The sequence below is a fragment of the Salvelinus namaycush genome, chromosome 37 (assembly GCF_016432855.1).
Source record: "Salvelinus namaycush isolate Seneca chromosome 37, SaNama_1.0, whole genome shotgun sequence".
In the NCBI taxonomy this organism is placed as follows: Eukaryota; Metazoa; Chordata; class Actinopteri; order Salmoniformes; family Salmonidae; genus Salvelinus; species Salvelinus namaycush.
The window spans coordinates 23,844,328-23,987,709 of NC_052343.1; the positions used below are offsets into that span (position 1 = coordinate 23,844,328).

Sequence of the window (143,382 nt, forward strand, 5' to 3'; positions counted from 1 at the left end):
TTAACTACAAGGCCCAGCTTCCCTCCATGCAAAAAAAAATACACATTTTGTGAATGGCCATCTACCGCTGTACCAAGATGTTTAGGCTTGTCCCCATTCCTCAGTGGCCGAGCGGCATGTCCTCGTCTTCTGATATGATCATACCGAATGAACCACTGTACATTATGTGCACGCTCCTTACATGAGAGAGAGTCAATGCACTTAAATCAAGCTCTAAACATAATTTGAAAAGAAGAGAGTCAATGCACCTGAGTCAAGCTCGAAACATAGTTTGAAAAGAAGAATTGAAAACATTCACAAGTCTAGGCCTATATTTTTTGCATTGATAAGAGAATAATTGTGGTTGTATATTGTAGTAAACTTCATTGATGGAAAATATTCACAGAATAAGACAGGCAGGTTAAGAGTAATTTTGCAACTGCAAGGCACATATTTTGCATATCTTTTGCATGGCAATTCACATAATCTGCACTGTCAGAAATCATGGGTGATTTACTACAAGCAAAAGTGAATTACACTGTTGAAATATATTTTAATTTAATTGCCAAAACATACGTTATTATTTACGCTATCTGAACTACATTACCCACAATGAACTGGCGGGGGGGCAGCATGGACGTCACATCCCCCTCTATAGAAAACTGGAGCAGGAAGCGGAAAGGAACGAGTTGAAATGCTCTTTTGTGTTGATGTTTTGAGCTGTTTAACGTTAATTTGTCAAGCAATTCAGAGCTATTTGACATATATTTAATTAAAGATTACAGGTAAAAGCCTCGGAAAATATTATTAATGCTGTCTTTTCTGTAATAGTGGTTCCTATAGAGGACAATTGCTGTTAACATTGTAGCATATATTGTTAGCCATCCAGCACGCACTATTTTCGACTGCTTTTTCGAAACTTAGCTACTAGCCTACACATTTCCCCTTAAAATATTTCAATAGTTCGCAAAATTGGTGTTTATATATGTTATTTTATCGTGTAATCTGGGAAGATAGCCAGGCAAAAGTTGGGTGGAAACACAAGACTTGTTCCACTGTTATCAATAGGGGGCACCCTCATTTTACAGACGGGCAGTTCAATGAAGCCGAAATGTGCCCGTCTAGATCTTCAAAAGACCCTCTCACTTTTATACTCTTCCTTCGTACTTCAAGGTCTCTTTGAAAAGCTGTCAATACGAAGGGGGAAATAACAGGAAATCGACATGAACCTAGAGCGCCTTCCCAATGAGGAGAAACTCACCCTCTGCAGGAAATACTATTTAGGTAAGTTGGTAAGTGAACTACCAAGTGTTGTTGTGCTCTAATTATAAGCCACGTGAAATCCCCTGGCATGGTTCAAAGATAAAAACATTACATGAACTACCCAATGTTAGTGTTGTGAATTGATGTTTTCACAACGTTGTGTGTATGTGTATACACACACACAGTTGAAGTCGGAAGTTTATGTACACTTAAGTTGGAGTCATTAAAAATCATTTTTCAACCAGTCCAAAACCACAAACTATAGTTTTATTAAGTCGTTTAGGACATCTACTTTGTGCATGACACAAGTCATTTTTCAAACAATTGTTTACAGACAGATTTCACTTATAATTCACTGTATCACAATTCCAGTGGGTCAGAAGTTTACACTAAGTTGACAGTTTGGAAAATTCCAGAAAAGGACGTCATGGCTTTAGAAGCTTCTAGGCTAATTGACATCATTTGAGTCAATTGGACGTGTACCTGTGGATGAAGTCGGAAGTTTACATACACCTTAGCCAAATACATTTAAACTCAGTTTTCACAATTCCTGACATTTAATCCTAGTAAACATTCCCTGTAATTAGGTCTGTTTTTTTTTTTTTTTAAATGTGAAATGTCAGAAAAATAGTGATTTATTTCAGCTTTTATTTCTTTCATCACATTCACAGTGGGTCAGAAGTTTACATGCACTCAATTAGTATTTGGTAGCATTGCCTTTAAATTGTTTAATTTAGGTAAAATGTTTCGGGTAGCCTTCCACAAGCTTCTCACAATAAGTTGGGTGAATTTTGGCCTATTCCTCCTGACAGAGCTGGTGTAACTGAGTCAGGTTTGTAGGCATCCTTGCTCGCACATGCTTTTTCAGTTCTGCCCACAAATTTTCTATGGGATTGAGGTCAGGGCTTTGTGATGGCCACTCCAATACCTTGACTTTGTTGTCCTTAAGCCATTTTGACACAACTTTGGATGTATGCTTGGGGTCATTGTCCATTTGGAAGACCCATTTGCTATCAAGCTTTAACTCCCTGACTGATGTCTTGAGATGTTGCTTCAATATATCCACCATTTTCCTACCTCATGATGCCATCTATTTTGTGAATTGCACCAGTACCTCCTGCAGCAAAACAACCCACAACATGATGCTGCCACCCCTGTGCTTCACGGTTGGGATGGTGTTCTTCGGCTTGCAAGCCTCCCCCTTTTTCCTCCAAACATAACGATGGTCATTATGACCAAACAGTTCTTTTTTTGTTTCATCAGACCAGAGGACATTTCTCCAAAAAGTACAATCTTTGTCGCCATGTGCAGTTGTAAACCTTAGTCTGGCTTTTTATGGCAGTTTTGGAGCAGTGGCTTCTTCCTTGCTGAGCGGCCTTTCAGGTTATGTCTATAGGACTCGTTTTACAGTGGATATAGATACTTTTGTACCTGTTTCCTCCAGCATCTTCACAAGGTCCTTTGCTGCTGTTCTGGGATTGATTTGCACCTTTCGAACCAAAGTACGTTCATCTCTAGGAGACAGAATGCGTCGCCTTCCTGAGCGATATGACAGCTGCGTGGTCCCATGGTGTTTATACTTGTGTACTATTGTTTGTACAGATGAACGTGGTACCTTCAGGTGTTTGGACATTTCTCCCAAGGATGAACCAGACTTGTGGAGGTCTACAATTTTTTGGGGGGGTCTTGGCTGATTTCTTTGGATTTTCCCATGATGTCAAGCAAAGAGGCACTGAGTTTGAAGGTAGGCCTTAAAATACATCCACAGGTACACCTCCAATAGGCTAATTGACATCATGAGTCAATCAGAAGCTTCTAAAGCCATGATGATATAATCTGGAATTTTCCAAGCTGTTTAAAGGCACAGTCAACTTAGTGTATGTAAACTTCTGACCCACTGGAATTGTGATACAGTGAATTATAAGTGAAATAATCTGTCTGTAAACAATTGTTGGAAAAATTACTCGTGTCATGCACAAAGTAGATGTTCTTGCCGACTTGCCAAAACTATAGTTGGTTAACAAGAAATTTGTGGAGTGAGTGGTTGAAAAACAAGTTTTAATGACTCCAACCTAAGTGTATGTAAACTTCCGACTTCAAATGTATGTGTGTGTGCAGTAATACTGTAATGACTTTCTCTCTCTCTCAGGGGGATTTGCATTCCTTCCGTTCCTGTGGCTGGTGAATGTGGTGTGGTTTTTCAAAGAGGCCTTTGTAAAGCCAACATATACTGAACAACTCCAGATCAAAACATGTGAGTACACAGAGACAGTTCTGTGAATTAATATAGCTAAAGATTCCTGTACAAATGATTAGTTGTCCAGGTTTGTTGTGGCTTATCCACATACTGGATAAATAATACATTTATGTTACAGATTGTGTGTCTTATGAGATGTAGGCCTATGATCCATGATGAGATAAGATGATCCAGCTAAAACAAAGTTGGCTTTGTATTAGTTTAACATTAGTGTCAGTATTGGTGAAAGAATGCAGTTTCTATGCAAACATGACTACAATAAATTACATCCCTCTTTCAGATGTAAAGCGTTCAGGGCTGGGGTTGCTACTGTGGGTTGCAGTACTCACCACATGGATAACCATATTCCAACACTTCAGAGCAGAATGGGGTGAGGTGGGCGACTACCTCTCCTTCACCATTCCACTTGGCATTCCCTGAGACAGACAAGGCGGGGAAACAAGAACGCTTCCTACTGTATAAAACTTGACCATGACAGAATTAATAGACAAATCTAACAGGTTGAAATAGTTAAATGTGTAGTTGATCTCAATGGATAATCATAGTAATTTTTTCTGGGCTTTAATGAGTGGGAAGATTCCTGTGAACACTGCACCTCCTCCCCAAATTGTGTCTAGTGTGTGGATTTCTCAACACGTTTGAGTACATTTGGAAGGTTAAACAGGCGAATGGTATGTATGACAAAAATAAATGGCAAATTCATAAACTTTCTAAATTAAATGGAAGTGTATGCTTTTTTTATTTGCTGTAATAAAGTTTTGAACTTATATGCTAGATCGTGGTCTAGTGTGCATTTCATTAGACATTTGGCTCCTATGGATAATATGAATGGTATGAGTATAGCTTTGGATAACAATATCCAATTGGCTTTGTGTTTAGTAAGTCAGTATTTGTGTAACACTGCTCACGATAACAACATACTTATTCCAGATAATTTATTCATAGTCTCCTTTGTACTCTCACAGTGTAAACAATTCCGACAGTGATGAGATATTAGCCAGTAAAGTACTTTATGATTGCAGCATTATGATTAAGTCCTTAAATGAGGTCCGCCTTAGGCCAAGCTCTTATTATGAAACTCAATGCCTCTGTAGCAAATGTTACCCCCCCCCCCCCCCCCCCCCCCCCCTCTCTTCAGGATCATGGTTGATGCTGTTTTTAGGTACTCAGTCAAAGACTACTTCTATTACCAACCGACTCCATGGCAGGAAGGACACGTCATCCCACCAGCTCCAGTACTTAACACATGTCCATTGAGTCTGCCAAGGTTGTGTAAGTCACACAACTGTCTGCTCTAAATGGGGTCAAGAGGCAGTTGATGTAAACCCAAATCAGATGTGTGTGATGGATGGTCATAAGATACCCAATCGATGAGGTGCTAAGACCTGTGGCATACTGGAGGCTTATATGACATTGTTGTGCATGTGGTGTCAGTGTAATTGTAGAACATGATGTTCACCCTGCATGTCATATAAGGTCGTTTTAATACGCCCCCATTCTTCTCCAGGACAAAGTGGCTCGGGGAGACTGGCCAACATTAGTCACGGATTTGTTCATCCCTCTCTTTGGGATTTCAATCTCTAGAAATGACAGAATTATATAAAAATATTGAATCATTTTTTATTTTGAATAGAAAGATTTCCAAATAAGGCCAATGTGATTGAAGATTAGTGTGCTTAACACCTGCTTCACATTGATCAAAAGATCATTACATAAACAATGTAAAAGAAAATTCTGAAGTATGTAGACCTATAAAATAAATATCGTAACATCTTTAACATTCCAGTGTTTGGGAAAATATTTTTACATGGTGTGACATTGACAATGTTTGTGACCTTTTTCAACCTCTGTTTAATAAGCGGAGGTAGAAGATAAAAATTCCCATTCCCCAATTATTAACCCGGGATAAGCACAGTTTATGCAGTGTAGGCCTAATGAATAATCATTTTAAGCCTGTCAGAAAATGAAATTGCAATATTTAATCACTTTTCAAGGAATATGTAACAGCAATTATTGAGCAGTCCAGTCCGTTATGCAGTGTATCCCTAGAAGGAATCGTCTGAACTGTTGCCTGGCAGAACACTGTATTGAGATTACCGCTTTTGGCTGTGTTGAATGCCAATTGCCAAATCACCAAAAGGGGCTCCACCAGAGCTCTCAACAGGTGTCAAGGAAAACAACCATGATAGGTTAATTAAAAAGGTGCATGAGGTGGAAACATTCCTATTATCACACGTACACTGGCATGAGAATATTGCCACGTTTCCGTGGTAGTCGGAACTAGGAAACTCAAATTCCCGACTTGCTAACTGGTCGTGGTTACAGTATACAGTACACGTGCCGCATGCAATCAGTTAGCAAATCAGAAATTTACGAGTTTCCTAGTTCTGACTAGTACTTGAACGCGGCATATCACCCTTTACTGTCAGATGCTGTCTGGCACGGATGCACTGTTTGGGAGGATCACCCCTATGATGTTATTTTTAAACAGACAACAGCAACAAACTCTGAGAAAGTGAAATTGTATAATGCATACAAATGATCTAAAATTAAATGAAAAAGCGATATGATTTTGAAGGAGGATTGTAACAGTTAAAAATGCTATATGATTTTAATGGAGAATATGGTAACAGGTCCTCGTATATAGGTTGATATGATAGGGAGGAGTGTTCCTTAAGGCAGGTCCCTATTCTATCGAAGCATTTGATCACAACTAAAACAAAATCATAATTCCCAGGGGGTCTGGTGGTGAATCCAAAGCAATCCAGGGTGCTCCACAGCGAAGTTCCCGCCTCATTATGTAACTCCTGCTATCATAAATACAGACCTTAACTGGCACTTCCACAATTTATGTCAGGGAAAAGGGCAGAGTCAGATACACGGACGCAGCAATCCATCCTATTGGCAGTCAGAACATAATACGATTTGCAGGCATCTCATAACGGTAAACGCTAATGACTTCTGCGTCTCTGGGATTTTACACTGTGACCCTTCCCAGCAACAATTTGAAAGGTCTTTGAGGGTCAAGCGGATTTGGTATTATTTACTGCAATATTCCAGATTTGACAAGGGCTATAAAAACCATCGCTGTGGCCTTTACGAATCAAGCACTTTCTGAACCTCAGCAGTGAAGCAGCGGGTATATACACTGCTCAAAAAAATAAAGGGAACACTAAAATAACACATCCTAGATCTGAATGAATGAAATATTCTTATTAAATACTTTTTTCTTTACAAAGTTGAATGTGCTGACAACAAAATCACACAAAAATGATCAATGGAAATCAAATTTAGCAACCCATGGAGGTCTGGATTTGGAGTCACACTCAAAATTAAAGTGGAAAACCACACTACAGGCTGATCCAACTTTGATGTAATGTCCTTAAAACAAGTCAAAATGAGGCTCAGTAGTGTGTGTGGCCTCCACGTGCCTGTATGACCTCCCTACAACGCCTGGACATGCTCCTGATGAGGTGGCGGATGGTCTCCTGAGGGATCTCCTCCCAGACCTGGACTAAAGCATCCGCCAACTCCTGGACAGTCTGTGGTGCAACTTGGCGTTGGTGGATGGAGCGAGACATGATGTCCCAGATGTGCTCAATTGGATTCAGGTGTGGGGAACGGGCGGGCCAGTCCATAGCATCAATGCCTTCCTCTTGCAGGAACTGCTGACACACTCCAGCCACATGAGGTCTAGTATTGTCTTGCATTAGGAGGAACCCAGGGCCAACCGCACCAGCATATGGTCTCACAAGGGGTCTGAGGATCTCATCTCGGTACCTAATGGCAGTCAGGCTACCTCTGGCGAGCACATGGAGGGCTGTGCGGCCCCCCAAAGAAATGCCACCCCACATCATGACTGACCCACCGCCAAACCGGTCATGCTGGAGGATGTTGCAGGCCGCAGAACGTTCTCCACGGCGTCTCCAGACTCTGTCACGTCTATCACATGTGCTCAGTGTGAACCTGCTTTCATCTGTGAAGAGCACAGGGCGCCAGTGGCGAATTTGCCAATCTTGGTGTTCTCTGGCAAATGCCAAACATCCTGCACGGTGTTGGGCTGTAAGCACAACCCCCACCTGTGGACGTCGGGCCCTCATACCACCCTCATGGAGTCTGTTTCTGACCGTTTGAGCAGACACATGCACATTTGTGGCCTGCTGGAGGTCATTTTGCAGGGCTCTGGCAGTGCTCTTCCTGCTCCTCCTTGCACAAAGGCGGAGGTAGCGGTCCTGCTGCTGGGTTGTTGCCCTCCTACGGCCTCCTCCACGTCTCCTGATGTACTGGCCTGTCTCCTGGTAGCGCCTCCATGCTCTGGACACTACGCTGACAGACACAGCAAACCTTCTTGCCACAGCTCGCATTGATGTGCCATCCTGGATGAGCTGCACTACCTGAGCCACTTGTGTGGGTTGTAGACTCCGTCTCATGCTACCACTAGAGTGAAAGCACCGCCAGCATTCAAAAGTGACCAAAACATCAGCCAGGAAGCATAGGAACTGAGAAGTGGTCTGTGGTCACCACCTGCAGAACCACTCCTTTATTGGGGGTGTCTTGCTAATTGCCTATAATTTCCACCTGTTGTCTATTCCATTTGCACAACAGCATGTGAAATGTATTGTCAATCAGTGTTGCTTCCTAAGTGGACAGTTTGATTTCACAAAAGTGTGATTGACTTGGAGTTACATTGTGTTGTTTAAGTGTTCCCTTTATTTTTTTTGAGCAGTGTATATATATATTATGGTTGAATTATTTCTTGCTTCATTCTAACAACTTCTATTAGGCTAATATTTTCTCGAGTAGACCTACATTTATTGGACTATAATTTTTCCCATTTGCTATTTCTTCCTGTGGCCTAGAATATTTGTAACATCATCGGCACATATGGGTGTGAAAGGCTGTAGTAATCACTGGATATTTTATTTTGACCTCAGACGTGAAATGGACTTTGATCTGCCACCCACTTTGCCAGCCAGTGGTATCGCATGGGAGAGGGTCCTCCCGCCTCTTCTTCCCAGGCTGAACAGGACATTCGGGCTGTCCTCATTCACGCCGTCGGAGCGGCTCACCCCAGTGACGGAGCACACTGGCCCTGCACAGGTAGGTTTATTCCCGTTACACTGCATGCATGCAGTGCTCTAATTTCTCACTGATCAAACAATTTCTGGATTCATTTTTCATGACTTTGTTCTGTATCAATGAGTTAGCCTTGATTAATTAATTTTGTGTTTTACGTTCTATATTCTACTGACATTTTAATGAATGCCCATTTACGGCAGGTGCTCTTGCATTTTCTTATCGTTTGAACAAGATTACATAGAAGTAGATTAAACGAGCAGCAATAGTGTCAATTTGAGTAGTAATATTGGGTATCTTCCCCTGTTGCCAGGTGTGTTGTGACCACAGTCAATTCACAGTTCAGGTTGATGTGAAACACTTCAACCCAGAGGAGTTGATGGTCAAGGTGACAGGAGACTTTGTGGAGGTCCAAGGGAAACACAAAGAGAAAAAAGTAAGCAACTACTGTGTTGCATGTATTATGCAAGAGTTGTTCTCTATTCATAATCACACTTCCATAGTTTGTGATGACATTGAATATAGCCTGGTTACTATGCAATCCGTTTCTGCTTCAACCAACCACTGACCAGACTGGAAACCAGACCACTTGTGTTGATGAATCGTTATTGGAGACAGGAGGCCAAGTTGAGACATTGGACGAGGTGGATAAGGTATAATAAAGGCAGTTTATTCAAAGGTAAAGATATGTCAAATCGTGCGGCACGGCCCCGTTCGTCTAGCTCGTATGGAACTGTCGGAAGAGAGGCCAAAACATAGTGTGCAGTTCATTTATACAGTAAAATGACGTAGGTTGAATCTGGTAGTCTGGCCTTCTGATTGGTCGATCTGGGTCGTGGGTAGTCCTGTTCGGGCCTGGTGTCGACGTTCCATTGGCTCTTAACATTGTTCTTTGTCTTCGTTTCCCATCCTAGAAAAGAATGTGTATGCGTGTTGTTGTTGCAGGGGCCTTTTCTGCGTGTGTGTGTGTGTGTCTGTGGTTGGTATCTGATGAGAGCAGAATGTGTCTGAGAGGAAAGAGGGGGTGGGTGCATTTTGTACAAAGGATAGCTTATGTTGAGAAGTTGTTATAACAAGTTTCCAGTATCTATTACAATTTCTTACACTTGTTAGCCTGAAAAGGAGCATTCCTCACTGACCGTGTTCACTATAAACATGTGTTTGCAGGATGGGTCAGGGCTGGTGACGCGACAGTTCAACCAGCGCTACACGATTCCAGAGGGAGTGGACTCCATGGCTCTGGAGTCGGCTGTGTCGCCTGAAGGCATCCTCATCATATCTGCCCCTATGCTGCAGGGGGAGAACTCCACACACCGGTCCCACTCAGAACCATGAGCATACACGCGCTAGGAACAAACACACACAATCCATAGGAACCAGTGTTGGGGAGTAGTAAACTACATGTAGTTCAACTAGTAATTTAACTACATTTTGCAGTAGCTTGGTGGCAGTTCAAATCTTGGTAGTATTTAGTAGTTAGCTACACTACATGGCAAAAAAAGAAGTTAACTACTGGAATTACACTACTTTTTTTGCAAATAGAAAATTAAATATGGGTGTAGTAAGCAATCATTTCCTTTCTTTTTCAGTATTACTCCCTTCTAGTTCTCACTTGAAACATAGTTGTTTAATATGCTAAATTACACATTCTGTTAACATCTTACTCCAGAGTGAACTGTCTTTGCAATTTGTAGTCTGACATTTCAAACTTAAATATGATAATTTATCACGAAGTAGTTTGATGTAGTGAACTCTTTTCAAATTAATTTTAGTTAAAGAAAATAAAAATGTAGTTAAAGGTAACTTTATTGTAGCTTAACTTCTTTCAGTGTGAAGTAATTGGTAGCTTGGTAAACTATGCACACACACAAATACAGGCACACTCCTCCAGACATATCAAACACTCACCAAGGAACTGGTGCCTGCCTGTACCAAAACACCCATTAACTATGCCATCACACCATTAAAATTCCCTACTCTCTCTCTGAGGTTTGTACATATTAACAGGACAGATTCCTAATTTAAAAGCATCCCTCATCCTAAAGAATCCTATTTAACTCAATCTTAAAATGTTTTTATGGAACCATTCATTGTAAATATGATATAAAACCATTGAAAATTTTGATTTGTATTGTGTGGAGTGTCTAATGCCCTCTAAGTCATGAGTAAATGTTTTAACACTCAGAGATTTAAGTATGTTCACAAAACCCAACAGTAAGGTTGTTGTATATTTTCTAACTATTTATTGTAAGAGAATTAGTAAAAAATAAATGCACTATATATTTCTGTACAAAAATAAAATAAAAATGCTGTTGAATAGATTGGTTGTTTCTGTTCCATGTGTGCGTGCACACCACCAGTGCTCACTCTTCCTGGAATTCATCCAACAGCGAGTCCACCTCACTGAAAGAAAAAACATGTTTTTAGAGCATGTTCTATGGTTGCTTCAACACTTTGCATAGCCAAATATTATATAACTCTAGGAATCAAATGGGTCTGCAATGTGAGAAAATAAAATGTAACATTTTACTCCAAAGACAAAAACCAGCATAACATCATGATTTAACTATACAGTGCATTCGGAATGTATTCAGACGCCTTGACTTTTTCCACATTTTGTTATGTTACAGCCTTATTCTAAAATTGATTAAATTGTCCCCCCCCTCACCTACACAATACTCCATAATGACAAAGAAAATAGGTTTTTAGAAATGTTTGCAAAAAATTAAATAAAATCTCAATCACATAAGTATTCAGATCCTTTACTCAGTACTTTGTTGAAGCACTTTTGGCAGCGATTAAAGCCTTGAGTCTTCTTGGGTATGACGCTGCAAGCTTGGCACACCTGTATTTGGGGAGTGTCTCTCATTCTTCTCTGCAGATCCTTTCAAGCTCTGTCAGGCTGGATGAGGAGCGTCGCTGCACAGTTATTTTCAGGTCTTTCCCGAGATGTTCGAACAGGCTCAAGTCCGGGCTCTGGCTGGGCCACTCAAGGACATTCAGAGACTTGTCCTGAAGCCACTCCTGCATTGTCTTGGCTGTGTGCTTAGGGTCATTGTCTGGTTCTAAAAACCTGTTTTTGATTTGTCATTATGGGATAGTGTGTAGATTGATGAACATTTTTTATTTAATCCATTTTAGAATAAGGCTGTGCCTTCAGAAAGTATTCATACCCCTGGACGTATTCCACATTTTGTTGTTACAGCCTGAATTCACAATTGATTAAAAAAAAAAAAAAAAAAATCTCAACCATCTAGGTTTTTAGAACTTATTCCACATTTATTGAAAATGAAATATAGAAATTTGTAGAAGCACCTTTGACAGTGATTACAGCTGTGAATCTTTCTGGGTAAGTCTCTAATAGCTTTTCACACCTGGATTAGGTAACATTGGTCAATTATGCTTTTCAAAATGTTTCAAACTGTCAAATTGGTTGTTGATCATTGCGAGAAACTTTTTCAAGGCTTTCCATAGATCATCAAGTAGATTTAATTCAAAACTGTTACTCGGCCACTCAGGAACATTCACCGTCTTATTGGTAACCAACTCCAGTGTAGATTTAGCCTTGTGTTTTAGGTTACTGTCAGGTTAATTAATCTCCCAGTGTCTGGTGGAAAGCAACGGAACCAAGTTTTCGCCTGCTCCATTACGTTTTTTTTATCCTGAAAAATGACCCAGTTCTTAACGATTACAAGCATACCCATAACATGACACAGCCACCACTATGCTTGAAGATATGGTGAATGGTACTCAGTAATGTGTTGGATTTGCCCCAAACATAGCACTTTGTATTCAGGACAAAAAGTGAATTGCTTTGCCACATTTTTTGCAGTTTTACTTCAATGCCTTATTGGAAACAGGATGTATGTTTTGGAATATTTTTATTCTGTACAGGCTTCCTTATTTTCACTCAGTTATTTAGGTTAGTATTGTGGAGTAGCTACAATGTGGTTGATCCAGCCCCTGCAATTTCCTATCACAGCCATTAAACTCTAACTGTCACCATTGGCATCATGATGAAATCCCTGAGTGGTTTCCTTCCTCTCCAGCAACTGAGTTAGGAAGGACACCTGTATCTTTGTAGTGACTGTTATTGTTACACCATCCAAAGTGTAATTAATAACTTCACAATGCTCAAAGGGATACTCAACGTCTGCTTTTTTCCTATTCTTTGTTTACCCATCTACCAATAGCCACCCTTCTTTGCAAGGCATTGGAAAACTTCACTGGCTATTGTGGTCGAATCTGTGTTTGAAATTCACTGCTCGACTGAGGGACCTTAAAGATAAATGTTTGTGTGGGGTACATAGAGGTAGTCATTCAAAAATCATGCTAACCACTTTTATTGCACTGTGAAACAATGCAATTTATTATGTGACTTGTTAAGCACATTTTTACTCACAAATTTATTTAGGCTTGCCATGACAAAGGGGTTGAATACTTGACGCAAGACATTTTTCAGCTTTTAATTTGTAAAGATTTAATAACTTAAATTTAGGCTTTAACACAAAATGTGGATAAAAGTGAATACTTTCACAAGGCACTGTAATTACTCTGAAAATATTTTAAGTTCATTATCTTAATGAGTAAAGGTCAATGAAATAAATGACGAAGGATGTACTGTATCTAGGGAACATATACCAGTTCTTTACCTGATTTGCTCCTTCACCCACTTCCTCTGCTGCCTTAAGACCTTCAGTAAGGGGTCATCTTTAAACTCCTGCTCATCTGAATCTTAAGGGGGAAAAGATATGCAGTTAAAATGTCACTGTGCAGATAACAAAAGTAACTTCAGGAGCATTTGATTACATTACCGATTCTTTTTGTTGTAACTTCAGCTACTTTCTAGCAAAGCTATGCCAGGAGTTCATAATATGTTATATTAGAGCACATGTTAACTGTACACAGGTATAAATAGCCAGAAATGTACACATGAACACAAGCAAGGTGAAGTGAAAATAGATAACTGGCACTGGTCCATACGGTCAATGTACTCCTGTAACAGAGAGGACAGTGGCATCACTCAATTGTTATGCCGCCCAAAAGACCCCTTTAGCATTTAGGGAAAAATCCTAACTTATTATTTAGAGTAAGAAATGCATGTATAGGAATGGGATATTCAGGAAAAAGTTCAAGTTAGGATTCAGTCCCGGTGGAACTTGACTGGAGGCTATATATACACACACTATTATACAGCCAGAGTCTACTCCACCTCTGCTACCTAGAGTTAAGGTCAGCAGTCCCCACTGCACCAGGCAGTCTCACCTTCAGCCTCCTGCAGCAGCTGAGCTACAACCTCCTGGGGCTGCTGTGCACTGGGAGGCGGGGCAGGGGACTGCGGGGGCGCATATCTGGGAGAGTCAGAGGACACAGGGGTTCTGGGCGGGTCTGGGGAGTCCGTGGTCAGGAACAGTACCTCTGAAACTACCTGCCAAGGTAAATTAATATGCTTTACTCAGTTAATATCTTTATTTAAATTAAACTAACCTGGATAAATGAATAAAGTAAATTAATATTATTGTAAGACTTAAATTCATAACAGCCTTTCTTCAATGTGTTAATGGCATCTAGCATCAGTGATGCTGATGACCCACGGTGTTTGTTTTTTAGTTTTTTAGGGGTGGATCAGCTTAATATTGCGGGAAAGAATGTTGCTTCCATCAATGTAATTGTCTGCATCATTTCCAATCCCCCATATATTTTTGGGGTAAATATATATATCCATACACACATGCATACATATACTGTATATACATACCTATATAGGCATACATACTTTTTAAAAGAATATACCTTTATAATTATTCCTCGCAAACCCTACCACCGATCCCCCAATTGGAGTAAACTAATAAACACTTTGGCTTTTACCTTCAATTTATACACATTTTACAGACACAGTCTACTTTACAATAGTTATCTTGTTTGTTCTTAGTCCTTCCTCTTTTTTCTGATGTCCATCCAGTTTGATTTCTATTTGTAACTGTGCTATTTCACAAAAGTTCCAAACCTATATACATTTTACAGATCCCGTATGTTTTACATTGTTTATCTTGTTATTAGTCCCACCCTTCAGCTCCATTCAACCCTTCCCATCTATCTCTCAACATCATCCATTTCGGATTTCTATTTGCCATATATTTTTCAACTGACCCACAGTGTTAACTGACCTGACCCAGGGCGCTGTGTATGGGAGAGGGTGGTGGAGCACGATCTCCAGGGCAGCCCTCTCTCACTATCCCCGGCCCCCTTTCCTGTTGCCCCCAGTCTCTGCTGGGCTCCTCCCTCCATGGGGTGACCCTGTCTTTACCTCTGGTGCTGTGTTGGCTCACACTCCAATCTGCATAGCTGGGCCTCTCAGCATGGTCCCTGTCACCAACGTGACACCTACAGAGATATTGTCATTGAGTTTACAGACTGGGCCACATGTCATTCAGTCAAACTGTCACCCCTCTTATATACAGGTCATACCTGGCTGATTTCTTCTTTCTGCAGGAAGGCCCTGTCCGCTTCTCACTCCTCTCCTTCTGTAGTGTCTCCTTTTTTGTCCTCTCGGTTCTCCTCTGTTGAACTACCCACTCTTCCTCTGTGGTCACAGACAAGGCAGGCGGTGGTGGCGAGGACTCATGTTTACTAGTGGGCTCCTCAGTGGAGGTGTCTGTGGAGCTGGACTGGGCTTTGGGCTGCCTGACGGTCCGGTCGGCCCCAGAGACCTCACTCCTCTTTGGGTTCCTCTGGTGGCTGGGTGGAGGGGAGTGGGGCTGAGTGGTACAAGGAAGGATGTCACAGAGAAGGTGCATGTGGGGACGGGCCGAGGAATCCGACTGCAACTTAGAGACGGTGGGGCTGGAGATGGGGAGGGAGGGGGCAACTCTATGAGAGGAATAGGCAGGGAGAGGATTCCGCTGTACCTAACGAAGGGGAACAAATCAAATCATATGATCTGTGATTAGCTAAATGCATTGGAAAATACTACCACACAATGGCAGACATTTCAAAGAGACTTCAAAACCTCTTTCTAATAGCAGGTGTAGTAGACAAGGGGGTAAGTACCTTGTGTGCCTGCCAGCTGACAGAGTGCTGATGAAAGGTGTAACCCTGCTGTGGGTTTGACTGAACCCACTGACTGGCCTGCTCCATCTTCCTCCTCAGACGCCACTGAAACAGGATGTCCTCCTCTGGGCGTGTGCGGGGGTCAGGGGGACCAACCACAGACGGTTTGGGAGCGGTTCCAGCATAGAGGTCTGCTGAGCTTAGGTTCCCCACAACTTGAGGAAGCGGTTACACAAGAAGAGTTATTGCAATATGTGTATTCAGATAAAGTGAAAAAAGAAAGTTGCAAAAGGAAACTAAATCGTGACCATGAGAAATGAGGGACGTGGCAAGAGCACAGAATAAGAGTGGCTCTGGGAGTTTGAAAAAGCAATATCATGTGGTTGAGACAAGGGAAATTCATGCAAATCAGATGTTTTGAACTTCCCAACCCCCATGGCTCACCAGTGGTTGAGTCGATAAGACTGGTAACTATAGGCCTTCGGACTGGCTCATCTATGCTCACAGGGGAGGAAAAATTGGAGCAGCCCAGGCCCTCAGAGCTGATGGGAATAGATCCACTACTGAGTGAGTGCTCACTGAAAACATAACATTTAGTTTTTGTAAGACTAATCCAAGTCTCCTCATTGCAACTGACTGAATTACATTTAATTGACCCCAACCCTGCTCAGTGTATTCCATTCCTCCCAGCATATCTACCTTCTGTGTAGCAGTCTACTGGCTTTCTCCTGTAGATGCTGTATCTCAGAGTCTCCAAGGTCATCGTGAGAGGAGTCTGACAAGCCCTGCCAGGGCATCAGAAAGAGAGATGCCAGTGAGTGCACCAGAGGCATCATCTCCTGTCACCATTTCTATCACCAACATTCACAATGTTGTGTAACTGAGCCCTCAGCGGGTTCTGTTTTGAACACGCTTTATGGATCAGTTCTATAAAAGCTCACGTCAGTTGCATATCGAGTTTAACTCATTCCCTCAGGGATATGCAGCAAGCTGGATATGGAGCGATGTTTTGACCAGAAGGGGTATTAACGAAGGCATCAAACACAGTTGCATAATCAAAGGGAACAGCTTCTAACTAGTTCATATAAACAGTGGTTGGGCAGAACATGTCGTCTGGTGTTGGTATGCAAATATTTATGAGGAGCGGCACTCTGCATGGGGAGTCTTTCTTCTAATACATCTCAGCCATTCTGGCTCTTGCACACTTGACAGAATTACATACACCTGTCTAATACCAATATATCTCACCATCTCAAAAAGAAACTTACCAGGACGGAGCATGAACAGGACGATGATGTACTCACCATGGCACTAAGATCAAGGAGTCCCCTGCATGGGGAGAGGGTGGTGCCATGCCGAAACTGCCCAACTGGACTGAGGGTGGTGGCTGAGTCTTTTCTAAGGGAAAGGCCTGTGTACATAAAGAAATAGGGAATGAACGAGAAGACATTGTATTTTACTGTTTATACATACAGCATATTTATTTATATACTTGATATATCTCACTAATATAGCTACTGCTGTACATATTCATCCGGTGTATAGATTGCATTTTGATGCAGTGCTATTTGGGTTGTTAATTGGATTCGCCCTGACGTTCTTGATTTCTTTCCTTAAATTTTTTATTTTTATTATTTGACTGCATTGTTAGGAGCTAGTAACATAAGATTGTCGCTGCACCCGCTATAACACCTCCTAAACTGTGTACACGACCAATAAACTTTGATTTGAAATGGAGAGCAGAGCAAGACAGTTGGTCAAATACATCACAACAGTCACTAGATTCCTTGTTTTCTAGAGCCAGCAAATCTTTTAGTGATTTTCAATGAGATGTAAAGAATAATGAATGATCCAAGTGAAGTACCTTTGTCAGTGGTTTGAGTGGGTGTAGAACTGGTGGGTAGAGGGGAGGAGGACAGCCACCAGAAAGGCTGCTGGCCCTCTCCCACCATTGCCGACATCTGCTGACGCTCCTCTCGACTCTGTGGCCTTCCGTGACGAAAGCGTTCAATGTACCTGGAAAAGGAATTATTGTAGTTACTAATGAGACTTGTAAAGGGCATGAAACCATAAATCAATACAAAAATCCTATGACCTCATCACCTGCAAGCTTATTGTGGATATCATGATACACACTATAATGAAGACATACATAAGGATGCAGGGTCACAAATGCTGTATGACATGTCACAAATAAAACAAATTACCATCATGTAATTCTAGAAATAGTATTAAGCATACTTTGCCAACACTGAATCTTCCTGCTCTCCTCCCCCAGTGGAGACCAGGGACTTTCCCGATGTCGGGTCCCGTGTCAGTGTGTCTGTGTTCGGGGAGGCGGCAGTGTTGCCCGGGGAGGACCCAAGGTCAGTGGAGGGCCAGGACTCTAAGAAACTAGGCTGGGCCTCTGTGGCAGGAGGAGGACAGAAGACAAAGTGGTTGGCTGCCCCGAGGAAGCACTGGTCCTCTGGGCTCAGTGAGTGTGTCTGGAGAGGAGGGCTGGACAGCTGGGCAAGGAGAACAGGGCTCAGGGTCTAAGACAAACCAGGAAAAAAGCTACAGTTTGATGAAGAGACTAATGACAATACATTTATTTACTGTATTGGAGTATGTGTATTTGGAAAAGACCCCGACAGCCCCTGAAGTCCAGTTTACAGTTTTCCTCTGTTGCTTTGGAAGCTTCTTGGTGCGTGAGGGGTAGTAATGTGTTTTTCCCAGAGGTGGGTCTGGCGGGAAGGGATTCTTCCTTGTGAACAGAGCAGCACCACTAAGAGAGCAAGAGAGACAAAGGTGACCATTTTCATTGTGGTAAAAACATATCGTTCTGGTTTGAAAACGGTAGCTCTGCATTCCTAATTACTTGTTCCACGTCTCACCTGGATTTCATGTTGACAGTACCACCGGCACCAACTCACACACTGGGCAGAGGTGTTATAGCCCACATGTAGACAACTCTTAGCTATAATCATAGGATGAGACAGTGTTAAAGTGTGTGTCAGGTAAATGCATAGCACACACGCATTTGATTTAACAAGAGAGTGAAAAGAGACAACTAGCTAATTAGCTAGCTAACAGCATTGCAGTTTAAAACTGTTTTTATTCATTTAGAAAGGCTAGATCACTGACATCGATTACGTATTAAATACTTTTTTTAAAGCACGTACTTTCCATGTAAATGTTACTTGAGCATCTCGATTTGATCACTGCCTGGGTTGATTCAATGAAAGGAAAACATAGTGCGCCTTCCGGGTTTTTATCCGGTTTGGGCTTGTATCAGTTACCGGGCAACCAAACGGCGAAATAAAATAGTTAGATTAGTAAAATCATATGCATAGTCTAGACAATTAGTTCTACCTTTGTAAATGGTACATTCCTCGCAGGATAACCTTTTATTCAACTATTTGACAGATTCAATAATCTAGAGTTTATCTTTACCGAGAACATCATTATCGACAACGATCGATTCTGGCCAATCTAGAAAAAGTTGGTAAGTGACAGACATTGATTTGAACCAATGATACTCGTGTAGTCGACTCCACATTGTACAACCAGTAGAAAGGAAGCGACCTGCGCGCGGAAGAGGAAAGTCTTCTGAAACAAATCCGACCACCGCGGAAACCAACCAACCAACCAGCCAGCTGGCCAGCCTGTTAGTTGTTGGAGGGTAACAAAACTATGTTCTATGTATAGATACGTGGCATTTGGACATTAATTCTACAATCATTTTCTGCTGATGAAAAGTTATGTATCAAATAGACATAATTCGAATAATGCGTATATACACGCTTACTCAAGAAAAGACTGCTTCAATTTGCGTTAGTTTACGTTAACCAGTTACTTTAGCTAGCTACGGCATCCAGGCACAACAACAGTCCTCTTGGGTCATTTAATATCTAGCTACATATTTTGCATCAGTATTTCCCTGTACATAATCTTTTTAGCAAACTTGTCGTTGTAACTAGCTACCAACTAACTTGTATTTTATCTTTTGTTTTGGGGATTTCTGAATGTCAGTGTGAACGGGTAGACTGATCATGCATCACGTCAAGATCAAGACTGAGAAGCCAGGTGAGCGCTTGAACATTTCAAAACCAAAAACCCATTCAGCTGACGATACAGTGGTACCTAACACTATCTACTGGAATTATTATATCTCTCCTAAGTAAAGTCGACTGTTTATTTATATTTGTCAGATGCAGAGGGGAGTGGTGCACGCAGCCGACTAGATGCAGTATTACAGGGGCTGGTAGAGAAGAGTGACAGTGAGAGGTTGGTGTTTTTACTTTATTTGGAAAGATACAGTACATTAACTGGCTTGACACTGAAACGTACAGCTTCCGGAACCTTTCCTTGGCTGTGCACTGTCTAATCAAGCTTAGGTGATGGGAAATGTTGGTTTTGCTGTTTTTCCAGGGAACAAAATGAAGATGAGACAAAGATGGCAGAAGAGTCTCTGAGCAAGTATGGCTGTAACATTTTTTTTCCCCTTCTGGTATTCCAACTTTCTATATTAAATGAAGTATGCTATTGAGACTCACTCAATAGCCTATTGTGGTTCCACTACTTCTGTAGTTATTCCGATTGCCTGTTTCTTCCATAGGGATGTGTCTCCATCTTCTGCTGGGAAGCGGTAAGCCTTATTTGAGTTTTTTAAACACATCTGACTGTGTGGCTGTTAGACACTGAAAGGCCTTGACCTGTCCCCTTTCCCTCATCGTTGATGTTATAGGCCATCGTCACGGTTCCCACAGCACCGGAGGAAGAAACGGAAAGAGATGGATGATAGCTTAACAGAGAGTAACCAACATAAACAAAGTAAGTCCGCTGCAGATGTCAATCCCCTGCCAAACACAGATCGTTTGACTTTTAAAAACCTTTTCTCTCACTCACTGACTACCCTTCAAGCTCTAGATATTCACCTACATATACAATCATTTGTTATCCTCCCTCTCTGCTAGATGCCTACATTATCAAGTTGTTTGACCGCAGTGTGGACCTGGCCCAGTACACCACCAGTACCCCACTTTACCCCATTTGCCGGGCCTGGATGAGGAACAACCCGGCGGTCAGAGAGAGAGCTGCATCCCCAAGCCCCCCACACAGCATGGGGGAAGAGGAGGTAAGCTCACAACCAAAAAGCAGGACAAAGATGCCCACAATGTGGGCATAAATATATATTTTTCATTAGTGCTCTCTGTCCATATTTGTTTTCTCACTTTTTACCTGCATCTTGCCAGGCTGCAGACATGCTCAATGGTAAGGGACAGAATGTGTATCGCCTTCCTCCGCCCACCTCCTGTCCTCTCAACCCTTCTGGAGATCCTGTCAATCTGAGGATCCCGCCCACAGAAAAGCCTATCGTCAGCAAGGTACTGTATAACATCTGCTACGCCTAGGCGTCATTTTCATATTTGCCACAGTAAAACGGTTGATTGCTTCAACCTGTCTGTCTTTGTCACCAGTCTACAGATACATCTCTTGTGTCTGGTCCCCTCATATACAACCACATAGAACGCTGGAAAAAGATCAGGCAAAAGTAAGTCTAATCACAAAAGCTAACTTTGTTGACATGAATAGATTGTGGAGTCGAATATCAACTATTGAACCGAATGTAATGTTGATTGGGAAAAAAGTTGATACAAATTCTGTCACAATGTAAACATTGTTTATCTAGCTGCGATCAATCTTATTAATATACATAACTGTTCAGATGGAAAGAAGCGTCCAACAAGAATCAGCTGAGGTATAGTGAGAGCATCAAGATCCTGAAAGAGATGAAGGAGATGTACGACCGCTAGCTGGGAATCCCCCAGGCAGTATCCCACAGCAGAGGGAGGAGAAAAGAATAGAGCAGGTAGGAGCCACGGGGAAGTCATCTATCCCAGGACGCTGCCCTAGTCCTCTCCCCAAGGAGGACATTGTGTGACAATGTCAGAGGAGCCTCATGGAGCCCATTTCTACCATATACTGCTACAATTAGGGACCCAAAGTCCTCGTTTTGAAAATGTAGCAATACTTTCAGTAAGTTGATGCTTCTGGTGGGCCCAAGTTCATCTGTTTAAATAATTATTACATGTTTTTTGTCATATTACAGAATATCTGGTAATGCATTATTATAGTCTGTTGTCAATCACAACAATGTGTCATGAAAAGTTTGTAAACAGGTTGAGTAGTGTGCAACATTTTGTCTAAATTCCGGGATACTCTGAATTAATTCCAGGCTTCCAGTGGTAAATATTTGTGTTTTTAGGATCACCAGTTTCCCAGACAAGCAGTGCTCTTGTGAATATTTTTTGTTTAATAAACATTCAAAAGAAAAGTCTCTCACACATCTAAAATGTAAAAGTAAAAATGTAAACTGAAAGAAAAAAAAGATTTATAAAAAGTTGTAAAGAGCTATTGTAATCTATTCATCGCTATAATATATCTGCCAGTGCTGTTTTTACAATTGATTGATGAAATGTAATTCAAAGGATTTCTCCACGGCAAATATTTTGGGAGAGGGTTTTTCAGAAGGATCTTGTCATCTGCAGGTCAGAAACACAGTCCACATGGATGAAATAGGTCCAAGATATCTATCACATACAGGCAATAAATGTTCTGTTTGTTTTGGATCACAAAGGAATGTTGTCTCAAGTAAAACAATTGTAAGTGTTTTTCTTTGGTCAGATTTCAAAGAGTCCTTTCAGGAGTCAACTCTTATATTAGCTACAAGCAAAATATTAACAGAAATTAATAAATGACCTTTATTAGTTATTTTTGATACCAAATTTGATCCGTCTGGTCGAAGTCTTGTAAGATTTTGAAATTAGAGTTTTAGGAATGTTATTGTTTATTTGTGTGTGAGAATTTCCCCATAATGTCAACATAACATCCCCATAATTTTCCCATAACATCAAAATAAGGTCTCCATAACTTCAACATCACTATAACAGAAGTTAAATCTGGTAACTCCATCTACATTGCTTGCTCTTAAAGCAATTTGTGACAACTACTGATGTAAAAAGGGCTTTATAAAATACATTTGATTGATTTGATTACCACCATGAAAACCACAATGACAACAGCTACTGACCATTTCAAGTCCCATAACTACAGTATAGATACAGTCAAATTACTCTGTAATACAGATGTACTAGCCCTGTCTTTTGCAGATGTCTCACACCTCAGTTTCCACTTTACTATCAGACTGGTCACCAGTGGGGTGTAAATGTCCTCTTTCTCCTGGATCCAGAGACTCAGACTTACGGGAGATCCGGGAGAGATGGGAGTTCAGGGAGCGCGTTGATGACACAAAGTTCATCCCGTGGTCCTCTGCAAAAGCGTTCTCGAATACGAGCAGCACGGACTGACGCAGCTTCTTCTGGAACTCATCACACATGAAGACGTACAGGATGGGGTTCAGGCAGCTGTTGAGGAATGCCAGGCTAGCAGACAGGGGAATCCCTATATGCACGACCAGCTTGAGGCCTTGGTTGTCTTCTTCCATGATGTCCAGAAACTGGAAGACCTGGAATGGCATCCAGCAGATGAAGAAGGCCAGGACAACGGAGATGGTGATCCGGAGGGACCTGCACGTTCTTCCTTTCTGAAGGCGCCTGATGCGTATCCATATGGCAATGTAAGAGCCTATGATGACCAGGAATGGGATGAGAAAGCCCAGCAGAAAGCGGAACACAACCAAGTTCCTGTAGGTGGAAGAATGGGGAAATGAATAACTGCACATTGTCCTATTATCATGGTGTATGATCTGCCGAAAGATGGTGAATGGGAGGCTGCAGACCAATGAGGCTAGCCAGATCCCCACACAGATGACCTCAGCCCTGCGTGGCGTGCACTTGTTATGGGCCCACACAACCACCCACGTGGACAGACAGCGGTCCAGACTGATGGCCGCCAGGAGGAAGATGCTGGCGAACATGTTGAGCACAGTCACCATGCTGTTTAACTTGCAAAGGATGTCACCGAAAGGCCAATCATAACCACGGGCGATGTTGATGATATAGAGGAGCAGAAAGGAAGTGAAGAGGAAGTCTGCCAAGGCCAGGTTGAGGAACCAAACAGAGTTGACAGTCTTCTTTATCCTGCAGCTCGTCACGTAGATCACCAAGCCGTTGCCAGTGGGGCCAAGCACAAACGCCACACAGTAGACAACCAGAGATGTTATGTCCATCCCAGTTGTCACATCGGAATATACCATGGTAGAGTTTTCTGAAATTAGAAAGAAATATTACCAATTGTCTTTTAGGCTCCAACACATTGTAGTCTTAAATATAGTGCTGATTAGTAGACTTGTCTATAAGAGATTATTTGAAACGGATGTTATCTGAAAGGGAAGTCAGTATCTTGCAAAATAGTGTATATTTTGTGCAACCTTGCACACGTCTACTGCACTGCTATAGATAAGCCTTAAATATCTATTTGTTTATTTGGATCAATTATTCACAAGAAATGTCCCAATGGAATGGTGAAAAAGAGAAGGTTACATTGTGGTAATTTGTTACCCCAGTTTTCATTCATTTCCCACCTACTATGACCAGGTATGACTTTCAACAAGGAAAGTCATTAGATTTATAGAAGACATTTAGTACATGACTTAGCCCTCATATGTTCTCTATTCACTCATAATGCAACAATTCTAATGCATAGGAGTTTCTAAAAAATTAGTAAAAAGCAATTGACAAAAATCGAGATGACATTAAGAATTGCATGTTTGTCATGAAACTCTACTTCTACAAATGAAGCATCAGTCTGAATGAAAAGTTAAAGCACCCGGTGCAGAGATCATAAGGGTAGAAAAAAATAGACTATAAAGCGTCTTACCCATTTCCATCTTATTCTCTATAGCAATGAATATCATCCACTCTCTCGCCACAAATGAAACAGCTCTCTCTCGCGTGCGCGCGCTGTCGCCCTCTGCCTCCCTCCCTTTCTCTTCAAACATCCTCTCAAAGTTTAAAGTGTCTTATTTCATATTTGAAGATGGTATGGCTTAGGGTTGAATAACAGGAACTGGGTTACCGAGATTTCCCTGTCAAACCTACTCCATTTTCCCAGTATGAATAACTGCGAGAAACCGGTAATTTATAATGAATTATTTATATGAACAGGATCAGCATGATGTGAAATGGAATTCTTAAATTATATGCCATATCTAAATCTGGCTTCTTTGGAAAAAGTACTAAATTGTCATACTTGAGTAAAAGTAAAGATACCTTAATAGAAAATTACTCAAGTGAAAATCAGCCAGTAAAATACTACTTGAGTAAAAGTATTTCGTTTTAAAAATACTTAAGTATCAAAAGTAAAAGTATGAATAATTTCAAATTCCTTTATATTAAGCAAACCAGACGTCACAATTTTCTTTACTTTTTTTTTTTATTGTCGGAAGCCAGGGCACACTCCAACACTCAGACATAATTTACAAACGAAGTACGCGTGTTTAGTGAGTCCGCCAGATCAGATGCAGTTGGGATGACCAGGGATTTTCCCATGATAAGTGTGTGAATTGGACCATTTTCTTGTCACTGTAACGAGTACTTTTGGGTGTCAGGGAAAATGTATGGAGTAAAAAGTACATTATTTTCTTTAGGAATGTAGTGAAGTAAAAGTAAAAATCGCCAAAAATATAAATAGCAAAGTAAAGTACAGATAACTCATCAACGCTTCTCAGTATGGAGTGCAGTTCACAATGCATGTATCATCTCATCATGGTAACTTTATTTTTTCTTGTGAAAGGTAGGACTACATTTGCTGCAACAGCCTATGCTACAGTAATATAAGGACTGAATGCGGTCCAATTTACTCTTCTCCATCTGGTTTTCGGGGTCACCATTTTTTTCACTGTAAAGATGCATTTTTAAATTGCAGCTGCAGAGTTTTAAAACAGCCTATCACTCGAATATCATTACTTTAAATCAGTGTGCATGCAAATACTCTTTCTGTCTTTCTCGCTCCATCCATTCCATTCAAATTGCATCCAAAATAGATAGGCCTAATCCTGGTCAAGATTGTTATACTGTACAGTGCATTCCGAATGTATTCAGGCTCCTTGACTTTTTCCACGTTTTGTTATGTTACAGCCTTATTATTAAATTGTCCCCCACATAAATCTACACACAATACTCCATAATGACAAAGCAAAGAATACTTCCTGAATGCATTCTATAGCCTATAGATCTTTGAGCCTACCTCTTTCAGGTAATAAATGAAATGCAGTATTAGCCTTATTAGCCTTTAGCTAATGAATGATGGGTTATGCATAGGTTAAGCTTCTAATTTATAGCGGTCTCTTGCATAATCCACACCTATGCTCCACTGGCCTCTCTCCTTAAAAAAATGATCCTTAGCTCTTGGAGTCCCAGGAAAAGCTAGACTAGAATAATAGCTTGCTGGACATTTTTTTTATCATTATTAGACTATCAGACTATTCGAAGAGGGATACAGTCTCTTGTTTGCTGAATGTTAGATAGGCCTACAGCAGCCAATGGAACTCACAGGGAGTTTAAAAGAGGAGAGAATGCACGATGGTAGGCTCTGACAGTTATTTATTCAGACCCATAACTGGTCAATCTTCATGGAGTGAATAGATAGCCATCTGCATCTTATTCTAGTCCTATATTTATTATTCAAGGGTGTCATTACAATGGCGAAGATAAGGACAACAAAACTTATTTAATTTAACTGTTGAAAGCAAAGAAGGAATGAAGCAACAATGGAGAAAGAGGAGGTAGGCTATTACACACATGGTAAAACATTAAGGTAAATGTTTTGAAAGGTATATATGTCAGCCTGCAAATTATACACATTTTAAAATAGGCCATATTATATTTACAAATATAAATGTGACTTTGTAGGCCTCATGTCCTGCACCAGCATCACGTTCTCTCCCAGCTTCATGGTTTGAATGAGGTCAGTAATTCCAGTACTTATAATACAATACAGTATACTAATACAGTCCACACTCAAAAAGATTAGGCTACTAGAGCTTGTTTCCTTTATTTTCCCAAGAGAGCATGTATACATCTATTGGCTTTTATGTTTTTGTGTAATGTGCGGTAGCCTATATCATAAACAATGTATTGGATAATGGCACTATCATTTGGGCTTGGGATCACAAAATGTCTTTGATGTATGGCTCATCAGGCTTGGATGTTCATGCCGATCAAAGCTCTAATCAAATCCAGACACATTTATATGCTTTAGAATGGCACTTACGGTTTTGGCATGAAATACCGGGTTCGTCGTGTGACAAGTCATTTATGTTCGGGATGTAACATTTGTAAAATACCAGGAAAATATTTAACCCGGTTATGGCTTGCTTGACACATTTTTTAATACTTTCCATATTTGCTGTCTGGGGAAAAGTTGGGAGGCAAAAAAAACTTTACTTTCCCAAGGACAGTTCACACATTAAAAAAAATAACATAACTGCCAAATGTGTTTTAGTAAGACTATCCAAGGGTTACTATTAATGAATGCAAAGTTTTTTTTAAATGCATGTGTGTGTTTTGTTTTGTTGATGGATATGGTTATGTTTTTCCTGAATGGTCTCTCGGCACTGCTCTGATTTCAAACAGAAAAAAACTTTATACAACTTTAATTGAATGCATCTTTTTCAGTTACATTGAAAACAATTAGACTGTGGCAACACGGTGAGCGGCTGTGCATGAGACAGGTTGAAATATCACTAGCTGATGGGAAAGCTAGCCGGATCAAGCCTGTGTGACATCACACACTCATCTGTGGGACCACTGTTTGCAGGAAGAAGAGTTTGTGTGAGGAGACATGGCTGCTATTGCAGCTGGGGTCCACTGTGACTCTAGTTGGATGCAACGGTCTGGTCAATCCAGCCACGCAGGTAGGCGACACGGGAGTAGACGGCAGGGGTACTGACGTTGCAGTTGGTGGTGCCCTAGGACACGATACCCAACTGAAACCACACGCCACTGCTCTGACACACCAGAGGACCGCCGGAATCACCCTGGAGATGGAGGAGAGGATAGGAGCACTGGCACTGGTATAGATTATGTATTAGGGGCCGAGTTGTAGCCTATCTGACTTCCATTGTCATGCCATTGCCAGAGAATTTGGTTAAACAAATCTGTACCTGGCTACTTTAAGATAGTGCATGTTTTGGGTGAAAGGTTATTGCTGGATGAAATTATACGAGAGTGATTAGAGAGAAATGCTCAGTAACTGACTGGAGAAAGGTAGCCTCAACTTGCTCCAGGAGGACATGGGAGGTCATGTCCTAACCTGACACTCCGGAGGCTCCGGCGCAGATCATGGCGTCAGTGATCCTGTTCTGGCCCCAGTACTGCTTGCACTGAGCAGGGCTCAGAAGAGGAAGGGCCACCTGCTGGAGGATACGGGGGCTTGCTGGGGACAGGGGACATGGTTAGGAAGGAGCTCAGTGCTCTAATGAAAGCTGAGGTGGAAACATTGGCACAATACATTTTACATTTTAGAAATTTAGCAGACGCTCTTATCCAGAACACCATACTGTAGTGAGTGCATACTTTTCCGGAAATAATGCAATAGTGCTATATTTGCAAGTGCAGTGTGTGGGAGTTTCTTTCCACTAACTGAGATTGAGGAAGGAAATCATGTTGCAAACATTAGGCCTTTAGCTATGATGCAGCTGTTTTCTTAAGAGCCATGCCCATGCTGACTGGTTTACTGATAAAACAGTTTTTGTGTATTTTACCATCCATTTGCACATACTCTTGTATTAACTGTAAATCTATCATGTATCAATAATGGTTCAGTAGCTTGTGTGGCCACTCACAGGTGGTGCCAGTCTTGCCCCAGCCAGTGGTGACAAAGTGGGTTCCAGGGGGGAAGGGGGGAAGGCAGTGCTAGAGGAGGCCAGGCACACAGGGGACACGCGGGAGGTGATCTGGACGGAGGAGGACAGCTTCAGCAGGGTCAAGTCGTTGTTAAAGTTCTGGCTGTTGTAGTAGGGGTGGGTGATAGCCTACAGGGATCAGGGAAAGATGTAGACACAGATAGTGAAGTGATTCATCTTCGAAAGTGAACAGAATCTCAGAACTCTGGTAAAACCTATGAAGCAGGCAGGCATGTTGTGGTTAAGTGAGCGGATCTCTCCCCAGGCTTCTGGACTTACCCTGGAGATGCTTTTGACCTGGATGGGGTTACCTGAAGGGAGACTTGCCAGGGCCAGGAGCCAGATACGGCATTCTGCCCGTTCACAATCTTCAAGCCGCTCACCTGCGGCGGGATGCTAGGCACTCCGCAACCTAGGGCACAAACACAGTCTCAAACAACACCCTATCCTCATATATAGTGCACCACTTTTGACCAAAGTCCTACATAGTTTTGATTGGCCTCAGAGTATGGACTGACATGCCTTCAGTAACTACCAAAGTATAATACAACACTTCACCTCCTTTTTGGCCAGGGCTTCTTTTAGCTATTCATCTCATTAGGACTTACCTATGTGAATAAATAAAGGATCAAAAAGATCAAATCAGTTCATGTTACCAGACGTTGATGATGACACCACTCACCCAGGGCTGAGGCCATCAAAGCGAGAGCTGACGATCCAGAGCATGGCCATAGTGTAGTAGACTGTGCTTGACGTCTCTTTGTCCCTCTCCCTCTTATACCCTGGCAGGCCCATCAGTCATGTCTCCCACTCACCCACGGGTTCCCCGAAGGTCTGATAGAGCTGGGAACAGTCAGGTGGAACAGGTGGGAAAACCTCACGCCTCAGGGACAGTCAGATACACGCTTGTGTTTGCCATGTAGTGAACTGTACTCTATGTGGACCAGGCCTAAGCAAAAAAGGCTTTGCACAATGATTCCAGGGAAAGATGCAGTCATAATTTTTTGTCTTTATGCTGAGTGGAAAATATGCCCAGACCCCAAATTTGGTCCTCTGAAATGCCCTTGATGCCTATTTTTCTGGTTTCTTATCACGCTGTCCAATTGGAGTTCTGATGATGGGCAGAACAACAACATCTTATAACCGTGTGTTGCAATCCCACAAGCAGGGTGGAAAACCATGGTCAGACCATTCTGTTTATATGCAGCTGAACGTGACCGCAAAACGATCAAAAACAAAACACTTGATTAACATTATGGATTCAGATCATATGTTTTATGGAGCCCTCTGTGACAAAAACATTTGTTTTATTAAGAAAGGAAGATATTGTTTATTCATCTATACAAAGTAGCAGTAAGGACATGTGTTCAAATTGCTATTCCAGATCATACTTTGACACATTTAAAATGCCACTACATTTGAGGGTTGTAACAGAGGGCCCACCACCATGAGGATGAGGCCACTGAGAAAACCGCCAGAAAATAGGATCTTATCCCATTAAGTTTTGAGAAAGAGACAAGTTTATCAACCAATCAGGAACAAAATATACATCTGCACATGGTGCTGTCTTCACATATCATAATCACATACATACCTATTTCTACTTCTTCATAATAAGATTGCTACAAGATGAATGTCACTTTTGAGGGAACTTTTCCGATGAGCAATAGTGCAGATGTTCATACAAGTTTATAAGACTAAGCACTTTGTGAAAACTGTTAATGTACAAAATTAATTTGTCAAATCTAACCCCAGGGAGGGTATTTGGGAGGAAGTTAAAGAAAAACACAAAAAATGCTTATCAGAATCCAGCTTAATTGGTTGTGATATATTCAATCTGATTAAAGTGAAGGTTGTGTGAACTGCACAACAGCACAAGGCTGTAGGAGCCTGCCATAGATATAAATATTACACAGGATGTTCTCAAGAAGGGAAGTGATGACACAGGCCAGGTCTGCAGTAGGTTTTGTGTGAAGCCTGGGAGCTGAGATGTGGATAGGATGTGGATTCTTTCCTGTAGATGTCAGGGATTTTAGTCGACCTCCTCGATGTTTGGGCCAGAGGAGGAGCCAGCTCCAGCACCTCCAGGGAAGCCTCCAGGCATACCACCTGGCATACCTCTGGCAGGCCTCCGGCACCCTGATACAGATTGGTAATGATGGGGTTACACACCTTCTCCAGCTCCTTCTGCTGGTGCTCATATTCATCCTTCTCTGCCGTCTAGATAAAGACAAGGGGAGAGACGAGAGAAGAAGGGAGAGAGTATGAGAGGGTAAGAGACACAGGTGGTGATCAGAATATTCTATCTTATATGATTTATTTGTTTCAAACATACTGTGAAGCCTACTTTTACCATGGGAGGAAATGCATCAATGTGAAACCATTGCTAACCACTAAGAACACGTCCTCCGGGCTGATCTTTTCCGCAAGCTTCTCGTCGTCCACGGTGCTCTTCATGTTGAAGGCCAGGGACTCCAGCGAGTTCTTAGCTGTGACGTTCTCCTTCTGTGCCTCGTCCTCAGCCCTGTACTGGTCAGCCTCTTGCACCATGCGCTCAATGTCCTCCTTGGTCAGACGTCCTGGGGATAACAAGATACAGACACATCATTATATAATTGCCCATATGTGACATATTCATTATCTCCTACTCTCTCCTGTTGTCTCTCTTTCTTTTTGGGACTCTTTTCTTTGAGGAAAGGGTTGGAAATAAATAAGATAGTTGATTATGTCGTGAGGTTCAAGGTTGAGGAGGCATACCTTTGTCATTGGTGATGGTGATCTTGTTCTCCTTGCCGGTGTTCTTGTCCACCGCAGACACATTGAGGAGGCCGTTGGCGTCACTGTCAAAGTCAAAGGTCACCTCGATCTGGGAGACACCCCTGGAGGCAGGGGGGATTCCGGTGAGCTCAAACTTGCCAAGGATATTGTTGTCCTTGGTCATGGCTCTCTCCCCCTAATACACCTGAGAAATAAATAATGGAAATGGATTAATACTAGATAGAATCATGGAGGGTATATGTGATCTGGCTACTTTACACAAATGTTGGCAGCTGATAAAAGACTCACCTGGATGAGCACTCCGGGTTGGTTTTCTGAGTATGTTGTGAAGGTCTGGGTCTGCTTGATGGGGATGGTGGTGTTCCTCTTGATGAGCACGATCATGACCCCTCCCGCCATCTCAATACCAAGGGACGTCCAGCAGCAGCAGGTCCTGCACACTCTCTGACTTGTCACCGGCCAAGATGGCAGTCTGCACAGCTGTGGAGGACAGAGAGGAGATGTTGGATGAAACACAGTGACATTTTCCTGCAACACACTGAGATACCTACAGACGCCATAAGCCAGAGCCTCATCAGGGATGATGCTCTTGTTGAGGTCTCGCCCATTGAATAAGTCCTGCAGAAGCTTCTAGATCTTGGGGATACGTGTGGAGCCTCCCACCAGGACGATGTCGTGTATCTGGGCCTTGTCCATCTTGGCATCTCTCATAGACTTCTCCATGGGTTCCAGGGTGCTGCGTAACAGGTCAACGATGAGCTCCTCAAAGCGAGCCCTGGTAATGGAGGTGTAGAAGTCGGCACCCTCATAGAGGGAGTCAATCTCGATGCTGGCTTGGGTGCTGGAGGAGAGGGTGCGCTTGGCCCGCTCACAGGCAGTGCGCAGGCGCCGCACCGCCCTCTTGTTGCCGCTGATGTCCTTCTTGAATTTACGCTTGAACCCGCTGATGAAGTGGTTCACCATGCGGCCTCTCAGGTGGGTGTCGCCGGCGGTGGACTTGACCTCAAAGACACGTCTAAGGTGCCGCCGCCCAGGTCGAAGAACAGGACTCTTGCGCTCACCGCCGAACTGATAAGAGAGAGCAATTAAGTCAGTAGGACTTTCAAAGGACTAATCAAGCAGACCTTGTGTGAGTCGTACAAACCAATGTTTTTTTGTTTGTTTTGTGGTTCCTGTACCTTCTTGTCCAGGCCACAGGTGATGGCTGCAGTGGTGGGCTCGTTGATGATACGCAGGACATTGAGTCCAGAGATCACTCCAGCATCTTTGGTTGCTTGGCGCTGGGAGTCGTTGAAGTAGGCAGGGACTGTGATGACAGCATTGTTCACTGGCTGAAGAGGGAAAAACAATATTAGTTAGGTCTAGTGTGTATCATCCCTAAATAGATTGTCAGTTGGAGTTATTAACATACAATGTATACCCATCCAATCTTTTCAAACCTACATGGGGTGCATGGAGTGGGTAGGGGCTAAGACTAGATTTGGAATTGAGGTTTTTCATTTGGTTAGTCAGACTCCCTACCTTGCCCAGGTAAGCTTCAGCATCTCCTTCATCTTGGTGAGCACCATGGAGGACACCTCCTCAGGGAAAAATGTCTTCCTCTCTCCCTTGTACTCTACCTCCATTTTGGGCTTGCCACCATCGCTCACCACTGTGAAGGGCCAGTGTTTCATGTCCGACTGTACCACGGCATCATCAAACTTACGACCAATCAGACACTTGGCATCTTTGGACACAGGGATGGCAGAGTAGGGTTGATTTTTAAAAGTAGGATGAATTTGTCTGTGGACACTGGTCTAAGGTCTGTTTTGCATTTCCCCCTAATGGATTGCGGTGAGGCTGATGGATTTAAATCTAGTACTTTAAGGCCCTCAAGTAGGGACTACTGATAACAACAGGCAAGAGGCTACAGCGCTGAGCTTCAAATAAACCTTGATTCTGTTCCCTTTGCCCACTAGAGGCTTCATCTAACTACCCACTGTGTGTCAAGGTGAGGTGATGTGCTTACTGAACACGGTGTTGGTTCATGACCACCTGGTTCTTGACAGCGTCACCGATCAGCCTCTCCGTGTCGGTGAAGGCCACATAGCTGGGTGTGGTTCTGTTGCCCTGGTCGTTGGCGATGATCTCCACCTTGCCATGCTGGAAGATGCCCACACAGGAGTATGTGGTCCCCAGATCAATGCCTGCTGCTAGTCCTTAAGACATCCGGCAACAACAAGACCTGAATTAAAGTTCATTAGTGAGAGGAGAATTACTTGAATTATTTGAGAATTACGTAGGCCTACAGTATCATACAAGAATGTTGAAAGATGGGGGGCGCTAGAGAGCGTGCTATGGAGTAGACGTGCTTTGCTAGAGCTCCACTCAATTCTGAAACAAATTAGTATTTATCTTAACCTCTCACAACCTATAACTTCAAACAAATATGACAAAGGGGAGAGGCACCAAAAAAGGGGGCGCTAAACAAGATAATTGGAATGAGATAGACAACGAACCAATTTCAACGTCGCCGACCCACGAGGAGCTAGCTGAAGAGGCTAGCTTCCAAGAGTTCCCCACAGATCCTACTCAAAGTGACATACTGGCTGCCATAATCGCACTAAGCAAGAAGGTGGACACAAGGTTGGCTGATATCTCAAAGAGTATTGGGACTTTGGCCGAAACTGTGAAGGCAACTAAGAGAAGGGTGCACGAGGTTGAGCAGACGATAGTCGATCACGAGGCCAGGCTACAGGACATAGAGAAACAGTGCGCAACGTTCAAAAATGACAACAAAACCCTGAAGGCCCGACTGGAAATGCTCGAGTCGCATTCAAGACGCCAGAACATCCGAATATGTGGGATCCAGGAGGACACTGAGAAAGGGAAACCCAGTGAATTTGTCTCGGAGCTGATACCGGCATTGCTGGGGAGTGAACACTTCAAAACGGCCATCCTGATCGACCGCGCACACAGATCACAGGCAACGAAGCCGGCCAAGGGCGGGCCACCAAGGCCATTCATTGTAAGGCTGCACTATCCCCACACCAGGGATCTCATCCTCAAGCTGGCTAGTCAAAAGTTCCCCCTTAACTACAACGGAGCCAGGGTGTCTTTCTACCCAGATCTTACCTTGGAGGTGAGGAACCAACGGAAAGAGTATGATGAGGTACGCAACAAATGCAGGGCGGCCAACATCCGATATGGATTCCTCTTCCCAGCCCGGTTTAAGGTGACAGTCGAGGGATCAACACGTACGTTTGACAACGCAAAAGAGGCCGATCTGTTCTTGACAAGCAAGCTCCCCGGCTGAGGATACAGAACGGCTAAATGGCCAAATACAGGCCAGGAATGTGTTTGAATTGAATTTCCGGCCTATGTCTTTTCGATCAGAAGATCAGAAATTGGGACTTATAGGATAGGTGAGATGTTGTGGCTAATATAGCATTGTTTGGCATGTCATGTTTTGGCGCCACTCACCCCCTAACGTGAGAGTTAAGTTAAGTGTTATTTAATATTAGTTTATATGCGGAGCATCTATAGACGACGAGTTAGTTCAAGCTGTATGTCTAGACACCCTAAGGTTTGTGTGTTAGCCAAGGAGTGCTTCGTTTGGGGAAGTCACTCAGTAAAGGGATGGGAGGGGGGATGGGGTCTGTGTTTTATGTTCACGTTTATTAATACAGGTGGCATGACAAGCTCCCGTACGGCGGGACGTTTTTCTTCTGGGTTTTGTATGACAGCAGCAATTTGCTTTAAAATAAGAAATGCCACATAGTGACCGAGCACAGAGTAGACCAGGTGGAATAAAGATAGTCAGCTGGAACTGTAATGGATTAGGGCATGTCGTGAAACGAGCTAAGGTTTTTTCTCATCTTAAATCACTGGGTGCTGACATAGTGCTTCTTCAAGAAACTCATATTAAACGCTCGGCGCAGGCCAAGCTACGAGTCAGCTGGATCGGTCAGATATACCAGTCTAACTTTGATGCAAAAGCGAGAGGGGTAGCAATCCTGATAAGGAAAAACATTCCTTTTGTTTACTCAACCTCGATTTCAGATCCTAATGGTCGGTATATTATTGTTGCTGGTACACTGAATTCAAAACCAATAACCTTGGTCAATTTATATGGACCCAATTTCGATGATCCATTATTTTTTCAAAGGGTATTTAAGGCCATACCAAATATCTCGGATACAAGTGTTATTGTTGGAGGTGACTTTAACTGTACGTTAGATCCTCTTTTAGATAAACAGCTATCAAGGTCACTTCAACAATCAAATGCCAGTGTCTGTCTAAATACATTGATGACAAACCTTAACATTGTCGATATTTGGAGACTGACGCACCCAACAGACAGGGATTATTCTTTCTTTTCATCAGTTCATAAATCATATTCCAGAATTGACTATTTCTTGTTGGACTCCAAACTAATTTCAGCAGCTGAATCGGTTACCTATCACCCCATTCTAATTACGGACCACTCTCCTCTGTCCATGGTGCTGAAACTCGACAATATGTCGACAGGTCGGCGACCGTGGCGCTTAGACGCATACCTGTTGAAAGATGAGGCTTTTTGTCAGTATTTGAAGGAGCAGATTGCCTTTTTCCTCAGAACTAACGACACGGGGGATGTTGACGACTCCACCCTTTGGGAATCTCTAAAGGCTGTGATTAGAGGTTACATTATTTCTTATACATCAGAGAGGAAGAAACGTGCCAATACTAGGCTGAGAGAAATTGAAAGAGAGTTAGGGGAACAGGAGAACGTTTTTAGGACAAATTCCTCATATACAGTCCTTGAGAAGATCACAAAGTTAAAATATGAATACAATACCATCCTTTCGAAACGGGTGGGCTCTTTACTTGCTAGAACGCAACAAAGTTATTTTGAACTGGGGGACAAACCACATAAATTATTAGCAAGACAGCTAAGGCATGTACAGGCATCTAGAGCTATTCACAAAATAAAAGACAAGAAGGGTAAAATAGTAACAGATCCGCAGGACATTAATAAATGCTTTGCGCAGTTTTACTCAGAGCTATACCAATCAAAATGCGATGCTACTGATCCACAAACTATGGAACGCTTTCTCGCTGAATGTGAACTTCCTAAACTAGACAGGGGGGCAGCTGCTGCACTCGATGCAGGGATAACCTTAGAGGAAATTAACACAGCGATAGCACAATTTCCAAACAGCAAGGCCCCGGGGCCCGATGGATATGTAATAGAATTCTATAAGAAGTACTGCGCTAGTCTATCTCCACTTATGTTGCGAATGTTTCAACAATCAAAAGAAAATGCCAAACTCCCGCAAACACTGTATGAGGCTACAATAGCCCTGATCTTGAAAAAAGATAGAGATTCCGTGGAGATGTCGTCGTATCGCCCCGTGTCGTTACTCCCCATAGAAAACAAGGTGTTGACAAAGATATTGGCAAACCGATTGAAAAAATATATTTCCGACATCATACACCCTGACCAGACAGGTTTTATCCCGGGCCGACATATATACTACAATTTGAGACGCCTTTTCAACGTAATGTATCATGATCATAAAGTTGAGGCAGTGGTAATAGCTCTTGATGCAGAGAAGGCGTTTGATCAGATTGAGTGGAAGTATATGATGTCGGTTCTGGAGCATTTTGGGTTTGGAAAGGAATTTATTAATTGGATAAGAATTATTTATGCACACCCAATGGCCTCCGTGGTGACCAATCAGGAAATGTCGCAGTCATTCCGCCTGTTCAAGGGGTGCCGACAGGGGTGCCCTATTTCGCCTGCTCTCTTCGCTATAGCCATGGAACCCCTTGCTACTCGCATTCGGGCATGTCCCGATATAGCTTCTGTTAAAATAAAAGACACACAGCACAAAATTTCCCTATATGCAGACGATGTTCTTTTGTTTTTGTCCAAGCCTAAAACTTCTATTCCACCCTTACTTAACTTGATAAACACATTCGGCTCCTTCTCTGGCTACAAGATAAACTGGCAAAAAAGTGAGTTGATGCCAATATCACGGCCGGTGGATATGCAATTTCTGCAATCTACCCCGTTTAGAACAGTGAGGGACAAGTTCACAAGCCTTGGCATTGTAGTGACAAGAGACCTTGATCAGCTATTGAAAGCGAATTGGGACATGAAAATATATCAGCTTAAACAAAATATAGATTTTTGGAAAACTCTGCCTATTTCCTTGGTTGGTCGTATAAACGCTATTAAAATGGTTGTCCTACCCAGGTTTCTTTACCTCTTCCAATGTCTACCCAATTTCATACCACAAAGCTATTTTAAGAAACTGGATTCAATAGTAACTCCATTTTTATGGGATAACAAGGCAGCCAGAATTGCAAAGAAGCATTTATGCAAGTACAAGATAGAGGGGGGCTTTGGCCTTCCTCACTTCAAACTGTATTATTGGGCTGCTAATCTGAACATTGTGTCTTTCTGGAGGGAAAGTTTACCTGAGATGAGACGGAAGGATATGCCTTCATGGCTTTTGATTGAGCAGGCCTCCTGTCAACGTTCCTCACTCCCTGCACTTGTTAATAGCCCATCATATGTGAAAAAAGCCACTTATGACTCCAATCCAGTCATTTGTCATACGCTTAGGATCTGGAAACAGATTAGGGATTTTCTTAACATACCCACTGTTTACATAGACAGCCCGATTAGCCTGAATCATGCTTTCCACCCTGCATTGGATGATGTGGTGTTTTCACAGTGGAGGGAGAAGGGGCTCACAACAATTGGTAATCTATACATAGATGGTCAGTTAGCTTCATTTCAACAACTACAGGCAAAGTTCAACATGCCAACAACACATTTTTTCAGATACCTCCAAATCAGGAATTTCTTAAGGACACATATCCCACAGTATGGCATGAAGCCAAATAGTCCTACATTAGATAGCTTGATCCTTGTCAAACCCCATTCAAAAGGGTCGGTCTCTAGACTGTATGATGTGCTACAGGCCCACATAGAGGTATCCACAGACACCATTAAAAGGGCTTGGGAACAAGAACTTGGTTCAGAAATCTCAAATGCGGACTGGATAGAAGCTCTCAGGAATATTAACCACAGTTCAGTGAATGCCAGACACAACCTTGTACAGTTTAAGGTGATTCACAGGTTACACTACTCAAAAGTAAAACTGCATAAAATATTCCCGGACACCTCACCACTGTGTGAGAGGTGCAAGCAGGAGGAGGGGACGTTGACCCACTTATTCTGGACATGCCCTAAATTACATGCTTACTGGGCTCTCATTTTTGATTACTTATCTAAGGCCTTTGATAGAGTTCTAGCCCCAGACCCATTGATCGCTCTGTTTGGTACAGTTGATGGGAATAACCAGGAAGGGAAAGCTGTCTCTCTTTGTACTCTATTAGCCAAAAGGCTCATATTGCAATTTTGGAAATTGGAGACTGTACCTACCTTTGAAATGTGGTTACGGGATTTAGGGAATGTAATACATATGGAAAAGATTCGATACAACACCTCCAATAGAAGTCCATTGTTTTACAAAATATGGCAGCCGATACTGGATAAATGGTCTAGTCCCGCTTCATAACTGGGCTGACGATCTGCTGCTACTCTGTGCTCTACTACACTCAATATTTATTTTTGGCTTAACTACACTGCTTGTAATGACTATATGCTGTCTTCTTATACATGTACCACCTAATAGGATTTTGTTTTATTTTGTGTATGTGTGAGTTAACTTTTGTTTTGTCCTCTAAAGTGGCCATCCCATTCAACTGTACAATGAATGTCATTGTTTGTATTGCTGTCTTTTTTACTTTATTTTTATTGGAAAATAATAAACATATTATAAAAAAAAAAAAGAATGTTGAAAGATACGTTTCATGAAGACGATATTGTTATAAAACCGTCTCTTTTGAATATTATCAGTTATTAGTAGCTAGCAACAGGTAGTTGGATGACAACAGTGAAATGTTTCAACATGTGTTGAAAGCCTTTGGTGATAAAGGTCATCATGATCATGTATGTGCATGCGTGTGTATGCATGCACACGTGCACGTCTTTGACACTGTGTGTATTCCTTCCCTGAATGTCCCTGTCATTCACAGAGAGCAGATGCAGTCCCACGTGAGCCCCCAAATTGGAAGTGATCCCCGGGGCTCAGCTGTTCTAGAAAGTGCTGTCATGGCAACATGCCAACCAGGGGAGTGATACCAACACCGCAACTCCTTAAAGCAGCAGTACCACCAGTAGCATGCCACCAGAGCCAACAGGTCACCCTCCCCTCCCTCATCCTGTTCTCCCCTCTCCACAGATCCTTCTGGCAATACAACACCCAACTGTTACCAGCCAGGCTAAGTCAAAGTGATGTATTAACAGAGTGGCTTTTTTTTCGACAGCTGAATCCCACAAACTACCAACACATTCTATTAATATGGCTCATAGATCTGTTGTTGGAACACGGGTTGGATTAAATTAAGTGATTATTAATGAGCTGTTAAGTAAAACTGGACTTAGCCAATATCATATGTACTGGGCAGTTACCTTGTTGAAATACTTACTACTGTACTTCACTATTGTGTAATATGCAGTTACTATGGGCCTGGACTGTAATAACAGTAAATGCCTTAGAAACCTCACTGCTGGAGAAGGAACTATGATATACATTCAAGCTGTTACCTCACAATTAACTAATACATTAAGTCAGTGGGGAAACAAGGGGGGATTGTTGAAATTGAAAAATGGTGAACATGCTAAACAGGGCCAGATCATGTGGTGAGGCCCAAATATTTGGTCGTAAAAAAAGTTCTTAAATGTTTGGCAAGTAAATACTGTACCTAATTCTGTCATACAGCCACTCACTATATTCTTGTGAAAGGATAAAAGTAGCATTTCTCATATTCGGAATGGATTAAATAGACAAAGCCACCTCACACAAACTACTGGTACTGGTAAATTCCTTATCACTTATGATCTAATTCTGTTACTCCTGGTATATTCATTTAATCTGAACAAACACATTACTATCCTTTTTATGTATTTTTTAAAACGTATCTAAACTCAATAAAGGAATGTACCTTTTTCAGGACCCTGTCTTTCAAAGATAATTCGCAAAAATCCAAATAACTTCACAGATCTTCATTGTAAAGGGTTTAAACACTGTTTCCCATGCTTGTTCAATGAACCATAAACAATTAATGAACATGCACCTGTGGAACGGTCGTTAAGACACGAACAGCTTACAGACGGTAGGCAATTAAGGTCACAGTTATGAAAACACTAAAGAGGCCTTTCTACTGACTCTGAAAAACACCAATAGAAAGATGCCCAGGGTCCCTGCTCATCTGCGTGAACGTGCCTTAGGCATGCTGCAAGGAGGCATGAGGACTGCAGATGTGGCCAGGGCAATAAATTGCAATGTCTGTACTGTAAGACACCTAAGACAGCGCTACAGGGAGACAGGACGGACAGCTGAACGTCCTCGCAGTGGCATACCACGCGTAACAACACCTGCACAGGATCGGTACATCCGAACATCACACCTGCGGGACAGGTACAGAATGGCAACAACTGCCCGAGTTACACCAGGAACGCACAATCCCTCCATCAGTGCTCAGACTGTCCGCAATAGGCTGAGAGAGGCTGGACTGAGTGCTTGTAGGCCTGTTGTAAGGCAGGTCCTCACTGGCAACAATGTCGCCTATGGGCACAAACCCACCGTCGCTGGACCAGACAGGACTGGCAAAAAGTGCTCTCCACTGACGAGTTGCCGTTTTGTCTCACTAGGGGTGATGGTCGGGTTCGCGTTTATCGTCTTCAGGAATGAGCGTTACACCGAGGCCTGTACTCTGGAACGGGATCGATTAGGAGGTGGAGGGTCCGTCATGGTCTGGGGCGGTGTGTCACATCATCATCGGACTAAGCTTGTTGCCATTGCAGGCAATCTCAACGCTGTGCGTTACAGGGAAGACATCCTCCTCCCTCATGTGGTACCCTTCCTGCAGGCTCATCCTGACATGACCCTCCAGCATGACAATGCCACTAGCCATACTGCTCGTTCTGTGCGTAATTTCCTGCAAGACAGGAATGTCAGTGTTCTGCCATGGCCAGCGAAGAGCCCGGATCTCAATCCCATGTTTGGTCGGAGGGTGAGAGCTAGGGCCATTCCCCCCAGAAATGTCTGGGAACTTGCAGGTGCCTTGGTGGAAGAGTCGGGTAACATCTCACAGCAAGAACTGGCAAATCTGCTACAGTCCATGAGGAGGAGATGCACTGCAGTACTTAATGCAGCTGATGGCCACACCAGATGCTGACTGTTACTTTTGATTTTGACCACCCCTTTGTTCAGGGACACATTATTTCATTTCTGTTAGTCACATGTCTGTGGAACTTGTTCAGTTTATGTCTCAGCTGTTGAATCTTATGTTTATACAAATATTTACAAATGTTAAGTTTGCTGAAAATAAGTTGACAGTGAGAGGAGTTTAATAACTATCGGTGCTAAGCATACCATACATACCAATGTACTCATATTTAGATCAACTGCGTATATTTCATATGTGCATGATTAGTGTTCAAGCATGGATTATGCACATCGACAGAGCAGACACCATTGGGTGTGGTGTATGACACTATGACAGTGTTTGTGACATACAGTGAGACCAGGCATGACACGGAGGGCTCACAGGCACAATTTCCACTGGTCAAGCATGTCCGTGGACACTGGACATTGGACATGTGTGTCCAGAAACAGAAAGTCTTTCAATAGACAAATCATTTAAACAGGCTTGACAATAACTTTTGGCTTCATGCTACTTAAACACTGCTTAAACAATTTGAGATAAGCTTTATGCTAGTTCTTAATGCTCCTCCGTCAGCCAATAGTTGACATAAAGCTTGCTAGTGTCATTATGAGAGTGGAGTCATGTCCCTTGAGTTGGACAGGAGCTGGCAAGTCAAGCTGAAAAAGCAGAGCTGAATGCAACGCTTGTTAGAAAAGGAGTTACCTTGCTCAGTCAGTTGTGCAACGCTTCAAAGATTACCACACAAACCACAGAACAACGGCTGCTCAATTCCACTGAAGCGCTCCTTTTCCTGGACAGAAAGACTAAGAGGACGAGTGTCATGTCTATACAGAGTATATAACTACAGACAGACAGCAGACGGCTCACTGAGATTCCATCAGGGAATCAGGTGACTCAGCCAGAGAAAGTTCCAGGCCCACGTAGCTTGTGTGCCCATTCAGTGCTAGCCAACTAACTTTATCTGGTATAGGAGTTAGCTGAATTGCTGTTAGACATGTCAGTGAATAAAAAGAGTAGAAATTAGAAAAGGAAGACTATTGTATTTTCTTTCTACATTTTATCTTAATTCCTGTTTTATAAAAAAAAAAAGTGAAACAAGTTTGTCCTGTCCACAGAGAAAGAAGGAGGTTCTCTCAGGGCATGTTTAACTTGGTTCACATGGTCTGGGGGCTGTTCAGTTCTTCTTCTACTGTGAGAAGACTACAGATAACTCCTACCAGCAGCCGGCCTGTGGATTCACATTCATTAGAAAAGCAGGAAAGCAAGCAGCAAAGCACATTCTAGTTTGTACAGTAAATTACATGCTGTAATGAATTGACAGTATTTTGGAATAAACGAAGCATTTTTTTTAAATATAATTGTCTGAACCTTTCACAGCACGCTCCATGAAAATACTACACTAACCATGAAAGCATTCGCCAAGGGTTTAAGTCAAGTAGGTCACACAAAGGCTATTCTAAAAAGGTTAAATTAAGAAAAGATTCACACGCCTTTAATGTCCCACAGTTTATTACATTTAACCCTTATATAATAACAGTCCATACATACAATGACAATCCTGTCCCTCCAACATACTGAAACCTATTCTTCACTCTCCAACTCGCAGGCCAAGGAACTGAAATGTCAAGCAGCTATACATCTGGAAATAATCCTCAATTTTTTTATGAATTGCGCCAAACCCAATTATACTCGGAATTACATGTTCACTCCTATCTGCCTAAAAGACATGGACACCTGAATGTGATATCTCCTTTCTGGCAATTAGCTGGATCCGAATAAAACATCTTTAAATAACCAAAAAACTAACCCACACACATAATATCAAACTTTCACTAAGCAAGATTGTGACAAACATGTATATTTATTATAGTATTCCAGACAGTGTGCTAATACTGTCTGGAAGGGTTCTGGGGGCCTACACCCCCCCCCAAACAGGTCAAAAGAAAATTGAATTACAGGAAATGAGTTTTAAAAATGCAAAATTCTCTCAGCCTCATGGCAAAATGTGGAGAATAGATTGGGACTAGCTATAAAACTGCAGTATGCCACTGTATTGGCAATGTGGCAGAATGCTAAACATGCTACTCGTCAATGTTTAGGGATTCCCAGAGGGATGTCCTGTCCATACTCTGAGCTATTTCAGGAGAGGTGACACACAAGTACGGTCTTAAAATGCAGCCAGGGCTGAGGGCTCTTGTAGTACTAATCAAACCTGACCCCACCTTCCGGCTCTTTCTCAGAACTGAACCAATGAACAGCTACTCCGGTCACACAGGTCCACTATGACACATAGGTCAGCAGCTGGCATCCTATTTTACATCCTTAGAAATAGACTGACTAGAACAGGCATCCCCATAATTCTATTTTCATGTTTACCAATCACCAGGGAGTCACAACACATGCAAACTGTTGCTACATGCAATTTGTCAGTGGTCTTGATGCAGTTCCAAGACTTGTTTTCTTCCAGTAGTATCACATATTATATAGTTGAATCTCAGATCAAGGGTGAGAACCCCTTCTGGCCACATCATAGTCCTAATTATTATTATATCATTTTGTAAATAGTGCTTTCTTCTAAACTCACCAAGAAAAGCATAGAAATCAAGGCTTGGCGTAGGCCAAACTCCAGGTGAACGTATGTAGCTAGTTCAGCGTTGCACACCTTTCTAAATAATTAATAGATATGTTTAAATAGATACAAATTAGCATAATCAGATACAACAACGAGAGTCCAAATTGATAGAATTGTTGGTAAGTAAGCAGCGTCACTCACTGAAGGTAGATCCCACAGCAATATTATTACTTTAACGTTAGTGTACAAGACATGTAAATAGTACACACTCCTCTTAGGAAATAGGTCCCTTGTTTTGAGTCCACCACACAGTTACTACAGGTTGTAGCTGAATGTTCAAGAGGTTAAGTTAAGGACTGATCTGGGTTCAGGAGAAGAAGCTGCGGAGCTGGAACAAGAAGTGTCCCTCCTTGTTTTTACTTGTCCTGCAGCGGCCATTCATATAGTCCCAAGCAGAGCGCTTACAGTAGTTGTAGAAATGCTCCTCTGCTTTCTTCAGGGTGAGGTTCAGGTCCAGAGTTCCCTGCAAACTGCACAGAGAGAAACACGGAGCGAAAGACTGATGAGTCTGGTTGTATTGCTTTGTAATGAAAAGGCAAATATTTCAGAGGATGGACGGACGCGCACACACACACACACACACACACACACACACACACACACACACACACACACACACACACACACACACACACACACACACACACACACACACACACACACACACACACACACACACACACACACACACACTGTTGGTGAACTGGATGAGCTGCACGTCGTTCCTACAGCTCAGCAGGACATCTCTGTTGTCCAATAATATGGTGGCACAGATGAAGAGTTCAAAGGTGAATTCTGTGTTGACGGCCTGTGCCTCAGACACTGGTTTATCCTCTGGAACCATCCCAGAACATCCGTTACAACACAAACAAATCACAAGAAGGATAACATACCATTGTTATAAGCAAATACAGAAGGACCAAAATGGGCTTCTGTAAATTCATATTACTAATTGTATGGACATATACACAACATGACCAAAAGTATGTGGACACCTGCTTGTCGAACATCTAATTTCAAAATCAGCGGTGGTCCCGTTCTGTGAGTTTGTGTGGCCTACCACTTCGCGGCTGAGTCGTTGTTTCTTCTACATATTTCAACTTTACAATATATAGTGTATTTGGAACCATAGGCTGTGCACTGTTTCTTATGTACTGTCACACATCACTGTCTCACTAGCCTGGGACTTGGAAGGATGGCCACAGGAGACTACCGTCTCTCCTACACCGTGACTACCGTCTCTCCTACACCGTGACTACCGTCTCTCCTACACCGTGACTACCGTCTCACCTATAAGTGACTACCGTGCCTACCGTCTCACCTATACCGTGCCTACCGTCTCACCTTCAGTTGAAGTCGGAAGCTTACATACACTTAAGTTGGAGTCATTACAAATCGTTTTTCAACCACTCAACAAATCTCTTGTTCACAAACTATAGTTTTGGCACGTTGGTTAGGACATCTACTTTGTGCATGACAAGTAATTTTTCCAACAATTGTTTACAGACAGATTATTTTGCTGTATCACAATTCCAGTGGGTCAGAAGTTTACATACACTAAGTTGACTGTGCCTTTAAACAGCTTGGAAAATTCCAGAAAATGATGTCATGGCTTTAGAAGCTTCTGATAGGCTAATTGACATAATTTGAGTCAATTGGAGGTGTACCTGTGGATGTATTTCAAGGCCTACATTCAAACTCAGTGCCTCTTTGCTTGACATCATGGGAAAATCAAAAGAAATCAGCCAAGGCCTCAGAAAAAAAATTGTAGACCTCCACAAGTCTGGTTCATCCTTGGGAGAAATGTCCAAATGCCTGAAGGTACCACGTTCATCTGTACAAACAATAGTACGCAAGTATAAACACCATGGGACCACGCAGCCGTCATACCGCTCAGGAAGGAGACGCGTTCTGTCTCCTAGAGATGAACGTACTTTGGTGCGAAAAGTGCAAATCAATCCCAAAACAACAGTAAAGGACCCTGTGAAGATGCTGGAGGAAACAGGTACAAAAGTATCTATATCCACAGTAAAACAAGTCCTATATTCGACATAACCCGAAAGGCCGCTCAGCAAGGAAGAAGCCACTGCTCCAAAACTGCCATAAAATAGCCAGACTACGGTTTGCATGGGGACAAAGATCGAACTTTTTGGAGAAATGTCCTCTGGACTGATGAAACAAAAATATAACTATTTGGCCATAATGACCATCGTTATGTTTGGAGGAAAAAGGGGGATGCTTGCAAGCCGAAGAACACCATCCCAACCGTGAAGCACGGGGGTGGCAGCATCATGTTGTGGGGGTGCTTTGCTGCAGGAGGGACTGGTGCACTTCACAAAATAGATGGCATCATGAGGTAGGAAAATTATGTGGATATATTGAAGCAACATCTCAAGACATCAGTCAGGAAGTTAAAGCTTGGTAGCAAATGGGTCTTCCAAATGGACAATGATCCCAAGCATACTTCCAAAGTTGTGGCAAAATGGCTTAAGGACAACAAAGTCAAGGTATTGGAGTGGTCATCACAAAGCCCTGACCTCAATCCCATAGAAGATTTGTGGGCAGAACTGAAAAAGTGTGTGCGAGCAAGGAGGCCTATAAACCTGACTCAGTTACACCAGCTCTGTCAGGAGGAATGGGACAAAATTCACCCAACTTATTGTGGGAAGCTTGTGGAAGGCTACCCGAAACATTTGACCCAAGTTAAACAATTTAAAGGCAATGCTACCAAATACTAATTGAGTATGTACACTTCTGACCCACTGGGAATGTGATGAAAGAAATAAAAGCTGAAATAAATCATTCTCTCTACTGTTATTCTGACATTTCACATTTTTTTAATAAACTGGTGATCCTAACTGACCTAAGACAGCGAATTTTTACTAGGATTAAATGTCAGGAATTGTGAAAAACTGAGTTTAAATGTATTTGGCTAAGGTGTATGTAAACTTCTGACTTGAACTGTATACCATGGCTACCGTGACTACCGTCTCACCTAGACCGTGACTACCGTCTCACCTAGACTGTGCCTGCGGGCGATCCTCTCCTGGTAGCGGGCGCGGTCCACCTGCTGGGAGATGAGCTCCAGGTGGTCACAGCTCAGGATCTCAAAGAGACGCAGGGCGTCACAGTGCTCAAACTCTCTTTGGAAACCCAGCAGCAGCCATCTGGGAGAGGGGACACACATAAGTGTAAGTATACATATTTCATGCAAATACACCCCTTCAAATTAATGGATTCTGCCATTTCAGCCACACCTGTTGCTGACAGATGTATAAAATCGAGCACACAGTCGTGCAATCTCCATAGACAAATATTGGCAGTAGAATGGCCCGTACTTAAGAGCTCACTGACTTTCAACGTGGCACCGTCATAGGATGCCACCTTTCCAACAAGTCAGTTCATCAAATTTCTGCCCTGCTAGAGCTGCCCCAGTCAACTGTAAGTGCTGTTATTCTAAAGTGTAAACGTCTAGGAGCAACAACGGCTCAGCCGTGAAGTGGTAGGCCACACAAGCTCACAGAACGGGACCGCCGAGTGCTGAAGTGTGTAAAAATCGTCTGTCCTCGGTTGCAGCACTCACTACCGAGTTCCAAACTGCCTCTGAAAGCAATACATTTTATTTGTAAGCTTCATGAAATGGGTTTCCATGGCCGAGCAGCTGCACACAAGTCTAAGATCACCATGCGCCATGCCAAGCACCGGCTGGAGTGGTGTAAAGCTCGCCGCCATTGGACTCAGTGGAAACGCGTTCTCTGGTGTGATGAATCACGCTTCACTATCTGGCAGTCCGACGACAGAATCTGGGTTTGGCGGATGCCAGGAGAACTGTAAAGTTTGGAAGGCCCCTTAGTTCCAATGAAGGGAAATCTTAAAACTACAGCATACAATGACATTCCAGATGATTTTGTGCTTCCAACTTTGTGGCAAAATTTTGGTGAAGGCCCTTTTCTGTTTCAGCATGACAATGCCCCTGTGCACAAAGTGAAGTCCATACAGAAATGGTCGAGATCGGTGTGAACTTGACTGGACTGCACAGAGCCCTGACCTCAACCCCATCAAAAACCAACTGCGAGCCAGGCCTAATTGCCCAACATCAGTGCCCGACCTCACTAATGCTCTTGTGGCTGAAGGGAAGCAAGTACCCGCAGCAATGTTCCAACATCTAGTGGAAAGCCTTCCCTGAAGAGTGGAGGCTGTTATAACAGCAAAAGGGGGACCAACTCCATATTAATGCTCATGATTTTAGAATGAGATGTTCGACGAGCAGGTGTCCACATACTTTTGTAGTGTATGTACTGCAAACACATATAGATGCAGTATATGCGTGTGTGGTGTGTACCTGTGACAGAAGGTGAAACTCTCCATGCTATCTGTGATCAGGTGGGTGTGGAGCTGAGGGTCCAACTCCTTCAGCAGTGCTGCCTCCAGCTCTGAGTGACAACAATCAAAACGTTAATAACATTACCTTATTATCAAGTCTACCATATTATTACACATGTACAGAGAAGACAGACAAATAAAATAAAAAACATCATTAAAACTAACAAACCTATCTTCCTGTGCAGGCCGTCAGCGCGGAAGTCCTTGGAGAACTTCTCCATGTAGCAGGAGAAGCTCCAGTAGGTGTCCACCTCAGAGTCCAGAACCTCCAGGAATCGGCTACAAAGGTCATTCATCCCCTGGGCATAGCTCACCTCTGACCCCCAGCACATCAGCATGACACACACAGTATGAGGAAGGTAAGTAAATACAGTTACTTTAGCTTACTACTAAGACTAAGGGGATAATTTGAACATGAAATATGCGTGTACATTTCTCGTAAACTCTGAATTTACTTCCATGGCAGATAGGGGTGAAAACGTACACGCACATTTGTCAAATTAGGATTGTGTGACATTTTACTACGCCAACATATATTTCGCCATTAGAGGGCTCTCTAACGACACTCTTTCTTTCAGTGGTTGGGTGACAACCGGCTCATGACTGATGACCAATATACAGTATTTGCAGCACTAAAAACTGAGATAGGCAGGATCAAAGATAAACAGAGAGAGAGAGAAAAGAAAGAAAAAAATGACAGAAGAGAAAGAGACAATAGGAGAGAGAGAGAGAGAGAGATTACCTGGGTGAAAAGCAGCATATGTGATGAGAATATCCCTCAACACCAGCAGATTGCCCAAGCCTTCACCCCTGTAAAAGCAAACAAACCGTCAACACTAGGGTTGCAAAGGGGGAGAATGTTACCGGTAACGTTACCCGTACACTACTGGAATATTGGACACTTTCTAGGATTTTAGGTCATTTTCATAACATGTAACAGATAAAATAAGATGTTTTAAAATGTGACAAAGCTGTTAAACATAATCCTTAATATGACACATTAATTTTTGAATACAGTTGGTGTTTAATATGAGTGTTTCAGCATGGAATATCCTTTCTATCTTTTTTATACGCCTTTATTTATTTTACTATGGGTATGTCAATATGTCTTTGTTGTAAATGTTTAGGGCCGAACTGGTGGCATTTGTGAAAAAAGTAAATAGTGGAAGAGTTGCAGAGGTAATTGCAATCAATGTCATTATATTTAATATGTTTTTTCATTATGTAGGTCTATCCACTAGAACATAACTTTTTTTTTGTAACCCCACCATGTAAAAACAGTGATGTAATAAAAGGCCAATGTTAACTTTTTTAAATTGGGTCTATGGCAGTCTATTTACAAATCAGTTTGACAGTACTTCAATCTAAAGGAAGTATGGGTTGAGGTGACAAATGCATCAGAAAGGTATTGGGAAGTTCAGAAGATCATCAGGCAATAATTTTGCATGGTATTCAGTGTAGAAAAGATCATAATTGATGATATTATTTCCCCCCCAGTCTGATTTAGAGCCTGGTCTTGTCCACTCTGTTCTAATGAGTCCTGCTCAGTGAGGGAAACAGAAGACACATACGTATTCCTTATCTTTCAGTGAAGGCGTCATAATATTTTGTAGGTAAACCGTAAAAAATTGAGACACATTTGTAGGAAGAAAACAGAAACTGCTCTGTTTATTACAACCGTATCTAGCAGCTACTGGAGGTTACTGACAGAACCCTGGTTCTATGAACCAAGAGCAATTATTCATATTTTTTATTTCAGTCGCAACCCATAGTTTGGGAAACGCTGCACTAGAAACTAATGGACAATATGGACACACAGATGTAAAGATTAAAAAAATATCACTATTTTTATGTTTTTTTAAGTTACCATAGATAAATGAACTGTTAATTACCAAAATGACTGACAAAATCTGATAACTTTGGTAAATGACCAGTAGTTTTGTAACCCTCGTTAAAACAAATCAGATCAAATACACTGATACCTCACACAAAAAGACTATGTGATCCTTAAAATGAGAGACTACATGTAGCCTACTGGCTTTATATGGGTTGTAATGTCAAGCTAAAAACCTTTAACGTTGTAACGACACAGCCTTCTTATCCTAAAACCAACAACAGGTAGTCAGTGTGTCACTGCTTATACATGTTGACAGAGAACGAACACTTAAGGCCCTACTCCAATATGCCCTGTTGATTTAAGTGTTGAACTGTTTGTAGCTGACAGCCTGCCAGAGGAGTTTAAACATAAATCCTGTTAAGCTTCCTGTTTCTGTTAAGTGTTGAGCAATGTTCCCTGTAAAGGCATCAGCATGCTTTAGTTCGTCAGGCGCCTAGCCGAGCTCGGCTAACCGAAACCAAACTAATGTGATCGCTTACTCCAATAAAAAAACCTTTGCTTGAAAAACAAGAAAAAAAGTGGCAATAGTACTGTTTGTCCATTTTGAGATGCCGAAGCCAGTATACACTTCCTCAATAAATCAGGATTAATTTAAGATAAAATTAATGACAGATTTCTTGAGTTGAGGTTTTTCCAGAGGAGATCTTAATCGTGCAATTTTGCATCTGACTAGAATGTTTGGTGCAGTATTTCTCAAGTGAACAAAATGTGCATGAGGACGAGTCATCTCTCGTTGAATGACAACAAGCACTTCATTGAAGAATCCCTACTGGTGACCAATCTCCGACGAGGGGGCGTAGACTCTGGCTACCGACTTACTATTTGATCACCACAAAGTATTGAGTATTCATCTGTGAGAATTTCATTGGCGCTCTGTCTCAATGTACAGAGACTGAAGTTGATAATACCTCCCGGGTGGCGCAGTGGTCTAGGGCACTGCATCGCAGTGCTAGCTGCGCCACCAGAGTCTCTGGGTTCGCGCCCAGGCTGGGCTGGGTTCGCGCCCAGGCTCTGTCGCAGCCGGCCGCAACCGGGAGGTCCGTGGGGCGACGCACAATTGGCATAGCGTCGTCCGGGTTAGGGAGGGTTTGGCCGGTAGGGATATCCTTGTCTCAGTATGTAAAAATGTAATAAAATGTATGCACTCTACTGTAAGTCGCTCTGGATAAGAGCGTCTGCTAAATGACTAAAATGTAAAATGTAAATAATGAACTAAAGCCACTCACGAGTAGTAGGGTAGGTTTCTGTCTGTCCGAGGCACGTCCTTGTCGATGATTCGGATGGCCTCTTGGAGCTCCTCCAGATCAAAGGTCACCCGCTCAAACAACACCTGGGTTCAGGGGTCAGAGAAACAAAGATATTAGTGATCCGATGGACTATGTCATCATCTCAGACTTCAGTCTGTAACATACTGTAGACTGTAAAGGTCTGTAACAAGACATCTCAACCTCTGACAGTGTGACCAGCTGTTAAGAGATTGTAAAATATAATAATATATATAATATTCAGTAATACAATGACAGAGTGAATTATATTGTAAAATATAATATATATAATATTCAGTAATACAATGACAGAGTGGATTATATTGACATGTCCATGAATATAAAACACAGTTTGTAGCCTAACACCCATATCCTGGTGCAATATAAACTGACAACATTTCAAACAGCCCCAAGCTAAATTACTGTAGTACATTTTCAATGCATAGCACTTCTGTTGAACATATTAACTATGAATAAGTGAATGGTCAATAGGGAAGGTGAATGGTAATTTTGATCTGTTACACTCAAAAATGTAAAGAGGTAGAAGCGGTTAAACCATATACTTTGCAGGGGTTTTGAGTGTACTTTTTGAGGCTGGTGGTTTACCTGGGCCTGTAGCTCCAGGAAGGACAGCCTCTCCCTGACCTCATCACTCTGGTTCTGAGCCTGCAGCTGGACCCTGTCCTGCCTCACATCGAAGTACCGCACCGCTTCCACCAACTCAGCTAGAAACACACACAGGGAGGGAGGAAGAGAATTATAGACTGGTGAGCGAGAGTGAAGGAAGCAACTTTACAGGAGGAAACAAGGGAGAATTTACGAAATTGGTTGAGCTCAGATTCCAGCATAAAGTTGATGAGTCTAGAATGAGGTGTTGAACAACAATAGAGAAGAAAGAGAGAGAGAGAGAGAGAGAGAGAGAGAGAGAGAGAGAGAGAGAGAAAAGAGAGTATAAGTTGATCTACATCCGGGCCCTACCATCGGTGCCATTTATACGCAGTCGGACGGCGGCAGGAAAAAGCTGCTGCCACTTCCTCTTCATGGAGTGGTAGCGGACGTTGAGCTGCTCCTGCAGTAGGGGGCGCTCCAGAGAGGTGGAGCTGCAGGGGTACATCCCGAACAGGAAACGCCACACCTGGCCACGCTCCGAAGGGGACACACCACCTAGACACATACAGCACAGGTTGAGTCCAGATACTTTATAATGGCTTCTTTCCTCCTGTGTGTTCCTTTTCCTCACTCCTCAACCTCACTGATGGGAAACAACTGGACAGGTGAGAGATGCAAAGACATGTCCACTTGGTGTTCTGGACTGGTAGGTCTGTCTTTAGCTTTTTAACAGAATCGACTCAGGTGATAATGGTGAGACAAGGACTTTTGCATAATTTCACAGGAATGTGAAGACAAGACTAGAACTAAAATATAAAAGATAAGCTATTGGATCACTTGGCCTCTGACTAGATATACATATACACTCCTCAAAAAAATAAAGGGAACACTTAAACAACACAATGTAACTCCAAGTCAATCACACTTCTGTGAAATCAAACTGTCCACTTAGGAAGCAACACTGATTGACAATAAATTTCACATGCTGTTGTGCAAATGGAATAGACAAAAGGTGGAAATTATAGGCAATTAGCAAGACACCCCCAATAAAGGAGTGATTCTGCAGGTGGTGACCACAGACCACTTCTCAGTTCCTATGCTTCCTGGCTGATGTTTTGGTCACTTTTGAATGCTGGCGGTGCTCTCACTCTAGTGGTAGCATGAGACGGAGTCTACAACCCACACAAGTGGCTCAGGTAGTGCAGCTCATCCAGGATGGCACATCAATGCGAGCTGTGGCAAGAAGGTTTGCTGTGTCTGTCAGCGTAGTGTCCAGAGCACTCCGTCTCATGCTACCACTAGAGTGGTAGCATGAGCTGTGTGTGTGTGTGTGTGTATGTATATATATATATATATATATATATATAAAAACTTTTATTAAATGTAACCTTTATTTAACTAGGCAAGTCAGTTAAGAACAAATTCTTATTTACAATGACAGCCTACCCTGGCCAACCCCTAACAACGCTGGGCCAATTGTGCGCTGCCCTATGGAACTTCCAAACACGACCGGTTGTGATACAGCCTGGAATCGAACAGCGTCTGTAGTGACGCCTCTAGCACTGAGATGCAGTGCCTTAGACCTCTGCGCCACGCGGGAGATAAAGTGGCTAATTTATTCCTTCTAGCTACCACGCGGGAGATAAAGTGGCTAATTTATTCCTTCTAGCTACCACGCGGGAGATAAAGTGGCTAATTTATTCCTTCTAGCTACCACGCGGGAGATAAAGTGGCTAATTTATTCCTTCTAGCTAATTTATCCCTAAACAAACTAGGCTTCTCAAGGAATGAGTGGCTTATAATGGTTAGTGTGCAAAACAAGTCTTGATCCCCAGCGTGGAGACCTTTAGCCCCCTTCTTAGAGCTCTGACAGGGATCATTATATAATGTTTTTGCACCATAGTCACTGTAGCTAATGATATCGCGCCAGAGGAGAGAAGGAATGTGCATCGATGAAAGAGGGAAAGGGGGGGCGGATTTTTCCATGTTCCTGGTTACATTTTCTGATAAACACAGTCACAGTAGTAACCCCTCTGTAGTTGTATACCATGTACCTAGCTCACAGAGCTCTACCTTGCGTGCAATGGAAGACTCATGACTCATGATTTTCAGCACGACGAAGCCCTAGGGGTTACATTTACATTTACATTTTAGTCATTTAGCAGACGCTCTTATCCAGAGCGACTTACAGTAGAGTGCATACATTTTATTACATTTACATACTGAGACAAGGATATCCCTACCGGCCAAACCCTCCCTAACCCATAGGGTTCCTACGTCAGTGGGGGGTTCAGTGTTTACAGTCAACACTATGCACCCTGAGTCCTACATCTTGGTCATATACTGTAGCTGTTTCCCCTAACCACTGATACATGGTCAGATATTTTGTCATCCCTAAATGGTTAAGGTTATGATTGGTAGTTGGATAATCTGATCCTAGATCTGATGTTAAGGTCCATTTCACCTTGAGCTTGAAAACATGTGAGTGAAGGCCCTGAGTGTACCGGTGACTGTAATTTACACACTGATGCAGATAGAAGCTAGAAAGTATACTGTCCCCAGCTATTCACCCATTCATACACTCCTCTTGTTTTCCCTCAGGAGCAGCTGTCTGTGGACTGTTGATGTCATACCCACAAACCATGACTGCTGGATTTCATGTGAATAAGGATTTTTCCTCCCTCTGAACATAATCTGTCAGATCACACCAAAGTCTTGACTGGTAACTGTAAAACCAAACCATTGTCTGTTTCTAACAGTCTTTGCTTGAGGGGTCTCAGTGAGGTTTGATTACATGGCTTTCTAGAGAATGGTTGAACTGTAGTGCAGTCAGCTAGCTCCTCAGGCAAACATCACTTGACTTCCTCTTGACTTGTAGATAGTGATAGAGCAATACCAAATATGGGAAACCCAGCACTGGGAAACAATTTAACTTTACTTAATTTAAACTTTGTGATAGGCTCCAGCATACTGGCCCATAATGTTTGTATATGAAATAATTGTCAATAAATTAATATGTTGAATTATGAATTGCTGAATTGGCAGTGATTCATGCCCATCAATTTCTCTTTAGGATATCGTATCCCATCCTTACCATTCTTGAAAATGTGCATCCGCAGCCTGGACTCGTCCACTCTCCCCTCTACGTCCATAACGCTAGGTAACCCGAGAGGTGTCGTGGAAGGAGCAGGTGCGTTTACCAATGGTACTTGGTACAACTGCTGGTTGCCAAACTCCGCCGTGACATGATTGCCAGGTGAACTTCTTCCCGTTGTCCCATTATTTTCCTTTGTTTTAAGGGGAGTCCCACATACCCCGAGTTCTTTGGCGGTACTTTCACGACCGGGAATATCGAGTGCAGGTGAGTGCGGTAACCCGTTCTCCTGTAGAGTGTCCATGATGTATATTCTCACTAACGACACAAAGTGTAAAACACAAACATCCCTCCTCGTGATACCGGTTTGAGTGCCCGCTACATTTGTTTGTTGCAAAATAAAAAGTAGCGTTTTACGTTCCTTTCACTGTTATGTTTATGCTGCGCTCCGATTTTAAATGGAATATGCTTCAATACACAGGAGTTAGGACATTTCCCAATTCAGGCAGGAATCCATGATGTGGAAGACTTCTATGCTCTGCCCACTTAAACCTCAGTCATATGACTGAACCTTACTGTTTTGTGTGTGAGGCCTACATTCGGGGTTTTATGTAGGGTTGATAGCCGCAATTCTTCCGCTACAGGAGCATTTTAACACCACCTAGTGGTTTTTATGAGACAACTATTTGTACTGTATAGGGCGAGGCTACACATGGTCAATCTGGCATAAGCGTTTGAAAAGTGAAACGCCTTCATTCATATTCTTGGCATTTTATGATGGACTAGGCCTACAGCTAACTAGTCTAAACTGCTCTTTTATCACCCTACACCCAAATCTTTACATTTCCTCCCACACTATGAATGGAAGTGGTCTGTGAAATGCAGATTCAGTGCAATACTAAAAGTACAAACTAATGACTAACATAATGACCATACAATAAGTTGGGCCTTTTTCCATTAATTAATTGAGTAACTACTTAAGATTTTTTTATTTAACCTTTAAATTGTCCAAATTACATCTTTAAGAACTGATTGTGAGGCTTCCAAGCACTATGATGACCAACAGCTTCACTGCCAGGAAAGCATAAAAATAAAATAGTTGCATCTCTGAAGTATTCTCCTCTTCTGCACCTTAAGAACAAAATCATATTGAAAACATTAACTACAAAGGGAAGGACAACTGTCATCTGTATGATAACTTGATAAATTTTTGACCAATACAATAGTAAGGGAATAAATGTGATTTTTTTTTACCTAATATGTGCATTTTCTTTGTTGTGTTACCTGGGATAACTGAGGTAAATATTAACCCATAAGGTGTAGGCTTAGCCTCGCTGAGGAGGAGTCTTGTCCCATTGCCATGGTACTGCTTGTCCTTCCCATTGACGCAGCAATGCAGAGTGCAGAAGTAGTAGCCTATGTCATTCAGCTCTAACCAGATCATCAGGATGCTTGTGTCTGTTGTGTTCAGGTCGTAGGTTTTCTGAAACCTCCCCTTGAATCGGGGCAAGTCACCCATCTCCCTCCACACCTTCCTCTGGCCATGTGTGGCCGTGTTGATGTACCATTCTGCCCTGCAGCCAGTGATAAGCTCTCCGCTGTCCGACAGGACAGGGCATCCCATGGAGACTTTCTGGCCCAGTGTGCTGGTCACCACAGGGTTCTGGTCCACCCATACACGACAGAAAGCCTGATGAGGGACTGGACAACAGAATAGACAAATACTTATGACAAATGTTCTCGTTATGGTATAATTAAGCAATAAGGCCCGAGGGGGTGTGGTATATGGCCAATATAGCACGGCTAAGGACTGTTCTTATGCACGACGCAACGAGGAGTGCCTGGACACAGCCCCCTTAGCCGTGGTATATTGGCCATATATCACAAACCCCTGAGGTGCCTTATTGCTATTATAAACTGGTTACCAATGTAATTAGAGCAGTAAAAATACATGTTTTATCATACCCGTGGTGTACGGTCTGATATACCACGGCTGTCAGCCAATCAGCATTCAGGGCTTGAACAACCCATTTTGTAAATAACTATATTTCTGTCAAGAGGATGACTTTCTTTGCCAGCAAGACAAAAGAGAGTATACAATAGTGAAACTAGTTTACACCTGTTTAGATCTCTCCCATAGTTAACATTTGGGTTTGTGTCTGCCAACTGCACAAAACTAAATTAAAACCCAAACAAGATAAAACCATTACCTTTGAGAAGGATGATCACAATTAGGACAATGTGAAAGGTAGTCATTCCTTACAGCAACAAGAAGAGCCAAATAATTAGCATGTTGTATGATAGCAAAAGTCAGATTTTATGGGTTGAATAGTGGAAGAATTTCATCCAGATAAGATAAATTTACTAAATGTGTCATTAAAGTCTTACCTTATGCCCCCAAATAGTACCGCAACAATTACAATAACCAACTTCACTTCCTTAAGTTCATTTCCTGATGCTCTAGCTACACTCTTGAGGTAAAAAAATATAGAGATATGAGTCAAACCCACTGTGGTTTCCAATGTAGGTTTGTGTGAGCAAATGTCAATTGGATGTGGATATCAGAAATATTTAATGTGTATGTTTAAATCATTGACCTTGCAAAGGCCTAAAGAATATAAAAGTGGATTTGTTTTTCTACTTTAAAAGTTCCAGAGAGGGGTGAGAGAAAGACAGAGAGGGGTGAGAGAAAGACAGAGAGGGGTGAGAGAAAGACAGAGAGGGGTGAGAGAAAGACAGAGAGGGGTGAGAGAAAGAAAGAGAGGGGTGAGCGATAAAGAGGTGAGAGAAAGACAGATGTGTGAGAGATAAAGAGATCGAGACAGGGATGAGAGAAAGGCAGAGAGATTATGAGAGATTTTTTTTCTGCGTTCCTGATCATGCATCAGTTACACTCATACTCACTACCCCAAAATCCCCACCCCGTGGCAGCCCCTCTCTAGTAGAACACCATGTACCGCTAACAGAGCTCTACCTTGTGTGCAATGGAAGCCTCATGACTCAGCTTTTCAGCATGACAAAATCTCTTCGGCAACCACAGGTTAGAGATGATTGTGTTTACAGTCCAACACTCAACCCTGGGTCATATCTCTCTTTCTCATATCTCCCTTACTGATAGAGTGAGAGAGAGAAAAACATTTAGTTCCTTGACAGTTGTGGGAATGTACATTTTTAGTTACCCATTGGTTCTGGGAACGAAGCCATACGTTTCCTGACCGGTAAAATGTTATGTTTTTTAAACGTTCTGAAAACAGAAGTGAAAATTTAGCCTGTTCTGGGAATGTTAATTTTTAGGGTACAGGGAGGTTCTGAGAACGTTTCATTATGGAACCCTGAAAGTTTTCCTGGAACATTTTATTAACATTGAGATCAAAAATGATAGGCTATTTGAAGGTAATTAAATAACATTCTGAGAACATGTTTCAATAACAATGTTGGCCTAGTTTGGGTTAACTGTTTTGAACCCATGGAAATTCATTTGTTTAGGAATTTTTATTGTTGTGGCAAGGCATCTGTGAGATTCAAACCTATGATCTTCTGTTTTCTATTCATGGAATTAGTCCACTGCGCCAACAGGATGTACAAACAGGCCCAATTTCAAAGGAAACAAGCGCTCATTAAGATTAGGTGCCGATAGAGAGAGTTTTGTTGATGCTGAGAACGGAATGTTTTTAAATTTAAAAAAGGTAACATTCTTGCATAAAAAAAAATGTATTGTGTTTTTTATAGAAAGTTATCTTAATGTTCTAAGAACATGACGTTAAATAGAACCATGAGGAAAACCTGCAGAAAACATGTTGAAGTACTGAAATTTCCACCTAAGAAACATACGGTTCTCAAAACGTAATGTGCCATCTGGGTATCCTGCACCGTACCCAGAATGTTGTGGGAAGGTTGTGTTCAAAATAACCATAGGACAACCACACTCTCACCAAGCTCTAAGAAGGGGCGGCAGGCAGCCTAGTGGTTAGAGCGTTGGACTAGTAACCGAAAGGTTGCAAGATCAAATCCGCGAGCTGACAAGGTAAAATCTGTCATTCTGCCCCTGAACAAGGCAGTTAACCCACTTCCTAGGCTGTCATTGAAAATAAAAATTTGTTCTTAACTGACTTGCCTAGTTAAATAAATGTAAAAAAATAAACATAAGGTTCTCAGAACATTATGTGCTAGCTGTAATTAGCCAACAGTTTTCACATTTACACAAAACTTCCTAAAAATGTTTTGTTCAACCATCATCATTGGTGGTTGAACAGGAAATAGGAAACAGGAAATATACATGCAATACTTTTGACAACACTCTTGTTATAACTGCTTGTCACTCATTTTATTGGAACCATTTGGCTTTTAAGATGTGTGTCAGTGCCATGGTCACTACTGGTGTTTTCCTTGGACCTGTAGCCTCCTGTTTTGGCACCTCTTTTCACAACACAGTGAGTATCCTCTGTAGATTTGAGTTTTTATTTTGTTATTGCTGTTGTTTTATTTTGTTGTTGCTGAACCAACATTATTTCCCAGTGCTTTACAGTCTATGCTATGCTTGTTGGTCAGTGGTAATGTTGTATTTGGTTGACACAATTATGATGGGAGCGCCATCTGACACCAGGCATCTTTAACACAACATGTAAACGATATTAGGAATCCAATGCGTCATTAGTTAGAGTTAACTTTCAAATCTCTCTGTTGGACCAGATGAGCCCATTGATGTGGATTGAGATGATGCTCATTTTGTCTCAGGCCTGTGGCACTAGTGGTATGTGATTCATTTGTATGTCAATATGCACTCAGTGTTTTCTTATGCTATGTCTAAACAACATGAACTGAATAATACTTTTGTTGTTAATTCAAACACAGGTGTGGATTGGAAAGCTGATTACCCGAAGGTTGTTTTTACCAAAATGGGAGAAGATGTGACCATACCATGCAATGTTACCTATCCCCCGTCCCCATCTAAAGAGCCTGTCCAGGCCTACTGGAAACGCCTGGGAAATACTAAACTAAACATCAATGATAATGACAAGAATGAATTCCTCTATCACCCCAACAACACATTCGTAATCAAGAGTTTTCAGACCAGGACCAACCTGACAGGAAATGTCACTAAGAGAAACTGCTCCCTGAAGATCAATATAATTCAACATGGCGACATTGGGCGCTTCTACTACTTGAGAATTGCCACTGGAGCCGACAACTTCAGTTTTAATAAAGAACTTGTCTCCATTCAAATATCTGGTAAGCAGTAGAGGATGCAATGTAAAGTGCCTTTGTTCAGTGTGTCATTCATTTGATTTGGAGGAAACTAATCCCTACTGTATTTTGTCCATTCAGGAACCTCCGGGACTATTTCAACCATACCAAAGGACAAGTCAAACACAGGTGAAGTATTCAGCTTAGAATTTTCACGTACACACCGAATTTAAAATGTTGCTCTGAATCAGATATTGGTTTACTTTAGAAATTACCAGTAAACCTGACACAGTTGATAACAGCAATAACAATGTCTTTGTCTCCTTCTCAGTTGATTCCACAACTACAGTCCCACTAGCCACCACAGAATGTAAGTAGACTCTCAGGGCCAGTTTCACAGACCCACATTAAAGCCTAGTCTTGGAATTAAAGGTATGCTATATCTACAGTGCCTTCAGAAAGTATTCATACCCTTTGACTTATTCCACATGTTGTTGTGTTACAGCCTGAATTCAAATGGATTCAATATTTTTTTCTCACCTATTTACATCACAGGAGGTTGGTGGCACCTTAATTGGGGAGGACAGCCTCATGGTAATGACTGAAGCGGAATTAGTGGAATTGTATCAAATACATCAAACACATGGAAACCATGTGTTTGATGCCATTCCATTTACTCTGTTCCAGCCATTATAATGAGCCGTCCTCCCTTCAGCAACCTCCACTGATCTACATAAAATACCCCATAGTGAGAAAGATAAAACATGTTTTTAGAAACGTTTGCAAATTTATTGAAAATAAAATAATGAAATATCTTATTTACATAAGTATTCACAACCCTGAGTCAACCCTGAGCTTTGGCAGTGATTACAGCTGTGAGTCTTCCTGGGTAAGTCTCTAAGAGCTTTGCACACTTGAATTGTACAATATTTGCACATAGTTTTTTTTAATTCTTCAAGCTCTGTCAAGTTGGTTGTTGATCATTGCTTAACAGACATTTTCAACTCTTGCCATAGATTTTGGTAAGCGACTCCAGTGTAGATTTGGCCTTGTGTTTTAAGTTATTGTCCTGCTGAAAGGTGAATTTGTCTTCCCGTGTCTGTTGGAAAGCAGACTGAACCATGATTTCTTCTAGGATTTTGCCTGTGCTTATCTCCATTCCGTTGCTTTTTATTTAAAAAACCTAGTAGTTTTTGCTGATGACAAGCATACCCATAACATGATGCATCCACCACCATGCTTGAAAGTATGAAGAGTGGTACTGTACTCAGTGATGTTAGATTTGCCCCAAACATAATGTTTTGTATTCGGGACATAAATGTAACAATAAAAGAAATAATTTGCAAACAGGATGCATGCTTTGGAATATTTTTATTCCGTACATGCTTCCTTCTTTTCACTCTGTCAGTTAGGTTAATATTCTGGAGTAACTACTATGTTGTTGATCCATCCTCAGTTTTCTCATATCACAACCATTGAATTCTGTAATTGAAATCACTGCGTGGTTTCTTTCCTCTCTGGCAACAGAGTTAAGAAAGACACATGTATCTTTGTAGTGACTGGGTGTATTGTTACACCATCCAAAGTGTAATTAATAACTTTAGCATGCTCAAAGCGATATTCAATGTCTGCTTTTTTTTTACCCATCTACAAATAGGTGCCCTTCTTTGTGAGGCATTGGAAAACTGGTCTTTGTAGTTGAATCTGTGTTTGAAATGTACTGCTTGACTGAGAGACCTTACAGACAGTTGTATGTGTGGGGTACAGAGATGAGGTAGTCATTCAAATATCATGTTCAACACTATTATTGCACACAGTGAGTCCATGCAACTTATGCGACTTGTTAAGCAAATTTGTACACATATATACAGTTGAAGTTGGAAGTTTACATACACCTTAGCCAAAAACATTTAAACTCAGTTTTTCACAATTCCTGACATTTAATCCTAGTAAAGATTCCCTTAGGTCAGTTAGGATCACCACTTTATTTTAAGAATGTGAAATGTCAGAATAATAGTAGAGTGATTTATTTAAGCTTTTATTTCTTCATCACATTCCCAGTGGGTCAGAAGTTTACATACACTCTATTAGTATTTGGTAGCATTGCCTTTAAATTGTTTAACTTGGGTCAAACATTTCGGGTAGCCTTCCACAAGCTTCCCACAATAAGTTGGGTGAATTTTGTCCCATTCCTCCTGACAAAGCTGGTGTAACGGAGTCGGGTTTGTGGGCCTCCTTGCTCACACACGCTTTTTCAGTTCTGCCAATACATTTTCCATAGGCTTGAGGTTAGGGTTTTGTGATGGCCACTCCAATACCTTGACTTTGTTGTCCTTAATCCATTTTGACACAACTTTGGAAGTATGCTTGGGGTCATTGTCCATTTGGAAGACCCATTTGTGACCAAGCTTTAACTTCCTGACTGATGTCTTGAGATGTTGCTTCAATATATCAACATCATTTTCCTTCCTCATAATGCCATCTATTTTGTGAAGTGCACCAGTCCCTCCTGCAGCAAAGCACCCCCACAACATGATGCTGCCACCCCTGTGCTTCACGGTTGGAATGGTGTTCTTCGGCTTGCAAGCCTCCCCCTTTTTCCTCCAAACATAACAATGGTCATTATGGCCAAACAGTTCTATTTTTGTTTCATCAGACCAGAGGACATTTCTCTAAAAAGTACGATCTTTGTCCCCGTGTGCATTTGCAAACCGTAGTCTGGCTTTTGTATGGCAGTTTTGGAGCAGTGGCTTCTTCCTTGCTGAGCGGGCTTTCAGGTTATGTCGATATAGGACTCGTTTTACTGTGGATATAGATACTTTTGTACCTGTTTTCTTCCAGCATCTTCACAAGGTCCTTTGCTGTTGTTCTGGGACTGATTTACACTTTTCACACCAAAGTACGTTCATCTCTAGGAGACAGAACACGTCTCCTTCCTGAGCGGTATGACGGCTGCGTGGTCCCATGGTGTTTATACTTGCGTACTATTGTTTGTACAGATGAACGTGGTACCTTCAGGCATTTGGAAATTGCTCCCAAGGATGAACCAGACTTGTGGAGCTCTACAATTTTCTTTCTGAGGTCTTGGCTGATTTCTTTGGATTTTCCCATGATGTCAAGCAAAGAGGCACTGAGTTTGAAGGTAGGCCTTGAAATACATCCACAGGTACACCTCCAATTGACTCAAATTATGTCAATTAGCCTATCAGAAGCTTCTAAAGCCATGACATCATATTCTGGAATTTTTCAAGCTGTTTAAATGCACAGTCAACTTTGTGTATGTAAACTTCTGACCCACTGGAATTGTGATACAGTGAGTTATAAGTGAAATAATCTGTCTGTGTAAAGAATTTTAGGAAAAATGACTTGTGTCATGCACAAAGTAGATGTCCTAACCGACTTGCCAAAACTATAGTTTGTTAACAAAGAATGTGTGGAGTGGTTGAGAAACGAGTTTTAATGACTCCAACCTAAGTGTATGTAAACTTCCGACTTCAACTGTATATATTATACCCCCCCCCCCTAATTTGAGTAAACTAATAAACAACAACACTTGTTGTCTACTTCCAGCTCATACAAACAAGGGGTTGAATACTCAAGGGCTTGTAAGTAAGCATTTCACTGGAGCATGTGACAAATACCATTTATTTGATTTGATTTTACATTTTAGCTTTTCATTTTTTACTTTGCCAACATTTCTACAAACATAATTCCACTTTGACATTATGTTGTATTGTGTGTAGGCCAGTGACAAAAAAATCTCAATTTAACCAAGAAAATAAATTCAGGCTGTAACACAACAAAATGTGGAAAAACTCAAGGGGTGGGAATACTTTCTGAAGGCACTGTATCCATTTGAGAGAGGGTCTGTTGATTTTGCATTGGGAGGCAGGTAGCCTAGCAGTTAAGAGCGTTGGGCCGGTAACTGAAAGGTTGGTGGTTTGAATCCTTGAGCTGTGAAAAATCTGTTGATGTGCCCTTGAGCAAGGCACTTAGAACTAGTTGCTCTGGATAAACGTGTTGACTAAAATGTAAAAAAAATATAAATTCAAATGAATAATGGAATTAATAAATATTCCTCAGTCCTAATCAGAATGTTTTTCACAGTGTTTGAGGACGCGCTATCCACGACCACATATATTGCCACCACGGTCCCAGTGGTTGCAGTTCTACTGGTTGGTGTATTGGGGATTGTTTGGTTCTTCAAGTACAGGAAAAGGTGGGTCCGGTTGATGGGTATCCCCAGAGGGATGCACTCAAGCTTGACTGACATTGATCCATTTCTATAGCAACATCATGTCCCCTGCCTTATATTAGTCATTGCAGATACATTTGAAATACATTTTTCTCACATTCACTAAAATAACTGAATTGATTTAATAGGTCCAGGGGTGTCACTAAGCAAGAGTCTGGATATTATGCTAATTTCACCATGACAACTCCAACGACCAAACCTGAAAGGTATGCTTAAAACTATGAAACATCCTTCATTAAATTGCTAGTTTAACATATTTCGTTTTTTCTTCTGAACATTACTCTAAAATGTGTTCTTTGAGTTGACCTACAGTGTCAGTGAGATACTTGTCTTCCCCTATCTCCACAGAGTCAAAACTACAAAGAAGAAAGATGACACCCAAATTCCTCCTCCAAAGGTCATCGATGAGCCCGTCTATGGCAACGTCCAGGTACATTACAGCACCCTGAGCAGATCTGTTTTAAACTGACAGTACTCTTTATATTGATATCAACAGTCTACATGTACTAAGTCATCAGCTTTGGACACACACTGTTTGACTCAACGTTGTTTCCATGTCATTTCAATGACATGACATTGAAGCAACGTGAAATAGATGTTGAGTTGACTTCTGTGGCCAGTGGGTACTAAATATGTTAACCATGTTGGCCATTTAGTGTTGTGTGCATAGCTTGATGATAGCCCTTTCCCTACCTTCCCTGCCTGATTTCTCCATTTCTCTTTACAGGGTCCAGACGATCCGATGGACAGTATGGATTAAATGGACAATGTATATGCAAATGTGGATCATGCAAAACAGTGATGAAGCTGCATCTCAGATATCAGCACTGCTTAATAATACTTGTTGAATGTGTGTGTGTGTTTTATCTTGATTGTTTTCTTGTCAAAAGGCAGCTTACAGTGTCAGCCCTCATTTTTCATATCCTGTTTGACTTTCACTTGGTTAGACAATAATATGTGCAGTTTGTTTGTTAAATGTAATATACATAATTCAGTATGTAACTATTTTTTAAAGGACTGGCTTTCAAATAAATATACTTACTGAGATGATATGCTACCGGTTGTTTGATTCAATCTATGTCAAAACATTTCACAAAAACAGATCTCGCAGTCCTATATTGACAAGCATTCACAACTAAACGTAACATTTGTGCTGAGTTGGACAGAAACATATTGCCAGAAATTGATTTTTTTTTTGACTAAGGTTTTCTGGGTAGAAAACACATTTTGACACATGAGATTCACGTGTCAAAGTCAATACATTTTCAGAGTTTTGATTGATTGAGTTTTAAGTTTTCTATGTTGCGTATGTGAACAAAAGGTATCTGATAAGAAACTTTGCAGACAATAACTGCCACTGTTATTTTTTTTTCCAGAGTGGATGCATATATAGGCCTTGATTTTGGTACTCAAATGCAAAGTCTCAGGGTAAGAGTGGGTGAAACTCTGGCATATTACTGGACATGAACTAAGGAAACACAGAGAAGGTACTTCTGCGTTCTTATTTTTTCAGTTCAAACTCAAATACATTGCCTTCCGTGTTTGACGAATGAGAGCTGTTCCAATTGCCTTGGTTTTAGGATTTAATCTCTACGGCATCGGTTTTAACACATTCCCTCTCTTTTCTTCCACAGTCACCTGAGATGGAGATCAAACTGCTGTTTCAAATTTTGCTGTTATACGGTATCTCCTTAAAACCGCTTAAAGGATCACACCCTTTTTTTCAATTTTTATCTAAAATGACATACCCAAATCTAACTGCCTGTAGCTCAGGACGTGAAGCAAGGATATGCATATTCTTGATACCATTTGAAAGGAAACACTTTGAAGTTTGTGGAAATGTGAAATTAATGTAGGATAATATAACACATTAGATCTGGTAAAAGTTAATATTATTATTATTTTATTTTTTTCATCATCTTTGAAATGCAAGCAAAAGGCCAGAATGTATTATTATAGTTTAGGTGCAATTTTGGCCACTAAATGGCAGCAGTGTATGTGCAAAGTGTTAGACTGATCCAATGAACCATTGCATTTCTGTTCAAAATGTTGTATCAAGTCTGCCCAAATGTACCTAATTGGTTTATAACTGTGCACTCTCCTTAAACAATAGCATGGTATTCTGTGCAGTTAGATTAACAATAATTTAAGCTTTCTGCCCATATCAGATATGTCTGTCCTTGTCACTCCCTGATCTTTTCACCTGTCCTTGTGCCTGTCTCCACCCCACTCCAGGTGTCACCCATCTTCCCCATTATCCCCGGTGTTTTTATACCTGTGTTTTCTGTCTGTCTGTGCCAGTTCAACCAGCGTTTTTCTCTGAGCTCCTGTTTTTCCCAGTCTGTGTTTTTCTCTCGTCCTCCTGGTTCTGACCCTTGGTCAGCACACCTGCCTGACCATTCTGCCTGCCCCTGACCTCGAGCCTGCCTGCCACCCTGTACCATTTTGGACACTGACCTGGTTATGAACTCTTGCCTGCCCCTTGGACTATAATAAAGGTCAGAGCTCAAACCATCTGCCTCCCGTGTCTGCATCTGGGTCTCGCCTTGTGTCGTTATAGTCCTGGGAAATGTACTTGTTACTTACAACTTCATGCTAATCACATTAGCGCACGTTAGCTCAACCGTCCCGCGGGGTGGGGTTAATTTCCTGATAATATTACAGCAGTCATGTTTGTTCAAGCTGTCTATGTACACTAGGAAGGATTTCTTTTAACTCGTGATTGACTTGAGCCCAATGACTGCTCCAGTGATCCATGGGGTCCAGTCTCAGGTCAGCAGACATCCCAGGTGGTCAACAGACATCCCATGTATCCTGTACATTCTGTTACCCTCCCACATGGACACATATCACAGACTATGGAGGCTCCTGATAAACCCTCTCCTGGTGGGGGAAGGTCAACTGAATCTACAACCTACAGGAGAACACCAGGTGGCCCCAGAGTTTGCACCCAGATCCTGGGAGACCTGAGCAAGGGAAACTGCATCTTGAGTATTGATAATGTTCAGCGCGATGACATTTGACCATTCTGTTTCAGGACTGACATGCCAGAGTACAACCAGTTCTCCTATGTTGGTAACATGGTTTGCATAAATTTTAAATTCGCCTATGTTAATTTGGTTGAGGATTTTTTGGCTATCTGTATCCTGTTGAATTGTTGAAAGTGGCTTATTAAATGTGCCTTTCAAAAGGCCATATATCAGTCTTTGACTAATTGTTCAATGAATGCTTTTCTTCCGTGTCATGCTGTCCAGTCCCCCCTTTCTGTCAGTGAGGGAGGAGGTGAAGGAGGAGGAGGTGGTATCTGCCTTCTGCTATGTGTTTCACTCCTGCCCATCTGATCCCCCTCTCCTCACCTGGAGCCACTCTGGAACACCCAGCATCCAATCACAGCAGCATACCAAGGGCCAGTGGGAGGTGACCATGACCTTTACCCCCACCATCACTGATAACAACCAACCTTTGTACAGTGAACCGCTCAAAGACTCTCATTGTCAAATGTCACTCTCTATGTCAAAGTCCTATATGGTATAAATGAGAGTGGTTATATTTCCTGACAATGTTGTTCCAAACCAAGTGGCGTGGCAGCTGTTGGGCTGAACAAACAAACACATGATTGTTGCTTTGTGGGAAAGAATGACCCAGTCACTGGCTCATCTGCGTTGTCAGTGGTGATTTTAGCATGTACATCTTGGTGGGGCAAACAAAAAATGTAAAAATTGGGATGCATGCCAGCAAAGCCACTACACAACACAAAAACCCTAAACATTAGATGAATTGCACTATAACAGTGACAAACAGTGCCCACAAACTTTTAGGGCCTACATAAAGCTGCCCCAACGGCAGAGTTCCAAAAGCAGTCCCCAAACCTTACCACTGCTACACCTGGCTATCAGCAGAGCCTTGTCTGGCAGCGAAACAGTTAATTCAGCCTCATATACTGCCTTAAAAAAAAATACCTGATATGGCTGACCTAAACAAAAGTGGTTTCTACTGACAATTGAGATGTACAAACTATGGCAAGCGGATAAGAGGCAATCCGTAATTTCGAAAAATACATTAATGAGCGAGCTAGGACGAACGTAGTCAATATAGCTATTTGTTCAGCCCTTTTGAAATGTACAGCGACAGAAATCAGAACATGGGCCGTTCTTACAGTGTTCTCCCTGTACACCAAGTCAGAACCGTAGGATAAATAAAGAGGGCATATAAGCAGACAATGAAATCTCTTACAATATTCAATAATTACATTTCTCTAAAACAGATTATAGGCTACATGTGCACCACCAAATTTTGTCATCAAAATCTGGCATTCTCTGGATTTATGGTGCTTTCAAGATAACTGGAAACTCTGCAAAAAACAAGGTTGAATCATGAAGTCAGTGATCTTCAGATCGTAACTCTAGAAAGAGCCCCAAGTTCTGACTTACAATTCCGATTTTGATGACCGTTCAAAACGTATTTACCCAGTCGGAGCTTGTTTTTTCCTGAGTTACCAGTTATCTTGAACTCACTGAAGTCAGATTTCCCAGTTCCGAGTTAACAGTTGTTTTGAGTGCGGCAAAAATCATGCTTGATTGACAGCATGGCCAATGTTGAATGTTTATCATTTTAAACTTGGAAAAGAGACCCTTAAACCAATATGTATCACCACACAGTCACTCCACTAAATAGTAGGCTAGTGATTGCTTTGCAATGCTTGCAGTTAGCTACTGATTCCTTCCAAACCACTCATTGTTGAATTTGCAATTTCCAACTTGTTGTCCAATGGCTAATGAGCACTGATACGATTTATCTACAATTTGTCTTAATTATTTATCTTTGTATGGCAAGGATTAAATAGGGTTTGCCAGCAGATTGTCAGCTTGATTCATGATGATGACTGCTAGCTAAGATTTTGTGTCACGTTCGTCGTATGGAAGAAGAGAGAAGGACCAAGGCGCAGCGTGATACGAATACATTCTTCTATTTATTTAACACGAAACGAAGAACACTTAAACAAACTAATCAAAACAACAAAACGAACGTGAAGCTATATATATATATATATATATATAAAGTGCAGACACAAGCAACCAATACATAGACAATAACCCACGAAATCCCTAAAGAATATGGCTGCCTAAATATGGTTCCCAATCAGAGACAATGATAAACAGTTGCCTCTAATTGAGAACCAATCTAGGCAACCATAGACATACAAACACCTAGACTAGAAAACACCCCATAAACATACAAAACCCCTAGACTAGACAAAACACATAAATCCCCCATGTCACACCCTGACCTAACCAAAATAATAAAGAAAACAAAGATAACTAAGGCCAGGGCGTGACATTTTGAAAGTATGATGTTGACATGATCAGTCCAATCAAAGCTACTGTAGATATAACGTGATTTGACATCATTTTATCTGTGGCCAATGACCTTGAGCCTTCTTGGAAGGGCACTTCTAATGTAACTCTATGGCAGCACCCAAGGGGCTTGCATTTTCTAGCTCTACCCTTAGATTTGGCGGTGATGTAGTGTCCCCATGAGTGACAGAACACTGAGCCAATCACGGCTCAATTAGAGATTATTACCAACCCCTACGCTCCGAATTTTCTGCTGGCTGCCCCCCCACCACAGAAATCACTAAGCTAGGCTGAAACACATGCATTTTGGAGCTGCCTTACTCAAGAAAGAAAAAAAGAGACCATATTTGCATGCAGCTTAACTAACTCAATGATTATTTATTATGTTTTACATTGTTTGCAAACTGATATGTGACATGTATTAATAAAAAAAAACATAAGCATTTCGCAGCACCCGATATAACATCTGCTAAACTATGTACGTGACCAATACATTTTGACCTTACCGAAGCTCTCTACTGCACTGCTGTCAACACAGAGGGACATGGGTGCTCCAGACAATGGACAATCACGGTAGATTGTAAGTACCAAGCATTTATAACTTGTATTCCCCAGTTTCTCCTTTAGTCAGGTAGAGTCAATTGACAAGCACTTCCTATAACTAGATACATACATTCATGTTTCTCACTAGTTTTGGTTGTCATGCCAAGTTAACAGGGGTAAACCTATTCCCCCTCAGGAGACTGAAAAGGTTTGGCATGGGTCCTCAGATCCTCAAAAGGTTCTACAGCTGCACCATCGAGAGCATCCTGACTGGTTGCATCACTGCCTGGTATGGCAACTGCTCGGCCTCCGACCGCAAGGCACTACAGAGGGTAGTGCAAACGGCCCAGTACATCACCGGGGCCAAGCTTCCTGCCATCCAGGACCTCTATAACAGGCAGTGTCCGAGGAAGGCCCTAAAGATTGTCAAAGACTCCAGCCATCCTAGTCATAGACTGTTCTCTCTCCTACCACACGGCAAGCGGTACCGGAGCGCCAAGTCTAGGTCCAAGAGGCATCTAAACAGCTTCTACCCCCAGGCCATAAGATTCCTGAACATCTAGTCAAATGGCTACCCAGACTATTCACATTGCTGCCCCCCCCCCTCTCCACACCACTGCCACTCTCTGTCGTCATCTATGCGTAGTCACTTTAATTAACTCTACCTACATGTACATACTACCTCAACTAACTGGTGCCCCCGCACATTGACTCTGTACCCGGCACCCCCCTGTATATATTGTTATTTTTTACTGCTCCTCTTTAATTACTTGTTACTTGTAGCTCTTATTCTTTTCTGTATTTTTTTAAACTGCACTGTCGGTTAGGGGCTCGTTGTCACGAACTTCTATGGGAGAGAGAGAGGACCAAGGCGCTGCGTGTGAAAAATACATCTTCTCTTATTTAGAAGAAGAACAACGAAACAAAACAACAAACAGACGAACGTGAAGCTATCAAAGACTAAGTACAAACATGCAACATAGACATAGACACTACAAAAACACATACATTCCCCATGTCACACCCTGACCTAACTAAAAAACATAAAGAAAACAAAGAATACCAAGGCCAGGGCGTGACAGTACCCCCCCCCCCCCCAAAGGTGCGGACTCCGACCGCACAACCTGACATAGAAAGGGGAGGGTCCGGGGTGGCCCCATCATGGCGGCGGCTCGGGTGCGGGACGTGGCCCCCACTCCACCATTGTCAATACCCGCTTTGGTAGCCTCCTCCAAATGGCCACCCTCCAAATTAACTCCACTGGATTAAGGGGCAGCACCGGACTGAGGGGCAACACCGGAATGAGGGGCAGCTCCGGACTGAGGGGCAGCTCCGGACTGAGGGGCAGCACCGGACTGAATGGCGGATCCTGGCTGGCTGGCTCTGGCGGATCCTGGCTGGCTGGCTCTGGCGGATCCTGGCTGGCTGGCTCTGGCGGATCCTGGTTGGCTGGCTCTGGCTGGTCATGGCTGGCGGACGGCTCTGGCTGGTCATGGCTGGCGGACGGTTCTGGCTGGTCATGGCTGGCGGACGGCTCTGGCTGGTCATGGCTGGCGGACGGCTCTGGCTGGTCATGGCTGGCGGACGGCTCTGGCTGGTCATGGCTGGCGGACGGCTCTGGCTGATCCTGGCTGGCGGACGGCTCTGGCTGATCCTGGCTGGCGGACGGCTCTGGCTGATCCTGGCTGGCGGACGGCTCTGGCTGATCCTGGCTGGCGGACGGCTCTGGCTGATCCTGGCTGGCGGACGGCTCTGGCTGATCCTGGCTGGCGGACGGCTCTGAAGGCTCATGGCAGACGGGCGGCTTTGCAGGCTCAGTACAGACGGGCGGCTTTGAAGGCTCAGTACAGACGGACAGTTCAGACGGCGTTGGGCAGACGGGCAGTTCAGGCGCCGTTGGGCAGACGGGCAGTTCAGGCGCCGTTGGGCAGACGGCAAACTCTGGCCGGCTGAGACGCACTGTAGGCCTGGTGCGTGGTACCGGAACTGGAGGTACCGGGCTAAGGACACGCACCATCAGGCTAGTGCGGGGAACAACAACAGGGCACACTGGACTCTCAAGGCGTACTATAGGCCTGGTGCGTGGTACCGGCACTGGTGGTACCGGGCTGAGGGCACGCACATCAGGGCGAGTACGGGGAGAAGGAACAGTGCGTACAGGGCTCTGGAGACGCACAGGAGGCTTGATGCGTGGTGCCGGAACTGGAGGCACTGGGCTGGAGACACGCACCACAGGGAGAGTGCGTGGAGGAGGAACAGGGCTCTGGAGACGCACTGGAAGCCTGGTGCGTGGTGTAGGCACAGGTGGTACTGGGCTGGGGCGGGGAGGTGGCGCCGGAAATACCGGACCGTGCAGGCGTACTGGCTCCCTTGAGCACTGAGCCTGCCCAACCTTACCTGGTTGTATGCTCCCCGTCGCCCGACCAGTGCGGGGAGGTGGAATAACCCGCACCGGGCTATGTAGGCGAACCGGGGACACCATGCGTAAGGCTGGTGCCATGTAAGCCGGCCCGAGGAGACGCACTGGTGGCCAGATGCGTTGGGCCGGCTTCATGACATCCGGCTCAACGCTCAATCTAGCCCGGCCGATACGTGGAGCTGGAATGTACCGAACCGGGCTATGCACTCCACGGTAAGTACAGGGAGTATGCGCAGGTCTCCTACCTGACTTCGCCACACTCCCTTTTAGCCCCCCCCCAAGAAATTTTTGGGTTGTACTCGCGGGCTTCCAGCCTTGCTTCCGTGCTGCCTCCTCATATCGCCGCCTCTCTGCTTTCGCTGCCTCCAGCTCAGCTTTGGGGCGGCGATATTCTCCTGGTTGAGCCCAAGGTCCCTTACCATCCAATTCGTCCTCCCATGTCCAGAAATCCTGTGTAGGTGGGTCCTGTTGCTGTTTCACACGCCGCTTGGTCCGATTCTGGTGGGTAATTCTGTCACGAACTTCTATGGGAGAGAGAGAGGACCAAGGCGCAGCGTGTGAAAAATACATCTTCTCTTATTTAGAAGAAGAACAACGAAACAAAACAACAAACAGACGAACGTGAAGCTATCAAAGACTAAGTGCAAACATGCAACATAGACATAGACACTACAAAAACACATACATTCCCCATGTCACACCCTGACCTAACTAAAAAACATAAAGAAAACAAAGAATACTAAGGCCAGGGCGTGACACTCGTAAGTAAGCATTTCACTGTAAGGTCTACACCTGTTGTATTCGGCGCATGTGACTAATAAAATGTGATTTGATTTGATTTCCTTAAGATCACAGTAATTGGAGAAGTTCCAGAGTTATGGTAGCTCATTGCACTTCTGAAGTGGTCTGTAAAAAATATGCTGTGTGGCTATAAACAAATGGTCCATATTCTCCCAACAGACCTTCCAGAAAAGTATGCAGATTACTTGGGCTGCACCAACGAAACCACACATTTGACTTGTCAACCTCTACAGTTTTAGTGGAGGAGGAGTTTGAAGATAAGGACACTATATCCTGCACTCCCAGAAATTAGTATGGGGAGGCTTTTCTCACCAAATACATTCAATATATTTAAATGTTTCTATGCCTTTCAAATCATATGAAGAATTTGTTCAAAAACATGTTTTGTGAAACTTTATTTTTTTCTCTCCAGATTTAATCATGTATAGAGAGCTACAATCAGAACCTAATAACAATTAATAATTGTCTGTATTTTGATTTGTATTCCCGTTACCGATATGTTCTTATAGAGAGGGTCAAGAAAGCTGACAAAATCACTATTGTGAAATAGCTCAAACCCCATGGAAATAAACAGACGTTGAAAATCTCAATAAATGAAACAGCAACCCCAAGTGGAGAAACACTGAAAGTCCCACACTTGTATTCTATCCTCAGATTACCCTCAAGACACAATTTCAACAGACAGCTGGGGAAGTGGGAAACAAGCTATCGTTAAATACTGGTTGATTTATTGTGCATATTAAACATTTTGTAAAAACTCTTCTGAATCACCCAAGCCATAGATGATAAACAAATGCCTTGTAAAAGCCATAACACAAAGCCACAGCCCAAATAAGAATGTACCATATTCATTAGCCATAAGAACAATAAAGCTACATCAAGCTAACAAATATAAGCAGTCACCAGCTCTGCTAGATTGGTTTAGAATGTTAATATTTTGCTGGAACCTTTAACAGACTTAGTACCATGGCCTCTGGGCCAGCTGACTTCCACATGCTTCCTGTTGTGTTCACATGTTACCATAGACTTCATCATCTCCACCATCACACTCGTATGGGTCACCATCCTCTTCAGCCTACAGGAAACCAGATCAGAGAGATCATCAACAACACCTCTATTGTTTTTTATATCCTTTTTATTTAGAGCAAACTTTTCCCAGATCTCTACAGCAGCTGTAAATGTCTGCAGTAGAACCACAGTACATACCTCCATGTTGCCATATAGGTGATTGTTGGTGTAGTATTTTGTGTGGATTTCACTGCTGGTGTCTGTCTGCTCTTTCCTGTGGATAGTTAGGGCCACTCTCAGATGCATTCTCTTCATTTGATAAGACACAACAAGAGTAAATGTAGGCTAATGGGTTTTAGCAACTCATCAGGATGTATACATTATAATCACAGACAGAACAGCCTGTAGAAAAATACCTTGATGGTGTGGGATCTGAGGAAGCACACTTGGATGCATCAATGTCCTGCTTGCTGGTTACTGGCTGGTCACAATGACTCCTCCCGCTGATTAAAAAAATGATGCCAAGTTGAACAAACAGAACAAAACAGCTAATAACAAACACAAATCTGCGCAGCTCACTTCAAAAATAAATACAAGAGTAACTTACACCTTCTTGTTCAATACGCAAGCTGACATGGGAATTAGTATTACTACCACCACTAATGCAGCAATACCAATTGAAACGTACAGCATCAACTTCTTATCTGTCCAAAAACAAATAAATATGTTTTATTAATGTACCCATAATATCCTTTATGATGTTAATACTGTATGTAATACTTCATTTATGATGCTTCTCCCCCACTGTTTCCCTTACCATTTGTGGACACAGTCAAGGACAAGGTGGTATTGCCCTTTGTGTTGCTGGCATGGCAGTGTAAGGTCTCTGAGAAGCCTAGTGTCCTCTGTAGGGTCACCATGGTAACTGACCCATGCATCTCCACCTTGGTACTGGGCAAGGTGGGCAGGGGTCCAGCCGGAAGAGACCACTCCACAGTGGCGGTGGGCTCCGAATCCACAATGCACAGACAGGTCACCATGGACATGTCTGAAGTGCAGGCAGAGCCCACTTTGATCTCAGGGGGTCTGGGATGAGAATGATAAACATTGGTTTCAAATGAAGAGTATTGTCTTCATATTATATACACAGAAAGGACATGATCCATATTAACAGAATGGCGGCATCTACTTACACTCTACATTGAGCTTCAGTGAGCTGGAGTGGCCTTGTCCCTCTGTGTTGATGTCAGTGCAGTAGAGGGCTTCAGTGAGTCTGGTCACATTCTCCAGTGTGATGGTAGGTCCCGTGGTGGGCAGAGGTCCTCTGCTGTTCTGCCATCTGTAGCTGTGGGCTGCAGGGTTACTGTCACTGGAGCATCTCAGCTCTACAGAGTCTCCTTCCTTCACACTGGACACTTCCTCAACCTTCACATCCACTGGGGCATCTATGATTAACATCATTAGTAAGAATGCTATTACTATGTAATAAACATCTTAGGACAGATTCAGTGGATCAACCACATGCTTTCAATCTATTTAGATTTCAAAATGGAAGTTTTCCAAATCCAGGCTGTGGAAAAAGTTAATGTTTCCTTTTAAAATAAGTTTAATTCTAGTAGAAAAAAAGAAGGAAGGGATGTGCTGCTAAGGTACACAATAACAGACTTTGGTTGATTCGAGTTTAACTTTTGTCATTTGCGCAGAAGCATTCTGTTTTCAAAGAAATGAAAGTGTAAATCTACCATACAGTGTTATTAACACACAGATGTGTTCCACTTACATTTGACATTGAGAGTTTTGGACCTTTTCACTGTCTTCCCTCCTCTGTGTTCTGCTGTGCAGACCAGAGACTGGTTGTGATCAGTGATGCTGGGAGTAAATGTCAGGGATGACATCACTTACCACTGGCTGTCGGTCAGCTGTTGTGATTGGACACTGGGTGTTCTGGAGAGGCTCCAGGTGACGAGAGGGGAATCAGATGGGCAGGAGTGAGACACAGAACAGAAGCAGAAACCACTTCCCCCAACTTCACCTCCTTCATCACTGACAGAGAGGGGGGGTCTGGAGAGCCTGATATCAGCAAAGAGAAGAGAACAGTTATTGCAGTTCTTTTGAGGTGTTCCTCCACCAGTTCTTGGGTCTGTCCTTTCAGCACTATAATTTAAATCAACAAGAAGCTATAGCTATCATTAGGGTAAATAATGGGATACTATAATACAACATTTGAAATTATCCTTGTCAATTCTTCCAGTGGGAACTTACTGCTCACTGCAATGGAGACCGTGTCATCTTTGTATGTATACTTGTAATGGTCTTTGATTTCAAACCTGAAAGTAAACAGTCCTTTGTCACTGCGATGGAGGGGGTCGATTCTGAGAGAGCAGTTCTTCTGCCGGAGGTCTCCCACCAGCTCTGTACGACCCCTGTAGTCTTTGATGATACTGGAGCTGTCTGGGTGGTATATAACCTTATAGGTGTCTTTTAACCAGATGCCAGTTAATTTGGAGGGCTTCTTCTTTGGTTCTGGGTAGTTGAATGAGCAGGGAATCACGATGCATGAGTCCTGCAGGCCGGAGACTGAGCTGGGCACCTCAGCAGTCCATGACAAGGCATCAACTCCCATCACTCAAATAGCAGTGGGAAATTAAAGGTGTTGGACAGTTAGACATTCAACTGACCACACTGGTTAGTTTAAACAAATTCATATTACTTACTATATACAGTATACAGTTGAAGTCGGAAGTTAACATACACCTTAGCCAAAAACATTTAAACAAATTTGTTTCACAATTACTGACATTTAATCCTAGTAAATATTTCCTGTCTTAGGTCAGTTAGGATCACCACTTTATTTTATGAATGTGAAATGTCAGAATAATAACAGAGAGAATGTGTAACGACTCCCACCGAAGGTGGCTCCCCTTCCTGTTCGGGTGGTGCTCGGCGGTCGTCGTCACCGGCCTACTAGCTGCTACTGACTTTTCCCTCCCCCTCCCTTTTTGTGAATTATTGCCACCTGTTTGTGGTTAGGGTGATTTGTGGGGCTTTATTACCCAGCAGCCCGGCCTGCTGGGTGTGCGGGATTGTTGTGTGTACAGGTAGTACATTCTTGTGTGTCACGGTTCGTGTACGTTGTGTCTTGTGATTTCGTGTTCTCACTTTATGTGGTGGAGCATTACATTTAGAGTGGCGTCGTGTTCACCCGTGTTGGGTATTAAATTGGAACGCTACTCTGAACTCTCTGTCTCCTGCGTCTGACTCCTTCATCCACTACACCCCGGGCATTACAGAATCCCGCACCTCGTTTTCAAGAATGGAGTCAGCAGGAGCAGCGGCCAACCCACTCCCATCTATGGAGGAACGGGTTCTCCACCAGACTACCGTTCTCCATCGCATCGGTTCCGCCATGGATCAAATGATGGAGAGAATGGACCGATGGGAGAGGAGTGGTCTCCTCTCTCCACCTGCAGTCTCTCCAGCTCAGGATTCCTCCTCTCCTCTCTCACCATCCTCCGGCTCCAGCGCTCTCCGTCTTGCGCTCCCGAGGGAGTATGATGGAGCGGCAGTGGGATGTCAGGGGTTCTTGTTACAAATAGAACTGTACCTGGCAACCGTGAGACCCACTCCCTCGGGAGCGGAGAAAGTGAGTGTCCTCATCTCCTGCCTAACGGGTCGTGCTCTGGAGTGGGCTAACGCTGTCTGGAATGGCCCAGATTCAGCAAAGGAGCACTACCCCGAATTTTCCCGCCGCTTTCGTGCGGTGTTCGACCATCCACCTGAGGGCCGAGCGGCGGGAGAGCGACTGGTTCATCTCAGGCAGGAGAAGAGGAGCGCCCAGGATTACGCGTTGGAGTTTCGGACCTTGGCCGCGGGGTCTGGGTGGAACGACAGGGCCCTTATAGATCATTACAGATGTAGTCTCCGGGAGGATGTCCGCAGGGAGCTAGCGTGCCGGGACGAAGCTCTCTCCCTGGATGAGCTTATTGATATGTCCATCCGGCTGGACAATCTGCTGGCTTCCCGTGGCCGTTCGGAGAGGGTCCTGTGCGTTCCACCACCCAGCACCCCTGCACCCATTCCCATGGAGTTGGGAGGAGCCGTGCCGAGGGGTACCGGAGGAGGAGGCTCCCCCTGCACCAGCTGTGGTCGGAGAGGACACACGGCCGATCGGTGCTGGGGGGGTCCATCTGGGGGTCGAGATGGCAGGCGGAACATTTCTCGGTCACCTCAGGTGAGTAAGCACCAGACTCACCCAGAACCCCCCGTTTGTCATATGTTTGTCTTAATTTTTTTTCTTACGTTTTTTCCCTCTTCCCAGCATAAGGCACTAGTCGATTCAGGTGCAGCTGGGAACTTTATGGATCGCGGACTCGCCATCAAGCTAGGTGTTCCGCTTGTGCCGATAGATTCTCCTTTTCCCGTGCACTCCCTAGATAGCCGGCCATTAGGGTCAGGTTTGGTCCGGGAGGCCACGGTTCCACTGGACATGGTGACGCAGGGGGATCATAAGGAACGTCTAAGTTTTTTCATTATCGATTCGCCTGCGTTTCCAGTGGTACTGGGGATTCCCTGGCTGGCTAGTCACAATCCTACTATTTCGTGGAAACAGGGGGTTCTCCAGGGGTGGTCAGAGGAGTGTTCTGGAAGGTGTCTGGGAGTTTCCATCGGTGCCACTTCGGTGGAGAGTTCAGACCAGGTGTCCACGGTTCGCATTCCCCCCGAGTATGCCGATTTGGCAATCGCTTTTAGTAAAAAGAAAGCGACTAAATTACCACCTTATCGACCGGGTAGGGATTGTGCGATAGATTTCCAGGTGGACGCTGCGCTTCCCAAGAGTCACGTGTACCCTTTGTCCCAAGAGGAAACGGTGGCTATGGAGACATATGTCACTGAGTCTCTGGGACAGGGGTACATTCGGTCCTCCATCTCACCCGTCTCCTCGAGTTTCTTTTTTGTGAAGAAAAAGGAGGGAGGCTTGCGTCCGTGTATTGATTATAGAGGTCTAAATGCCGTCACAGTGGGGTTTAGTTACCCACTACCTCTAATTGCTACGGCAATGGAATCATTTCACAGAGCGCAGTTTTTCACAAAACTGGATCTCAGGAGCGCGTACAGTCTGGTGCGTATTCGGAAGGGAGACGAGTGGAAAACCGCATTTAGTACCACATCGGGCCATTATGAGTACTGCGTCATGCCATATGGGTTAAAGAATGCTCCCGCCGTTTTCCAATCCTTTGTAGATGATATTCTCAGGGACCTGCACGGGCAGGGAGTGGTGGTTTATATCGATGACATTCTGATCTACTCCGCCACTCACGTGTCTCTAGTACGCAAAGTGCTTGGTAGACTGCTGGAGCATGACCTATATGTCAAGGCTGAGAAGTGTGTGTTCTCCAAACGAGCCGTCTCCTTTCTGGGTTATCGCATTTCCACCTCGGGGGTGGTGATGGAGGATGAACGCATTAAGGCCGTGCGTAATTGGCCGACTCCGACCACGGTAAAAGAGGTGCAGCGGTTTTTGGGTTTTGCCAACTACTACCGGAGGTTTATCCGGGGTTTTGGCCAGGTAGCAGCTCCCATTACCTCACTGCTGAAGGGGGGTCCGGTGCGTTTGCAGTGGTCAGCAAAAGCGAACGGAGCTTTCAACAGGTTGAAGGCGCTGTTCACGGATGCGCCCGTGTTGGCGCATCCGGATCCCTCTTTAGCATTCATAGTGGAGGTGGACGCGTCCGAGGCTGGGGTAGGTGCCGTGCTATCACAGCGCTCAGGTACGCCACCAAAACTCCACCCCTGCGCTTTTTTCTCTAAAAAGCTCAGCCCAGCGGAGCGTAACTATGATGTGGGGGACCGGGAGTTGTTAGCGGTGGTCAGTGCTCTGAAGGTGTGGAGACACTGGCTTGAGGGGGCTAAGCACCCTTTTCTCATCTGGACCGACCACCAGAATCTGAAGTATATTCGGGCAGCTAGGAGACTGAACCCACGTCAGGCAAGGTGGGCCATGTTCTTCACCCGATTCCAGTTTACTCTGTCATACAGACCGGGCTCCCAAAACATAAAGGCGGATGCACTATCCCGTTGTTTTGACACGGAGGATCGGCCCACCGAACCTACCCACATCCTTCCCGCCTCAAGGCTTATAGCACCAGTGGTGTGGGAAGTGGACTCGGACATCGAGCGGGCATTAAGGGCGGAACCCGCTCCTCCTCAGTGTCCGGCGGGGCGGAAGTACGTGCCGCTTGGTGTTCGGGACAAATTGATTCGGTGGGCTCACGTCCTACCCTCCTCGGGTCACCCTGGGGTGAAGAGGACAGTGGGGAGCCTTCGGGGGAGGTATTGGTGGCCTACTTTGGCTAAGGATGTTGGGTTTTATGTCTCCTCCTGTTCGGTATGCGCTCAGAGTAAGGCTCCTAGGCACCTTCCTAGAGGGAAGTTACAACCCCTCCCCGTTCCACAACGGCCTTGGTCACATCTATCCGTAGATTTCCTGACCGACCTTCCCCCGTCTCAAGGGAATACTACGGTGCTGGTGATTGTGGATCGGTTTTCTAAGTCCTGCCGTCTCCTCCCGTTGCCCGGTATCCCTACAGCCCTGCAGACTGCGGAGGCCTTATTCACCCACGTCTTCCGGCACTACGGGGTGCCGGAGGACATCGTTTCTGATCGGGGCCCCCAGTTCACGTCCAGAGTATGGAGGGCGTTTATGGAGCGTTTGGGGGTCTCGGTCAGCCTTACCTCCGGTTATCACCCTGAGAGTAATGGGCAGGTGGAGAGAGTGAACCAGGAGGTGGGTAGGTTTCTGCGGTCGTATTGCCAGGACCGGCCCGGGGAGTGGGCGAGATATATCCCTTGGGCCGAAATGGCCCAGAACTCTCTACGCCACTCCTCTACTAACATGTCCCCCTTTCAGTGTGTATTGGGGTACCAGCCGGTCCTGGCACCATGGCATCCGAGCCAGACCGAGGCTCCTGCAGTGGAGGAATGGGTGCAGCGCTCCAAGGAGACATGGAGGGCCGTCCAGGAATCACTTCAACAAGCTAGTGGACGGCAGAAGAGGAGTGCTGATCGCCACCGCAGTGAGGCCCCCGTGTTTGTGCCGGGGGACAGGGTCTGGCTCTCGACCCGAAACCTGCCCCTCCGCTTGTCCTGCCGGAAGCTGGGTCCGCAGTGTGTAGGGCCCTTCAAAGTCCTGAGGAGAATAAACGAGGTGTGTTATCGATTACAACTCCCTTCCTATTATCGTATTAACCCCTCGTTTCATGTGTCTCTCCTCAGGCCGGTGGTAGCTGGTCCCCTGGAGTACCTCGTGGACTGGGAGGGGTACGGTCCGGAGGAGCGGTGCTGGGTCCCGGTGGGGGACATTCTGGATCCATCGATGTTGAGGGATTTCCATCGCCTCCATCCGGATCGCCCTGCGCCTCGCCCTCCGGGTCGTCCTCGAGGCCGGTGTCGGCGCGCTGCGGGAGCCGCGCGTCAGGGGGGGGGTACTGTAACGACTCCTACCGAAGGTGGCTCCCCTTCCTGTTCGGGTGGTGCTCGGCGGTCGTCGTCACCGGCCTACTAGCTGCTACTGACTTTCCCCCCCCCCTCCCTTTTTGTGAATTATTGACACCTGTTTGTGGTTAGGGTGATTTGTGGGGCTTTATTACCCAGCAGCCCGGCCTGCTGGGTGTGCGGGATTGTTGTGTGTACAGGTAGTACATTCTTGTGTGTCACGGTTCGTGTACGTTGTGTCTTGTGATTTCGTGTTCTCACTTTATGTGGTGGAGCATTACATTTAGAGTGGCGTCGTGTTCACCCGTGTTGGGTATTAAATTGGAACGCTACTCTGAACTCTCTGTCTCCTGCATCTGACTCCTTCATCCACTACACCCCGGGCATTACAGAATGATTGATTTCAGCTTTTATTTCTTCATCACATTCCCAGTGGGTCAGAAGTTTACATACACTCAACTGGTATTTGGTACCATTGCCTTTAAATAGTTTTACTTGGGTCAAACGTTTTGGCTAGCCGTCGACAACCTTCCCAAAAGAAGCCCATTCCTCCTGACAAAGCTGGTGTAACTGAGTCAGGTTTGTAGGCCTCCTTGCTCACACACGCTTTTTCAGTTCTGCCCAAACATTTTCTATGGGATTAAGGTCAGGGCTTTGTGATGGCCACTCCAATACCTTGACTTTGTTGTCCTTAAGCCATTTTGCCACAACTTTGGAAGTATGCTTGGGGTCATTGTCCATTTGGAAGACCCATTTGCGACCAAACTTTAACTTCCTGACTGATGTCTTGATGTTGCTTCAATATATCCACAATTTCCTTCCTCATGATGTCATCTATTTTGTGAAGTGCACCAGTCCCTCCTGCAGCAAAGCACCCCCACAACATGATGCTGCCACCCCCGTGCTTCACGGTTGGAATGGTGTTCTTCGGCTTGCAAGCCTCCCCCTTTTTCCTCCAAACATAACAATGGTCATTATGGCCAAATAGTTCTATTTTTGTTTCATCAGACCAGAGGGCATTTCTCCAAAAAGTACGATCTCTGTCCCCATCGGCAGTTGCAAACCGTTGTCTGGCTTTTTTTATGCCGATTTTGGAGCAGTGGCTTCTTCCTTGCTCAGAGGCCTTTCAGGTTATGTCGATATAGGACTCGTTTTACTGTGGATATAGATACTTTGTCCCTGTTTCCTCCAGCATCTTCACAAGGTCCTTTGCTGTTCTTCTGGGATTGATTTGCACTTTTCGCACCAAAGTATGTTTGTCACACCCTGACCTTAGAGAGCCTTTTTATGTCTCTAGTGGGTTGGTCAGGGTGTGATTTGGGGTGGGCATTCTATGTTGTGTTTTTCTATGTTTCTTTATTTCTATGTTTTGGCCGGTATGGTTCTCAATCAGGGACAGCTGTCTATCGTTGTCTCTGATTGGGAACCATACTTAGATAGCCCTTTTCCCCTCCTTTCAGTGTGGGTAGTTAGCTTTGTTAGTGGCGCTTTGCCCTGTAAGCTTCACGGTTGTTTTTCGTTTGTTGTTTTGTTGGCGACATTTTAAATAAAAAGAGAAATGTACGCTCACCACGCTGCACCTTGGTCTTCCTTCAACAACGGCCGTGACAATGTTCATCTCTAGGAGACAGAAAGCATCATCTCCTTAGCGGTATGATGGCTGCGTGGTCCCATGGTGTTTATACTTGCGTACTATTGTTTGTACAGATGAACGTGGTACCTTCAGACGTTTGGAAATTTCTGCCAAGAATGAACCAGACTTGTGGAGGTTTACAATTTTCTTTCTGAGGTCTTGGCTGATTTCTTTGGATTTTCCCATGACGTCAAGCAAAGAGGCACTGAGTTTGAAGGTAGGCCTTGAAATACATCCACAGGTACACCTCCAATTGACTCAAATGATGTCAATTAGCTTATCAGAAGCTTCTAAAGCCATGACATAATTTTCAGAAATTGTCCTAGCTGTTTAAAGGCACAGTCAACTTTGTGTATCTAAACTTCTGACCCACTGGAATTGTGATACAGTGAAATAATGTGTCTGTAAACAATTGTTGGAGAAATGACTTGTGTCATGCACAAAGTAGATGTCCTAACCGACTTGCCAAAACTATAGTTTGTTAACAAGAAATGTGTGGAGTGGTTGAAAAACAAATTGTATTGACTCCAACCTAAGTGCATGTTTAATTTCCGACTTCAACTGTACATGCCATACCTGAAAGCCAAAACCAGTGTGTAAGAAAATGCCATGATAATTTTTCAATCCCCATCCTTTCCTCTCAGTGTTGGACCTGCAGGAAAAAGGAAAAAGTTACTCTCCATAGAATATTTAACATGACATTACTTTTAATGTCTAAAATCCAATTACTTACTTACTTTTATCTTTCTTGCTGTTGCCTGATAGGGATTTGACATATAAAGGAAATATTACCATCCTGCTGACACTACCCATTTCACATCTAACGTGATTTTTTTATTTTTAAAATTCATGCATTTTGTCTTTGACTGAAATTAACTCTTCCCTTGAGGGTTAACCCCCTAAAATGTAATGTCTTCGACATTATTTTTTCACATTGCCAAACTCAAAGGTTTTCAGAAGCAAAAGGTGAAATCTCTTGAAATTAGCATAACATCTTTTAAGACTGTTACTGTACCTTTCCTCCATGTTATCTTTAGTCAGTAAGAACATAAACTGTGGTAGAAAAAGGATGAAAAATAACTCACTAGTAGATTGGGAGATTCAGGAACAAACATTACAGACTATATTAAAATGCAATGAAACATTTTTATTTGATCACTGTTGTTGTTGAACATCTACACATGTTCATAATCAATCTGATCAAGAGTAGATTTTCAAGGTACTTTACAATCATTGTATTCTCAATCTCAAGTACATACAGTCTATCTGACCAATCGGATTCCACGCTTCAAGATTGCTTCAATCACGTGGACTGGGATATGTTCCAGGTAGCCTCAGACAATAACATGTACGTATATGCTGACTCGGTGAGCGAGTTTATTAGCAAGTGCATCGGAGATGTTGTACCCACTGTGACTATTAAAACCTTCCCTAACCAGAAACCGTGGATTGATGGCAGCATTCGTGCTTAACCACCGCGTTTAATCATGGCAAGGCGACTGGAAATATGACTGAATACAAACTGCAGTTATTCCCTCCGTAAGGCAATCAAACAAGCAAAGCATCAGTATAGAGACAAAGTAGAGTCTCAATTCAACGGCTCAAACATTAGATGTATGTGGCAGGGTCTACAGACAATCATGGATTACAAAAAGAAAACCAGCCCCATCGCGGACATCGAAGTCTTGCTCCCAGACAAATTAACCAGACAAATTACGCCCCCTTTTTTAAATTTTCGTCTAAAATGACATACCCTCAGCTAACTGCCTGTAGCTCAGGCTGTGAAGCAAGGATATGCATATTCTTGGTACCATTTGAAAGGAAACACTTTGAACTTTGTGGAAATGTGAAAGGAATGTAGGAGATTATTTTGTATTTTTTTGTACCATCATCTTTGAAATGTAAGAGAAAGGCCATAATGTATTATTCCACCCCAGGTGCAATTTATATTTTGTCCACTAGATGGCAGCAGTGTATGTGCAAAGTTTTAGACTGATCCAATGAACCATTGCATTTCTGTTAAAAATGTTGTATCAAGACTCCCCAAATGTGCCTAATATGTTTATTAAAAAACTTTTCATGTTCAAAACTATGCACTCTACTCAAACAATAGCATGGTATTCTTTCACTGTAATAGCTACAGTAAATTGGACAGTGCAGTTAGATTAACTTTTTAGGGATAGGGGGCAGCATTTTCACTTTGGATGAATAGCGTGCCCAAATTGAACTGCCTCCTACTCTGTCCCAGATGCTAATATATGCATATTATTATTACTATTGGATAGAAAACACTCTGAAGATATGGATTTGTTTGCACTTCCTACGCCTTCCACTAGATGTAAACAGTCGGTAGAACATTGAATGAAGTTAATACTGTGATGTGGGACAGGATGGGAGGTGTTTCAGTCAGTGGTCTGGCAGATTGCCAGTTCCCGGTCATGCGCATTCCTCATGATATCGCCTTGCGTTCCATAACTTTTACAGACACGAAGGAATGCTCCGGTTGGAACGTTATTGGATATATATGATAACAACATCCTGAAGATTGATTATCTACTTAGTTTGACAAGTTTATTCGACCTGTGATATAACTTTTTGAAGTTTTCGTCCGACGTTATGCGTGACTTGTACGAGCGTTTGGATATGTGTACTAAACGCGCTAGCAAAAGTAGCTATTTGGACATAAATAATTGACATTATCGAACAAAACAACAATTTATTGTCGAACTAGGATTCCTGGGAATGCATTCTGATGAAGATAATCAAAGGTAAGGGAATATTTATGATGTAATTTTGTATTTCTGTTGACTCCAACATGGCGGAGAAATGTTATTTATATTTGAGCGCCGTCTCAGATTATTGCATGGTGTGCTTTTTACGTAAAGTTTTTTTGAAATCTGACACAGCGGTTGCATTAAGAACAAGTGTATCTTTAATTATATGTAAAACATGTATCTTTCATCAAAGTATATGATGAGTATTTCTGTTATTTGACGTGGCCCTCTGCAATTTCTCCGGATATTTTGGAGGCATTTCTGAACATGGCGCCAATGTAAACTAAGACTTTTGGATATAAATATGCACATTATTGAACAAAAAATACATGTATTGTGTAACATGATGTCCTATGAGTGTCATCTGATGAAGATCATCAAAGGTTAGTGATTAATTTTATCCTTATTTCTGTTTTTGTGACTCCTATCTTTGGCTGGGAAATGGTTGTGTGTTTTTTGAACTTGGTGATGATCTAACATAATCATATGTTGTGTTGTCGCTGTAAAGCATTTTTTAAATCGGACATGATGTGTAGATTAACAAGATGTTTATCTTTCATTTGCTGTATTGGACTTGTTAATGTGTGAAAGTTACATATTTCAAAAAAATATTTTTGCATTTCCCGCGCTGCCTTTTCAGCGGAATGTTGTCAGGGGTTCCGCTAGCGGAACGTGTGTCCTAGAAAGGTTAACAAGAATTTAAGCTTTCTGCCAATATCAGATATGTCGTGTCCTGGGAAATTTTCTTGTTACTTACAACCTCATGCTAATCGCATTAGCCTACGTTAGCTCAAACGTCCCGTGGAAGGGACACTGATCCCGAATAAGTTTTAAACAACTTCTTTGCTCGCTTTGAGGACAACACAGTGCCACTGACACGGCCCGCTACCAAAGCCTGTGGGCTCTCCTTCTCCACAGCCAACGTGAGTAAAATATTTAAACGTGTTAACCCTCGCAAGGCTGCCGGCCCAGACGGCATCCCTAGCCGCATCCTCAAAGCATGCGCAGACCAGCTGGCTGGTCTGTTTACGGACATATTCAATCCATCCCTATCCCAGTCTGCTGTCCCCACATACTTCAAAATGGCCTCCATTGTTCCTGTTCCCAAGAAAGCGAAGATACCTGAACTAAATGACTATCGCCTCGTAGCACTCACTTCTGTCATCATGAAATGCGTTGAGAGTCTAGTCAAGGACCATATCACCTCCACCCTACCTGATACCCAAGACCCACTCCAATTTCCTTACCGCCCCAATAGGTCCACAGACGATGCAATCAACTTCACACTGCCCTATCCCATCTGGACAAGAGGAATACCTATGTAAGAATGCTGTTCATTGACTACAGCTCAGTATTTAACACCATAGTACCCTCCAAACTCGTCATTAAGCTTGAGACCCTGGGTCTCGACCCCGCCCTGAGCAACTGGGTCCTGGACTCTCTGACGGGCCACCCCCAAGGTGGTGAAGGTAGGAAACAACAGCTGATCCTCAACACTGGGGCCCCACAAAGGTGCGTTCTCAGCCCCCTCCTGTACTCCCTGTTCACCCATGAATGCGTGGCCATGCACGCTTCCAACTCAATCATCAAGTTTGCAGACGACACTACAGTGGTAGGCTTGATTACCAACAACGATGAGACGGCCTACAGTGAGGAGGTGAGGGTGTCAGGAAAATAACCTCTCTGTCAACTTCAACAAACCAAAGGAGATGATTGTGGACTTCAGGAAACAGCAGAGGGAGCACCCCCCCATCAACGGGACAGTAGTGGAGAAGGTGGAAAGTTTTAAGTTCCTCGGCACACACATTACGGACAAACTGAAATGGTCCACCCACACAGACAATGTGGTGAAGAAGGCGCAACAGAGCCTCTTCAACCTCAGGAGGCTGAAGAAATTTGGCTTGTCACCTAAAACATTTTAAAGATGCACAATCGAGAGCATCCTGTCAGGCTGTATCACTGCCTGGTACGGCAACTGCACCGCCCTCAACAGCAAATCTCCAGAGGGTAGTGAGTTCTGCACAACGCATCCCAAACTACCTGCCCTCCAGTACACCTACAGCACCCGATGTCACAGGAAGGCCAAAAAGATCATCAAGGATAATATCCACCCGAGCCACTGCCTGTTCACCCCGCTATCATCCAGAAGGTGAGGTCAGTATAGGTGCATCAAAGCTGAGACAGAGAGACTGAAAAACAGCTTCTATCTAAAGGCCATCAGACTCAAATCTCGGCCCACTTTAATAAATTGATTTAATAAAGGTATCACTAGTCACTTTAAATAAAGCCACTTTAATAATGTTTACATATCCTACATTACTCTTCTCATATGTATATACTGTATTCTATACCATCTACTGCATCTTTCCTATGCCGCACAACCATCGCTCATCCATATATTTATATGTACATATTCTTATTAATTCCTTTACATTTGTGTATATAAGGTAGTCGTTGTGAATTTGTAAGATTACTTGTTAGATATTACTGCATTGTCGGAACTAGAAGCACAAGCATTTCTCTACACTCGCATTAACATCTGTTAACCATGTGTAAGTGACCAATTGTCACACCCTGGCCTTAGTTATCTTTGTTTTCATTATTATTTTAGTTAGGTCAGGGTGTGACATGGGGAAGTATGTGTTTTGGTTAGTCTAGGGGTTTGTAGGTTTAATGGGGTAATGTCTTGTCTAGGTGTTTGTATGTCTATGGCTGCCTAGATTGGTTCTCAATTAGAGACAGCTGTGGTTTATTGTCTCTAATTGGGAGCCATATTTAAGGCAGTCATGGGCATCATGTGTTTGTGGGTAATTGTCTATGTTGAACGTTTGTTGCTTGTCTGTGCACTTACGTTATTTAGCTTCACGGTCGTTTTTTGTTAGTTTGTGTATAGTGTTCGTTTTTCGTGTTTTTTCTCTCTTCCACAATAAAGAGATGTATTTTGCACACGCTGCGCCTTGGTCCAATCTCTCACAAGAAGACGATCGTGACACCAATAGCATTTGATTTGATTTGATCAGGGGTGTATTCATTGCACCGATTCTGTTGAAAAACTTGTCTTAAACGGAATGAAACGGGGATAAACATACCTGAATTTATCCAATAGAAACTCTCGTTTGCAACTGTTGGACTAATGATTACAATCTAGATCAGCTAGATGCAGACAAGTGTGTGAGGCGGTATTGAATGTGTCACTGTCTGTTACCTTGACTACTCAAAATTCTCTCAACCTGTGCACCTATGTTGTAAATAAATGTTCATTCATCAGCTAGGTTGTAGCAAACTCATGATGGGTACAGGGAAAATGTGAGCATCATCTAGTAGCCTAAACCTATCGCTGTTACACTGAGCTGGGTGAATGGAATATATGAATGACAGTCATCCATTATGATGTAGTAGAAATAAAGCCATGTTTATACATCTTTTTCATCATCCTCCCTCATCTTAAAGAGCACCGACCATCACTTCTCTCATCACATTGTTTTGTATTTTCTTGTGTGCAAACTAGTAAATAAATAATACATACAATATGTTTTACTGTAGACAATCCATTTTGTAGCCTACCTCCAAGCCATAAGAAATTAATATGAAAACGTTGGGGTGCTGGAACTGAAGGAATAAGGAAAACGTTATTATCACTAGAAAGATAGCATTGCATATGATCTTTTTAATGTCTAAAAGCCAAATAACTTTCTTAGTTTGACAATTATTGCTCTTTCTTGTCAGATAGCCGCCCTCCTTCAGAGACTAAGGGCATTAACGTATAAAGGAAATACACTTCCTATTTCACATCTAACGTGATATATTTATTTTTGCCATCAGGACTTCCCATATTTTGTCTCTGACTGATGTTGGGCTGAGTTAACTCTTCCCTTGAGGGTTACTTTAAAAAAAAATATTTAACCAGGCAAGTCAGTTAAGAACAAATTCTTATTTACACTGACGACCTACCCCGGCCAAACCTGGAGGACGCTGGGCCAATTGTGCGAAGCCCTATGGGACTCCCAATCACGACCGGTTGTGATACAGCCTAGAATCAAACCAGGGTCTGTAGTGATGCCTCTAGCACTGAGATGCAGTGCCTTAGGCCACTGCACCACTCGGGAGCAACACTGCCTTGAACCTTAGACACTGTCACTAGCCGGCTACCACCTGGTACTCTGCCCTGCACCTTAGAGACTGCCCTGTGTATAGCGCATTCAAAAAGTATTCATATCCCATGTACTGTGGAATAAGTGAAGGGGTATGTATACTTTCTGAAGGTTAAGTCATTGAACACTGGTCACATTAATAATGTTTACATACTGTTTTACTCACTTTATATGTATATACTGTATTCTAGTCATGGCTCAATCTATATAACCACTGCTGTACACACCCTTTTTATTCACATACTGTCCATACTGTCATAACACACCATTAACATACATATATATTTATATTCTGGAATCTGGTATGGAAGCTAATTTCCTGCAATTCTATCCATTTTGCCACGGGGTGTTGTACTAAGTTTCTTGGCGTACACATCATGGACAAACTGAAATGGTCCACCCACACAGACAGCGTGGTGAAGAAGGCGCAACAGCGCCTCTTTAACCTCAGGAGGCTGAAGAAATTTGGCTTGTCACCAAAAACACTCACAAACTTTTACAGATGCACAATCGAGAGCACCCTGTCAGGCTGTATCACCGCCTGGTACGGCAACTGCTCCACCAACAACCGCAAGGCTCTCCAGAGGGTAGTGAGGTCTGCACAACACATCACCGGGGGCCAACTTCCTGCCCTCCAGGAAACATACAGCACCCGATGTCACAGGAAGACCAAAAAGATCATCAAGGACAACCACCTGAGCCACTGCCTTTTCACCCCGCTATCATCCAGAAGGCGAGGTGAGTACAGGTGCATTAAAGCTGGGACCGAGAGACTGAAAATCAGCTTCTATCTCAAGGCCATCAGACTGTTCAACAGCCATCACTAACATTGAGTGACTGCTGCCAACATACTGACTCAAATCTCTAGCCACTTTTACAATAAAAAATTGGATGTAATAACGGACAAACTGCCACTCTATATAATGTTTACATACCCTACATTACTCATCTCATACTGTACTCTATACCATCTACTGCATCTTGCATATGCCGTTCAGCCATCGCTCATCCATATATTTATATGTACATATTCTAATTCATTCCTTTACACTTGTGTGTATAAGGTAGTTGTTGTGAAATTGTTAGATTACTTGTTAGATATTACCGCATGGTCGGAACTAGAAGCACAAGCATTTCGCTACACTCACATTAACATCTGCTAACAACGTGTATGTGACCAATAAAATTTGATTTGAGTATTTAAATACTGTATTCTCAGTATAGCTCAATCTAATATTACTGTACATTGCATTTTAGTCAGGCTATTTATACTACCGTACATTTATTTACTGGATTATTGACATAGCACACTGTCGTGTCTTTACTATCATTAACTGAAGACTGATAGTTTTTTATCAAAGATTCTCTGTAATTAGTTATTACGCGATCAACTGATTAAAAACGTAACTAATTAACTAGGAAGTTGGGGCACCAAGGAAAGTATTCAGATTACAAAATTATAATTTCCCAATATAACCTTTCAGATATTTTCATATCTGATCAATAGTCTTCTGATTAATGATTTATTTATTTTACCTCACGTTAGTCTCATTCCAAACGTCGTAAATTGTTGGTTTATCTGCACGAACCCAGTCTTCACTATGAGTCATCCATACATCAATTGTCTTAAATCATTTATTTATTACTAACTAAGTAATTTACAGAAATGCATAAACAAACAACAAACAAATTAAATGTGGTTACAAGAAATGATAGGAGAATCGGCCCTAGTGGGCTAAACCGGCATGGCGGCTTGTTAGACCAAAGGGAAGTGGGTGTCGACTGAGATGAGACACTACAAAATTCATAATTATAACAATTGACATGCTAATCCTTTACACATGAATGCTCACTCATTCGGGAACAATTGCAATCAATATATATATTTACGCTCAGTGTGTCGTCTTGATCGCTGGTGAAAAGTTTGTGTCTTTTGTAGAATTGTCCGTCTCTCTCCCTCTCTCTCTGGGTTGTGGATAGTTCAGAGTGACATTCGTTATAGAATGGATGTTTCGGCGGTTGTCGTTCTTCGTGTTCAATGATACCGAATTCCTAGCTGCAGACTAGTAATTAATATCAAAGACTTGTTGTTATTCTGTCGGTATCGATAGTCTAAGAGTTTAACCACGTGGTATGGTTAAAATATTCAGCAATGGTCTGCAACCTTCAGCCATCTCGTAATTGAGGTAAGCTCGGTCTGGTGATAATTTCTCAAAGTTGGGTTTTATTCGGAATGGCAGAAAAGGGGCTGTCCCAGGATGTCTGACCCTAACTGGGCTCAGGGGTGGTCCTCTGATTTAGTTCAAATCAAAAGGGAATTGTATTTTTCTTCATTAAACAGTCCAAAATCATATTACACAATTATACAAACAGTATCATACTCACTCATTCATCTTATACAACAATTAGAGGTAAACCTCATATCTGAGGCTATTATATAAACAGCGGTATGGTAATGTAGCCACACAGTCTCCCATGAGTTTCCCCAAGTTGTAACAAACGGACCAGTTCGTAGCTGGATTCTTCACCGATGTTTTATACTTTCTCCGGAACATGAAATTTGTTCGTACCTCAAGTTCTGTGAGGTGGAAGAAATCCCTTTGTTCTCTGTGAAAGTGTACCCTCTGCTATACTGCTTGGCCAGGGTCTTCTACTCAGGAATTTACGACCTCTCTCTGACCACAGCAGCGTAGTTGTAGGGGGCAGGGAGAGGGGGATGGGGCTTGCTGTACCCAAACAGGCAACGTCATGACATACCCCCCCTGGTGGTTTGGATCTTGTTTGTCCTGCAAGTTACAATTCAACATAAAATCATGACCACGTGATGTCCTGTTTGTAGATCATCGTTGCAGTCCCCTCTGGTGGTTGAACTTGGTAGGCTTCTCTGGAAGCTGCAAAGTACCCCAGAGAGGGCCAGGGGATGTCCTGGTTGGTGATTGCCGTTGCGGTCCCCCCCACTCTGGTGGTTTACCTTGGTTGGCTCTCTGACAGCGGGCATGCTGCCACAAGGATGGGCCGTGGGTGTCCGGATTTGGGGTCGCCATTCCGGACCCGTCGTCCATACTGGAAGATCTGGGCAGTAACTTAGGCAGATGTTAACAACGCACACACACTCATGAAATATATATAATTACATTCATTCCCCAATGAGCGGCGTTGTGGCACTAAGTGATGGTTGTATGGGGACTTTGTTTATGGCTGTATCACTTCCTAAGTGTCAAAGGAACTGAACGGAAAAGGAATGAAAGCATAAACAAAAGATATACAAAATATAGTTCTCACACAAAAATAATCTAATTGGACTGTATTCTATATACGTCCAATGTTCTGGCAAAATGACTATTATGGCATTGTCTCTAATGCCATATCTAGGGTTTTCCTACTTGGTGTGTTGCTTAGGCACTATCCTAAGTTGATAACTATATGATAAGTTTACAGCTGTAAGGCACTAGTTTTGGGCAGTCTACAGGGATGACCTATGGACTTCTGGGAAGAAAACTGGTGAGTGCTGTAGAGTGAAAGGCCTAGAAGTAAATGTTCAACCTTACTAAGGCTGGTATTTTGCTTGGACCCTTAAGTGATCCTAGCATAAATCCTAATTGGATGTTCCGTTGTGCATGTGCGTTTATGCTTACATGTCAAGGGAAGAAAACCAAGTATCCTGGCAGATTATAACTTGTTCAGAATGAGTCTGACGTAGTCAGGTAATTTTCAGGTCAATGCCTGGAGGTCAGTCAGAATTGGTGTCGAGGGAGTCTGTAGTAGTTTTTACTACAAGTCACTGTGTCTTCCACTATTGTAGTGGTGATAGGTATGAAGTCTATTCATAGCTATGTTATCCACGGAGGAGCTAACCTCACGACGGAAGTACTCTTTAAGTATTGAACCAGTCGTATGTGGTGTGATCATGGTTAATGAGTCTAATAATTTTCCTCCTGAATGAAGGATTCTATTTATTAGTGACATGCGTGTTAACCATTGGAAGAGTGCACTGGAGATTCCCTTCCACGTGTTGCACTCTGAGTGACTCCTATGTCGCTATTGTCATGGGTAATTTGATTGGTTAGGTCTCTAACCTTCTTACTGATTGTAGCTAGGCTGACTGTCGCTGGTATTGGTACTGGTGCTCAAAGGGACCAGTTATCCCACCGATTTATTCTGAAATATTATACTACCGGAACACATGATTGGAACATTTTACTAGTTGTATTGTAGTTGAACCTACACATGGCAAGGAATGATTATTGTTACCATTTATTTTTGAGCTGGACAAGTCCACTGGACTTCCTTTACGACCAGTGTGGTACACCTCAGTACTATCTTAGATGTGTTCTAAGATAATCCCCGTCTAGGGGCCTGTCTGCTCCTCAATGTTCTCATAGGGGAGTTTACAACTAGATTTGATTTATGCTCTGGCGGCCTCGTACGGTGTTGTCCGTAGTCTTGACCCCCCCACCGGCCTCGATGAGGCTCATCATGGGTCTGGGCTACTATTCCCTCCCTTTGTGTCTCGGGACCCCCCCACCAGTGGTTGGTGTTGGTATCCGAGGCACAAAGGAAAAGATCGGACCCGATGTACGAGTTGTCAGCGGCCGCGTTGTTATGAGAATGGCTGTAACCTTTCAACCAAATCTCCTGGTGTTTGTGCTTCAAAACGCTCAGTGACTGTCGAGGCTTGTCAGTCACCACCGCGTCCGCGTGTGGCAACCTCTTCAGTACCTGCGAACTGAGACGAGGATATCGGTCTGTGATATCGCAAAGTGTTTCACCAGTGGGAATCATCGGGTCAATTGCTGGACTGACGCCATTAGTGTCACTGTAAGGGGTGACAGTCCCCAACAAAGCAGAAGGTGTATCATCGGAAGCAGAGTATACTCTGCGCATCAATGTTTTTCTTGCTGAGACGGCCGCAGTGCTTGCGGAAATGTCCGAAGGGCAAGAGGAGTTCATCTCAACTACCGTATTGCACGACAGCACGGAGGAGGGAAGTTGCTTATTAACAGAGACAGCTGGCTCGAAATCATGAAAAGAATGGTCAATCAGGTTGGCTGATGGAATGTGTCGAGATATCGTAATATCTCCTTGGATCGGATTCTGCCCCAAGAGGGTTTTAAACGTATTTTTCCCAAGGGGTGCTTTTGACAGATACCCCTCGTGACTGACTGCGTTGCAGCTAGCGTTAGGGGAAGACAGTGTGGTCAGTGGAGAAGGCACTGTGGCCTGTGACCATACCTGGTTGGTTTTCCAATCCATCAATGGCAGTAACCGATCCATCAAGTCTGCTCCAAGTAGCAGGGTTACAGTTTCGAGGCTGGTAACATACACAGGGTGAACGAGCGATCCGTCCTTGAAGTGTAGTTTCAGCATGACTCTCAATGTGAGAGACGAGGTAGTCTGAGTTACCCCTCGAAGTGTAGTGTCGCATCGTTCCACTTTTAGTTGGCTTCAAAGCCCTTTTGAGATCATCAAACAATGTTTGAGAGATGAGTGATATTGTCGCACCCGAATCAATTAGCGCATGACAAGTTAAGCAGTCCTCCAGGACTGTTTCCAGGTATGGCCGTTTAGATTCGTGGTTAGTGGACATATTCCCCACAAAGTGGAGTGGTCGTTCGCAACCACGTGATGTGCCATTTCTGTTCAAGGTGGAAGCAGATTGACTTTTCCGATTTTGGGCTTGGCTTTAACGAAGCGTTTGACCTTTTTCTTCGCAACCTTTGTATCAGAGTCTATAGACAAAGCCCGGGGGCTTGTTTCTTGATCAAGTGGGCCCTGGATAGGGTCTTGAATGAGAGCGGGAGAAATTTGAACTTTAACGTCCTTGCTATGGGTGTTAATTCCTGCGGACCTGGTGTCCGGTATTTCCCTGTCTAGTCCTTTCTTTCCATTTGCCATGGGTTTTGTACTGTGTATTTAATTACTGTTTTCTCAACATAGCTCATTCTAATATTTATTCTACTATACATTGCATTTTAGTTACGCTGTTTATACACACAGCATATTTACTTTTATACCGGATTCTTGACAGCTCACTTAATATATATGTGCACAAAACAGTGTACAAAACATTAGGACCAACTGCTTTTTTCATGATGACATAGACTGATCAAGTGAATCTAGGTGAAAGCTATGATCCCTTATTGATGGCACTTGTTAAATCCACTTTAATCAGTGTAGCCTAGTGGTTTAATCAGTGCCTAGGGGCAGTAGGTAACCTAGTGGTTAGAGCGTTGAGCCAGTTACCGAAAAGTTGCTGAATTGAATCCCCGAGCTGACAAGGTAAAAATCTGTCATTCTACTCCTGAACAACCCACTGTTCCCTGGTAGGCCATCATTGTAAATAAGAATTTGTTCTTAACTGACTTGCCTACAATAAAGGTTAAATAAGAAAAGGGGATGAGAGAGGTTAAAGAATAAGTTTTAAGCTTTGAGACAATTAAGGCATGGATTGTGTATGTGTGCCATTCAGAGGTTCAATGGGCAAGCCAAAGATTTAAGTGCCTTTGAATGGGTTATGGTAGTAGGTACCTGGCGCACCGGTTTGAGTGTGACAAGAACTGCAACGCTGCTGGGTTTTTCACGCTCCACAATTTCCCTTATGTATCAATTGGGGTCAACATGGGCCAGCATCCCTGTGGAACATTTTCGACAGCTTGTAGGTTCCACTCCCCGACAAATTGAGGCTGTTCTGAATACAAAAGGGGGTGCAACTCAATATTAGGAAGGTGTTCCTAAAGTTTTGTACACTCAGTGAATATAGATTGCTTTTGTATTACCGTTACAGTGCTATTTGGGTTGTTAATTTGATTCATTCTGACATTTCTTGAATTATTTGTGTACTTGTTTGACATTTTACTGCATTGTTAGGAGCTAGTAACATCAGCATTTTGCAGCACACGCTATAACATCTGCTAAACTGTGTGCGTGACCAATAAACTTTGATTTGATTTAACCTCTTAAAGTGTAATGTCCTTTACAATATTTATTTTGACTTTGCTTTCCACATTGCCAAACTTAAAAGTTTTCAGAAGCTAAGGGTGAAATCTCTTGAAATTAGTATTAAATCTTATAGAATTGTATACTCTACCATTCCCCCATGTTCACTTTATTAAGGGCTATTACTCACACTCAGTTAGTACCACAAAAAACACATAATTATATCAAACTGATTATCATATGCATTGCAATTCACAATTTCTTTCAAACAATGTACTTGTGATCAAGTTTTTCACAGTATGTGTAATGATCTGTGCTATGCCCATAGAATTGGGAATAGAATAACATAATGGACATGAAAGGTCTTATAAAAGGTCAGCCATTCTGGTCAGGGAGTTGGTCAACCATGGTCAGCCAGTGTGCTATGATAAGATATTGTGTCAAACAATTAATTTCCAGAATATCTGCACAGCAAGTTTATAAGCTAGCTAGCCAGCCAGTTTAAGTGTAACGTTTCAAACATTTTAAATTAACTGCCAATATACCAACATTCTATTCAAACAATGCAGTCAATCCACAACCATATACTGGCTGAAATCAGTTGATGATAGGACTTACAGTATATACGTTGTAAATGCAACAAGTACTGATATTGTATCATACTTGTATCATATTTTGGGGGGAGTGGGTTGCCTGTTTTGCATGTTATTTTGGCATTAATACGTGTCACATATCAGTTTGCAAACAAAGTAAAATAATAATAATAATAATAATTTACTTAATAAAGCCTCTATGCAAACATGGTCTCTTTATTACTTTCTTGAGTAAGGCAGCTCCAAAGTGCAGGTGGTTCAGACTAGCTCAGTGCTTTCTGTAGGTGGTGGGGCAGCCAGCGGAAAATACGGAGCGTAGGGGTTGGTAATGTTCTCCAGTTGTGCCGTGATTGTTTCAGTGTTCTGTCACTCATGGGGACACTACGTCACTGCCAAATCTAAGGTTAGAGCTTAAAATTCAAGCCCCTTGAGTTACATTAGATGGGCCCCTCCAAGAAGGCTCAAGGTCATTGCCCACAGATGAAATTACGTCAAATCACGCTATATCTACAGTAGCTTTGATTGGACTGATCATGTCAACATCATACTTTCAAAATCTTAGCTAGAAGTCATCATCATGAATCAAGACGACAATCTACCGGCAATCCCTTGTTTTTAATCCTTGTTATATGAAGAGAAACATTGAAGAGAAATTATAGATAAAACGTATTGGTGCTCATCGGCCATTGGACATAAACATTACATAACAAGTTGGAAATCGCAAATTCAACAATGAGTGGTTTGGAAGGAATCAGTGGCTAACTGGAAACACTGAAAAGCAATCACTAGCATGTTTTGTGTCATCTGCAAACTTGATGATTGAGTTGGAAGCGTACATGGCCACGCGGTCATGGGTTAACAGGGTGTACAGGAGAGGGCTGTTAACGCCCCCTTGTGGGGGGATCAGCGGTGGAGATGTTGTTTCCTACCTTCATCACCTGGGGGTGACCTGTCAGAAAGTTCTGGACCCAGTTGCACAGGGCGGGGTCGAGACCAAGGGTCTCAAGCTTAATGTTGAGTTTGGAGGGTACTATGGTGTTGAATGCTGAATGAACAGCATTCTTACATAGCTTTTCCTCTTGTCCAGATGGGATAGGGCAGTGTGCAGTGTGATGGCAATTGCATCGTCTGTGGACCTATTGGGGTGGTAAGCAAATTGGAGTGGGTCTAGGGTATCAGGTAGGGTGGAGGGGATATGATCATTAACTAGTCTCTCAAAGCACTTCATGATGACAGAAGTGAGTGCTATGGGGCGATAGTCATTTAGTTCAGTTACCTTAGCTTTCTTGGGAACAGGAACAATGGTGGCCATCTTGAAACATGTGGGGACAGGAGACTGGGATAGGGATTGATTGAATATGTCCGTAAACACACCAGCCAACCTTGCGAGGGTTAACACGTTTAAATGTTTTACTCACATTGGCCATGGAGAAGGAGAGCCCACAGTCTTTGGTAGTGGGCCGTGTCATTGGCACTGTATTGTCCTCAAAGCGCGCAAAGAAGTTGTTTAATTTGTCTGGGAGCAAGACGTCGATGTCCGCGACGGGGCTGATTTTCTTTTTGTAGTCCGCGATTGGCTGTAGACCCTGCCATATATGTCTCGTATTTGAGAGGTTGAATTGCGACCCTACATTGTCTCTATACTGACTCTTTACTTGTTTGACTATCTTGCGGAGGGAATAACTACACTGTTTGTATTCGGTCATGTTTCCAGTCACCTTGCGATGTTAGGATGAAACAGTCAGAGGTCACCAAGCACAACATAGCTTCAGCTAGAAAGATGTGTCGGCATCGAGTAATTGTCTCTGGCCCCCTCCCAGTTAGGGGGAGTGATGAGCTCTACAGCAGAGTCTCACAACTCAATCGCTGGTTGAAAACTGTTTTCTGCCCTCCCAAAAGATAGAATTTGTAGATAATTGGCCCTCTTTCTGGGACTCACCCACAAACAGGACCAAGCCTGGCCTGTTGAGGAGTGACGGACTCCATCCTAGCTGGAGGGGTGCTCTCATCTTATCTACGAACATAGACAGGGCTCTAACTCCCCTAGCTCCACAATGAGATAGGGTGCAGGCCAGGCAGCAGGCTGTTAGCCAGCCTGCCAGCTTAGTGGAGTCTGCCACTAGCACAGTCCGTGTAGTCAGCTCAGCTATCCCCATTGAGACCGTGTCTGTGCCTCGACCTAGGTTGGGCAAAACTAAACATGGCGGTGGTCGCCTTAGCAATTTCACTGGAATAAAGACCTCCATTCCTGCCATTATTGAAAAAGATTGTGATACCTCACATCTCAAAATAGGGCTACTTAATGTTAGATCCCTCACTTCCATGGCAGTTATAGTCAATGAACTAATCACTGATCATAATCTTGATGTGATTGGCCTGACTGAAACATGGCTTAAGCCTGATGAATTTACTGTGTTAAATGAGGCCTCACCTCCTGGTTACACTAGTGACCATATCCCCCGCGCATCCCGCAAAGGCGGAGGTGTTGCTAACATTTATGATAGCAAATTTCAATTTACAAAAAAACAGCAATGACGTTTTTGTCTTTTGAGCTTCTAGTCATGAAATCTATGCAGCCGACTGAATCACTTTTTATAGTTACTGTTTACAGGCCTCCTGGGCCGTATACAGCGTTCCTCACTGAGTTCCCTGTATTCCTATCGGACCTTGTAGTCATAGCAGATCATTTAAAAATTTTGGGTGATTTTAATATTCACATGGAAAAGTCCACAGACCCACTCCAAAAGGCTTTTGGAGCCATCATCGACTCAGTGGGTTTTGTCCAACATGTCTCCGGACCTACTCACTGCCACAGTCATACTCTGGATCTAGTTTTGTCCCGTGGAATAAATGTTGTGGATCTTAATGTTTTTCCTCATTATCCTGGACATTTGGGACCACCATTTTATTACGTTTGCAATCGCAACAAATAATCTGCTCAGACACCCAACCAAGGATCATCAAAAGTTGTGCTATAAATTCTCAGACAACCCAAAGATTCCTAGATGCACTTCCAGACTCCCTCCGCCTACCCTAGGACGTCAGAGTACAAAAATAAGTTAACCATCTAACTGAGGAACTGAATTTAAACTTGTGCAATACCCTAGATGCGGTCGCACCCCTAAAAACCAAAAACATTTGTCATAAGAAACTAGCTCCCTGGTATACAGAAAATACCCGAGCTCTGAAGCAAGCTTCCAGAAAATTGGAACGGAAATGGCGCCACACCAAACTGGTAGTCTTCCGACTAGCTTGGAAAGACAGTACCGTGCTCGATCATCATATTTTTCCAGTTTTCGGTATATATTTTACCTCTTGGTGATGTCATTCGGAAACATAATGTTAACTTTCACTGCTATGCAGATGACACACAGCTGTACATCTGATGAAACATGGTGAAGCCCCAACATGGAAGCCTGTGTTTCAGACTTAAGGAAGTGGATGGCTGCAAATGTTCTACTTTTAAACTTGGACAAAACAGAGATGCTTGTTCTAGGTCCCAAGAAACAAAGAGATCTTCTGTTGAATCTGACATTTAATCTTGATGGTTGTACAGTTGTCTCAAATAAAAATGTAGTGACCTCAGTGTTACTCTGGACCCTGATCTTTCTTTTGACGAACATATATAGTGTTTCAAGGACATCCTTTTTCCATCTACGTAACATTGCAAAAATCAGTAACTTTATGTCCAAAAACTATGCTGTCACGATCGTCTTCGGGTGAAAGAGAGGACCAAGGCGCAGCGTGATATAAATACATTATGTATTTATTTAAGAAAGACGAAGAACACTAAAACAAACTAAACAAAACAACAAACAGACGAACGTGAAGCTATACAAACAATAAGTGCAGACACTGGCAACTTACACATAGACACTCACCCACCACCCTACCTAATGACTATGGCTGCCTAAATATGGTTCCCAATCAGAGACAACGATAGACAGCTGTCTCTAATTGAGAACCATTCTAGGCAACCATAGACTTACATAAACACCTACAATGAACATAACCCCATGAACTCTACAAACACCCCCTAGACAATACAAACACCCTAGACGAGACAAAAACACACAAACAACCCCCATGTCACACCCTGACCTAACTAAAATAATAAAGAAAACAAAGATAACTAAGGCCAGGGCGTGACAGTACCCCCCCCCCCCCCCCAAAAGTGCGGACTCCGGCCGCAAAACCTGACACAGAAGGGGAGGGTCCGGGTGGGCCTTCCTACGGTGGCGGCTCGGGTGCGGGACGTGGACCCCACTCCACCATAGTCAATACCTGCTTAGGTGGCCTCCCAGGAACGAGGACCCTTGCAGCGAGTCCCGGACTGAAGACCATCGTAGAGAGCGCCACTGGATGGATGGGCAGCTCCGGACTGAGGGGCAACTCCGGACTGAGGGGCAACTCCGGACTGAGGGGCAACTCCGGACTGAGGGGCAGCTCCGGACTGAGGGGCAGCTCCGGACTGAGGGGCAGCTCCGGACTGAGGGGCAGCTCCGGACTGAGGGGCAGCTCCGGACTGAGGGGCAGCTCCGGACTGAGGGGCAGCTCCGGACTGAAGGGCGGCTCTAGCGGCTCCTGACTGACGGACGGCTCTGATGGCTCGGGACAGACGGGCGGCTCTGACGGCTCGGGACAGACGGACGGCTCTGACGGCTCGGGACAGACGGACGGCTCTGACGGCTCGGGACAGACGGACGGCTCTGACGGCTCGGGACAGACGGATGGCTCTGACGGCTCGGGACAGACGGACGGCTCTGACGGCTCGGGACAGACGGACGGCTCTGACGGCTCGGGACAGACGGACGGCTCAGACGGCTCGGGACAGCCGGGCAGCTCAGATGGCGCTGGGCAGACGGGCAGCTCAGATGACGCTGGGCAGGCAGGCAGCTCAAACGGCGCTGGGCAGACGGACAGCGCAGACGGCGCTGGGCAGACGGCAGACTCTGGCCGGCTGAGGCGCACAGTAGGCCTGGTGCGTGGTGCCGGAACTGGTGGTACCGGGCTAAGGACACGCACCTCAAGGCTAGTGCGGGGAGCAGCAACAGGGCGCACAGGGCTCTGGAGACGCACAGGAGGCTTGGTGCGTGGTGCCGGAACTGGTGGTACCGGGCTGGAGACACGCACCACAGGGCGAGTGCGTGGAGGAGGAACAGGGCTCTGGAGACGCACTGGAAGCCTGGTGCGTGGTGTAGGCACTGGTGGTACTGGGCTGGGGCGAGGAGGTGGCGCCGGATATACCGGACCGTGAAGGCGTACAGGAGCTCTTAAGCACTGAGCCTGCCCAACCTTACCTGGTTTAATGCTCCCCGTAGCCAGGCCAATGCGGCGAGGTGGAATAGCCCGCACTGGGCTGTGCTGGCTAACCGGGGACACCATGCGTAAGGCTGGTGCCATGTACACCGGCCCGAGGAGACGTACTGGAGGCCAGATACGTTGAGCCGGCTTCATGGCACCTGGCTCGATGCCCACTCTAGCCCGGCCGATACGTGGAGCTGGAATGTACCGCACCGGGCTAAGCACACATACAGGAGACACCGTGCGCTCTTCCGCATAACACAGTGTCTGCCCGTACTCTCGCTCTCCACGGTAAGCACGGGGAGTTGGCGCAGGTCTCCTACCTGACTTCGCCACACTCCCTTTTAGCCCCCCCCAAGACATTTTTGGGGCTGACTCTCAGGCTTCCAGCCTCGCTTCCGTGCTGCCTCCTCATACCACCGCCTCTCGGCTTTAGCTGCCTCCAGCTCTTCACGAGGGCGGCGATATTCTCCCGGTTGTGCCCAGGGTCCTCCGCTGTCCAGAATTTCCTCCCAATTCCACAAGTCCTGCGATCGCTGCTCCTGCTGCTGCTGCCGCTTACTACGCTGCTTGGTCCGAGTGTGGTGGGTGATTCTGTCACGATCATCTTCGGGTGAAAGAGAGGACCAAGGTTCAGCGTGATATAAATACATTATGTATTTATTTAAGAAAGACGAAGAACACTAAAACAAACTAAACAAAACAACAAACAGACGAACGTGAAGCTATACAAACAATAAGTGCAGACACTGGCAACTTACACATAGACACTCACCCACCACCCTACCTAATGACTATGGCTGCCTAAATATGGCTCCCAATCAGAGACAACGATAGACAGCTGTCTCTAATTGAGAACCAATCTAGGCAACCATAGACTTACATAAACACCTACGATGAACATAACCCCATGAACTCTACAAACACCCCCTAGACAATACAAACACCCTAGACGAGACAAAAACACACAAACATCCCACATGTCACACCCTGACCTAACTAAAATAATAAAGAAAACAAAGATAACTAAGGCCAGGGCGTGACAGATGCAGAAAAATAAATCCATTCTTTTGTCACTTCTAGGTTAGACTACTGCAATGCTCTACTGTCCGGCTACCCGGAATAAGCACTAAATAAACTTCAGTTAGTGCTAAACACGGCTGCTAGAATCGTGACTAGAACCAAAAAATGTGATCATATTATTCCAGTGCTAGCCTCTCTACACTGGCTTCCTGTTAAGGCAAGGGCTGATTTCAAGGTTTTACTGCTAACCTACAAAGCATTACATGGGCTTGCTCCTACCTATCTTTCCGATTTGGTCCTGCCGTACATACCTACACGTACACTACGGTCACAAGACGCAGGCCTCCTAATGGTCCCTAGAATTTCTAAGCAAACAGCTGGAGGCAAGGCTTTTTCCTATAGAGCTCCATTTTTATGGAATGGTCTGCCTACCCATGTGAGAGACGCAGACTCGGTCTCAACTTTTAAGTCATTATTGAAGACTCATCTATTCAGTAGGTTGAGTGTAGTCTGGTAGTCTGGCCCAGGAGTGTGAAGGTGAACGGAAAGGCACTGGAGCAACGAACCGCCCTTGCTGTCTCTGCCTGGCCGGTTCCCCTTTCTCCACTGGGATTCTCTGCCTCTAACCCTACTACAGGAGCTGAGTCACTGGCTTACTGGTGCTCTTCCATGCTGTCCCTAGGTGGGGTGCGTCACTTGAGTGGGTTGAGTCACTGACGTGATCTTCCTGTCTGGGTTGGCGCACCCCCTTGGGTTGTGTTGTGGCGGTGATCTTTGTGGGCTTGTCTCAGGATGGTACGTTGGTGGTTGAAGATATCCTTCTAGTGGTGTGGGGGCTGTGCTTTGGCAAAGTGTGTGGGTTTATGTCCGGCCTGTTTGGCCCTGTCTGGGGGTATCGTCGGATGGGGCCACATTGTCTCCTGACCCTTCCTGTCTCAGCCTCCAGTATTTACGCTGCAGTAGTTTATGTGTCGGGGGGCTAGGGTCAGTATGTTATATCTGGAGTATTTCTCCTGTCTTATCCGGTGTTCTGTGTGAATTTAAGTATGCTCTCTAATTCTTTCATTCTCTCTCTCGGAGGACCTGAGCCCTAGGACCATGCCTCAGGACTACCTGGCCTGATGACTCCTTGCTGTCCCCAGTCCACCTGGCCGTGCTGCTGCTCCGGTTTTAACTGTTCTGCCTGCGGCTATGGAACTCTGACCTGTTCACCGGACGTGCTACCTGTCCCAGAGCTGCTGTTTTCAACTCTCTCTACTGCAGGAGCAGTAGAGATACTCTGAATGATCGGCTATGAAAAGCCAACTGACATTTACTCCTGATGTGCTGACCTGTTGCACCCTCGACAACCACTGTGATTGTTATTATTTGACCCTGCCTGTCATCATTTGAACATCTTGGCCATGTAATGTTATAATATAAAAGGATGAAAAATAACTCAGTAGTAGATTGAGAGATTCAGGAACAAACATTACAGACTATATTAAAATCTAATGAAACTTTTTTTTATTTGATCACTGTTGTTGTTGAACATTTACTCATGTTCATATTCCATCTGATCTGGGGGTACTTTACTTTACAATCGTTGTATTCTCCATCTCAAGTACATACAGTATATCTCAATATGGCCTGTTTTGACAAATTACACTTTACTGTATTTGTCTGTACATTCAAGGTGACAACAGAAGCACAGTGCTGACCTGAGTGCCACAAATAAGTGTATTACAGTTGAAAGGGGCAACACAAAAACAATAATATACTGTATATATACTTCTCAACTATTATAACTGTATAGCAATTCATATCAGGCTTATTCTGAATCACCCAAGCCGTAGATAAAAACGTCTCGTAAAAGCCATAACACTAAAGGCAGAACCCAAATAAGAATGTACCATTTTCTTTAGCAATTAGAACCATAAAGCTACTTAAAGCTAACAAATATAAGTAGTCAGCTGTTCTGCTACATTGGGTTAAAATGTAAATATTTTACTGGAAACTTTGACAGACTGAGTACAATGGCCTCTGAGCCAGCTGACTCCCACATGCCTCTACAGGAAACCAGATAAGAGATATAATCAACAACAAAGTTCTCAGATATCTACTGTAAATGTCTGCAGTAGGCCCACAGTACGTACCCCCTTGTTGCCATATAGCTGATTGTTGGTGTAGTAGTTTGTGTGGATTTCATTGCTGGTGTCTTTCTGTGGATAGAGTTAGGGCTACTCTCAGATGCATTCTCTTCATTTGAAAAGACACTACAGGAGTGAATGTAGGCTAATGGACTTTAGCAACTCAGCAAGGGTTCTAGGTTATGATCACAAACATAGCCATGGGAGTAGGGGTGCTGATGGGTGCTGCAGCACCTCCTGATCAATCAGAATAAATAAACAAATTAAATAATAATAATATATACTGAACAAACTATTTCCAGGCTGTATCACATTCGGCCGAGAATGTTAGTCCCATAGGGCGGCGCACAATCGGCCCGGCGTCGTCCGGGTTTGGCCAGGGTAGGCCGTCATTGTAAATAAGAATTTGTTCTTAACTGACTCGCCTAGTTAAATAAAGGTTAAATAAATAAAAATAAACGCAACATGTTTCATGAGCTGAAATAAAAGATCCCAGAAATGTTCCATACCCACAAAAAGGTTTCTTCTCTGAAATGTTGCACACAAATTTGTTTACATACATGTTAGTGAGCATTTCTCCTTTGCCAAGATAATCCATCCACCTGACAGGTGTGGCATATCAAGAAGCTGATTAAACAGCATGATCAATACACAGGTGCACCTTGTGCTGGGGCCAATAAAAGGCCACCCCAAAATGTGCAATTTTGTCACACAACACAATGCGACAGATGTCTCAAGTTTTGGGGGAGCATGCAATTGTCATGCTGACTGCAGGAATGTCCACTAGAGCTGTTGCCAGATAATTTAATGTTCATTTCTCTACCGCAATGTAATGGGTGTCGTCGTCTGAAGAGGAAGAAACGGACCAAAGCGCAGCGTGGTAAGTGTTCATGACTTTTATTTAAACTGAACGCTAGAACAAAATAACAAAGTGCAAAACGAAACCGAAACAGTCCTGTCAGGTGCAGAAAACACTAAACAGAAAACAACTACCCACAAAACACAGGTGGGAAAAGGATACCTAAGTATGGTTCCCAATCAGAGACAACGATAGTCAGCTGTCCCTGATTGAGAACCATACCCGGCCAAAACAAAGAAATACAAAACATAGAAAAAATAACATAGACTGTCCACCCCAAATCACACCTTGACCAAACCAAAATAGAGACATAAAAAGCTCTCTAAGGTCAGGGCGTGACACGCAAGCTGCCTTCAACGTCATTGTAGAGAATTTGGCAGTATGTCCAACTGGCCTCACAACCGCAGACCACGTGTAACCAAGCCAATCCAGGACCTCCACATCCTGCTTCTTCACCTGCAGGATCGTCTGAGACCAGCCACCCAGACAGCTGATGAAAGGATTTATTTCCAATGTTCCCTCTAAGCTGCGCAAGTAGCCACGAGACTGCCGCTCAGCTCCCATGACTGCTGCACAGAAATATCAGTCCACGGAGGGAGAAGCATGAGATTGAACTTCACTCAACTTTCTAGAGCAGTGGTCACCAACCGGTCGATCGCGATCAACTTGTCGATCTCCAAGGCATTCCTAGTTGACCGCCCAACATTTCTGTAAAAAATCAAATGATAAAGCCTTGTGTTCCTATTTATTTTTATTTGTCTCAGGTTGTTGGCGGTAGGTGCACCCGAATCAGCTGTCCTGCATGCCAGGTAGGCGAACTGTTGCCATTTTGAACCATTTCATGTGTCTGAAGGCACAAACTCTGCCTTCCTGGCGGGCCCAGAGAGCAAATTAAATGCACTATAGGTCTACCGCTGGCCAATCGGATGGCTCCGATGACTGTGTTTGCAGTAAAGTAACAGGCATTAAAGACAGCTACAGCGAAGGTGATACTGTGAGATTTCTAAACATTTAAAACCATGATTAGAGAGAGAGACTGTCAACGAACACAGAAAAGAGAAGCTGTTTTTTTCAGTGAGTTCATTTTTAAGTTCTTACTCAGCACTGTCAACACTTTGTATTCAATACTTCATAAGCCATAAAATGAGCATTCTTCCTACCCTAACAAAAAAAGATTGCAGTTTTGAAACTGCAGTAAAAAGGCATTACCTGCAGTCAACTGTGGTATTTTGGACACAGTAATTGTAGCATACTGCAGTTATACTGCACTCAAACTGCAGAGTTCCATCCTATTATACTGCAGTGTCCTGCAGTTATACAGTGCTCTGACTGCAATATTTTTTCAAACCGGTATTTTCACTCAGCGCCACAACAAGCACTGCAGTAGTAATGAATGAGTAGGAAAGCGTATCTATAGGCTTGCGTTGTGGTTGTTATTAGCGGCTTGGGTCTTTTTGAATATCAAGGAATATTTCACCTTCTCTTCATAGGATGGAACTCGAGTTCGCCATCAGCTGGAAGATGGTGTCCCTTTTTGGTCAGTGTCAGCGGAGGAAAGGGATAGCGGAGGCGAACCCTCAGTCTGCTGCTCTCTCCCTTGGCTGAGACTGACCATGAGATGCAGGCACGATCAGCCCAGTAAAATAAAAATAAAAAGCAAATGATTTAAATGTATGCTCACTCAGCTGTGCTTCACAAGTAATACAACAATGGCTCTATTACCGGTGTGATCACATAGCCTAACTCAAATGTAGCTTTTTTTTTTAAATTTAAATGGCCCAAACAACAATGCATTGGCAGGGTAATTCAAGAAAGCCAATATGCAGTGACAATATATTGGTCCAATAGCTTACTGCACAAACCTCACTGCTACAGTACTGTTTTTAATTGGTTAATGTTGCATAGGCTTCCATCTTTTAAGTCATGTTAAAAAATAAATCTGAGCTGTAGATCTCGGCTTGCATTTTGACTCAAAGTGATCTTGACTCAGAGAGGTGATCACTGTTCTAGAGTTTTCCCTGTTAACGTTTACCTTTACTGTGGCAATTGTGATCGAATCAACGCAATATTAGCTACTTTCAATGCAACATACCAAAACAAAACAAACTATGCAACAGATGTTGTTGTAGGCATAATGCATTGGAGTAGGATTCTATTGCATTGACATGCACTACTCAGCCCACACTCTAGTCTACACAGACCGTACTCTACACAAACTGGTGCAGCATAACAATCAGAGCTGCAGTAGGACTATATGCAAATAGACCATTGCCATATATGGATCGGTGGCATTTACTTTGAACTGGACTGTGTTTCTAGCATTTAGCGGTCATGAGTAGATACGCTTGTTTTGAGATCAAAGCGAGAGTTGCATGTAGCCACATTTGCACATTTTGTTCACATCCTTTGCTAGTTAGTGTGTTTTTAGCCCAGTTATAGATCATTTGTAGTCAGCAATAGAGGAGTGATTGCTTCCTACATACACTTCTAGACATCTTAAAAAAGTGAGTTAGGTAAAGAGCTTTTTTGTTTGTTTTAAAGGAGCAGTGTTGTATTTTGACACAGGCTTAAATAAGCTAAGTAGCCAGTAGACAGAGGGTTGAATAATTTGTCTGATTCTCTGTAATTATGGTATGGGAATAATAATGCATTTTATTTTGTAAAGTGGTTTCTTGCATCAAACAACACAAAAACATTTTCAGTCACCTCCTCTGAAGGACAAGTGGATAAACAGGTTAATGTCAAGCCCTGCATGTTTATATTTTTTATTTTATTACGTCTCATGGAATGTAGGCCTACATTGAACAACACACATTGGATGCTACTGTAGGCTGAATGATAGAACAGCTATTTCCATGTTAAAATGTTATGGGATGCATTTTCTCCACTGTTTTTGATGGTAAGCCACTTTGGTAAGCCTACATTATGATCAAATAGCCACAGTAGCCTGTGCTTGAAATGAGTGGTATTGTACAGCTCTACAGTGGATGGGTAGGAAAAATCCACTTGAACGGCCATCCAACTGGTAATTACTAGTTAAATCAGCCATGTATCCCCTTGTGACAAGAAGAATGGAAGCTTGTTGTGTGCAACAGGGAGGGTCAGTTGAATGCAAGATTCACACATCATTTTAAATGGTTAAACATTTGTAGCCTGTCTATCTATGAGTAACAGGGTTGCCGTATTATGCTAGACCCGCTCAGTTTTTCACCACAAAACACCAGAAAATGGCCAAAAGAGTATAACCAGCTCACCTGCTTTTACACTATAATTTTAAAAGGAATAGTTCCACCATATTAAAACGAGAGTTCAGTTCACGTAACAGACAAAGGAATCACTTTTCACATAAAATAAATAATAATCTTCAGAAATAACTTCATCAAAGCAACAAAATAACTAGGGCTTTACAGTGATGGTGAAAACTGAGTATTTTTGGGGTTACTGGGTTCAAATCTTTCTAGAAGTCACAGGGGGTGCATGGAGGGACATGAATTTGGACATTTTTGTAGTAATTTAAACGCATTTAAATGCATGTTAGTGCCTTTGTTATGCTTTTGGTTTGTGTCAAGTACAATAAAAAAATGCATTTTGACTGAATACATTGTAGAGGTGGCCGCCTATTAGAAGACTTTGAGGCTTTTTGGCTTCCCATGAGATGGAATGTCATGCCAGTTAATGTGTTAGGTGGTGTTCTGTAATTAATAGTTCAGCTTGTACACAGTTCTGCAGTCTTAATGAGACTGACATAAGTGTATGTGATACCAAAGAGCCTGAATCACCTAAGCCATAAATCATTAAAGAAAATACTTGTAAAAGCCATAACACAAACCCACAACCCAAATAAGATTGTGCCATTTTCTTTAGCCTTTAGAACCATGGAGCTACATAAAGCTAACAAATATAAGCAGTCAGCTGTTCTGCTACATTGAGTTAAAATGTTAATATTTTACTGGAACCTTTGACAGACTTAGTACCATGGCCTCTGGGCCAGCTGACTCCAACATGCTTCCTGTTGTGTTCACATATTAGCATAGACTGCATCGTCTCCACCAACACACTCGTATGGGTCGCCATCCTCTTCAGCCTACAGGTAACCAGATCAGAGACACAGTATCATCATCAACAACACCACCTCTATTGTTTAATCCTTTGTATCTCCTCAGATCTCAGATCTCTACAGCACCTGTACATGTCTGCAGTAGGCCTACAGTACATACCTCCATGTTGCCATATAGGTGATCGTTGGTGTAGTAGTTTGTGTGGATTTCACTGCTGGCGTCTTTCTGCTCATTCCTGTGGATAGAGTTAGGACCACTCTCAGATGCATTCCCGTTATCCCGACACAACAAGAGTAAATGTAGGCTAATGGGCTTTAGCAACTCAGCAGGATGTATACATTATAATCACAGATCACAGAACAGCCTGTAGAAAAATACCTTGATGGTGAGGGATGTGAAAAAGCACCCTTGGCTGTATCCACGTTCTGCTTGCTGGTTACTGGCTGGTCACTACGACTCCTCCTACTGTTGAGAAAAACTATGTAAAGTTATCAAAACAAAACAAACAAACACAAATCTATATAACTCCTTCCAAAAAGAAAAAAAATAGTAACTTACCCCTTCTTGTTCAATAGGCAAGCTGACATGGGAATTAGTATTACTACCACCACTAATGCAGCAATACCAATTGAAACGTACAGCATCAACTTCTTATCTGTCCAAAAACAAATACATTTGTTTTATTAATGTACCAATAATATCCTTTATGATGTTAATACTGTATGTAATACTTCATTTATGATGCTTCTCCCCCACTGTTTCCTTTACCATTTGTGGACACAGTGAAGGACAAGGTGGCATTGCCCTGTGTGTTGCTGGCATGGCAGTGGACGGTCTCGGAGAAGCCTAGTGCCCTCTGTAGGGTCACCATAGTAATTGACCCATGCCTCTCCACCCGGGTACTGGGCCGGTTGGGCAGGGGTCCATCTGGAAGAGACCACTCCACGGTGGCGGGGGGCTCCGAATCCACAATGCACAGACAGGTTACCATGGAGATGTCTGAAGTGCAGGCGGAGCCCACTTTGATCTCAGGGGGGTCTGGGATGAGAATGATACACAGTTTGGTTTTAACTGAACATGTAGTGCTACATCCTGAAGAGATTTGTCTTAATATTATATACACAGAAAGGACATGCTCCTTATTAACTCAAATCTCTAGCCACTTTAATAATAAAAAATGGGATGTAATAAATGTGTAAAAGGTAGTTGTTGTGAAATTGTTTATATTACTTGTTAGATATTACTGCATGGTCGGAACTAGAAGCACAAGCATTTCGCTACACTCGCATTAACATCTGCTAACCATGTGTATGTGACCAATAAAATTTGATTTGATTTGATTTGAATGGCGGCATCTACTTACACTCTACATTGAGCTTCAGTGAGCTGGAGTGGCCTTGTCCCTCTGTGTTGATGGCAGTGCAGTAGAGGGCTTCAGTGAGTCTGGTCACATTCTCCAGTGTGATGGTAGGTCCCGTGGTGGGCAGAGGTCCTCTGCTGTTCTGCCATCTGTAGCTGTGGGCTGCAGGGTTACTGTCACTGGAGCATCTCAGCTCTACAGAGTCTCCTTCCTTCACACTGGACACTCCCTCAACCTTCACATCCACTGGGGCATCTATGATTAACATCATTAGTAAGAATGCTATTACTATGTAATAAACATCTTAGGACAGATTCAGTGTATCAATCACATGCTAAATCTATTTCAAATTTAAAAGGGAAGTATGCCAAATCCAGACTCTAGACAAAGTGCATGTTTCCTTTTCAAAGAAGTTACATTGAATTTCTTCTTTCACTTTTGTCGTATGCACAGAAACATTCTGTTTTCAAAGAAGTGAAAGTGTAAATCTTCCAGTGTTATTAACACACAGGTGTGGTCCACTTACATTTGACATTGAGAGTTTTGGACCTTTTCACTGTCTTCCCTCCCCTGTATGCTGCTGTGCAGACCAGAGACTGGTTGTGATCAGTGATGCTGGGGGTAAAGGTCAGGGATGATGACACTTTCCACTGGCCGTTGGTCAGCTGCTGTGATTGGACACTGGGTGTTCCGGAGTGGCTCCAGGTGAGGAGAGGGGAATCAGATGGGCAGGAGTGAGACACAGAGCAGGAGGCAGACAGCTCCACCCCCAACTTCACCTCCTCCATCACTGACAGAGAGGGGGGGTCTGGAGAGCCTGAAATCAGTGAAGAGAAGAGAACGATTATTGCAGTTCTCTTGAGGTGTGCCTCCACCAGTTCTTGGTTCTGTCCTTTCAGTAATATCATTGAAATCTACAATAAGCTATAGCTTTCATTTGGGTAAATAATGGAATACTATAATACAACAATTGAAATTCTCCTTGTCAATTTGTCCCCTGGGAACTTACTGCTCACTGCAATGGAGACCGTGTCATGTTTGTAGGAATACTTGTTTTGGTCTTTGATTTCAACCCTGAAATGAAAGGGTCCATCGTCACTGCGATGGAGGGGGTCGATTCTGAGAGAGCAGTTCTTCTGCCGGAGGTCTCCCACCAGCTCTGTACGACCCCTGTAGTCTTTGATGATGTTGGAGCTGTCTGGGTGGTATATAGTATCATGGGTGTCTTTGAACCAGATGCCAGTGAATTCGGAGGGCTTTTCCTCTGGTTCTGGGTAGTTGAATGAGCAGGGAATCACGATGCATGAGCCCTGCAGGCCGGATACTGAGCTGGGCACCTCAGCAGTCCATGACGAGGCATCAACTCCCATCACTCAAATAGAAGTAGTTGAAATGTTAATAAGAGGTGTTGGACACAGTCAAGGAATGTGAGTATAATAAATATAATCCCCGATGTTCCTTGTGCTGGTCACAGGTTGATTTGAAAACATCAAGAGGCCATTTTATTGTTAATTTTGTTCTATTAATATTTGAAAGGGGGAGGTGTATTACTAGCCGCTCAAGGTTAGTAATACACATGCACCTTTCGCTACTCGCTACCATTCGCTACTCTTTTTAACTCTCACCACATTGTTTTGTATTTTGTTGTGTGTAATTTAATAAATTTGTATCCTACCTCCAAGCCAAATGCAATGAATAAGAAAAGGCCATGTTAATGTTTCACTCCGCATCCCCTCTTTGTGCAGGACCTGAGGGAATAAGAATTATTTTATTATCACTAGAATGTTAGCATTTCCTTTGACACGTTTAATGTCTAAAAGCCAAATCACTTACTTGCATAGTTGAATCTTTCTTTCTCATGTCAGATAACCACTCTCCTTCAGAGACATTGACATATAAAGGAAATATTACCATCCTGCTCACACTTCCCATTTCACATATAACGTGATTTCTTTATTTTTGCTATCAGGACTTCCCATATTTTGTCTCTGACTGATGGTATGGTGATTTAACTATTCCATTGAGGGTTAACCCACTAAAGTGTAATGTCTTTGAGAATATGTATTTTGACTATGTTTTCCACATTGCCAAACTCAACTGTCCCCCTATCACCATAACTAAGCCAATATTTATTTATTTAATCTTTATGACACCAATATGACACCAATATCTATGAAGGTTCACAAATCAACTAGATTGGAGGTACACAACACACCTGTCAACAACAAAAAAAGGGGGGGGGGAGTATGAATTGGGTTGTTTGAGAAGGTTCGAATCCTAAGCATCCTGCCTACACATAGTTTGAAGTACTATAGACCATTTTTCAGTACATGACACACTGACGTCACACACATTCAACATAGCCTAGATTTATGTTTTTATTACATCTAAACAAAAACCTTTTGGGGGTTCTCATACACTTACAATTATGTTTTGATTCTTGCTTGAACATTCGTTGTGATCTTGTACAATAACTAACTTGGATGCAGCAGTTGTTAGTTAGAATACTAACACTAATTGATATATGCTGTAGCAAAAGGTAGCCAAAGAGTAATTTTACTGGTTGAAGTTGAAGTGTTTTTTAAGTATAATGAAGTTGATTTGCGATGATGACAAAACATTATATTAAGCAAGATATTCATTTGAGCCTTAAAATTCAATTATAATCCAAAAGTAGTGTGAAATGTACTCATAAGCAACATCTAAATAGAAGCTTTTTTTTGCTGCCGTTCTATAAGATCTCCCCCTTGTTCTGCCACCAACTTACGCACATCGCCCTCATGCGGCAATGTTTGTAAACACAGAAAGGGGTCTTTACCCAACATACACTACATACGTGGACACCTGCTCATCGAACATCTCATTCCAAAATCACAGGCATTAACTTGGAGTTGGTCCCCCCTTTGCTGCTATAACAGCCTTCACTCTTCTGGGAAGGCTTTCCACTAGATGTTGAAACATTGCTGAGAGGACTTGCTTCCATTCAGCCACAAGAGCATTAGTCAGGTCGAGCACTGATGTTGGGCAATTAGGCCTGGCTCGCAGTCGGCATTCCAATTCATCCCAAAGGTGTTCGATTGGGTTGAGGTCAGGGCTCTGTGCAGGCCAGTCAAGTTCTTCCACACTAATCTTGACAAAGCATTTCTGTATTGACCTCACTTTGTGCACGTGGGCATTGTCATGCTGAAACACTTCCCCAAAGTGTTGCCACAAAATTGGAATCACAGAATCGTCTAGAATGTAATTTTATGCTGTAGCGTTACAATTTCCCTTCACTGGGCCTAGCCTGAACCATGAAAAATAGCCTCATACCATTATTCCTCCTCCAACAAACTTAACAGCTGGCAGTATGCATTGGGGCAGGTAGCATTCTCCTGTCATCCGCCAAACCCAGATTTGTCCGTCAGACTGCTAGATGGTGAAGAGTGATTCGTCACTCCAGAGAACGCGTTTCCACTGCTCCACAGTCCAATGGCAGCGAACTTTACACCGCTCCAGCCGACAATTGGCATTGTGCATTGTGATCTTAGGCTTGTGTGCAGCTGCTCGGCCATGGAAACCAATTTCATGAAGCTCCCGACGAACAGTTATTGTGCTGATGTTGCTTCCAGAGACAGTTTGAAACTCGGTAGTGAGTGTTGCAACCGAGGACAGATGATTTTTATGTGCTTTAGCACTCGGCGATCCCATTCTGTGAGCTTGTGTGTTCTACCACTTTGTGTCTGAGCCTTTGTTGCTCCTAGACATTTCCACTTCACAATAACAGGACCTAAAGTTGACCAGGGCAAATCTAGCAGGGCAGACGGTGCAATGCTGAAAGTCACTGAGCTCTAAAGTAAGGCCATTCTACTGCTAATGTTTGTCTATGGAGATTGCATGGTCGTGTGGTAAATGTTATACACCTGTCAGCAACGTGTTGCCGAAATAGCCGAATCCACTAATTTGAAGGGGTGTCCACATACTTTTGTATATATAGTGTAGCTACTGTAGTAGGTGTGTGCTGTAAAACTTTGGTAGAGCATGGGTGGCATAGGCATTGGGGTGCTCATGTGAATGTAATTTATTTGTCGGCTTCAGACCAATGCCTATTCTCACTTAAAGCATCTATTTTTTGTTTTTAATACAATTAGGAATAAGAATACTAGAATGGACATTAAATGTCTTATCACAGTATCAAAGGTCAACCATTTTGGTCAGGGACTTGGTCAACCATGGTCAGGCAGTGTGTTGTTATAAGGTATTGTGTAAAACAATCAATTTTAAGATTACATGCACAGTATGTTTATTGGATAGCTAGCCAGCCAGTTCAATAATGTGAGTCTGGAAGGAGAGTTTACAGTCTAGCCAGACACCTAGGTATTTATACATGTCCACATATTCTAAGTCAGAACTGTCCAGAGTGGTGATGCTAGTCGGGCGGGCGGGTGCGGGCAGCGATCAGTTGAAGAGCATGCATTCAGTTTTACTTGCATTTAAGAGCAGTTGGAGGCCACGGAAGGAGTGTTGTATGGCATTGAAGCTTGTCTGGAGGTTTGTTAAGCTTCTCCAATCCAAAATTAAATCTAGAATCGGCTTCTTATTTCGCAACAAAGGATCCGTCACTCATGCTGCCAAACATACCCTCTTAAAACTGACTATACTACCGATCTTTGACTTCGCCAATGTCATTTACAAAATAGCCTCCAACACTCTACTCAGCAAATTAGATGTAGTCTATCAAGGTGCTATCCATTTTGTCACCAAAGCCCCATATACCACCCACCACTGCAACCTGTATGCTCTCGTCGGCTGGCCCTCGCTTCATATTCGTCGCCAAACCCACTGGCTCCAGGTCATCTATAAGTCTTTGCTAGGTAAATCCCCGCCTTATCTCAGCTCACTGGTCTCCATAGCAGCACCCACCCGTAGCACGCACTCCAGCAGGTATATTTCTCTGGTCATCCCCAAAGCCAACTCCTACTTTGGCTGTCTTTCCTTCCAGTTCTCTGCTGCCAATGACTGGAACGAATTGCAAAAATCACTGAAGCTGGAGACTCATATCTCCCTCACTAACTTTAAGCATCAGCTGTCAGAGCAGCTTACGATCATTGCACCTGTACACAGCCCATCTGTAAATAACCACCCAACTACCTCATCCCAATATTGTTATTTTTTTGCTTCTTTGCACCCCAGTATCTCTACACATTCATCTTCTGCACATCTATCACTCCAGTGTTTAATTGCTAAATTGTAATTATTTCACCCCTACAGCCTATTTTTTGCCTTACCTCCCCAATCTTACTACATTTGCACACACTGTATATACATTTTTCTATTATGTTATTGACTGTACGTTTGTTTATCCCATGTGTAACTCTGTGTTGTTTGTGTCCACTGCTTTTATTTATCTTGGCCATGTTGCAGTAAATGAGAACATGTTCTCAACTGGCCTACCTGGTTAAATAAAGTGAAATTAAAAAAAAATATATATATATTAAATTCCGCAGGTTGACTGGGAGGCAGCCTACTACGACGGGAACCTCACAGTTCCTCTGTAACTCAACGGTTAGCAGCGCCACCTCACCGGTCACTCCGGCTTCCCGGGAGCAACGCTTACCTCCCCCGGAACGTTTCAATGGAGAGCCGGGAACCTGTCGAGCATTTCTAGCCCACTGTGCCCTCATTTTTGAGCTTCAGCCCTCTTCCTTCCCCTCAGACCACTCTAAGTTTACGTACCTTATCACGCTGATGCCTGGGAGAGCGCTCGCCTGGGCTACAGTGGTATGGGAGCAACAGCCGGCCATATGCGGCAGTCTGTAGGAGTTTGTGGGAGAGGTTAAGAAGGTGTTTGATTCCCCATTTTCCAGGAGAGAGGCTGCCCGGAAGCTACTCCAGCTGCAGCAGCACTCCCGCAGTGTGGCAGACTATGTGGTGGATTTCAGCACGATGGCAACGGACACTGCCTGGAACCAGGAAGCGCTGTTCGACATGTTCCTACACATTGTCTCAGAGGAGGTCAAGGACAAGCTTGCAGCCCGGGAATTACCCATGGATCTCGATTCCCTCATCGCCTTGACCATCAGCATCGATGGGCGACTATGGGAACGACGGAGGGAGAGGAGATTCGATTTTGTTCGCCCGTCCAAGGATTCCACCTTGCCTCTGAGGCATCCCGGAAGCACCCGACGGCCCCGTTGCGGAGAGAACCCGAGGCCACCCGAGGTTCCCCGAGAGTAGCCGAAGACGGTCGAGTCATCGTTTCCCGAACCTATGCAACTAGGTCGAGCTGGGTTGTCGCCAGCGGAACGGCGATACAGTCTCAACACTAAGAGCTGCCTGTGTTGCGGGACTCGTGGTCATTTTGTATCCTCTTGTCCGCTAAAAGACCTGGCTCACCGGTAGGAGCGAGTACTCTGGTGGGCCATATGGAGAACTTCTCTGCTCCTCCTACTCACACCCGTTTCATGACATTTTGCTGTTGGGAAACCAGTCAAAATTTCTCCAGGTCCTCATTGACTTTGGGGCCAATGAGAGCTTTTTGGACGCTACCCTGGCTTCCTAGCTGGATATCCCCACACAGCCCCTCTCCATTTCCATGGACGTCAGAGCGCTGGACGGCCGGGTCACCCACACTACCACTCCCATCAACCTCCGTGTGTCAGGGAACCACAGCGAGGCCATCCAGTTCCTGCTCATTAAGTCTCCTCAGGTTCTCGTTGTATTGGGATTCTCCTGGCTCCAGCGACCTGATCCCCTCATTAACTGGTCTACTGGTGCCATCATGGGCTGGAGCCCGTTCTGCCACACCCATTGCCTGACGTCAGCACAACCTGCTCCGCAATTCCTGCGGAGTACCAGGACCTCCGGGAGGTGTTCAGCAAAGCCCGGGTCACTTCGCTTCCTCCGCACCGACCATATGACTGCGGGATTGACCTTCTCCCTAGCACTACTCCGCCCCGGGGATGACTGTAATCTCTGTTGAGACCAGAGACCAAGGCGATGTTGACCTACATAGGCGACACCCTAGCTGCAGGCTTCATCCATCCTTCGTCCTCTCCCGACGGCACAGGATTGTTCTTTGTGGAGAAGAAGGACAAGACCCTGTGCCTATGCATTTATTACCGGGGTCTCAACGACATAATGGTGAAGAATCGCTACCCACTATGCCTCAACTCCTCGGCCTTCGAGCCGCTCCAGGGGGCCACTGTGTTTTCCAAGTTGGATCTACGGAACTCCTACCACTTGGTGTGGATACAGGAAGGAGACGAGTGGAAGACCGCCTTCAACATGGTCAGCGGTCACTATGAGTATCTGGTCATGCCATTTGGCCTTACCAACGCCCCTGCCGTGATCCAGGCTCTGGTGAATGATGTTCTCCGTGACATGCTGAACCAGTTCGTCTTTGTCTACCTCGATGACATCCTCATCTTCTCCCGCTCCATCCAAGAACATGTGCTCCACATCCGACAGGTTCTCCAACACCTCCTGGAGAACCAGCTGTTTGTAAAAGCAGAGAAGTGCAAGTTTCATCACTCCACCATCCCTTTTCTGGGGTACATCATTGCTGCAGGGAGTGTACAAATGGATCCCGGGAATGTGAGAGTGGTGGTGGATTGGCCCCAGCCTACATCCAGGGTGCAACTGCAATGTTTCCTGGAGTTCGTCAACTTCTACCGCCAATTTATCCGGGGTTACAGCACCCTGGCTTCCCCCCTGTCAGCACTCACCTCGCCGAAGATTCCATTCACGTGGTCTCCAGCTGCCGACCGGGCGTTCTGGGACATCAAACATCGCTTTACCACAGCTCCCATCTTTGTTCACCCTCACCCTTTCCATCAGTTCGTGGTGGCAGCCGATACTTCGGAGTGGGGGCTGTCCTGTCCCAGCATTCTGCCCTGGACCTCAAGCTGCATCCCTGCCCCTTCTTCTCTCATCGCCTCAACACCACGGAAAAAAACCTATGATGTGGGGAATTGTGAGCTTCTGGGGGTGAAGATGGCATTGGAGGAATGGAGGCACTGGCTGGAGGGGGCGGAACATCCATTCATCGTGTGGACCGACCACAAGAACCTGGAGTATCTCTGCACCGCCAAATTCCTCAACTCCAGGCAAGCTAGATGGGCCCTGCTGTTCACATCGTTCAAATTCTCTCTCTCGTACCGGCCGGGATCCAAGAACGTCAAGCCAGATGCGCTGTCACGCCGCTATAGCCCCACGAATACTACACCGGTACCCGAGGCCATCCTTCCCACTTCATGCCTGGTGACAGCATTCAGCTGGGGAATAGGGAAGCAGGTCTGGGAGGCGCAGGGTTTCCAGCCAAACCCCGGGGGTAGGCCCCGATAATTGGCTGTTCGTTCCAGACACCGTCCAGGCTTGCCTGCCACCTGGGCGCCTGTCAGACCCTGGCTTTTGTACAACAACGCTTTTGGTGGCCTACCATGGTCCCTGCCGTGACCGCATTCATCGCCACTTGCACGGTGTGTGCACAGAACAAGACTCCTCGGCAAGCTCCGGCTGGTCCTCTCCAACTTCTGCCTGTCCCTCACCGTCCCTGGTCTCACATCTCCCTGGACTTTGTCACGGGTCTTCCCCCCGTCTGATGGCAACACCACCGTCCTGACCGTGGTGGATCGGTTTTCCAAAGCTGCTCACTTCATTCCTCTCCCCCAACTACCCTCTGCCAAGGAGACAGCCCAGCTCATGGTGCAGCACGTCTTCCGGATTCATAGACTACCGGTAGACATGGTATCTGACCGGGGTTCTCAGTTCTCATCCCAGTTCTGGAAGGTGTTCTGCACCCTCATTGGGTCGTCGGCCAGCCTGTCCTCCTGGTTTCATACCTTGGCATACCTTCTGCCCACATGTTTGTCCGTCGCTGTCGTCGTACCTGGAGGAGAGCCCGGTTGGCCCTCCACATGACCACCTCCAGGTATCGATGACAAGCGGATCACACCGGACCCCGGCTCCCCGGTATCGGCTAGGGCAGAAGGTATTGCTGCTCACCCGGGATCTGCCCCTCCGGGTGGAATCCCGCAAACTCTCCCCCCGGTTTATTGACCATTTTCCCATCTCCAAAGTCATTAGCCCCTCTGCTGTTCGTCTTCTGTTGCCTGGTACCCTTCGTATACATCCTACCTTTCATGTGGCCAGAATCAAACCCATGACTCACAGCCCTTTGTATGGTATGGTCTGAAGCTGAAAAATAAATGACATTCACATGAGCAACCCAATGCCTATGCCACCCATGCTCTACCAAAGTTTTACAGCACACAGCTTTGACCTACTACAGTAGCTACACAGTTTTATACAAAAGTATGTGGACATCCCTTCAAATTAGTGGATTCGGCTATTTCGGCAACACACGTTGCTGACAGGTGTATAACATTTACCACACTGCCATGCAATCTCCATAGACAAACATTGGCAGTAGAATGGCCTTACTTTAGAGCTCAGTGACTTTCAGCATTGCACTGTCTGCCCTGTTAGATTTGCCCTGGTCAACTTTAAGTCCTGTTATTGTGAAGTGGAAACGTCTAGGAGCAACAACGGCTCAGACACAAAGTGGTAGAACACACAAGCTCACAGAACGGGATCGCCTAGTGCTGAAGCGCATCAAAATCGTCTGTCCTCGGTTGCAACACTAACTCCTGAGTTTCAAACTGTCTCTGGAAGCAACATCAGCACAATAACTGTTCGTCGGGAGCTTCATGAAATTGGTTTCCATGGCCGAGCAGCTGCACACAAGCCTAAGATCACAATGCACAATGCCAATTGTCGGCTGGAGCGGTGTAAAGTTCGCTGCCATTGGACTGTGGAGCAGTGGAAACGCGTTCTCTGGAGTGACGAATCACTCTTCACCATCTAGCAGTCTGACGGACAAATCTGGGTTTGGCGGATGACAGGAGAATGCTACCTGCCCCAATGCATACTGCCAACTGTTAAGTTTGTTGGAGGAGGAATAATGGTCTGGGGCTGTTTTTCATGGTTCAGGCTAGGCCCAGTGAAGGGAAATTGTAACGCTACAGCATAAAATTACATTCTAGACGATTCTGTGATTCCAATTTTGTGGCAACACTTTGGGGAAGTGTTTCAGCATGACAATGCCCACGTGCACAAAGTGAGGTCAATACAGAAATGCTTTGTCAAGATTAGTGTGGAAGAACTTGACTGGCCTGCACAGAGCCCTGACCTCAACCCCATCGAACACCTTTGGGATGAATTGGAATGCCGACTGCGAGCCAGGCCTAATTGCCCAACATCAGTGCTCGACCTGACTAATGCTCTTGTGGCTGAATGGAAGCAAGTCCTCTCAGCAATGTTTCAACATCTAGTGGAAAGCCTTCCCAGAAGAGTGAAGGCTGTTATAGCAGCAAAGGGGGGACCAACTCCAAGTTAATGCCTGTGATTTTGGAATGAGATGTTCGATGAGCAGGTGTCCACGTATGTAGTGTATGTTGGGTAAAGACCCCTTTCTGTGTTTACAAACATTGCCGCATGAGGGCGATGTGCGTAAGTTGGTGGCAGAACAAGGGGGAGATCTTATAGAACGGCAGCAAAAAAAAGCTTCTATTTAGATGTTGCTTATGAGTACATTTCACACTACTTTTGGATTATAATTGAATTTTAAGGCTCAAATGAATATCTTGCTTAATATAATGTTTTGTCATCATCGCAAATCAACTTCATTATACTTAAAAAACACTTCAACTTCAACCAGTAAAATTACTCTTTGGCTACCTTTTGCTACAGCATATATCAATTAGTGTTAGTATTCTAACTAACAACTGCTGCATCCAAGTTAGTTATTGTACAAGATCACAACGAATGTTCAAGCAAGAATCAAAACATAATTGTAAGTGTATGAGAACCCCCAAAAGGTTTTTGTTTAGAAGTAATAAAAACATAAATCTAGGCTATGTTGAATGTGTGTGACGTCAGTGTGTTTTGTACTGAAAAAGGGTCTATTGTACTTCAAACTATGTGTAGGCTGTCACGCCCTGACCATAGAGAGCCTTTTATTCTCTATGTTGGTTAGGTTGGGTGTGACTAGGGTGGGTTATCTAGGTTATTATATGTCTATGTTGGCCTGGTATGGTTTCCAATCAGAGGCAGCTGTTTACCGTTGTCTCTGATTGGGGATCATATTTAGGCAGCCTTTCCCACTGGGTTTTTGTGGGATCTTGTTTGTTTGTGTGTAGTTGCCTGTGAGCACTGCATTTGACTTAATGTTTCTATTGTTTTGGTGAGATATATTAAATAAACATTTGGAACTCTACGCACGCTGCGCCTTGGTCCGTTAATTCTACAAACGATCGTGACATAGGTAGGATGCTTAAGATTTGAAACTTCTCAAACAACCCAATTCATACTTCCCCCCTTTTTTGTTGTTGACAGGTGTGTTGTGTACCTCCAATCTAGTTGATTTGTGAATTTTCATAGTGTTATGAATTTTATGAATAATGACTAAATGATGTATACATTTAACGTAGAACTATAACTAACAGAATTCTACCCTGTCTCTGTATAATGATAAATAATGTTTGTCCATAAGAAAGAGGGAGTGTTAGCAGGCAAGGAACTGTGGCAGACAACTTGTGACCACTGTGAAACTGATAACGGGGATGGAAGTCTCCCCACCCAGGGAGGGGAGAAACCTTTGGCTTGTAGTAGATTGTATAACAGGTGGCAGGCAATGTATGAGTAGGAGAAGACTTGTGAACTATATTGTCTGAGAGGAGGAGGGACAATTATGACGAAATGAGAGGTTTATAAACCAATGTACAGGAAATGATAAGGAGAGCTCTCGTAAATAACTATTCTGACTATTGTAGACTGGCCTCTGTCTGTTTCATTTCAACAACAACCTTACAAATTCTTGGTAACAGACCGAGTAGTTTAATTGAAGTTCAGTTTATGAGCATTGAGAACAGAATTCTTTTAACACATAGATATTGGTGTCATAAAGATTAAATAAATAAATATTGGCTTAGTTATGGTGATAGGGGACAGATGAATCGGGTGCACCTACCGCCAACAACCTGAGACAAATAAAAATATATAGGAACACAAGACTTTATCGTTTGTTTTTTTACAGAAATGTTGGGCGGTCAACTAGGAATGCCTTGGAGATCGACAAGTTGGTCGTGATAAACCGGTGACCACTGCTCTAGAAAGTTGAGAAGTTCAATCTCATGCTTCTCCCTCTTTGGACTGATATTTCTGTGCAGCAGTCATGGGAGCTGAGCGGCAGTCTCGTGGCTACTTGCGCGCAGCTTAGAGGGAACATTGGAAATAAATCCTTTCATCAGCTGTCTGGGTGGCTGGTCTCAGACGATCCTGCAGGTGAAGAAGCAGGATGCGGAGGTCCTGGATTGGCTTGGTTACACGTGGTCTGCGGTTGTGAGGCCGGTTGGACATACTGCCAACTTCTCTAAAACGACGTTGAAGGCAGCTTGCGGTAGAGAAATGAACATTAAATTATCTGGCAACAGCTCTAGTGGACATTCCTGCAGTCAGCATGACAATTGCATGCTCTCCCAAAACTTGAGACATCTGTCGCATTGTGTTGTGTGACAAAATTGCACATTTTGGAGTGGCCTTTTATTGACCCCAGCACAAGGTGCACCTGTTTATTGATCATGCTGTTCAATCAGCTTCTTGATATGCCACACCTGTCAGGTGGATGGATTATCTTGGCAAAAGAGAAATGCTCACTAACAGGGATGTAAACAAATTTGTGTGCAACATTTCAGAGAAGTAACCTTTTTGTGCATATGGAACATTTCTGGGATCTTTTATTTCAGCTAATGAAACATGTTGCGTTTATTTTTATTTATTTAACTAGGCGAGTCAGTTAAGAACAAATTCTTATTTACAATGACGGCTTACCCCGGCCAAACCCGGACGACGCCGGGCCGATTGTGCGCCGCCCTATGGGACTCCCATTCCCGGCCGGATGTGATACAGCCTGGAAATAGTTTGTTCAGTATATATTATTATTATTTGATTTGTTTATTTATTCTGATTGATCAGGAGGTGCTGCAGCACCCATCAGCACCCGTACTCCCATGGCTATGTTTGTGATCATAACCTAGAACCCTTGCTGAGTTGCTGAAGCCCATTAGCCTACATTCAGTCTTGTAGTGTCTTTTCAAATGAAGAGAATGCATCTGAGAGTAGCCCTAACTCTATCCACAGGAATGAGCAGAAAGACACCAACAATGAAATCCACACAAACTACACTGCTCAAAAAAATAAAGGGAACACTTAAACAACACAATGTAACTCCAAGTCAATCACACTTCTGTGAAATCAAACTGTCCACTTAGGAAGCAACACTGATTGACAATACATTTCACATGCTGTTGTGCAAATGGAATAGACAAAAGGTGGAAATTATAGGCAATTAGCAAGACACCCCCAATAAAGGAGTGGTTCTGCAGGTGGTGACCACAGACCACTTCTCAGTTCCTATGCTTCCTGGCTGATGTTTTGGTCACTTTTGAATGCTGGCGGTGCTTTCACTCTAGTGGTAGCATGAGACGGAGTCTACAACCTATACAAGTGGCTCAGGTAGTGCAGCTCATCCAGGATGGCACATCAATGCGAGCTGTGGCAAGAAGGTTTGCTGTGTCTGTCAGCGTAGTGTCCAGAGCATGTAGGCGCTACCAGGAGACAGGCCAGTACATCAGGAGACGTGGAGGAGGTCGTAGGAGGGCAACAACCCAGCAGCAGGACCGCTACCTCCGCCTTTGTGCAAGGAGGAGCACTGCCAGAGCCCTGCAAAATGACCTCCAGCAGGCCACAAATGTGCATTTGTAAAATAGGATGATCGAGCAGCAGTGAGGGCTCTTCGATACCGCACGGTACTGTCTTTCCAAGCTAGTTGGAAGACTTCCAGTTTGGTGTGACGCCATTTCCGTTCCAATTTTCTGGAAGCTTGCTTCAGAGCTCGGGTATTTTCTGTATACCAGGGAGCTAGTTTCTTATGACAAATGTTTTTTGTTTTTAGGGGTGCGACTGCATCTAGGGTATTGCACAAGTTTTGCACAGTTCCTCAGTTAGATGGTTAACTGATTTTTGTACTCTGACGTCCTAGGGTAGGCGGAGGGAGTCTGGAAGTGCATCTAGGAATCTTTGGGAATTTATAGCACAACTTTTGATGATCCTTGGTTGGGGTCTGAGCAGATTATTTGTTGCGATTGCAAACATAACAAAATGGTGGTCCGATAGTCCAGGATAATGAGGAAAAACATTAAGATCCACAACATTTATTCCACGGGACAAAACTAGGTCCAGAGTATGACTGTGACAGTGAGTAGGACGGAGACATGTTGGACAAAACCCATTGAGTCGATGATGGCTCCAAAAGCCTTTTGGAGTGGGTCTGTGGACTTTTCCATGTGAATATTAAAATCACCCAAAATTTGAAAATGATCTGCTATGACTACAAGGTCCGATAGGAATACAGGGAACTCAGTGAGGAACGCTGTATATGGCCCAGGAGGCCTGTAAACAGTAACTATAAAAAGTGATTCAGTCGGCTGCATAGATTTATTTCATGACTAGAAGCTCAAAAGACAAAAACGTCATTGCTGTTTTTGTGTAAATTGAAATTTGCTATCATAAATATTAGCAACACCTCCGCCTTTGCTGGATGCGCGGGGGATATGGTCACTAGTGTAACCAGGAGGCGAGGCCTCATTTAACACAGTAAATTCATCAGGCTTAAGCCATGTTTCAGTCAGGCCAATCACATCAAGATTATGATCAGTGATTAGTTCATTGACTATAACTGCCATGGACGTGAGGGATCTAACATTAAGTAGCCATATTTGAGATGTGAGGTATCACAATCTCTTTCAATCATGGCAGGAATATAGTAGGTCTTTATTCCAGTGAGATTGCTAAGGCGACCACCGCCATGTTTAGTTTTGCCCAACCTAGGTTGAGGCACAGACACGGTCTCAATGGGGATAGCTGAGCTGACTACACGGACTGTGCTCGTGGCAGACTCCACTAAGCTGGCAGGCTAACAGCCTGCTCCCTGGCCTGCACCCTATCTCATTGTGGAGCTAGGGGAGTTAGAGCCCTGTCTTTGTTCGTAGATAAGATGAGAGCACCCCTCCAGCTAGGATGGAGTCCGTCACTTCTCAACAGGCCAGGCTTGGTCCTGTTTGTGGGTGAGTCCCAGAAAGAGGGCCAATTATCTACAAATTCTATCTTTTGGGAGGGCAGAAAACAGTTTTCAACCAGCGATTGAGTTTGAAAGAGACTCTGCTGTAGAGCTCATCACAGAGATTCTGCTGTAGAGCTCATCACTCCCCCTAACTGGGAGGGGGCCAGAGACAATTACTCGATGCTGACACATCTTTCTAGCTGATTTACACGCTGAAGCTATGTTGTGCTTGGTGACCTCTGACTGTTTCATCCTAACATCGCAAGGTGACTGGAAACATGACCGAATACAAACAGTGTAGTTATTCCATCCGCAAGATAGTCAAACAAGTAAAGAGTCAGTATAGAGACAAAGTAGGGTCGCAATTCAACTGCTCAAATACGAGACATATATGGCAGGGTCTACAGACAATCGCGGACTACAAAAAGAAAATCAGCCCCGTCGCGGACATCGACGTCTTGCTCCCAGACAAATTAAACAACTTCTTTGCACGCTTTGAGGACAATACAGTGCCAATGACATGGCCCACTACCAAAGACTGTGGGCTCTTTAAAACGTGTTAACCCTCGCAGGGCTGGCTGGTGTGTTTACGGACATATTCAATCAGTCCCTATCCCAGTCTCCTGTCCCCACATGTTTCAAGATGGCCACCATTGTTCCTGTTCCCAAGAAAGCTAAGGTAACTGAACTAAATGACTATCAGAAATAGTAGAGGGAGAAAAGAAAAAGGAAGTAAAAAATAAGGAATATGAGAGTAGCCAGACACTAGGAACCATAACTCCCACGGCTCCCCTAGAGGTCTCTCACAAGCCTAAATTGTACCCAACCCTGATAGATCAGGTGTGGAGAGAATCCCGATGATGAGACGGTGGTGGTGAGACGACGGCAGCCAGAGCTTCCCGTCCCACCCCCATCACCTTCATATGGGGAACCTCCGGGAGCCGAGGGAGGGGTAGAGCAGGAGGAGGAAAAGAGAGGGCTAGCTGCCCTAGTGAAAGTCAGGAAAGATTTAACCGAACTAGAATGTAGGATAAACGAGCGACAGGATACAGAGGGAAGAGGCAGGGCTTTACCACTCCGAAGGTTGAAGTCGCATAACCAGAGCCCAGAGAGGAGAGTAGATTCAGAGGAGCGGGGGGTCGGAGAGGAAAGGGAGACTAGTCAGTATCCCCTAATCACCCTACCGAACCCACGGGCTGGGGATGTAGGGCAGGAACCCACTTTAGAAGTGTATAGGGCATGGACACATAGGGATGTAGTGAGAGCTGTAGAGGGGATGGTATATCCCAAGGCAGGCATGGAGGGGTTCAGAAGGGACTTGGAAGGTTTGGCTGACAGTTTTAAGCTTAACACTGGGGAAGTAGAGAGAGCAGTCAGGCAGTTGGTGGGAAAAGATTGGGCGGCAGTTCGTGGACAGTGTGTAATGGGACACAATGATCTAGTAGTGTTGCCATGGGCTGCAGATGGCGTGTATGCAGACAAAATAACTCAGCTGTGTCACAATCTGAGAGATTATTACCACCGGTATGCCGACTTCTCTAAGGTACACGAGTGTAAACAGGAAGATAGTGAAACTATCAGTCAATACCTAGAGAGACTTAAGGATGTATCTAACGCTAACAGCGGAATGACGGAGCCTCCCCCCGGGGACGGCCCCAATACTCCGTACCATCAACAGTTGAAAATCACTTTCCTTAGTGGAATGCGCCCCGAGATAAGCCGTACCATTAAGAAGACACTGGTGGGGTGGGGGCTGGCAGAACTAGGGGAGGTAAAGAGATATGCAATCCACTATGAATAGCACGGTAAAAGTGAGGCGATTAAGACAAAGTTGAAGGGGGCAGAATACTTGATGGCTACTCTAGGGGAGATGGCTGAGAAAGGCTCTGACAGGAAAGGATGGAAATTAAACAGGAGGGGAGTAAAAGGGTCGAATAGAGATAACGATGAGTGTTACAATTGCGGACAGAGCGGTCATTTCGCGAGGAATTGTGAAGCACCGTGCAAACATTGTAACAAAACATGCCATAATACCCGTGATTGCCAGAGCAAGAGAGATAGAAGGGACAGGCAGACAGCCAGGGATAGGAACAGAGGTAACAGGAGCAGGCGCCCACCGCCTGAGTCAGAGGAGGAGGAGGAGACGTGACTAGATTCAGGGGCAGAGGGTAGCGGTAGCCAGTCGGGGGAGGGAAAATCGGAACAGAATTGTGAAGTTTTTGAATTAGCAACTATTGATTTAGCATTGCAACAGGAGCAGAAACCCTATTTGACTTTAATCGTAATGGGAAAGAAAATTAAATTCCTCTGTGATACCGTGGCGTGTCGTACAGCAATCTGTGCAGACGACGCTCCCCCCGGGGTTTGGAGAAATGTGGAACAGATCATAGTACGGTCTGCATCAGGACATCAATTCATGGAACGGCTATTCGCTCCCATAACATTGAAACATGAGTTGTCTGGGAGAGAAGCTACCGTCCCCGTACTGATATCTAAATTGTGCCCAGTAAACCTATTGGGCAGGGATGTAATGACTAAACTGAATGTTGCCGTTACTCCCACTGAGAGGGGAATGAAGGCATACGTAATCCGAGATAACATGGTTGTCTGTGGAGTAGGGGATCCATGTTACTGGTATAGTCAGGACCTGTTGAGGGGAGGTATGACAGACGTACCCAAGGCGTTACCTTCTCTAGGATATGTGGGACGCTACCGTCCCACTTGGCCAATAGCCAGGGGAAATGTAGAGCGCCAAATTCAAAAAAATTATATAAAATCAAACTTTCATTAAATCACACATGTAAGATACCAAATTAAAGCTACACTCGTTGTGAATCCAGCCACCATGTCAGATTTCAAAAAGGCTTTTCAGCGAAAGCATAAGATGCTTTACCTGATGATAGCACAACAGTAAACAAAGAGAGTGTAGCATATTTCAACACTGCAGGCACGACACAAAACGCAGAAATAAAATATAAATCATGCCTTACCTTTGACGAGATTCTTTTGTTGGCACTCCAATATGTCCCATAAACATCACAAATGGTCCTTTTGTTCGATTAATTCCGTCCATATATATCCAAATTGTCCATTTATTTGGCGCGGTTGATCCAGAAAAAAACAGCTTCCAATTTGCGCAAAGTCACTACAAAATATCTCAAAAATTACCTCTAAACTTTGCCAAAACATTTCAAAGTACTTTTGTAATACAACTTAAGGTATTTGTAAAGTTAATAATCGATCAAATTGAAGACGGGTCTATCTGTTTTCAATACAGGAGATCAACTACTTTTCTAGTCTTGCGCAACTCTCAAACAGTACACATGACGTTACACTGTTTCCAGGTGGCCTCACTTCTTCATTGCACAAAGGAATAACCTCAACCTATTTCCAAAGAGTGGTGACATCCAGTGGAAGCGGTAGGAACTGAAAACAGGGTGATTAGAAATCCAGTATTCTAATGAAAACTCATTGAACAGACAGTGACTTAAAAATAAATAAAAATAATGGTTAGTCCTCGGGGTTTTGCCTGCTACATAAGTTCTGTTATACTTACAGACATGATTCAAACAGTTTTAGAAACTTCAGAGTGTTTTCTATCCAAATCTACTAATAATATGCATATCTTATATTCTGGGGATGAGTAGAAGGAAGTTGAAATTGGGCACGCTATTTATCCAATAGTGAATTGCTGCCCCCTATCCTAGAGAAGTTAATGGAACTAACAGATGATAATATTTGGTCCCATAAAAATGTCCCCAGATGACTTGCACTGTACTCTGTGGTATAAACGAAACCCCGGACCAGACTCTGTATACGAGGAGGCACTTCTGAGAACCACTGACCGCACAATAGGTCTAAAATGGTTTCACTTTGATTCCACGCATGCGGCTGTGGAACTCGAATTGCCTGCTCCTATCCAGCAGTTTTACAGAGAAAAACGGAGCCCACATGTATCCCTTGCTAAAGAGCCTTTGGAGAAATGGAAGGATATGGGATATTGGGTGACAAGGGGGAAGCGACTAGTAGATTGGGTCACGGGGGAGGGGGGTGTGCAACATAGCCCATCCACAGACAGATACAGACGCAGGTTAAACTGGAGAGCTAACAGCGTGGGTTATGGGCTTTGGGTTGTGATTGTGGGGGAGATTTCTGAGAAGTACAGTACCTATTGACAGACGACCAGGAGGCAGATCTAAAAGGGATACCCGAGTATTTATGGTCTCAGGGTCCCGCTGATGTAGGATTAATCAAAGGAGTAACTCCGGTGCAAGTGGTCCCAAAATCAAATTATAGACCTTATCATTAACAACAAGCTAAGCTGTGTTTTGGTATATTTCACTTGTGATTTCATGATTATAAATATTTGTAGTATTATTTTTTTATTTGGCGCTCTGCAGTTTAGCGGTTGTTGTTGATAAATGATCCTGGTAACGGGATCCGTGCGTCAAGAAGTTAACCAAACCCGTATGTCAAAGGTTTTATGTCCTACAGGAGAACTACAGAAGGAGATTACCCACGGGATTGGGCCAGGGGACTGGGTCTGGGTCCAATCACTAAAGAAAAAGGACTGGAAGCAGCCACGGTGGGAGGGGCCCTACCAAGTACTCTTGGTGACAGCCTTCGCAGTGAGAATAGCTGAAAGAGCTACCTGGGTTCATATCACACATTGCAAGAGGGTAAGACACACTGACACTGCCGAACAATCACATAGTTAAGGAGAAGAACCGAAACCAATAGGGTACGTGGGTTAACTCTCTAACGAAGCTTCCCTGACCCCGCCCTCTCACCACTGTGTACGTTCATAGAAGTGGAAGTATGGTCTGGCCTCTGGCTGCTGATATGTTTTCCGGGAAAGGGTGGGGCTTTACAGGAGTGCTGGTTGGTCTGAGCTGTCTTATCGTGGGAGCCATATTCCTAATACACCACGCCCCACCTGAGTATGCAGAAGGTGGTAACTTGACCCATGGGTTAGACAATGAGGATTTTGTATTAACCAAGCATAAGAGATCCCTTGATCTGGATAGACAGGAAGTTAGAGTGGAGGTTGGGAAGGATGTCTCAATGGAGTTTTATGTAGACCAAATGGGGTCTCTAACTCCTTGGCAGTCTAGGACTATGAGCCATTATGGAATATATCTGTGCAGGTCCCCGTGTAGTTCGTGGACACAGGTCATAGCTCACACGGAGTGAGAGGGCTACATAAATCCACACACCCAGTATGGAAGGAGGTGGAGTATAGTGAAGGTGATGGTTTTTGACTGCAATCCGGAGAGAGAGATGTATTGCATAAAGATACGTCTTACCTTTAAAAATGTAATGAAAGAGGATCTAGGGTTATGGTATGTTGGATTCGACCAGTTTTCGGTCGATACCCTAGTACGGTTCCGGGTAGAGGAGGTTAGGGCCGGTGATAGCTCTATCGTCAGCCAGAATACAAGCAGAGCACCTGACACAACAGACACTGACAGCAGAGTCGTCCAGAACCAAGGGCCGGTGCGGATAGTGAAGACGAAAGATCTGAAGGAAGTGATTGAGGTGGAAACTGGTTATGGGGATTCTAACCTTTGGTTAGAATGGAATCAGTATACAGCCAGATCAGTAGCGAAAGAAGAATGTTGTGCCTGCGCCACAGCCAAACCTCAGCTAACCACCATCCCCTTTCCATTTGATGGAATTGATACACCCAGGAGAATGGCCTGTATGGTAAAGCTGTTCATGAAGGCAGGGAAGCCAGACAATGACAGTTGCATTGATCTGCATTATCTGTATCCCCATGTGCCCATCACATCCAGACTTCCCCCTTTCACAGTTACAGGAGGACACTATTATTGTATGGCCCGATATATCACAAACGGATGGGGACGTAGGGGAAGTAGGAACATGCAATAGGACAGAGGATGTCACAGCTGACAAGACAATGAGGGACCTGACTGGGTGGTTGAGTTCCGAGATTTTAGTAAGATAAAAAGGCCCAGAGCGGATGTCTGGTGGTTATGTGGAGGGATGAAGCTGTGGCCTAACCTGCCAACAAATTGGACCGGTATATGTACACTGGTGCAGTTAGGCATGCCCTTCACCCTTATCCTACACAAAGACCTAGTGCCAGGTAGAAGAGTAAGGAGTGCTCCGTCAGGATCTTTTGACAATAGAGTTTACATTGATAGTATTGGAGTTCCAAGGGGGGTGCCTGATGAGTTCAAAGCTAGGAATCAGATATGGGCTGGCTTGGAATCAAGTATCTTCTGGTGGTCAACGCTCAATAAAAATGTAGATTGGATTAATTATATCTACTATAACCAACAGCGTTTCATCAACTACACTAGAGATGCGATAAAAGGTTTGGCGGAACAAACCGCCGCCACGAGTTTGATGGTGTGGCAGAACAGGATCACATTGGATATGTTATTGGCTGAAAAGGGTGGGGTGTGCGTCATATTCGGAGCAGAATGTTTCACATTTATCCTCGATAACACAGCTCCAGACGGATCAGTGACCAAGGCCCTGGCTGGTTTAACCACCTTAGCTCACGAATTGGCAGAGAACTCTGGGGTAGATAATTCTCTAACAAATTGGTTTGATAGTGTGTTTGGGTAATGGAAAATGTCATAATCACTGTGTTGTGGGCATCCTTCACCTGTATGAGTGTTTTGGTTCTGTGTGGGTGTTATTTGGTCCCTTGTGTGAAAGTTTTGCTTATCAGGACTCTGGAGAGGTCAGTGACGCAACAGATGGTGAGGTACGGACCGATTTCGAGCTCTGGCCTGTGTGATGACGAGTACGGGCCTCAAGGTCTAGCAGATGGCTCCGTTTCTTTCAACTGCGAGGAACCTATGTTGGATGAAACTGTTTTTGAGGGTTAAGACTGTATTTTTATGAAGCTTGTAATAAAAATCCTAACGGAAGAGTTACAATTGGATATAGGCCTATAACAGTCATGGATGAATATCAAATGTACATACATGTGTTGGTTTGTATTCATTTTTATTACTAGTTATGTTTCCATGTAGTATATTAGGTATCAGTGTGTATTATTTAGTCATTAAGGGTGGATTGATAAGGAAATATGTTTTAATTGTGTTTTAATAAATTATTTGAATATTACACTCCTGAAACCATAAGTCTGAAACCATGTGATTGTTTGAAATTGATTAGCCATATGATTGTATGAAATTGATTTGAATCATTAGATTATTATAATGCATGTATGTAAGTGATTAGAATCATTCGATTATTATACTGTGTGATGGTTTTAGTCAGTGGAATAATAATATATCCTGGAGTGTAGTTCTTAGTCAGAATCAATGTTTTGGGGACAATGTGTCTAGTATTTTGATAATAGACTGTCTGTCTGAGCCAGATTCGTGGCCAACCTTGGAACTTCCCAGTCCTAGGTCTCTCCCTATCTTAGGGGAGGGCAGGAAGACGCTGTTCTCACGGACTCCCCTAATCTCTATTGGCGGGCGGATTTGATGGTTTGTGTGGAAGTATGTGTGTCACTATAAATTTAAGGTCTTTGTACTGTGCACGTCAGAACGTTCCGTGAATAAACATTTAACTATGGTAGACTGGGCCTCTGTCTGTTTCATTTCTATCAGTATCATACAAATCTTGATAGAGCAGACTGAGTAATTAAATTGAATTGGTTAATGAACAGGAGAACATAATTCTCGTAACAGTTAGTGATTAATTTGATCTCTATTTCTGCTTTTTGTGACTCCTCTCTTTGGTTGGAAAATCGCTGTATGCATTCTGTGACTAGTTGCTGACCTAACATAATGATATGTTCTGCTTTCGCCGGAAAGCTTTTTTGAAATCAGGCACTGTGGTTGGATTAACGAGAATTTTATCTTTAAAATGGTGTCTAATACGTGTGTGTTTGAGAAATTTGAATTATGAGGTTTCTGTTGAATGAATTTTGCGCCCTGCAATTTCATTGGCTGTTGGCGCTAGCGGAACCCCAGTCCTAGACAGGTTTTAATAACGTTTACATATCCTACATTACTCATCTCATATGTATATACTGTACTCTATACCATCTTGCCTATGTCGCACAGCCATCGCTCATTCATATATTTATATGGAAAATTCTTATTAATCCCTTTACATTTGTGTGTATAAGGTAGTCATTTGTTAGATTACTTGTTAGATATTACTATACTGTCGGAACTAGAAGCACAAGCATTAACATCTGCTAACCATGTGTATGTGACCAATAACATTTTATTTTATTTTATTTGATGGACACACTGACAGTTGTAGCTGCTTCGCGTGATGTATTGTTGTCTCTACCTTCTTGCCCTTTGTGCTGTTGTCTGTGCACAATAAGTTTTGTACCTGTCACGAATCCCGCTTCCTGAGTCTGTTTTTGCCTGTGTTCTGTCCTGGAGTGTTTTTTCCGGTGTCCTGGAACGCACCCTGTCTGGTGCCGGGCGACGTAGCTGGTTGGGAGATCTCTGATTTACCGCACCTGTTTCCAATCCGCTATCTGCACACCTGGTCCTGATCATCACCCCTCCACTTCATAAGCACTGACCTGACATCCATTCCCTGCCGGATCGTTAGCCATGAACAGTATGTTGTGCCAGTGTATCAGCCTCCAGTTTGATAGAGTTTGTTTTGTTGTTTTGTACGTTTTGTACGTTTTGCTTGCCTTGAACTCACCTCCGTTTTTTCTGTCTACAGTCATTCACCCGGAACACTCATCTCATCCCTACCTGGTCGTCGGTGACTTCAGTTACTTCATTGGATCTTCCTATTCAATCGCATCAACTCACCTCCGCTGCCCGCTCCATCACTTGGATTTTTCTATCACTACATTCAAACTTGTAAATAAATACTCACCTTCGTCTTACTCTCCTTGTCCTGGTCTGCTTCTGGGTTCAACTTTAGAAAACCGTGACAGAACGATCCGGCCAGGAATGAACCCAGCGGACCTGGAATCCATTCGCCATGCCATTACCCATCAGGGGAATATATTGGGACAACACAGCACGGCGCTACAGGAGATAACGAATTCAGTCCGGAACTTCTCTGCTAGCTTGACGAGTATCCAGGATCAACTCAGTTTGCCGGTGGATCCTCCACCACCTGTTTCACCCCTCTCACCTGCCGCTTCTGGAGCGGTTTCCTTCCGTGAGCCCAATGTATCGACGCCTGATAAGTACGAAGGGGATTTGGGAAGATGCCGTTCATTTCTTATGCAGTGTGGTTTAGTATTTGATCTGCAGCCCCACTCTTACGCCACAGACAAGGCTAGGATAGCTTTTGTTATTGAACTGCTGCGTGGTAGAGCTTTGGAATGGGCTTCAGCTGTTTGGGAACAACAGGACACCTGCATGGCGTCATACCAGGAGTTCACGGCAGAGATGAGAAAGCTTTTTGACCATCCAGTCCGAGGTAAGGACGCAGCTAAGCGTTTGTTCTCTCTTCGCCAAGGAGCTCGCAGATTTTGTTATTGAGTTCCGGACATTGGCTGTGGAGAGTGGGTGGAATGAGGCACTACAAGCGGCTTTTTACCAGGGGTTGTCGGAGCAACTCAAGGATGAGTTGATCTCCTATCCGGAGCCTTGTGACCTGGACAGTTTGGTCGCATTAGCTATTAGGGTGGATAACAGAGTTCGAGAGAGGAGGGAGAAGCAGTGGGTCCCGTCCAATCAATCAGCTACTCGGTTACCATTCGGGTCAGGAGTCCTGCCGCCAGATCCTGAACCTATGCAAGTGGGGCGGCACGGGTTAACTAAGGACGAGCGCCAACGTAGACATGAGACCAACAGCTGCCTCTACTGTGGTAGCTCGGAACATTACATCTCCGTTTGTCCTCAGCGCCCGTTAAACTGCTCGGCTCTTTAAGTTTGGGAGGTTTGTTAGCGAGCCAGTTTCAACCTCTCAAGAGCCCTGTCAGACCTAATTTTCCTGCTACCCTCATAAATAAGAATCAGAGTTTAGCGATTAACGCTTTCATCGATTCAGGTGCCGATGACAGCTTCATTGATGCCGACTTAGTGGAACAGCTGGGGCTTTCCAAGGAGCAATTACCGGAAGCCATTGAAGCAACCACTCTGAACGGCAGTAGTCTGGCACGGATCACTATGAGGACTGAACCGGTTAAGATGTTGTTGTCGGGGAATCATTCAGAGGTTATTTATTTTTTCATTTTGCCTTCCCCCCCATGTTCCTCTGGTTCTTGAATACCCCTGGCTAAGAGAACACAATCCCTCGTTCGATTGGGTGACTGGAAAGGTAACTAGTTGGAGCATTGAGTGCCATGCTAACTGACTCAGGACTGCCTGTTCTCCGGCTGTCCCCAGTCGGGTCAGTGAGTCTGCTCCTCCTGATTTGTTCCTGAAACATATCACGAGTTGGGTGAGGTGTTCAGTAAGCAGAAGGCTCAGTCACTTCCTCCCCACCGACCTTATGATTGTGCGATTAATCTGTTCCCTGGAGCTGCCTTTCCCAAGGGACGGTTATACAGTATCTCTCGACCTGAGCGGGAAGCCCTGGAGACCTAAATAAAGGAGTCTCTTGCTGCAGGTCTCAATCGTCCCTCGTCATCACCCCTGGGAGCTGGATTTTGTTTTGTGAGTAAGAAGGATGGCTCTCTTCGACCGTGTATTGATTATCGGGGGTTGAATGATATCACGGTCAAGAACAAGTACCCCCTGCCCTTGATGAGCTCCGCTTTCGACTCTTTACAGGGTGCTACTGTGTTTACGAAGCTTGATCTACGCAATGCGTATCATCTGGTTCGGATCAAAGAGGGGGACGAGTGGTTGACTGGGTTCAATACACCTATGGGACATTTCGAGTACCAGGTGATGCCGTTTGGACTTTCCAACGCTCCAGCAGTGTTCCAAAGTTTGGTGAATGACGTGCTGAGGGATATGATCGGTCTGTTTGTGTTCGTTTACCTGGATGACATCCTTATTTTCTCCAAGGAGCTTTCCAGCCACATCCAGCATGTTAAGCAGGTCCTGCAGCGGTTATTGGAGAACCGCCTGTTCGTGAAGGCTGAAAAGTGTGATTTTCACGCCCACACTACGTCCTTCCTCGGGTACATCATCTCCAGGGGAGAGATCAAGATGGACCAAGAGAAGGTTCGGGCGGTTTGGGATTGGGCCCAGCCCGGTACGAGATTGCAGCTCCAGAGATTCCTGGGGTTTGCGAACTTCTATCGGAGGTTTATCCGTGATTACAGCCGGGTGGCCGCCCCTTTAACTGCTCTGACGTCTTGCACTAGAACTTTCTGTTGGACTCCTGAGGCAGACCGAGCAGTTCTGAACTTGAAGAGCCGATTCACCAACGCCCCGATTCTCTCTCAACCTGACACTTCCCGTCAGTTTGTTGTTGAGGTGGACGCATCTGATGTGGGGGTGGGCGCCATCCTGTCCCAGCGTAGCTCTACTGACGGTAAACTCCATCCTTGCGCCTTCTACTCTTGTCTTTCACCAGCTGAGAGAAACTACGATGTGGGTAACCGGGAGCTTCTCGCTGTGAAGCTTGCCTTGGAGGAGTGGCGTCACTGGTTGGAGGGAGCGGAGCAACCGTTTGTGGTCTGGACTGACCACAAGAATCTGGCTTACGTGCAATCGGCTAAACGTCTCAACTCCCGTCAGGCCAGGTGGGCTTTGTTTTTTGGACGTTTCAATTTTTCCCTGACGTTCCGACCTGGGTCGAAGAACGGCAAGGCGGACGCCTTGTCCCGGATGTTCTCCAAGACGGAGGAGAGTGGGTCCAAGACTGAGACGATTCTTCCCCAGAACATTGTCGTGGGAGCCGTTACATGGAGGATGTGATGGCGGCCCTTCGGACGCAGCCCGGCCCCGGTAACGGTCCACCCGGTCGGTTGTTTGTGCCTGAGTCGGTCCGTTCTGATGTCCTTCAGTGGGTCCACGCCAGCAAGATAGCTTGTCACCCTGACGTTGCCCGGACTATGGCGCTACTGCGCAGATGTTTTTGGTGGCCTGCCATGGGAGAAGATACCCGGAGGTTTGTTGCCGCTTGTCCTGTTTGTGCGCAGAATAAGAGTACCAATCGGCCCAGCTCTGGGCTTCTTCACCCCCTACCTATTCCCCGGCGACCTTGGTCGCATCTGGCCCTGGACTTTGTCACGGGGTTGCCCTCTTCTGGTGGGAACACGGTCATTCTGACCATTGTGGACAGATTCAGCAAGTTCGCTCACTTTGTCCCCATCTCCAAGCTTCCATCTGCCACTGAGACGTCCGAGATCCTTGTTAGGGAGGTTTTCAGGGTCCACGGATTGCCCAGTGACATTGTTTCTGACCGTGGTCCTCAGTTTACCTCTGCTGTCTGGAGATCCTTCTGTTTGGCCATTGGAGCTACAGTCAGTCTCACATCGGGTTTTCACCCCCAATCTAATGGTCAGGCGGAGAGAGACAACCAGAAGATGGAGTCCACGCTGCGCTGTCTTGTCTCCTCTGATCCCACCTCTTGGTCCTCTCAGTTACCCTGGGTCGAGTATGCCCATAATACTCTCCCTTCATCTGCCACTGGGATGTCTCCCTTCCAGTGCCTGTATGGTTACCAACCTCCCTTGTTTCCTTCTCAGGAGAGGGATCTCTCGGTTCCCTCTGTCCAGGCCCACATTCGTCGTTGCCACCGGACCTGGCATTGGGCCAGGAAGGCCCTCAGAGTTTCTGACCGGTATCAGATCCAGGCGAATCGTCGCCGTATTCCTGCCCCCGCTTATACCGTCGGAGATAAGGTTTGGTTGGCTACACGGGATCTTCCTCTACGGACTGAGTCGAGGAAACTGTCACAGAAGTTCATTGGTCCGTTTGTGGTGGAGAGAATCATTAATCCTGTTGTGGTTCGACTCAAGTTGCCTGCAACGCTTAGAGTACACCCCACCTTTCATGTCTCCTGCCTCAAGCCGGTTCTCCTCAGTCCTCTGCCTCATCCTCCTCGGATGATCGGAGGTGGTCCTGTCTACACGGTGCGCCGCATCATGGACTCCAAACGGCGGGGTAGAGGGTTCCAGTATCTCGTGGATTGGGAAGGATATGGTCCAGAGGAGAGGAGTTGGATTCCTCGGCGTCAGATCCTTGATGCTGACCTGCTTCGTGACTTCTACCGCCTCCACCCTGGCGCTCCGGGTAGTACGCCCGGTGGCGTTCGTCGGAGGGGGGGTACTGTCACGAATCCCGCTTCCTGAGTCTGTTTTTGCCTGTGTTCTTTCCTGGAGTGTTTTTTCCGGTGTCCTGGAACGCACCCTGTCTGGTTGCCGGGCGACGTAGCTGGTTGGGAGATCTCTGGTTTACCGCACCTGTTTCCAATCCGCTATCTGCACACCTGGTCCTGATCATCACCTCTCCACTTCATAAGCACTGACCTGACATCCATTCCCTTCCGGATCGTTAGCCATGAACAGTATGTTGTGCCAGTGTATCAGCCTCCAGTTTGATAGAGTTTGTTTTGCTTGCCTTGAACTCACCTCTGTTTTTTCTGTCTACAGTCATTCACCCGGAACACTCATCTCATCCCTACCTGGTCGTCGGTGACTTCAGTTACTTCATTGGATCTGCCTATTCAATCTCATCAACTCACCTCCGCTGCCCGCTCCATCACTTGGATTTTTCTATCACTACATTCAAACTTGTAAATAAATACTCACCTTCGTCTTACTCTCCTTGTCCTGGTCTGCTTCTGGGTTCAACTTTAGAAAACCGTGACAGTACCATGTTTTGTACTGCTACCATGTTGTCATGTTGTGTTTCTACCATGCTGCGTTTTCAATGTGTTGCCATGCTATGTGGTTGTCTAAGGTCTCTCTTTATGTAGTGTTTTGGTGTCTCTCTTTTCATGATGTGTTTTGTCCTATATTTTTATTAAATGTTTTATTTTTAATCACAGCCCCCATCCCTGCCGGAGGCTTTTTGCCTTTTGTTAAGCCGCCATTGTAAATACAAATGTGTTCTTAACTGACTTGCCAAGATAAATACAGGTTAAAAAAAACATAGCTGATATGTGGCTGAATTGCTAAACAAATGTGATTTCTACTGACAATTCAGATGTACAAATTTTGGCATAAGGTGACAAGCGTATAAGAGGCAATCCATAATTTCAATTAAGACATTCATGAGCGAGCTAGGATGGGCATAGTCAATATAACTATTTTTTTAAGCACTTTTGTACAGTGACAGAATTCAGAACATGTGCCGTTCTTACAGTGTTCTCCCTGTACAATGAGTCAGAACCATAGGATAAATAAAGGGGCACTTAAGCAGACAATGAAAGCTCTGACAATATTCGATTACATTTCTCAGAAACAGGTTATAGGCTACATGTGCACCACCAAGTCAGAACAGTAGGCAAAATTAAGCGGGGGAAATATACCAAATTATTAGGGTGAGGCACATGGGCTACTAACAGCTAAATATACAACATACACTTAATATTACCTTAGCTACAGTATACATATCTCTGGCATTTTAGATCATTTATGCAGCAGAATACAATACATTTTTGGACTCACCTTGTTGTGCTGTGCTCACTTGAACAGGAAGGTGGTGCAGCGGTCCTTCATGGGCAAATTTTGTCATCAAAGTCTGGCATTCTCTGGATTTATGGTTCTTTCAAGACAACTTAAAACTCTGAAAAAAACAAGGTTGAATCATGATGACGTCGTTTTAGAAAGAGGCCCGAGTTCCCGACTTACAACTCCGAGTTGGATGACCGTTCAAAACATATTTTCCCAGTCAGAGCTCGTTTTTTCCCCGAGTTCCCAGTTGTCTTGAACTCACTGGTCATATTTCCCAGTTCTGAGTTAACAGCTGTTTTGAGCGTGGCAGAAATCATGCTGGATTGACAGCATGGGAAATGATGAAGGTTTATCATTTTAAGCTTGGAAAAAATACCCTTAAACCCAGAATTGGGACCACACACACACTCCACTGAATAGCAGGCTAGTGATTGCTTTTCAA

The 143,382-nt window shown here is 43.9% G+C and overlaps 8 protein-coding genes and 2 pseudogenes across 10 annotated transcripts; 4 read left to right on the forward strand and 6 right to left on the reverse strand.

Annotated features, from left to right (window-relative positions):
* Positions 1 to 640: 640 nt before the first annotated feature.
* psenen (presenilin enhancer, gamma-secretase subunit) lies at positions 641 to 4,273 on the forward strand. Its single transcript, XM_038976745.1, has 4 exons — positions 641 to 764; positions 1,153 to 1,263; positions 3,392 to 3,496; positions 3,780 to 4,273. Exons 2-4 carry the CDS (start codon positions 1,203 to 1,205, stop codon positions 3,917 to 3,919), a joined length of 306 nt encoding a protein of 101 aa, XP_038832673.1. The 5' UTR covers positions 641 to 764; positions 1,153 to 1,202; the 3' UTR covers positions 3,920 to 4,273.
* A 4,079-nt stretch (positions 4,274 to 8,352) lies between these two features.
* LOC120031667 (alpha-crystallin A chain-like) lies at positions 8,353 to 10,942 on the forward strand. The gene is made up of 3 exons (XM_038977463.1): positions 8,353 to 8,599; positions 8,889 to 9,011; positions 9,743 to 10,942. The coding sequence occupies exons 1-3, from the start codon at positions 8,384 to 8,386 to the stop codon at positions 9,908 to 9,910; spliced, it is 507 nt and encodes a 168-aa protein (XP_038833391.1). The 5' UTR covers positions 8,353 to 8,383; the 3' UTR covers positions 9,911 to 10,942.
* On the reverse strand, positions 10,804 to 19,012 carry proser3 (proline and serine rich 3). Its single transcript, XM_038977462.1, has 14 exons — positions 18,790 to 19,012; positions 18,502 to 18,584; positions 18,281 to 18,392; positions 17,867 to 18,159; positions 17,490 to 17,641; positions 16,930 to 17,036; positions 16,325 to 16,410; positions 16,070 to 16,203; positions 15,626 to 15,840; positions 15,044 to 15,483; positions 14,743 to 14,959; positions 13,841 to 14,003; positions 13,228 to 13,309; positions 10,804 to 10,978 (listed from the first exon to the last, which is right to left on the reverse strand). The coding sequence occupies exons 2-14, from the start codon at positions 18,510 to 18,512 to the stop codon at positions 10,939 to 10,941; spliced, it is 2,052 nt and encodes a 683-aa protein (XP_038833390.1). The 5' UTR covers positions 18,513 to 18,584; positions 18,790 to 19,012; the 3' UTR covers positions 10,804 to 10,938.
* Positions 19,013 to 19,219: 207 nt separating this feature from the next.
* On the forward strand, positions 19,220 to 22,741 carry lin37 (lin-37 DREAM MuvB core complex component). Of its 3 annotated transcripts, none has more exons than XM_038976709.1 (10): positions 19,220 to 19,289; positions 19,640 to 19,693; positions 19,819 to 19,894; positions 20,039 to 20,086; positions 20,226 to 20,255; positions 20,355 to 20,440; positions 20,584 to 20,744; positions 20,863 to 20,994; positions 21,088 to 21,161; positions 21,336 to 22,741. In XM_038976709.1, the coding sequence occupies exons 2-10, from the start codon at positions 19,660 to 19,662 to the stop codon at positions 21,421 to 21,423; spliced, it is 729 nt and encodes a 242-aa protein (XP_038832637.1). In that variant the 5' UTR covers positions 19,220 to 19,289; positions 19,640 to 19,659; the 3' UTR covers positions 21,424 to 22,741. The 3 variants fall into 3 exon arrangements, with proteins under 3 accessions (XP_038832637.1, XP_038832639.1, XP_038832638.1); XM_038976711.1 differs by having other exon boundaries at positions 19,825 to 19,894; XM_038976710.1 differs by having other exon boundaries at positions 19,288 to 19,365.
* Positions 22,742 to 22,784: 43 nt separating this feature from the next.
* Positions 22,785 to 24,485, reverse strand: LOC120030912 (C3a anaphylatoxin chemotactic receptor-like). Its single transcript, XM_038976420.1, has 2 exons — positions 24,449 to 24,485; positions 22,785 to 23,836 (listed from the first exon to the last, which is right to left on the reverse strand). The coding sequence occupies exons 1-2, from the start codon at positions 24,483 to 24,485 to the stop codon at positions 22,785 to 22,787; spliced, it is 1,089 nt and encodes a 362-aa protein (XP_038832348.1).
* A 2,961-nt stretch (positions 24,486 to 27,446) lies between these two features.
* On the reverse strand, positions 27,447 to 29,201 carry LOC120031481 (annotated as a pseudogene).
* Positions 29,202 to 30,507: 1,306 nt separating this feature from the next.
* Positions 30,508 to 33,461, reverse strand: LOC120031203 (annotated as a pseudogene).
* A 14,042-nt stretch (positions 33,462 to 47,503) lies between these two features.
* On the reverse strand, positions 47,504 to 55,860 carry LOC120030913 (TBC1 domain family member 15-like). Its single transcript, XM_038976421.1, has 8 exons — positions 55,406 to 55,860; positions 52,681 to 52,866; positions 52,309 to 52,427; positions 51,664 to 51,767; positions 49,283 to 49,350; positions 48,710 to 48,856; positions 48,500 to 48,590; positions 47,504 to 47,510 (listed from the first exon to the last, which is right to left on the reverse strand). Exons 1-8 carry the CDS (start codon positions 55,707 to 55,709, stop codon positions 47,504 to 47,506), a joined length of 1,026 nt encoding a protein of 341 aa, XP_038832349.1. The 5' UTR covers positions 55,710 to 55,860.
* Positions 55,861 to 59,741: 3,881 nt separating this feature from the next.
* Positions 59,742 to 65,872, forward strand: LOC120031489. Its single transcript, XM_038977268.1, has 9 exons — positions 59,742 to 59,835; positions 60,095 to 60,155; positions 60,257 to 60,634; positions 60,731 to 60,778; positions 60,921 to 60,959; positions 64,697 to 64,808; positions 64,973 to 65,050; positions 65,193 to 65,274; positions 65,572 to 65,872. Exons 1-9 carry the CDS (start codon positions 59,755 to 59,757, stop codon positions 65,602 to 65,604), a joined length of 912 nt encoding a protein of 303 aa, XP_038833196.1. The 5' UTR covers positions 59,742 to 59,754; the 3' UTR covers positions 65,605 to 65,872.
* Positions 65,873 to 111,169: 45,297 nt separating this feature from the next.
* LOC120031285 (B-cell receptor CD22-like) lies at positions 111,170 to 115,159 on the reverse strand. The gene is made up of 10 exons (XM_038976966.1): positions 115,114 to 115,159; positions 114,956 to 115,028; positions 114,290 to 114,652; positions 113,807 to 114,097; positions 113,284 to 113,535; positions 112,689 to 112,958; positions 112,479 to 112,575; positions 112,299 to 112,385; positions 112,080 to 112,155; positions 111,170 to 111,946 (listed from the first exon to the last, which is right to left on the reverse strand). Exons 1-10 carry the CDS (start codon positions 115,138 to 115,140, stop codon positions 111,881 to 111,883), a joined length of 1,602 nt encoding a protein of 533 aa, XP_038832894.1. The 5' UTR covers positions 115,141 to 115,159; the 3' UTR covers positions 111,170 to 111,880.
* Positions 115,160 to 143,382: the final 28,223 nt, after the last annotated feature.

What these genes read in the sequence shown, in the direction of transcription:
- psenen (XM_038976745.1), top strand. Translation starts at nt 1,203, where the DNA reads ATGAACCTAGAGCGCCTTCCCAATGAGGAGAAACTCACCCTCTGCAGG. An exon ending in CTGCAGGAAATACTATTTAG is followed by an intron (nt 1,264 to 3,391) that starts GTAAGTTGGTAA and finishes TCTCTCTCTCAG; the next exon opens with GGGGATTTGCATTCCTTCCG. An exon ending in ACAACTCCAGATCAAAACAT is followed by an intron (nt 3,497 to 3,779) that starts GTGAGTACACAG and finishes TCCCTCTTTCAG; the next exon opens with ATGTAAAGCGTTCAGGGCTG.
- LOC120031667 (XM_038977463.1), top strand. Translation starts at nt 8,384, where the DNA reads ATGGGTGTGAAAGGCTGTAGTAATCACTGGATATTTTATTTTGACCTC. An exon ending in AGCACACTGGCCCTGCACAG is followed by an intron (nt 8,600 to 8,888) that starts GTAGGTTTATTC and finishes CCCTGTTGCCAG; the next exon opens with GTGTGTTGTGACCACAGTCA. An exon ending in GGAAACACAAAGAGAAAAAA is followed by an intron (nt 9,012 to 9,742) that starts GTAAGCAACTAC and finishes ATGTGTTTGCAG; the next exon opens with GATGGGTCAGGGCTGGTGAC.
- proser3 (XM_038977462.1), bottom strand. An exon ending in CAAAGCAACAGAGGAAAACT is followed by an intron (nt 18,160 to 18,280) that starts GTAAACTGGACT and finishes GGTTTGTCTTAG; the next exon opens with ACCCTGAGCCCTGTTCTCCT. An exon ending in TCCTTGATCTTAGTGCCATG is followed by an intron (nt 16,411 to 16,929) that starts GTGAGTACATCA and finishes ATGCCCTGGCAG; the next exon opens with GGCTTGTCAGACTCCTCTCA.
- lin37 (XM_038976709.1), top strand. Translation starts at nt 19,660, where the DNA reads ATGCATCACGTCAAGATCAAGACTGAGAAGCCAG. An exon ending in GCAGAAGAGTCTCTGAGCAA is followed by an intron (nt 20,087 to 20,225) that starts GTATGGCTGTAA and finishes TTTCTTCCATAG; the next exon opens with GGATGTGTCTCCATCTTCTG. An exon ending in ACAGCATGGGGGAAGAGGAG is followed by an intron (nt 20,745 to 20,862) that starts GTAAGCTCACAA and finishes GCATCTTGCCAG; the next exon opens with GCTGCAGACATGCTCAATGG.
- LOC120030912 (XM_038976420.1), bottom strand. Translation starts at nt 24,485, where the DNA reads ATGATATTCATTGCTATAGAGAATAAGATGGAAATGG. An exon ending in AGAGAATAAGATGGAAATGG is followed by an intron (nt 23,837 to 24,448) that starts GTAAGACGCTTT and finishes TTCTAATTTCAG; the next exon opens with AAAACTCTACCATGGTATAT.
- LOC120030913 (XM_038976421.1), bottom strand. Translation starts at nt 55,709, where the DNA reads ATGGACACTCTACAGGAGAACGGGTTACCGCACTCACCTGCACTCGAT. An exon ending in GATGCACATTTTCAAGAATG is followed by an intron (nt 52,867 to 55,405) that starts GTAAGGATGGGA and finishes GTATGTGTCTAG; the next exon opens with GTGGTGTGTCCCCTTCGGAG. An exon ending in CGGCCTGCACAGGAAGATAG is followed by an intron (nt 48,591 to 48,709) that starts GTTTGTTAGTTT and finishes GTTGTCACTCAG; the next exon opens with AGCTGGAGGCAGCACTGCTG.
- LOC120031489 (XM_038977268.1), top strand. Translation starts at nt 59,755, where the DNA reads ATGTGTGTCAGTGCCATGGTCACTACTGGTGTTTTCCTTGGACCTGTA. An exon ending in TCAGGCCTGTGGCACTAGTG is followed by an intron (nt 60,156 to 60,256) that starts GTATGTGATTCA and finishes ATTCAAACACAG; the next exon opens with GTGTGGATTGGAAAGCTGAT. An exon ending in AAAGGACAAGTCAAACACAG is followed by an intron (nt 60,779 to 60,920) that starts GTGAAGTATTCA and finishes TCTCCTTCTCAG; the next exon opens with TTGATTCCACAACTACAGTC.
- LOC120031285 (XM_038976966.1), bottom strand. Translation starts at nt 115,140, where the DNA reads ATGAGAAAGAAAGATTCAACTATGCAA. An exon ending in ACTGAAGCTCAATGTAGAGT is followed by an intron (nt 112,959 to 113,283) that starts GTAAGTAGATGC and finishes TTCTCATCCCAG; the next exon opens with ACCCCCCTGAGATCAAAGTG. An exon ending in ACCTATATGGCAACATGGAG is followed by an intron (nt 111,947 to 112,079) that starts GTATGTACTGTA and finishes GGTTACCTGTAG; the next exon opens with GCTGAAGAGGATGGCGACCC.